Here is a 144179-nt window from a genome sequence, read left to right as displayed (position 1 = left end):
TCCAGACCTTCCGCACAGCCCTCAAGATCTGGATATCCCGTCAGGCCTGGGGATAAGACCTTAACCTCGCCCCACCCGAATGCTGAATGAATGTTGTGTTTTACTGGTTTATTTTTTTTATTCACATTTTCCTTTTCTTTCTTGTGTTCTGTCTTGCACTCTCTCCCTATTAATTGTAAGCCACCCTGAGTCCCCTCAGGGAAAAGGGCGGCCTATAAATGTCAAATAAATGACTAAAAAAAAAATATGACTAAATCATATCTCCATTTTCATTTGACTATAATTGTTTAAGCAGCCTTCATCATAAAATATACCAAAGTTTAATACATAACCACGTACTGGCCTTTCAATTACTATTTCTAAGATCCTCCACTAACGCTAAATCCTTATGTCCTATTCTAGTTAAACATCCATAATATTTAATAACAAAGTTTTCTAATTCTCCTTTCCAAATCACTGTTTAAAATTTACATCCAGTTTCTATATTATACCCATTTCTATATATATGTTGTTATTCTTATCCCTCCTTTATATGGCTATATCCTGTATCATAACATTTTCCTCCTAATAATCAGAACTTTAGCTGTATCTAAATTGGTTCCCTTTTTTTATTAACCTTTATGTATAATCCAAAGGGATTTCTAATCTTCCTTACATGTGTACCATTCCATATTCATATCCAATTATACTCATCATAACACTACACATTGTATACATAAGTAACATTATCAATTATTTATTTAAACTATATCTATTGTCAATAAATTTCACTAAATTTAACTAGTTTTAAATTATATTCTGTCATCTATCAACCTGTATCTTTCCAATAGCAAAACAGTCTCATATCTTCTGCCATTTGTGGTGCCAGTCCGAGGTGGCACAGTGGTTAAATGCAGCACTGCAGGCTACTTCAGCTGACTGCAGTTCTGCAGTTCAGCTGTTCAAATCTCACCTGCTCAGCGTTGACTCAGCCTTCCATCCTTCCGAGGTGGGTAAAATGAGAACCCGGATTGTTGTTGGGGGCAATATGCTGAGGGTAGAGCTGAGGACTATGCTCAATTCTTGGCGGACAAAGTAGCTCGGTTTCGATCGGACTTGGACTCCACCGCAGTAGATCCAGCCGAGACACAGGAGGACCACTTGCCACACCATCTCTGGGTTGAGTTCCAGGATGTTGCCTCTGGGGATGTGGACAAGGCCATTCGAGCTGTAAGTGCCTCCACCTGTATTCTGGACCCGTGTCCCTCCTGGCTGGTTGCCAACAGCAGGGAGGTGACACATGGCTGGATCCAGGCGGTTGTGACCGCCTCCCTTCGGGAGGGGCACTTCCCCGCCGTACTTAAAACGGCGGTGGTGAGACCCCTCCTGAAGAAACCATCTTTAGATCCAGCCATTCTAAACAACTTTCGTCCTGTCTCCAACCTCCCCTTTATCGGGAAGGTTGTTGAGAAGGTGGTGGCCTTCCAGCTTCAACGGGCCTTGGAGGAAGCTAGTTATCTTGACCCCTTCCAGTCCGGCTTCAGACCTGGTTACAGCACAGAAACCGCTTTGGTCGCATTGACTGATGATCTCTGGAGGGCCAGAGATGGAGGCTATGCGTCCATCCTGGTTCTCCTTGACCTCTCAGCGGCTTTCGATACCATCGACCATGGTATCCTTCTGCGACGTCTGCGGGAGGTGGGAGTGGGAGGCACTGTTTTACGGTGGTTCTCCTCCTACCTCTCGGACAGGTCGCAGTCGGTGTTGGTCGGGGGGCAGAGATCGTTCCTGAGGCCCCTAACATGTGGGGTGCCGCAGGGTTCGGTCTTATCCCCCCTACTATTTAACATATACATGAAACCGCTGGGCGAGATCATTCGGAGGCACGGGATAAAATACCACCAATATGCGGACGATACGCAACTGTATCTGTCCGCCCCGTGCCAACTCAATGAAGCGGTGGACGTGATGAACCAGGGTCTGGAGGCCGTTAGGAACTGGATGAGTGCTAACAAACTGGTACTCAACCCGGACAAGACCGAGTGGCTGTTGTGCTTCCCTCCCAATAATTTGGCTAATACACCAACGCTTAGGCTGGGGGGTCAAATTTTATACCCCTCAGATAGGGTCCGCAACTTAGGAGTCCTCCTGGACCCACAGCTGACTTTTGACCACCAGCTGTCAGCTGTGACCAGGGGGGCATTTGCCCAGGTTCGCCTGGTCCGCCAGTTGCGGCCCTACCTAGACCGGGAGGCTCTCACAACAGTCACTCGAGCCCTTGTGATCTCTAGGCTGGAATACTGCAATGGGCTCTACATGGGGTTGCCCTTGAAGTGCATCCGGCGGCTACAGCTAGTCCAGAATGCAGCCGCGCGAGTGATAGTGGGCGCACCGCGGTTCGCCCACGTTACACCCGTCCTCCGCGAGCTGCACTGGCTACCTGTTGGTCTCCGGGTGCGCTTCAGGGTACTGATGACCATCTTTAAAGCACTCCATGGTAGTGGATCTGGGTACTTGAGAGACCGCCTTCTGCCGATTACCTCCCTAAATCGACCAATTAGATCGCACAGACTGGGCCTCCTCCGTATTCCATCTGCCAGTCAATGCCGACTGGCAACCACACGGAGGAGAGCCTTTTCTGTTGCAGCTCCGACCCTGTGGAACGACCTCCCCGTTGAGATCCGTACCCTCACCACTATCCAGACCTTCCGCGCAGCCCTCAAGATCTGGCTCTCCCAGCAGGCCTGGGGATAGGTTCCCAATTTACCCGCCCGAGTGTTTGATTGCTGAATGAAAGTTGTGTTTTTTACTATTTTTTCTTTGTTCACATACTGTTCTGTTTTTGACACTGCACCCCCCTCCCTTGTGGTTGTAAGCCGCCCTGAGTCCCCTCAGGGAAAAGGGCGGCATATAAATCCCAATAAAACTCAAAACTCAAACTCAAACTCTGTAAACCGCTTAGAGAGGGCTGAAAGCCCTATGAAGCGGTATATAAGTCTAACTGCTATTGCTATTGCTATTAATCATTTCCTTGATCAACTTTGTATGGACTCCTCTTAGCAACTCCTTGCTTATATGATCTCCAGAGACTGACTTTGGCCTTTGGGCTTCTTTTGAGGCCATTTTTCGCCCTCCAGAGGCTTCCTTCCCTCGCCCTCCAGAGGCTTTGAAAGAAACTGGAAGTTCAGGAACGTACTTCTAGTTTGCTTGTAGGGTCGGTTTTAGCCCTCCAGAGTGTTCAGGAGCCTTCAGGAGAAGCCTTCTGAAGGCTCTGGAAGGCTAAAACTGGCCCTACAAGCAAACCAGAAGTCCGTTCCTAAACTTCTCATTTGCCCCTAGGGCCAGTTTTTCGTACTCTGGAGGCTTTGGGAAAGCTCAGAACGTTCCAGAGGGCCTCCAGGGGGAATGGGGAGGCTGTTTTCACCCTCCCCAGGGTCCTATAAAGCCTCTGGAGCCTGGGTAGGGTGAAAAAAGCACACTAAAAACAGGGGGGGAGTGCTGGTCATCCGTGCATTCACACTGGTGTCTTGCATATATCATTAGGGGTGTGGATGCCCACGTACGACCCGCCTGCGCTTCCCCCGCTTTTAGCACATGAGCCAAAAAAGGTTCACCATCACTGGTATATATTTCCATATGTATATGTGTATAGTTAGAGGTATAGGTATACACGCACACACTCATACACACAGAGTGGCGTAGTGGCACAGTGGCTAAGATGCTGAACTTGTTGATCAAAAAGGTTGGCAGTTCGGCGCTTCAAATCCCTAGTGCAGCGTAACAGAGTGAGCTCCCGTTACTTGTTCCAGCTTCTGCCAACCTAGCAGTTTGAAAGAATATAAAAGTGCAAGTAGAAAAACTAGGAACCACCTCTGGTGGGAAAGTAACAGCATTTCGTGTGCCTTTAACATTTAGTCATGCCAGCCACATGACCACAGAGATGTCTTTGGACAGTGCTGGCTCTTTGGCTTTGAAATAGAGATGAGCACTGCCCCCTAGAGTTGGGAATAACTAGCACATATGTGAGAGAGAAACATACATACATGTATGTATATATATGTGTGTGTGTGTATGTATGTATGTATGTATGTATGTATGTGTATGTATATATGCCCTTGTTCCATTTTTATGCTTTATATCAAAAGACACAGCAGCTATACTCTTCTCCCTGAAGGTTTTGAGGAAAATAAACTGTTACTATCCCAATGTTGATCATCAACACACACGCATACACACAGAGAGAAGGAGAGAAAGATTGTATATGGGTGTGTAAAAGAGAGACTGAGATTGTGAGAACTGGAAAAATGGAAACCTTTTTCTAACAATGTTTTCCTATCACCAATGATTTGGTGGGATATGGAAGAAACATTTATCTACATTATTTGTTTAATATGTAAGTATGAAGTTATAAGAAAATGCAGCGCTAGATACACTAAATTGTACGAAGTCCCTTCCTTGAAAATAAAATTTAGATAAAACTAATATGTTTCAAAAAGATACTAGTAAGTCAGGAAATAATATGTTTTCTGTCAGGTTCTCAAGATATTCAAGGTTCAAAAGAGTAAACAAGAATAATAAGATTTTTTCAACTGCTAAACTCACAAGGCCAAATGCATCATCTGGAAGCAATTGAAATCAATACAAGAAATATGGAGTTTCTCTAAGAATAGTTCCTATTGAAAATAATTTTATTTATAGTGTTTCTGTTTGACTACTCTGTGACATAAAATCCCCCCACATAAAACATCTTGGAAAAACCAATTATTTGCACTTTGGAATTCTTTGCTAGTAGAATGTCTAGGACATTTGACCTACAGGATAAATATCTAGGTTATAGATATGCAGCAATCTGGATTAATGAAACTGCAACTATTCCTGGTCTAGCATTGCTGCCACCTTCCTTTGCTTTAAGGAAGAATCAACAGATGAAATGAGCTAGCCCATATTTCCTTGGAATTACCTTTTTCATACAATCTTAGACTGCTCAACAATCTGATGTTTTATGACAACTGGTTGAAATTCTGGGTGGATGGATGAAACTAATCAAACATAGATCCAACCTAGAATTTAGGAGAAAATTCCTGACAGTGAAAACAACCACTGGAACAGTTTTCCTTTTGAAGTTCTAGGTGCTCCATCACTGGAAAAATTTAAGAAGAGAGTGGACAGCCAGCTGAAATGGTATAGGGTCTCCTGCTTGAGCAGGGAGTTGGACGAAGACCTCCACGGTCCCTTCCAACTCTGATAGTCTATGTTCTATGTTCTAAGGATGGATGCAGAAATTTATTTTAGTTGTAGCCTTATGGTTTGTTTTATTTACAGATGATGAATTAGTTTGTTTCTGATCAGACTCACCCATTTGCTTGTTATTACATTATTTCTATTTCCGATTTCTACATTAGTCTCTGTTTTTAAAAAAAACAATGAATTCAAATTTAAATACCTAAATATATACATTAATATATTTTAGATGACATGATGCTTTAAATCTCAATCTCTATTCCCTCCCACTCCTCTCTCTTTCTAACTATTTCAAAATATGGTAACCTCATCAGAACAGTATAAACTGTTACTTCTGGGGAAAATGTCCATTCATACAATAGTCAAACATTAAAAGGAACAAGGACTTATCATATAGGTTGGTGTTCCTGCATGTGTCCCTGTAGTGGGAAGAAAATTATTGGCTTCGTAAAGAATGAGTCAAGAAGTGGAGCTATCATATTTCAAAAACCAATTTAATCATCTACTTAATCACAATCACACCTACTGGTAGCTGCCAGTAGCTCATGATATTAATAATTGAACCCCCCCCCTCCACATGTAGCTGTTTTGAAGATAACATCAGAAAAAAGTAATAGCAATATACGTATGACATACCTTCCCTGTGTATCTCATTTTCATCAGCGACATAGAACACTAAGTCATGGATGAGAATGATCACTATCTGGGTCAGTAATGAATTGGGAGACTAATATATCGAAGCTTAATACAGACAAGAAGAAAATGCAATTTGTAAGTCCTTTGAATCCTCAAGGTGATGGTACTCAGTATCTTTTTAATAAAGCTATACCACTCCATATATATGGACTGTCAGGCACAAAGAATCAGGTTGTTGTTCAGTCACTAAGTTGACTCTTGTGTGTCTGACTCTTTGCAGTCCCCTTGACCACACCACACCAGCCCTCTCCCCTGCTGTCCTCCAGTGACTCCTGGAGTTTGCCCAAACTCATGCCTAATGCACTAGACACTATCTAACCATCTCATCGTCTGCTGTCCCTTTCTCCTTTTGCCTTCAATCTTTCCCAACATCAGGCTCTTTTCCAATGAGTCCTCTCTTCTCATTTGTTGGCCAAGGCATTTGAGCTTTAAAGAATCAGGGTCAGGGGTGGGTTTCAACCGGTTCGCGGCGGTCCCCGCGAACCAGTTGGTTGACGAACCCGGAAGTAAGTAACTTCCAGGAACGGCGAAGAGCCCACCCGCCCGCCCGCGCTCCTTACCCAGTTTTGACGAGTTCTGCACTTCCACGCATGCGCAGGACGCATACAGAGCCTGCGCGATCCTCTGGAAGCAGCTGGAGCGTCACACAGATGCTAGTACGCATGCGTGCACTGCGCACATGCATGAGGATGCCGCCGGCCCCGTTCCAACGGAATCGGTTGGAACGGGGCGAGAAACCCACCCCTGATCAGGGTCATATATTAAATTAATATCAAAGAAGATTTATTCAAGCCTATACACAAGAGACTATTCAACTAACGGTCAGCCCTAAATTAGTGTTGCATAATGGTCAAAGGAATTCAAGGAGGACTGGATTTGGGTCATTTGTGACAATGTAAGGGCTCTAAGCTGATGACACATTTAACTCCACCCCTCCAGTTCTACCTGTTTTTCTACATGACCCTAATTATATTTGCTATAAAAAGATGGTCACAAAAACAGAAGCTAGACAGAGATTGTGTCATGCCAAGAATAACACATGGCAATTCTTTCAGGCTGAGTTCTTTATTATTTCACACCTATTTTCTCAGGTTGAAAACTCTAATATCAGCATCTACTCTGTTAATTATTAGGGAGGGGCTGTCTTCACTCTACTTCTCTCACACATGATTTCTGGGCTGAATTGCCTGCTACTCCTCTGGAATGCAGCCCCCCTCTGCTGGGGATCCACCTCCTCTCTACATTCCAGCACAGATAGCTCGATCATTTGCTATCCATGCCCTCCATCCAGCATCTCAGACAGTTGCAACACAGTGTGAACTGAAACTAGTTGATGAACATGTTTCTTCTCCCCTGTCCTTTGGAAAGGTGTAGTGACTGTTACCTGACTTCAAAAAGCCTTATCTTAAATGCTTTGGTTTCTCCATATTTAGAAATGCAATTTGGTTACCCAATTTTTGACCAGTTCTGAATACTGCTTGCACAACTTATGATTTTTGAATTCCAATATTTCTGTTTGATGTTTAGTGAATGAGGTAGCACTTAATTTTCTCCACAGGAATTATGTTACTTCAGGGAAAATGTGCTATTTTCTGTACCAGCATAGAAATGAAGTGGATAATTGCTTGCCTAAGGCATTTTTAATCCTGCTATGCATCAATGTTAGTAATCAATATTTTAAAAAATAGTCTCAGACATTAACACTCCAATATATTATTGGGGGGGGGGATCTGTAACCTAAGCTAGTCTCCCTTTCTTTCTTTTTTTGCTTCATATCATTGTATTAATTTATAGTAATTTATAGTAAACCAACATTTGCATAACGAAGAAATTCAGATCAACTTCTTCTTCATCTGAAATCAACCGATATCTATCAGTACAGCTACATTACATTACACTTTCCTTAAAAGGGGAAGATAGAAACTAATGTAAAATTGTGTGAAACATTGGATCAGATAACAGGACACACACTGTCTCTTTTTCAAAGAAGAAAACTTCTCTTCATCTAAACAAGTTGGCCTCTGATTGAGAAACTTGAATCAAACACAAGGAATAGAGCTGCAAAATGTAGATTTGACACTCAGAGAGACCTATTTGCTTTCTTAGGAGTCGCAAAGCAAAAATGATCCCAACCAATCTCTTAGGACAAAGTCCCAACTACCTCCACCATAATTCACTGGCTGGAATCTAACAAAGCTTGCATCTGGGTAATTTTATCTTGTCAAGTGCCCTGAGAATTCTTTTCAGTCACTTTTCAACTATTTTTAGATTCTTCATTCTGAAAAGAGAACATATCACCTTAAAAATGGCCTCTGGATAACACTTGTGATGGCACAGTAGTTAGAATGCAGTATTATAGGCTAATTCTGCTGACTAGCAGCAGTTCAATTCCTACTGGCTCAAACTGACTCAGCCTTCCATCCTTTTGAGGTCGGTAAAATGAGGACCCAGATTGTTGAGAACAACGTGCTAACTCTGTAAACTGCTATGAAGTGGTACGTAAGTGTAAGCGCCATTGCTATTCACCAGATGCAATAAGGACAGCAAACTGCATCCTTTTTTGCCACCTGTATCACCATTATCTAGGCTGCAAGATGAGCTTTTTCAAGTAACATCTTAAAATTGAGATAGGTTTTGTCCTTCAATTTTTGTATAGGCATCACTGCTGGGCTCCCCCCCCCCCAAATTTATGGTTTTTTATTTTCCAGAAGTGATGGGTCAGTATTGGTGATACATAATATTCAGCTCATAACTAGATTTGGGTTTCCTGCATTTCCTTAATTGTATTTGATTGTTGTAAAACTGAAGCCCTTTTTTGTTACTGTAATTTTTAGTATGTGCAAAGCCTTTCAAAGAGATGCTAAGTAGGAAAGGGAAGAGGCTAAGCAGGTACTCTTGAAAATGTTCCCAGATACCATGTTTTACTTGTTGACAATCTCTGGCATAATTTTTTACTACCCCAAAGAGACAGAGATACAGTACACTGTTGATTTGTGGAAGACAAAACATTTATTTAAAATGTTCAGTGATGCATATTGGAAAATAATGATAAAAGTAGCATTTTTAAATCTTTAGTTACCATACAGTATGAAATGATAATATTTGCATGTATTTTTGCAATTATATTTCTTCATAAGATCTCATACCTTGAATAATAATCACATAATATGTAAATTAAATATGACCTAGAAGTAATCCTCAATTTATGACCCTTTTTTAAACAATGGTTTGAAGTTACAGCAGCCTCAGAAAAAGTGATTTACAAGCCATCCACAAAGTTAAGGCCATCACACTATCCCCACAATCATATGATCACAATTCAGGCACTTTGCAACTGGTGTTCATTTATAGTGGTTGCAGGATCTTGCAGTCACATGATTATAATTTTCAATCTTCCCAGACAGCTTCCAACAAGCAAATTACAATACAATACAATAGCAGAGTTGGAAGGGACCTTGGAGGTCTTCTAGTCCTACCCCCTGCCTAGGCAGGAAATCCTATACTGTTCCAGACAAATGGCTATTCAACATCTTCTTAAAGACTTCCAGTGTTGGGACATTCACAACTTCTGGAGGGAAGCTGTTCCACTGATTAATTGTTCTAACTGTCAGGAAATTTCTCCTCAGTTCTAAGTTGCTTCTCTCCTTGATTAGTTTCCACCCATTGTTTCGTGTTCTACCCTCAGGTGCCTTGGAAAATAGTTAGACTCCCTCTTCTTTGTGGCAACCCCTGAGATATTGGAAGACTGCTATCATGTCTCCCCTAGTCCTTCTTTCTATTAAACTAGACATATCCAGTTCCTGCAACTGTTCTTCATATGTTTTAGTCTCCAGTCCCCTAATCATCTTTGTTGCTCTTCTCTGCACTCTTTCTAGAGTCTCCATATCTTTTCTACATCGTGGCGACCAAAACGGAATGCAGTATTCCAAGTGTGGCCTTACCAAGGCATTATAAAGTGGTATTAACACTTCACATGATCTTGATTCTATCCCTCTGTTTATGTAGCCTAGAACTGTGTTGGCTTTTTTGGCAGCTGCTGCACACTGCTGGCTCATATTTAAATGGTTGTCCACTAGGATTCCAAGATCCCTCTCACCGTTACTGCTATTGAGCAAGGTACCACCTATACTGTACCTGTGCATTTTGTTTTTCCTGCCTAAATATAGAACCTTACTCTTTTCACATTTCAAATTAATTGAAGAAGACAGATTTGCTTAATAACTGTAATAAAAATGTTTGTAAAATCTGCTCTGCTCACATAAAGACTCCTTAAAAGATTGTATCAACTTAAAATCCAGTCCTGGTTTTGATTATAAATCAAAGACTACTTGCATTCTGGTCTAATTGATATATTCCTAAAATGTATAATTTAGGAGAACAGAAGGAATTGTTTGGAAATTTTGAACCATATCGATAGACAATGGAATGAAATCAAGGAAGTTGTTAAGGATAAATATGAAAAAGGCTACAAAAACCAAGAAGCAGAATAAAAGAAATTGTTAAGGCAGTGGAAATTGCAAAGAATAATTAAGGAAATGGCATTCAATTTTTGTTTCTCTTAGAATTTTAATTGGAACTGGAATTTTTTACTTTGCATTTTAGATTTGATAATTGTATTTCTGTTAGCAATTACCGGTGAAGGTGAGATACCAGGACATGTAGTGATCGCACAGATCTTTTATTTAATGGATAAATACAACAATCAAGATGCTAATTAACACACAATAGGCATGGGTTTCTTTCTTCTTGTTAGCATTTGCTTCTGAATGATAGTTTAATTCAGGTGCACTTTTCTCCTATTATCATGTCACTCCATCAGGTTATATTCAAAACCGATGAAAATTGAATGCTTGTTTCAACTTTGGCTGCAGCCCAGGGTTACATCAAGATGGCAATGCTTGCTTCGTACCAATGCATACACAATTACAAGCCATTTTTAAAGCTTAAGAAAATAACATTTACCCCAGTGCCTTTACTATAAGCAAATCCCATAACATTTTTTTCTATGGCAGAGATCAATTTTAGCAAGCATGTTTATTACAATGGAATGATAACTATTTCAACAAATGAGACAAATTCCTCAGAACCCAAGGTCACAAAATGTTCTGTGGTCAGAGATGACCATTCATAGTTACTAAAGCAAATATAAAACCTCTGAATTATTTTATGTAGTAAGCTCTTTGCAAACATTCTGATAGCAAGGTGGAATCTCTGCCACCTTGAAGCAGCATTCAGGTATCTTATACAGCATACAAAATGCTTAATCAGTGCAGGATATTTTTACTATGCACAAAATCAGTCCAGTTTGAAAATGTGTGGAATTTCATATTTGACTTACAGATGCATGGATGCAGTGAAAAATATGTTCATGACAATCAGTTTTAATTCCCCCCTCCCATGGAATTATTTTGTTATTTAGAACTGTTGTCAGATAATGAGATATACAGTGACAGTAAGACAATACAGACTTCTTATTTGTTTGTATTTATGGTATGTATGGTTAGTCAGTTCCTTGTACTAAGCACTTTGAAACATATTATTAGTTTATGTTACCCTGAACAGTTTCAGTTTTCTAACAGTCTAATTGGTGTAATATTTGCATTATTTATTAATTTTTTAAAAAATAAGTAAGAGTAAGGACTCTGGAGGGATGTGGTGGCTCAGTGGCTAAGATGCCGAGCTTGTCAATCAAAAAGGTTGGCAGTTTGGTGGTTCAAATCCCTAGTGCTGTGTAATGGAGTGAGGTCCCATTACTTGTCCCAACTTCTGCCAAACTAGCAGTTTGGAAGCATGTAAAGATGCAAGTAGAAAAAATAGGAACCACCTTTGGTGGGAAGCTAACAGCATTCTGTGCACCTTCGGCATTTAGTCATGCCAACTACATGACCACAGAGACGTCTTCTTCGACTTTGAAACAGAGATGAGTACCGCCCCCTAATGTCGGGAACGACTAGCACATATGTACGAGGGAAACTTTTACCTTTAAGGACGGTGGATGATACCAAATTATTTACTCTCATTAATATCATTAGTCCCAAAGACCCACAAGGCAGAGATCTCCACCACCAATCTGGAAAAGGTCCAGAATTCCAGGCAGGGATTTGGCTGAACAAGTTATTGTTGTTCAGTCACTAAGTCATATCCAACTCATTGTGATCCTATCAACCATCGCATACAAGGCCACTTCTGTCCTCCACTGTCTTTCAGAATCTGCCCCAATTCATGCCCACTGCATTGAATATACCATCTAACCATAAGCCATAGTGGTGCAGTGGTTAAAATACAGTACTGCAGGCTACTTCTACTCACTGCTGGCTGTTCAGCAGTTTGATTCTGACCAGCTCAAGATTGACTCAGCTTTCCATCCTTCCGAGGTTGGTAAAATGAGTACCCAGATTTGGGGGGCAATATGCTGTCTTTGTAAACTGCTTAGAGAGGGCTGTAAAGCTCTATGAAGTAGTATATAAGTGTAAGTGTTATTGATATTGCTATCTCATCCTCTGCCATCCCCTTCTCCTTTTTGCAAGCAATAGGTAGACAGTCCCATCAATTGTAATGCTATCTTGATTCTGCACACCAACCTAATTTCCATAGGATAAGTGTCCTACCCAGTGGTGGGTTTCAAAATTTTTACAACCTCTTCTGTAGATGTGGGCAGCTTTGTGGGAGTGGCTTGCCAGCTATGTGACCGGGTGGGAATGGCTTGCCAGCCATGTGACTGAGTGGGCATGACCAACTTGTAAAATGTGGTGAAACTCACTTAACAGCGCTCTTGCTTAGCAACCAAAATGTTGGCTCAGAAACTCTGGCATTTGAAGCACGTAAGTCTTAAAGCTGTCAAGTTACAAGACCCTTGCACCCCTAACCCTTTAGAAAAAAAAACCAGGGATATTCAAACTTGACAGCTTTAAGACTTGTGGAATTCCTCCTCCAGTCATGTTGGCTCAGAAACTCTGGCATTGAAGTGTGCAAGTCTTAAAGCTGTCAAGTTACAAGACCCTTGCTCCCCCTTCCTTTGGAAAAAAAAACCCCAGGGGTGTTCAAACTTGACAACTTTAAGGCTTGTGGACTTCAACTCCCAGAATTCCTCCTCTTGCTCTTCATCTTGATGATGTGCGGACGGGCGGGGGGAGGGAGCTGAAACTGGTTCTAAATGGCACTGTAGATTGTGGAACTTCTTCTGTAGAAGAGGTTAGAACCCACCCTACCAGAAAAGTCCTAGATACCACTAGTTAACTTAGGTTCACAGAAGGAACCTTGAGCCCAACCTGCCAGAATTCTAAAGGCTCCACAGCCTAATTATTCTAATCAACTTTCTTAAATAACTTTCAATGAGTAGTTATGTTAGTATTTTGCAAAAAACAACAACAACTTCACATTAACAAATTCATACATTATGCTCATTGCATATTGCTGGTTGATGACAGTATAAAGAAGAACCTTCTCTGGATATCTTGTGGATTGGGCTAGATTGACAGGCCTGTAGCTTCTTTTAAAATTAATGTATTATTGTTGACTTCCCCCAGCTATCGGGTTTGTTTCATATCTAGTTTTATTGATTTTCTTTTTTATGATGTTATTATTACATATATATCATCTTTGTATTTTGATTTAACTGTATATTTTTACAACCTGTGTAAAGATTTTGAGATAAGAATTTGTATACGAATACATTTAATAATTGCATAAACATAGCTAATTAGCCTGATGTAATATAGGAAACCTTGATTTTTATTGAACCCCTGACAAAATACATTTGATCGTCTAATAAATAAACTGCTCTGTGCTCAAACTTTTTACAATTTCCTTTTCTTAAATACAGGTAGTCCTTGACTTGCAACTATTTGTTTAATGACTGTTTAAGGATACAATGGGTCTGAAAAAATGGATTTAGGACTGTTTCCTCACACTTACAACCATTGCGGCCTCCTCATGGTCACATGATCAAAATTCAGCCCCTTGGCAAGTAAAGTAAAGTCAAGGGAGAAGCCCAGATTCATTTAACAATTATGTTACTACCTTAAGAACCGCAATGATTCACTTAACAACTGTGGCAAGAAAGGTCCCTAAAATGGGACAAAACTCACATAGTAACCATCTTGCTTAGTAACAGAAATGTAGGGCTCAATTGTGGTTGTAAGTTGTAATTGGCCACAAATATTATAGAAATGTGAACCCCACAATTCAGCTTAAACTTAGATGAGTTCTTAGCTATCATTTCTATGCCTGTACAGAAACAGGAGTTAACTAGGTCTTATGTATACCTAGATTTATATCAATATGAATAACAAGCTTAGTCCCTTAGGTTCCAATGATGTGATATGGAATTATCACTAAAATGTTTAGCCTGGATGCTTAATAGAACTGTTTAATTTCATTTAATTTTAGTATTGAGTTTTTAGTCGAGTTTACTAGGAAGTATTCAACAGGGATAGGCTTAATGAGTAATTAGTTCAAGGAATGCAATGCCAAGATAAAATTTTAATTATCAGAAGCCTTCTGAAGCCAGGTAGCCCTTATGGCCTCTCAATTTCTCCTACACTTTTTGGTAAAATTTATCATTAGCTTTATGGCGTCAACAGAGAAACTCTAGAATCTAGATATTTTTTTTTTTTAAAAAAAAGTGCCAAACAAGGTTTGAATGGAGATAATACATTAACTGAATCCAAAACCTTAATGGATTGAATAAAAAATTGGATAGAGTGGCCAACTATAATGATTCCAAGGTTTTTTTTTCTCCATCCTACTAATTAGAGTTTTTTCTTAGTTACCTACTCTTTACTCTTTTGCCCAAGAAACAGCTAAAAATGTCAGACTTCCAAATCTTTCATTGGAAAACAGCTGGAGTCCCAAAGCTGCAAACACAGTATGAAGCTGTTATTCCAGTTTTTCACCCAGCTATTGCTTTTATTCATTTTCACCTCATTAATCCTAGTAATACACTGCTGGATAATTCTTGATCAGCTTTTTTTCCCACCTTCCCACTTAACATTTTTCATGTCCTCTGGATAGTTTTAATTATCTTTCATAATCATTATTAGTCCAAATTATACATATTAAACTCTTTTGATCTCCTGAGATTGTAGACTCTGATTCAGTGTTATAATTTTCTCTTGAAATCTATTTTTAAATGCATATATATAAATGCAAATAATTTAAATATTATGTCACACAGAATTTACAACTATATATGACATGCTAACCAACTTTCATTCGGGAAATGGTTTAATTTTGACATTCACATTATTTTGAATATAAAATTCAGATTAGTGCTACTAAACAAATATGATGGGAAAATAGTAGACACTGGGAATACGTAGAGATCAATATTTTAAAGGAATTTTCCCCCTACAATTTACTCTATGTGCTTGTTTTCAGCTGATAAAACCACTACAGAATCCTTTTATCAATTTCTCTCTTCCTTTATATTTTTCATAATAACAAATCTGTGGAGCAATAACTATTCTAGATGCAATAAATTGTGTAAAAGTGTAGTATTTCTCCAAAAGCACAATTGACATTAAAAGCTCAGAATGAGCAAATTAATTAACTAACTGTGAAATCAAATAAATCTCACAGCAGTGACTCTGGTATAAACTAGATAAAAGAAGACTTTAAGTTCATGTAAATAGTTCTAACTGGAGTAAAACCAGAAGTTAAACCAGAAGCTTTTTAAATTGTATTTCCCAATAAACCATTTAAATGCTACAAAAATAAAATGGGAAGACTGAGAGTTTAGTGTTGTTGATGCTTGCTTTAGCAAAAAAATACAAACTATATCTCATTTGTCTATTGTGTATTCATGCAATTTTTAAATGTATTCTATTTAAATTTAAAACTCTATTAAATTACTTAATTAAATTTTAAGAAACAGACTGTTGAAATGTTTTTCATGTTTTAATACATTTCCCTTTTCTTATAACATAGGATTTTCCAAAATCTCTGTAGCTATCAGAGATTCACAAATGTAACCAGCATGGAGCCCTGTTACTTTCTCCCTGAAGTGGTACCTATTTATCTACTCGCATTTTGAATGCTTCAAACTGCTAGATTAGTGAGTGCTGGGATGGGAGCTCACTCTGTCACGTGATGCTCAGATCTCAAACCTGGGCTGCCAACTTTCTAGCCAACAAGGGCAGCATCTTAACTGCTGAGCCACCATCCCATCCTATACATTGCTATATGCTCTATTTAAATTATAATACTTATTCTTACCTATGTAGCTATCATGTTGTCATGATATGTAAGGACTAAAAGGGACCTTGGAGAACCTTTTTTCCAACATCCTGCCTAGTACAAAAAACTTCTAGTATAGGAAAAGTGGCAGATATCCCTCAAGCCTCTGAATAAGCATCTCCAGCGAAAGAGAGTCCATCAACTGAGAAAGTAGAGTCAACCATTGAAATCAATTATCTTTAGGATACATTTTTGAATGTCCAGCTGAAACTTATTTCCTTGTCATTTAAGCTTGTTCTTGATTGTCCTATTTCCTGCAACAATCTTAGTATGATAGTTCTTTAGCTGTTTGATAGCTTATTTGTTTCTCTTCAGACTTCCAAGCTAAATATATCCATTCCAGATATTTTTTCTTTCTTTCTTTCCAGATCTCTTATTATCTTGGCTAGTCTCCACTGGACATAATCCAGTTTGTCAATTTCTTTCCTAAATCACAGCAACCAAATGTAATGCATTATTCCAAGGACGGATTGATCAATGCAGAACCCAGGAGAATGGAGCAAGGATAACTAATAACATGTCTGTGTAATCCTTTATGTCATACAACATTTACCATTTAAAAAGATAGGGTTGGTCTTTGTTTATGCTCTTAGTCATGCATGCTCTTATGCTCTCTCTTTTTCTCATGCACACACCCCTCGCTAGAGAACAGGGAAGGATAACTACACATCTGTTTCTTGGTGATAGATATAAATTTTGCATACTTACTTGGCCCTCACAGAAAGGATGAGTAACTCCTGCCTCATTCAGAGGTTACAACAGTGAATAGAAGCAGTTTTCTTTTTTTAATTGGCTGAGGTTGTGGGGGGGATGTTTTCTAGGGACAGATGAGCAGGAAATAGCTGTCAGCAAACAAATGTCTTGTTTATTTCTTCTAAGGCAAACTTTCAGTAGCTGGGCCTGAAGAGGGAAATTAGCTTCCCAAATGATTTCCCAGAGTTGTCAAATTTTGTCTGTACCATCTCTCCAAGGTGTGGGATACTGATTTTGTTTTCCAAGAAAGAATCACAAAAAAACAGTGGAGCCATTATTGAGGCAGTGCTTCATCCAATATTTTAAGAATATTATTTTCCTACATATTGACACTCCTTGGTTATTAGTAATTAACCTGATCTTTGGCTTGAGATTCCTTTATTTCAGTACTTGTATGCAATCATATAAGCATGTAAAACAGATGAAGATGAAATAGAGGGATGGATGGATAGATGGATGGATAGATAGATACATAAATAGGTAGATAGATAGGTAGGTAGATAGGTAGATAGATAGATAGGGATGTGTGTGTGTGTGTATTTAGAGTCACAACCCCTTCTTCCCTGGCTTCAGCTGATAAGGAGGAGACCTGTGGCTTAATGGCTAAGACGTTTGCCTAAGATGCAATAAAGCAGAGGTTCGAATCCCAGTAAGGGTATGGCTAGCTGATGAGAGCTAAATAGCTTGAAATAGATCATCTCCCTTTATTTATTTATCAGCACAAATAAATTATATATATATTTAAAGTCACATAAAACAACCCCTGGGAGGAAGATCACTACTTCCGTTCTCTGTCCTTCGGCTCATCACAAGAGACCATCCAGACAGAAACCCAATATTTTTTACTGTTGCCTTTTTGTTACATTTGTTATATTTGTGCTGATAAATAAATAAAGGGAGACTAGTATAGATCTATTTCAAGCTATTTAGCTCTCATCAGCTAGCCATACCCTTACTGGGAATCGAGCCTGTGCTGTATTGCCTCTAAGGCAGATATATATGTATATGTATATGTATATGTATATGTATATGTATATGTATATGTATATGTATATGTATATGTATATGTATATGTATATGTATATGTATATGTATATGTATATGTATATGTATATGTATATGTATATATGTTGTATTTGTGCTGATAAATAAATAAAGAGAGACTAGTAGAGATCTATTTCAAGCTACTTAGCCCTCATCAGCTAGCCATACCCTTACTGGGAATCGAACCTGTGCTGTATTGCATCTTAGGGAGATGTGTTAAACACTAAGCTACAGAGTTCGACTCCTTATCAGCCAAGCCAGGGTGAAAGGTATCTATTTTAGAGTTACAACCCCCGGTATGCCCAAATATGGGAGGAAGATCACTACTTCCATTCTCTGTCCTTCGGCTCGTCACAAGAGACCCTCCAGACAGAAACCCAATATTTTTACTGTTGCCTTTTTCTTACATTACATTGTAATGAGAATGGAAGTAGTGATCTTCCTCCCATATTTGGGCATACCGGGGGTTGTAACTCTACAAAGGTAACAAAAAGACAACAGTAAAAATATTGGGTTTCTGTCTGGATGGTCTCTTGTGATGAGCCGAAGGACAGAGAATGGAAGTAGTGATCTTCCTCCCATATTTGGGCATACCGGGGGTTGTAACTCTAACAAATGTAACAAAAAGGCAACAGTAAAAATATTGGGTTTCTGTCTGGATGGTCTCTTGTGACGAATATATATTGCAATTAGTAATGAATAGAGGCCAACACTATCAAATAATCCTCTTTCCCTTATTTTTTACAGATGAATCTGCCAGTTTAGAAACAAAAATTTGAAATGGGTAGAAATTTCATTCATTTAAAGTATTATTAAGCTCTCTTTCATAAACAAAGCAGAGTAGAACTTTTTTTGTCTACTGTGTCACCTTTCTGGGGAAAAAACTCATTTTCCTGATTTTTTTTCCTGAATGTTATGATTTTTTTTCAGCTACTGTTTTTCTTCAGAATTAGAAGGGGTGTGGGGTTCCGAAGATGTAAAACTAAGGCTTGTCTGGCAGTGTAGCTGTTTTTATTTCCACTTTAGTAGTAGAAGCCTGGGGAGCTGTAGGGCATGACCAGATGGCCAGATAAAGCATTTTGTATGCGATCCATAGCTGGCATAAAAGAATGCCAGCATACTTTGCACTACCTTTATTTCCAGTAATTGCTGCTGTTTCTTCAATTTTAATGCGGGCCAAATTAATAAAGCAGATTTGTGTATACCTTTTTCATCATGGCTTACCTGCCAACAGAAAGAACAAGCATCAGCCATTCTCTTTAACATGTAACAGGCCACAATGGGTGAGTTTAGGCAAGTGTTTAGAACAGCTGGGTAAGTTGCATGCCAATTTAGCCAACAGGTTGTAGGCTTGTAAGTTCTCTGCACCTGGTAACTTTCAGATAGGGGATTTCTGAATTCAAGTTTGGTATGCATCTGAAAACATTAAATCTGTGTCTCAAAGCAGCCCAGAAGACAGGGAGAAAAAGAGCCTGGGCTGAAATGTAATAAAAGGGAGCACTTGATAATTTTATTTATTTTCCTACCTTTATTGTTTTTGTAAACAGCTCAGCAAATATATCTAATGGTCCTTCTTCCTCTTATTTTCTCCACAACCGCAACCCTGTGGTGTAAGTTGGACTGAGAGAAGGTGAGACACCCACACCAGCTTTCATACCTAAGGCAGGAGTAAAATTCATGGTTTCCTGGTTTCTAGTCTGGTGCCTTTTGTATTATAATTTGTACAAGAGACCCTCTGTGAGCTTCTGGAATTTTGCTGAACACAAAAGGATGGCACTGTATACTCCACGAGTCAAAAAGAGGGCTGTGAAAATATCTACAGACCCCTCACATCCTGGACATAAATTGTTTCGACTTCTACCCTGAAAACAAATCTATAGGGTACTGCACACCAGAACAACTAGACACAAGGACAGTTTTTTTCCCAAATGCCATCACTCTGCTAAACAAGTAATTCCCACAACACTGTCAATAATTTACTATTACTATTATTCTTCTCTTCCTTCCTAATATCTATCTCTCCCAATTTATTACTATAACCATGTTGCTTGTATCTGTCAATTTATATTGTTTTTAGCATGATTTGATAGCTTATTAGTAACCTTGACTATCACTAAGGGTTTTAACTTTTTATTCTTGATGAATGTATTTTATTCTCCTTATGTACACTGAGAGCATATACACCAAATTCCTTGTGTGTCCAATCACACTTGGCCAATAAAGAATTCATTCATTTATTCATTTATTCATTCATTCATTCATTCATTCATTCATTCATTCAGTCAGTCAGTCAGTCAGTCAGTCATTCAGTCATTCAGTCATTCATTCATCCTCTGTCTGTCTCTTTCTATCTACCTACCTACCTGTCTACCTGTCTACCTGTCTACCTGTCTACAAGTCTGCCTGTCTGCCTGCCTGCCTGCCTGCCTGCCTGTCTGTCTGTCTGTCTGTCTAGGGTGGGGGGGAGATGCACATAGTCCAGTCTACACTGCTGAGATGCCTGGTTTGTGGTGTCTCTTAAGGAGAAAAATTCTTTCCAATTTTTTTTTCATAACTGATTGCATCAGTCAACACAACTACCCAGTAATTAAATAAAGCAATATCTCTCTTCTATTTGATATAACATAGGAAGCCCTCTTTTCTTATTAATTAAACAATCTACAGCAGTGATGGGTTGCTGCCGGTTTAGCCTGAATTGGGCAAACCAGTAGTAGTGGTGGTGGTGGGAGGCTCGGTCCACTTGCTCAGATTGCACATGCACGAGCGAACCGGAAGGAAAAAATTAGAAACCCATCACTGATCTACAGGTATGAATCAAATTATGAAAATTCCTATAGAAATATAGCAAGGCTTTTGTGTCTCCTAATCTAGGCCAGGAGAAGACAGAGTACCAGTTCTGACTAATAACAATTCACTTATTCCATTGAGAAAGCTTCAACATTAATCAGATGAAGATCAAAGTGCTGTTATCCAGTGCAGAAATCAAAGTTTGCCAGCTTAAAGAAATGAGGATCACATTTCCAAGCCATTTTTCAACAAACTGGAACAGAAGTTCTGTCTGTACAAGAAGTAGAAGGAGGAAAGAGGCAGTCCTAAGTAGCTGCTAGCAAATCATGAGATCATTCCATGGAATTGAAGTAAGGGCCTGCAAAGAAATTATTTCCTATCTATTGTCACCTCTTTTCTCTCCCCTCCTTCTGCCTTTCACAGTGAGAGAGACAGTTGGGGACAATCATTTCTCTCTTCTCCTGCCACCAATGACAACATTTCCAGCCTTAGCTTCTTTGCCAACCTTGTATCGACAGCCACCAGAGTCTCCGAGAAGCATAAACTATAATAATCTGTCATTATTATCCTTAAAATGTGGCTGACTTCGCTGGAACAAATTTGGATGGGTGACTGGGATAGAAATTTAAGCCATGTTTCAGGTTGCTTACTGATAGCTTATTAGTGCAAAGGTAGTCTGCAACAGTGTTTGTTTGTTTGTTTGTTTGTTTGTCAAACATGTACAAGATAGCAGGTATAAGTATGAACATAGACATGAAGGAAGGAAGTGAATACAAATAAATGGGGACAGTAAGTCAGGGACAGTAGGCACACTGGTGATGTACATCCCCTTTATGGACCTCTTAGGAATGGAGTGAGGTCCACAGTAGACAGTTTAAGATTGAAGCTGTGAAGTTGTGTATCATGTCTGTTGATTTGTTTCTGAGTACAGGTTTCCGGAATGCACCAGTAGCAAGAACATTTGAAAATGTTCAATCAGTCTTCTCATCAAACATAGTCCATTTGACTGGTTGCTGGAGCAAGGTGATGCTCTTGTCAATTTCAGCTCGTTCTGAAATATCCCAAATCAATAAGTTTTGCAAGGGAATGCTGATAGCAAACAGCCACTGCACCCGGAGTATTGGATGAAATGTGCAGATAAGTGTCAGTATAGACAAATTAAGACCGATATACTACATTTATGTAGGATATCTTTCTGTCAGGTGGCAAGCAGGCACAAGAAGGTGATGCAACACCTACCACATTGCCATTCAGATGGAATGAAATTCTTAAGCTATTCATCAGAGCCAGTATTACAAAATGTTCGCATTTTCAGTTCTATAAAGAGATCACATGAAGTCTGAGACATGCCTGATGCAGTCAAAGATGTTTGTGGTTGAAAACATTGTACATACGTGCCCTCAATAAATGGTTAGTAGGACATTTTTACACATGGTGTTATGTTGACAGAACTTAAAAGATTGGCAAGTAGGACAATGCAGATGAGCAATTAAACTTAGAGAATTATTGAAAATAAAATTTCCAAATGGAAGAGAAAAGAGAAGTCTTCTATGGTCAAAACTAGAATTTTAGCATAGCTTTAGGCAGTCGCATCATTATTTTTAACTACTGTCTTTCTAATCAGAATTTTTAAGTGTGAAACAATAATTTATTTTTTATTTTATTTTTCATGCTTAACTTTTTGAAAATTATCTGTGCCAAGTGATAGGTACATTGCTATTATGTCCTAACAAGTTAAAGGCATTATGTTTTATATCAGTTCCACAGAATAACCCCAAAATTGTTAGATGCAATTTGCAACCTGACACTGAGGATTGAAAAGGAAAATTGTTGTGGGTGGAAAAAAAAGAGCAATTTTTCTGTTGTGGGTTTTTTTTTTTTTTTTTTTTTTGGTAAGTTTGAGTTCTCTAACTTAACAGAAAGGCAGTTCTGTTTTTTTTTTCCTTAGCTATTCTATTCTTTCCACAAATAGTTTTCCATTATCCTCTACTGAATCTTGAAAAATTGATTGTCAGCCCATAGAGCCTTCCCCGACAAGTGACCTATTTTTCAGCCTTATGATTTCATCCAGCAACTCACCTACCAGCTCCCAATAAGACTTCAGTTTTTTTCTAATGCAGCTGCTGACTGCAACCCTTAGGGGATCCGAAGTGCAGTGCCATCAGTTACAAACTGAGCTGTGGATGCAATGATGCTAAAGCCAAATAGGCTGAAATTGAATTCCCCAATCCCCCCAAACCCCTATGTTTTTATGTAAGTTTCCATGTCCTCAAATCCAAAGGCTGGCTAATTTACTCGTTGTGGACCAATTTGCATTATCTTTACAGGGTTTATACAGTGTGGCTATGGTTACAGAATCATTTTTATTATCCAATTATCCTGTGACTCTTCACTCACTGAAGATCAACATATCCTTGGTGCTACAAGCATCTCTTACCAGCTCCAATAAAATAGCAATGTGTCAGGCCTGAAGTCATATTCCTTTTAGGATCTTTGGCCTGCCACATTCTCTATTATTTTATTACTATGCTGTTTCATTAGTGGGATAATTGGGAGGGGGAATAGTAAGGAGTAGAATGTGTTGTTGTCAAAATAAAACATTCCTTTCTAGAAGCCCAAGGTCATTCTTTGTCTCTGCACCTCTGCACCTGACCGGAAGTGGATAGGTGAGGATGCCAGCATGGCAATGGAAGATTGGATCATGTGATGGACTTGTGGGTGTGTGAGCAAGATCATGAACTTTCAACTGGGTGGAAACCCCAGGAAGTTTTCAGGTTCAGATTTCCACAGATGTGCCAACATGTCTCTCTTAATAAATTGCAATTTAGAGCAATACTTTGTCTTGGACTCTGATTTAATTTTGGATGATATTTGGAACACTGACATTATGTTTCCTAGATAGAGCTAGCCAATTCACAGTAGTTTGCACTTTGATTCAATTGCTCATTTTTCAATTAGTGCAACATTATCTGTGTTGGACTTCCCTGCAGCAGAGCTGGGTTGCTCCCAATTTGGCTCAGATTGTGCGAACTGGTAGTAGCGGTGGTAGGAGGCTCCGCCTACCCACCCAGATGCTTCTGCACATGCACAGAAATGTTGAACATGCGCGCGAGTGCACTTGAACCGGTAGTAAAACAATTGGCAAACCGCCACTGCCCTGCAGGGTGGTTTGGGAACAATAGCTTGTGCTATGGCTAGATTTCTCAGTCATAATTTTTATGACTTTTATGCTTAAGGCTCTTCATTGGCCACCATTCAGCTACCAAGCTGTTCTCAAGGTGTTATTGTTGACCCAAAGGCCTAAAAAACTTTGAGACCCGATTTTTTTGAGCAACTGCTGCGTTCTTTACAGAGCTACCTGATCTTTGGGTTCTTAGTGTTTTCACCAAGTTCAATCCCCCCAAATCATCATTTCAAAATATATTTTTAATTATTGCCAAGAGAGCTTTATTCATAAAATAGAAATATGCCATTCTTCAAATGAGGTTTCTATTTTTTTAATTTTGTAAGGTTAGTTTTAGCTAAGGATGATTGATAGTGGATATGAATTTCTTAACATCATAAACTAAGGCTATTGGCATAGCAGATGGAAAATCCATCGGTATTTAACCATGAATACATTTCTGCAGAAATTCTAGAGTGGCATGTGTTACAACGTCACAACCCTTCATTGAACTCTTTTAATATTTTGACTGAAAAATGATAAACACTGGTGTGATTGATACATTTAGGTTTGGTTCAGAGCAACACCATAAAGCAACAAAAAGTCTTGAAGGCTCCTCTTGTTTTGTCTAATTATATCTCAGGTTTTCTACTCTATAACCTTCAATCCAAAATAACTATTAACATTATACAGTATGGTATATAAATATGTGGCAGTGAATGGGCAGTTTAAAGGATATGAGAGTCAGTTTGGTCTCGTGATTAAGGCACAAGGATAGAAACCAGAGTTAGGGACTGTGAGTTCTAGTCCTACTTTGGCCATGAAAGCCAGGTGGGTGATCTTGGACCAGCCATTCTCTCTCACCTCAACTCATCTCATAAGGTTGTTGTGAAGAAAATAAGAGGAGAAACGTGTCTTGGATATAAGTTATTTGCAAAAATAATAAAGGTGGGATGCAGTAACAGTTTTCTCTTAGCTTCGCTACCGGTTTGCAATCAGGAGCGTGTGCATACGCTTGCTTGCTTCGCTCACGTGTGGCACTTCTGTGCTTGCGCAGAAGTGATGTCTGGGTGGGTGGGTGGGTGGAGCCTCCCACTGCCGCCACTACCGGTTCACCTGAACTGGGGCCAACTGGCAGAATACCACATCTGCTGGGATGTATGTATATATGTGTCTCTGTGTGTGAGAGACATGTTATGTATTCTTCTACACTCTCTTAAATAAACACACAAATACAAATGTCAATAATGATAATAAATATATATTTTAGAGACTTAAAACTTGATCATTTTCATTTCATCACAATTGTTACAAAATGTCCATGGCATGCAGAAGTGATTTTCAATTATCAGTTAAAATTTTGAACTGTGGCAATAGTGCTTATATTCATATAAAATAAAGCTCCTGCTAATTGTGAAGAATGCCAAAGAGTGGATAGCAAAACAATGCCAACAGAATATTAAATTAAATTGCACATGCTTTCAAGGACAGGAACAACATTCCAGTAATAGCGAATATAAAAGTGGCCATAAAGTTGAGGCAGTAATTTAAAACACTTGAATATGATGATTGACTTAATATTAGAAAAAATAAAATCAGAAGAAATACTAACATTGATTGAAGCAGGTGTCTCAGACAAAGCACAGACTAATCTCTAGGGAAATAATATTCAGTATAGCTTTTGTCATGTAGTTTTATATTAAACGAAAAACATTTTTTCAATATGGCAAAAGTCTTGGGGAAAAATGCACACTTTGTATACAGTTCTGCTCTATTATTCTCATACAGCTATGAAGCCATATGAAATTTTTTAAAAACATTGTGGAACCAGCATGGTGGCTTAGCAGAAAAATTCAACCATGCATACACAATGGAGAGTAACTTCAATATCATTGATGACTGAAGACCAGATCACAAATTCATAAGCAGGTCTAGAAAATCTGGAGTAGTTTAGAATGGCATTTGGACTTACCTGAACTGCATGTTTCAACGAGAAATGTGGGAGGAGTAACCATTGGGTATTAACCAAATCTGCTTGCCTATTGGAGATTGAGGAAATCTTTGGAAGCCACACCTCCTGCTGCTCCTGTGGCCACCCAGATTAACCGAAAGGCTGAAACGGCATCTGAAAGGAAGCAAAAAAAGAAACAGCCAACACCAATTCTTCCTAGCCGTTGCTTGAACCTGGACATGCTCAGGCCCTACCTCATGGCGCGGGGCGCCATAATGGGTGGGAAGTGACTCCTCCCACACTTCTCGTCGAAACATGCAGTTCAGGTAAGTCCAACTGCCAGTTTCCGAAGAGAAGGTGTGGGAGGAGTAACCATTGGGACATACCAAAGTTAGTTGTCCTGGGAGGGAATGGACGGGCCTGAGCCCCCCTGCGAGTCCAGGACGCCCTGAAGGACCCTCCTGCCAAAGGCGGCGTCCGCAGAGGCGTAGGTGTCCAATCTGTAATGTTTAATGAAGGGAGACAGGGAGGCCCAGGCGGCCGCTCGACAAATCTCTTCTAGGGGAGCCTGGGAAGACCAGGCGGCTGAGGTGGCAGCACTTCTAGTGGAGTGTGCTGTGATACCCTGTGGGACCTGAAGACCCCGAGCCTGATAGGCCTGCGAGATGGCCGCTCTGATCCATCTGCTGATGGTGGCCGAGGAGACCTTAGCCCCTCGGGTGGAAGGTTGGAAGGACACGAAGAGGGCCTCTGATCGTCGAAAGGGCGCTGTGCGCTTCAGGTAGATGCGCAGGGCTCTTTAACATCTAACTTATGCCAGGATTTCTCCCTCTCCCCGGAGGGATGGGGACAGAAATCCGGAAGGATGATCTCTAACCCTCTGTGGAAGGGGGAGTTGATCTTGGGCATGAAGGAAGGGTTGAGTCTGAGGACGACCCTGTTATCTAGGAAGGTGCAGAGGTCTGCTCTGCTGGAAAGGGCATTGATCTCTGAGACCCTTCTGGCTGAAGTGATGGCTACCAGAAAAATGACCTTAAGGGTCAGTAGCTGGAGGGAAACCTCTTTTAGAAGCTCGAACGGAGCCTCCGTTAGAGCCTGGAGGACCGTGGGGAGATCCCAGGAGGGGAATCGATGGACCGCTGAGGGTTTCAGATTCGCCGCCCCCTTGAGAAATCGCCTAAGAACCGGATGTTGAGATAAGGGAGGAACGTTCACCCCCCCCTAGGACGGTGGAAAGTGCAGAAACCTGACGCCTAAGGGTGCTGGTGGCGAGGCCTTTCTGGTGACCTTCCTGGAGGAAGTCAAGAACCTGAGGAACCGAGGCAGTCGTAGGACAGATACCTTTACCCCGGCACCAGTCTGAGAAAGCCACACAAGAGGCATTGTAGATATGGGTGGTGGAGTGTCTCTGGGATGCCTCTACCACCCTGATAACCTCCTTGGAGAACTGAGCCTGTCTCAGCTGTTCCCGCTCAAGCGCCAGACGGTCAGATGGAGCCACTCCGGATCTGGGTGCTCTAGGGATCCCTGGTGAAGTGCCACCTCCCCTGCTGGTATCCTCCAGGGAAGAGCTGTGGACAGGTCCACAAGATCTGCCAGCCAGGGGCGGCGTGGCCAAAATGGAGCTACCATTATCAGATCTGCCCTCTCCGCTACCACCCTCCTCAGAACCCCGGGGATGAGGGGAAGGGGGGGAAAGGCATAGAGAAGACCTGGAGGCCAGCTGCAGCGTAGGGCGTCCGTGTCCATGGCTCCCGGGGTCGGGAACCTCGAGACGAACTCCGGTAGCTGGGCGTTGTGCGGCGTCGCAAACAGGTCCACCGTTGGATGGCCGAACCTCTCGCAGATCCTGTGGAAGATCGAGGGATGGAGTTGCCACTCTCCGTTGTCGATCGTCTCTCTGCTCAGCCAATCTGCTTGATGGTTCTCTGTTCCGGAGATGTGCTCCGCTTTGATGGACGCCAGGTGTTTCTCCACCCAGTGACCCAGATGCAGCACCTCATCATAGAGAGCCTTGGAGTGGGTGCCTCCTTGTGCCTTGGCTGCTACGTTGTCTGTCAGGACTAGGACGTGTTGACCTCTGACCATGTCCTTGAAGTGTCAGAGGGCCAGGTGGATGGCCCTGAGCTCCAACCAGTTGATGTTGTGCTTTAGATCTGTTGGAGTCCACCGACCTTGAGCGATCTGGTTCTCCAGATGGGCCCCCCAGCCGAAGAGGCTTGCGTCAGTGGTGAGCGTCGTCCTTGGTGGATCTCTGAAGAGGCAGCCTCTGTTCAGAGCTGGAGACAGCCACCAGCGGAAGGATAGCAGCACCTGGGGTGATACTCGGATCTTGAAGGTCGCGTTGCTCGTCCCGGCTTTCTGATGTGGTAGTAGGAGTCACTGGAGCTCCCTGGCGTGCAGTCGGGCTCAAGGGATGATCCCTATGCACGAGATGAACTTCCCCAGGAGCCTGGAAAGAAGAACTACAGGGACAGAGCGTGACTTGCGAACCTCATGAATCATCTTAACGATGCTGTCCTTGTGATCCTGAGAGAGAAAAACCTCCCCCGCTACGGAGTCGATAATGGACCCTAAGTGAAGCAGCCTGGTGGAGGGCACGAGGTGGCTCTTCTCCAGATTAATGGAGAACCCCAGGGATCTGAGAGTGTTGATGGTAGTATTCAGATCCCTTGCAGCCGAGGCAGAGGACCTGGCCAAGGTGAGTATGTCATCTAGGTAGCAAAATAAACGGACATCCTTGCTGAAGCTTTGCTGAAAGGAAAAAAACTCCTGAATTTCGGATAGAAGGGAGAGAGGAAAAAAACACTCAGGCCGAGATTGAGGTTAATCTGGGTGGCCACAGGAGCAGCAGGAGGTGTGGCTTCCAAAGATTTCCTCAATCTCCAATAGGCAAGCAGATTTGGTTAATACCCATGGTTACTCCTCCCACACCTTCTCTTCAGAAACACTTACATTTTATGGAAATGCCATTAACAAAAATAAGGCAGGAAGACAAGTATATCTTTATGCCACTCTGATACCTTAGGAAGGAGCAATAAAGTCACCTATAAACATCATATCCTTATTTTATTTAACTTTATTAATAATAGATTTATTGATATTAAATTATTCTTAAGTTTTGTGAAATGCTTTGCAGTTGTTCCTATATAATATATTTCTGGGTTATTAAGAACCTAGAAGAAACTTGTCTACAATATAATATAGCTGCAACAGGTTAACTGAAGAAACCAAGTACGTATGTAGATTTAAAGAATAGTATTGCAGAAGGACAAATTTTAATTGCTGGTTTCTGCTGAAGGTATGGTTTTGGGTAGTCATTTTTATCTCATTGTTAATTAAAACTTTACAGATACAGTACTAGGAGTCTGTTTTCAATAATAAAATATTACAAACATTTACAAATGGTTTAAAATAAATATTAGTGCCAATCACTATTTCATGTTTTTTAATAAAGGAATTTGCTGTTATTAGCTAGATTTCTTCAAAAGTAATAATTGATTGGACAAATTAAAGCAACTGGGAATTCAGATTGTTTTTCTATTCCCTCAGATAGTTGGCCATTTCTCACAAATACTAAAATACACACAAATGTGTCTTTTTGTGTGTTTTAATAAAAGAATTAACTATCCTATATTCAACTTTCACAAGTCTGAATATATGAATAAGGGATTTTACTGAAAATTTCTGAAAAGTTGTGAAGCCTATACAATGGACAGAGGAAGCCAAAATGAGGTCTAAAACCTTATTCAGGAATTTTGTAAAGAGTCAGGTTTCATATTACCACCTGCTTTCTTTGTATGATCTTGACATAATAATACAATACAATAGCACAGTTGGAAGGGACCTTGGAGGTCTTCTAGTCCTACCCCCTGCCTAGGCAGGAAACCCTATACCGTTCCAGACAAATGGCTATCCAACATCTTCTTTAAAACTTCCAGTGTTGGGGCATTCACAACTTCTGGAGGCAAGCTGTTCCGCTGATTAATTGTTCTAACTGTCAGGAAATTTCTCCTCAGTTCTAAGTTGCTTATCTCCTTAATTAGTTTCAACCCATTGCTTCTTGTTCTGCCCCCAGGTGCTTTGGAGAATAGTTTGACTCCCTCTTCTTTGTGGTAACCCCTGAGATATTGGAACACTGCTATCATGTCTTCCATAGTCTTTCTTTTCATTAAACTAGACATACCCAGTTCCTGCAACTGTTCTTCATATGTTTTAGTCTCCAGTCCCCTAATCATCTTTGTTGCTCTTGTCTGCACTCTTTCTAGAGTCTCCACATCTTTTCTACATCGTGGCGACCAAAACGGAATGCAGTATTCCAAGTGTGGCCTTACCAAGGCATTATAAAGTGGCACTAACACTTCACCTGATCTTGATTCTATCCCTCTGTTTATGCAACCTAGAACTGTGTTAGCTTTTTTGGCAGCTGCTGCACACTGCTGGCTCATATTTAGATGGTTGTCCACTAGGACTCCAAGATGCCTCTCACAGTTACTAAAAAGAAATACGTTGTAAAATGTTGTGTTGCATTAATTATAGAAATAAAGCTCTTATTCTATGCTTTGGAGAACTCTGGTTGCTTAGTTATTAGGAATTAATTCATGAAAATAGCAGTAATCACAGCCAAATCCATCTGAGGCAAAAGGCCAATCTTTCCCCAATTTGCAATGGTTGAAGATTATTGAAGAGCATATTTTCAATTTTTATTCAGCAATAACCACAACATAAGCTTCTAACTCTTGGTACAAAGTGCCCTGTAATATGGTCCCCAAATTCTCCACAATGTTTGGGGAATTCTAACAGATGGCATTTTTCTGAAGCAATACATCAATATGGAATGTGCTGATTTAAGATTAATGTTTGAAAACCACTGTGCTTGAACAGGAAAATCCAGAATATTATTGGCATTGGAAGCAAATTATACTTTCTGAGGTTCACACGCACAGAATCACACATAGTCAAATAGAGCTACATTTATTAGCAGCTTGGTTAATTCTGCTGAACAGGTGAGCAGTTGTGCTATATTTGGTACCTTTGTATTGCAAAGACAGTTGTGACCCACATACTTTAAATTAATCACTATATGACATTTAAAATAGTTATAAAGCAAGACACAAAGGTTTAATTAATCATTGCTGTCAAACCTTACCACATTGTATATTGTCTGTAATTTTCAGCAAACTTCTCTGTTAGAAAGAAGTTAAATATGTCTCATGACGCATAGCTTCTTTTCATTGTGTTCTCATAAACACTTTTTTTAAAAAAAGTAGTAGCAATACTGCTGTGAAAGCAAGGTTTAAAATATATCTACCGAGGAAACTAAATGCAATCAAGCTTTCGCCTCTACGTTCAATAATTCAAGGTACAAAAAAGTGATAAGCAAGTGCATGTAGAAGAAAAAGGCAAAATAACTCCAGGTCCCTTGGGGGAAAAAAAGAAGCCCAATTTATTTTTCAAGGTTCCCAAAAAGTTGGATTTCACATTCTATGATCAGGTTTAACTTGACAACATAAAAGCCAATCACCTTGATTATTTTTAACCATACATGCAAATGCAAAAGCCCTCTACCATTCAAGAAAGCAATTATGAGTTCATTTATTTATATGATTTTTTTCCAAAACAACCACCAGCAAAAGTTATGCTATACCAAAGTATTTTGCAGTTCAAACTTTTCAAAGCAATTTTGCTATTATCTTTTGAAAAGTGCTTAGGATACTTGCTTAATTTTTCAAAGATGCAAATCTTGCAGATTTCTCTCAACACAATTGAAAGCCAGAAATGTATGGTTCCAATTCATTGAAAGCAGATATACTGATACATTTTCTGAAGTCAGTCTCTGACAAAAACCTAAGGAACTGTCAAAAATCTGACTCAAAAGTAAATGATATTCCTGGATTCCCTACTTCCTAAATGTCTATAACCCTTGAAAAATATGTAATTTACAAGAATCCTAAAACTTTTCTCATTGTTACTCTTAATGAGCATATTGGTAATAGGAAGAAGGGTAAAGCCACCACTTTGTACTTTCTTCACACAGCAGTCTTGGTCTGGATTTGCAATCTCTGAACTTCACACATGTCTAATAACAAATGAATGAACGATGAAGGAGAAAGAGAGAGGTGGAATCACAAATGTGCTTTTTTTTCAAGAGGCAACTGGACTTTGTGGTTTTTCTTTGAAGACGTTTTGCTTCTCATCGAAACAAAACATCTTCAAAGAAAAACCAGAAAGTCCAGTTGCCTCTTGAAAAAAAGCACTTTTGGGACAACTATGATTTGGATGACTGAGAATCTCCACAGAGGGAGAAGTGGAATGTGTCAAAAGGAGTGGGGCCATCTCTGGAGATTGGAAAGAGGTGTCTTAAAAGCCAGAATAGTAAATGGACTGTGTGATCTTTAATAACACTAGGCAAAACAAAATACCTTATCACAGAATATAGGTTAAGGTACTCCCTGGACATACTGTATTTTTGCCATATAATTAGACTCTTGAGGGAATCTTAAAAGGTCTACATCTAATGAACAGAATTGGTCAGGATGTACTAACTTTTTGCAGAAAGATTTCTTTGGTATTTTTTTTTTGTTTCACTTCCTGAAATAATCAGACTAATATTCAGTGATCTGCTATTTTGTATCATGCTTTTGTTGAACCAGAACTTAATTTATATTTTAAAGTAGAAATCCCATAACAAGATATACTATTGATTCAAATTCCTGAAATAATTTATTTCAAGCCTGTCCCTGGATTTGCTAGAGTAAGGAAGCTAGCTGCCTGGATGCGTTCAAAATTTATTCCTTTAATTTTGTTTTTAATACTTTTTATTGGGAAACATTGCTAAAGAGATAAAGAAATTTATACTACATTCCTTTACAATGAATCTAGCAGTACCAAAATGGTATAGTTGCAGTGTTGGCAAAATTTTGCTGGCAAGGGAATATTTAAAATGGAACTTCACATGTGGCTAAAACAGCATGGGAGATTTTAATATCATTAAACAATGAATGTTGTAATCTTAGCCAGCAAAACCTGAAAGATCATTTTATATGCTTTTATATTATTATCAATGTGATTTATATTGCTAGCACATTTTTTTAAAAAAAAATAGTGCCCCCCCCCCACCCGATGAATAGTAGGGCCTCTTGATTTATTGAATTAGCAGAATGTTTGCATTTTGAAATTGGAATAATATCTACATTACATTTGAATTTCTTGAATTTGATTTAATATTGCTCAAATTTTGTTTTACTGGATATCATATGGTATTCAGCCAGTTCTCTCCAGTTTGGGCAAATCAGTAGCAATGGCTGCAGGGGGCTCCGCCCCCTCACCCTGATGTAATGTGTGAGCATTGCACATGTACAGAGAGTGGTGCATATGCACAAATGCAGCATGTGCGCAGATGCAGCGCAAGGGCTCACCTTGGTAAGGAAGGTATGTGAATCCTACCACTGATGTACAACTAGCAACAAAATCTTCTTAAAAATGATGTTTATACAAATGGATATCATTCTATTTTACATTCCAATAATCAGGGAATATATGAAAAAAATTAGAGGGAAAGAAAAGGGGGAAAAAAGCTGCTCACAAGTCATGACCAAAATAAAAATGATCTCAGATATTAAAATAAACAAACTAAATGGGAAAAAATAAGCCTTCCTGACAATAACAAAAAAATTCTATCAATGCACAAATAAATGACTTTCTGAAAACATGTTTTGTTAAGTTATATAATAGATAAATTACTAAATTAAAAGATTCAGGAATTACACAAAGTTTGAACATTACTTAAAATGTAATGTATAACTTTCCAGGACTGTTGAACTCACAATATTTAAGACAAATGTCAAAGATTAAAGACAGGTTAATTTGTTTTTATTTGTTAAATTTATGATACAAAATAAACTATGAATTGCTGAGTAATTTAATGTTTGCATTCAGTTTTCTGTTTGGAACTTTTAAGAGGTTGAAACATTCCTAAGGAGATTAAATACTTAAGCATTCCACTGTCCTTTAAATCAAGGAAATTTTATAAACTCAATTACTGAATGACTCTAAATGTCATTATGTGGCATATAGCATGATTAAACATTTTACTACTTCTCTGTAAAGAGTATCATTTCTAGTAGGATTAAATCTATGAAAATTAGTTTTCCTCTCTCCAATAATTATTCAGAAGAACTAGAAATACTTGTCAAATAATGTATTAAGGGGTCATCATTCAGAAACAGAAATACTGATGGAAAAACTGGTTACAATGCTCTTGTGTGGTCACTACTAATTCTACTAAGCAAATGCATCTATAACATTTTAACTTTAATATGATTAAGGCTTAATATACTAGAAAGTAATCTCATGGATATTTTAAATTCACATGTACTGCATGTAGTAAGGTAATGCAGGATGAGAAAGTAACATTGTAGTTTTCAGTGTGCAAACAAATATATTTTTCTACAAATAAAGTTCCCTCCATTTCTTCACAATAAACAATATAAAGGGTTTATTCATAGTGCCCTATGGAAGGAATAAAAATACTTTCAACATTAGGAATTTCTAGTATCACTAACTATGACATTTATAAGATGCATTTTCATCTTACATAAGTAGACATTCTCACACTTTTTCTTTGCACTGTCAACTCAGCACAAATCTTTGTACATTATTTAGGTGTTCTGGGCCGCACAGTATTAGTCCCAACCACCAGTATTTTCCATATAGTAGATCTTTACAACTCCAATTTTTCTTAGTTAGACAGTAAGGATAATGCATGTAACAATAGCAATAGCAATAGCAGTTAGACTTATATACCGCTTCATAGGGCTTTCAGCCCTCTCTAAGAGGTTTACAGAGTCAGCATATTGCCCCCACAGTCTGGGTCCTCATTTCACCCACCTCGGAAGGATGGAAGGCTGAGTCAACCTTGAGCCAGTGAGATTTGAACCGCTGAACTGCAGATAGCAGTCAGCTGAAGTGGCCTGCAGTAGTGCACCTTAACCACTGTGCCACCTCGGGAACAGGGGTAACACTGAGAGGCTAACAAATCAATACAAATACTAGAAACCAGCAATGCAAAGAAGAGGAACTATGAGATACATGCAGTACATCTATTCATCCACAAAAAATAGCCTCCAATAGCAAAGAGAAGTTTGTCAAAGAATAGGAAATAGTAATAGTTATAGCTATTGGGCTACCTCAGTATTGGCCTGCCTTCCTTCCTTCCTTCCTTCCTTCCTTCCTTCCTCTCACTGGGAAAAAATAGTGACTTGCATTTAGCCATAGCTCTGTTTTCATTTAATGCAATAAACATTATCTTGAATCTTCATCTAGGGCAGGGGTGTCAAACTCGATTTCATTTAGGATGGCATTGTGTTTGGGCTGTGTTTGACCTCGGGGGCCAGGGTGGGTGTGGGCAGGGTGAACACAGCCAGTTCAACATCACTCATGTCATTTTTGCTGGCAAAGACACCACGGGCTGGTCCTTTGCCTGTGGTGGTCTGAGCCCTCTGCCAGCAAAATCAGGCTCCTAGGCTCTGGTTTGGCTGCAACAGCCTCCTGCAACCCTCTGCCAATGAAAATGGAGCTTGGGAGGGTTGCCTGCTGCCCTCCTAAGCTCCATTTTTGCTGGCAAAGACACCACGGGTGGTCCTTTGCTGTTTCCAGGGTGGCCCCACAGGCCAGGTCTAAGCACCCGTGCACCAGATCTGCTCCCCAGGCTTTGAGTTTGACACCCTTGATCTAGAGCCAATGGTTAACTTTAGAATACTTCTCTATCATGATTTTGTGCTGGCTCAGATCATCTTTGTATCTCTGTAATCCCACAATATTGATAGCATTCAGGCGCTGAATTTACTCATTCTCATCTTAGTGGTGAACCATTTGAACCTGTAATAAAATAGCATTTTCTTTGAAATGCTGCAACTTTCTAGAACTTTTGAGCAAATTGTTTCCTTGTATGGGAGAACTCTTCACTCTCACTTCTGATTCCAGTCCTGCTAGGGTAAGAGATCTTTCAATGAGAAAAGTCCTACTCAAAACTTATTTATTTATTTTTCATACAGCTGGACAAGATTAAGAACACCAGTGGTGTTGCTGCAATCAATTCATTTTATTTTCCTGTTCTCTGTACTTAATCCTCACACAGTTAGTGAAAATCCAGATGAATGCTAGCTTGACTATTGTATAAACAAACAACAGATGCTAACAATTCAGTCTAGCTCTCAAAATGGAACAAATTCTCTGTAGGAATAGATTTGTCCAGAATGGGTGGCAATAAAAAAATAAATATAAAAAGGTTAATAATTGCCATTATAAAAAGGCTATAGTTGGTGAAAATCTTTTTGTACTAGCTTTCAAAGTTCTTCAATAAGTAGTATTTATTTCCAGTTCTTTAATTTACTTGTGAGGTTATTTCTAGTCCATCCTCCAACAGGGAGAGTGAAGGATTTTTTTGTTTCTCTGGGATCACTTGCAACATAAGGCAGGCCAGTAATTTTTTTGTTCCTTCTCCTCAGCAGTAAAAGGACAATGAAAGTACATAGTATTCATTTATATTATCTGAAAACTGGGTTTCATGTCCTCATCTGTCAAGCAGATGTTACAATTTGTTTCATGTGGGGCTTCTCTTGAAATAGTTGCAGCTAGAGGAAGAAAAATCTAGGAGGAGGTTAAAATTCAGAGGTATTCATAAAGAACCATGGTCTCACAGTGGTTATAATGAAGTGATGTAGGCTAACTCACTGCTTATTCTAGAAGTTCAATTCTCAACAGGTCAAGATTTTCTCAGCTTTCTATCTTTCTGAGATTGGTAAAATGAGGACCCAGATTGTTGGGGGCAATATGCTGACTCTGTAAACTGCTTAGAGAGGCCTGTAAAGCACTGCGAAACGGGTATGTAAGTCTCAGTGCTATTGCAATTGCTATTCTGAGCACTAACCCTCTCACTTTGGAATAGCATCCTACTGAATACTATTGAAGTACAAGAGAGGTTCCTATTTTTAACCTTTCCTAAGTTGGTTCAAGGCATTAAATAAGGGAGGTTTTTGCAGGAGGCAGCAACGTGCATGCCTGTCTGCTTTAATACAACCCTGATTTTATTGAGATTTCAGTTCATGCTCAGTGTAAGCTGCTGTCAGTCAGTCCAGTAGATGACATACAAGTTGTAGTAAAATAAATAAGTAAGCAAGCTACTTTCAAGATTCACAGAGTAGGTTGAAATGTTGACCATGCACAACTATCCTAGTTAACTTGATTTTACATTGAAAATCTCCTTTGAAAAATGATTATTAGTCAGCCTGAGGTCTACAATCAAAATACCTTTTTTCAAACATCTACTTTGTTTTCTTTCATTTTTTAAAAAAAGAACTTTGATTATTATTCTGACATCATTCTTGAATTCGAATCAGTAACTTTACCAAACCTTTTAATGGAGGGCATTGTGGAAATTGTAGCTGACAGAAATCTATCCTGCCATTTCTTTTTTGGAAGTTGTTATTCTGTTGGCTCACTTCATACAGTTCAAATGTTCCATTCTTGAATTTCAAACAGTCTTGGCATAGGTCTTACTTAATGTAGAGAAAGCCTTTCTATATTCCTGTTGAAAATTATTTCTGTGAGAAATGAAAACATGGAGATGGAACAATGGCAAAAGAGCTGCTGTGTTCATTCCCGCATCTTGAGACACTCTAAGGCACTTTTTCCACTTTGCACTGTGAATTTCAAATCTCTTCCCAAGTTATTTCTCCTAATTACGTTGTTCATAGAAGGTGTGTGTGTGTGTGTGTGTGTGTTGCATTTGTGCTGATAAATAAATAAAGGGAGACTAATATAGATCTATTTCAAGCTATTTAGCTCTCATCAGCTAGCCATACCTTTACTGGGAATCGAACCTGGGCTGTATTACATATCAGGCAATTGGGTTAGCCACTAAGCCACAGGCTCTCCTCCTTTATCAGCTAAGCCAGGGAAATAGGTGTGTATTGTGTCACAACCCCTGGTATGCTCAAATATGGGAGGGAGCATACTGCTTCCCTTTTTCTGTCTTTTGGGTCACCCTAGGAGCCATCCAGGCAGAAAGCCATTTTTTATGTTGCTTTTGTTACATTTGTGTTGCATTTGTGCTGATAAATAAATAAATAAAGGGAGACTAGTATAGATCTATTTCAAGCTATTTAGCTCTCATCAGCTAGCCATATCCTTACTGGGAATCGAACCTGGGCTGTATTACATATCAGGCAGTTGTGTTAGCCACTAAGCCACAGGCTCTCCTCCTTTATCAGCTAAGCCAGGGAAATAGGTATGTATTGTGTCACAACCCCTGGTATGCCCAAATATGAGAGGCATGGCTATATATATATATATGTGTGTGTGTGTGTGTGTGTGTGTGTGTTTGTGTGTGTGTGTGTGTATTCGTAGATTTTCACGAGTGTAGGTATGCTGGTCTTGTTCTATTTGGGTCTTTTCCCATGTAAGATTGAGATTGTCTTGGCAACGTTTCAGTGAGTTCTCACTAGCCATGATCAGGCTGGTGTTTTTGGCTTAAAGTGTGATCAGAGATGCCATCTTTCTATAAATTTTGGTGGTGGGGGGTGGAGTGCTGGTGTTGTTTCAGTAAGTAGATTGATTGGCTGTGTGGCTGTATCATGATTGGTACATTGGTACTGATTGGTGCTGGCTGTGTGTCCATTGTTGTTTTGTGTTGTAACGGCCTGGGTGGTGGATGGGGCTCGTTGTTTACCAGAGCTGGTTTCCAGATGTCTGGCAAGCGGGAGGCATTGTCAGACTTATTCATGTTGTGGGGGTGTTTCTCTATTTCAATAGCTTCCATAATTATTCTCTTGTTGAAGTGTTCAGTTTTGGAGATTAATTTGGTTCCTTCAAAATTAATTTCATGTCCTGTAGCTTTAAGGTGCTAGAAAAGAGAGGAAGTTTTTTCTTTTTTTCTTTCTGCGTTCTTGTGTTCTGCCATGCATACATTTATTCTCCTGTTCGTTTCTCCTATGTATGTTGCAGAGCAGATTTTGCATGGTATTTTGTAGACTCCTTGGTTTTCTAGCTGGATCTTGTCTTTGGGGTTTCTTAAGATGTTGGCTATTTTTTGGTCAGTTGAAGGCTGTCTTGATATTGTGTTTGAGGAGAACAAGCCCCACCCACCACCCAGGCTGTTACAACACAAAAAAACAATGGGCACACAGCCAGCACCAATCAGCACCAATCTACCAATCATGATACAGCCACACAGCCAATTAATTCAGCACTCCACCCCCCCCCCCCAAGATTTATAGAAAGACAGCATCTCCGACGACCCCTTTAAGCCAAAAACACGAGCCTGAGGATGGCAAGTGATACCTCGCCGAAACATTGCCACGACAATCTCAATCTTACATGGGAAAAGACCCGAATACAACAAGAACAGCATACCTACACCCGTGAAAATCTACAAATACACACACACACACACACACACACACACACACACACAAACAAACACACTAATAATTGATCCATCAAAATATAAATTCTTATTTTCTCCAATTTAAATAAATATAAGTAAGGAGGAATTAAATACATGAAGTATCTGAATACAGAATCGTCTTCAGTTCATATTTTAATTTAAAATTACATTGTACTCCTTCCTGTTTAGAGATGTTCTTTTTCCATCCAATTCATTCTAATATGAAAATAAGAGGTAAATAAAAACAACTTGGTAAGGTTATTCAAATAATCTAGTGTAAAGTGTAAATGTAACATTTTTCTTCTTGCAATTCTATTTTCCTCTACAGGAAATACGGATTTTTTTTAAAAAAAATGCTTGTGGATACAATTTCTTACATATGGTAAATATACAATTATCTTTTTAGTAATAAACAGAGGACACAACCCCATTTCATTTTGGTGCTCAGAAATAGCTCAGTAATTTGCACAGTATCTCTCCAGATTATGAATCACTTGTTTAAGTATGAGGCAATCCATATGGTCCAGTTCTATTTTTAGAAGTATTTATCTGTATGATAACAGAGGTTTTGGAAAAACGATTAGCATCACGGTAATCCAGCTGAGAAGAGAAGAAAACAGAGACCACTGATTTGTATTAAAGTGTGCTTTGTCTATAAAGAAAACAAATTGATGTGAATATAGTGAGATTTTTCAAACTCTGTGAAAGCTAAGTTTTAATTTGGCAAAGGGATCCTTTGGAATGTAGCAGCTGTTGAGTTAGCAACACTATCCTTCTTGCTTTCTTGACAATTTTACTTTTCACCTGCCAAATTACCCATTTATAATCTGAAATCCCACTGAAATAGAAATTCTAGGGTGATAAATGAAAGCTACATGTGATGTATGAGTGAATATTTTAAAGTATTAATATGTGGATATACACACCCACATACACAACTTTTTATGTAAGTGGAACATTTTTATGACAAGAGCCAGTTTGCTTTAGCATTTAAGGTATCAGGCTAGAAACCAGGAGCCAAGGACTTCAAGACCTGCTTTAGGCACAAATCCTGCTTAGTGACTTTGGGCCAACCATTTTCTCTCCAACCTAAGAAGAATTCATGTCAAACTACCCTATAACCATGCCAAGAAGCTTGGAGGGACTTGTCAAATTAGCCTTCAGGAATCAATGCTGATGCCAAAGCATTTTTATTATTATATATTATTTTATTATCAAATATCAGCAAGATATTTAGACTGAAATTGGCCTTTTTTATCCACATATCAAGTCTTTTTCAATGACTTGGGTGTTGTGACAAGCTGTTCCAAATAAATCTGCCTTTTGCAATTGACTAGTGATGATTTTGTTGTGTTCCAGATATTTTAGGATTGCTATTACTGGTTGCGCATTCAACCAGTTTTTTAGGCTCAATTTGTCATTTTTATCCACCTATTGAGTCCTCCCAAGGACCTGGGATAGGAGAATATTATTGTTTAAAGACATTGTTGCAAGATGTGCAATGATGATGAAATAATATGAGATGAGATGGGACAAGATAAAATAACATTTATTGTTTTTTTTTTTTACTGTGAGCATACTGGCCCACATTAAAAATGAAATTCTATTGATTGCACTCAAAAGAATGTTGATGTAATAATGTTGATGCAATGTTGATGTAATAATGTTGATGTTTAATGATAGCTATTATTTTTAAGACCTAGTTTGGTATAGTGTTTAAGACCTCACACTAGAAAATGGGAGACCAGGATTTCTAATTCCAACCATAACCATGAAGCCAGTTGCTTGACCTTGGACAGTCCCTCTGCCTCTGCCCTAGGAAAGAAGCAAGGGCAACCAACTTTTGAAAGCACTGGGAAGAAAATTGCAAGCAATTGTCCAGGCAGTCACCAGGAGTCAACACTGACTTGAAGGGCACACACACACACACACACACACAGACACACACACACAGACACACACACACAGACACACACACAGAGACACACACACACACACACACACACTGAGTTTTATTAAAGATATTGCTTTATGTGATTCATTATGCCACAGCAAGTGTCAGAAAATCAATTGCAAATAATAGCTTAATTCTTGGATGTACATAAAGGATTCTTTCTTTTGGCATTTTCTTTCTTTAAACAACTAGCCAGATGGAATTATCAGTCCTCCAGCAGGAAACACCTGTCAACAGTGGAGTTATATATCACCAGTAAACCATGGAAAGCAAATCCCAATAATCATTTATATAAACGTCCTTTTGTTGATTTGCTCTCATCCTTGCAGAAAGAGCTTTTTGCACAATTCCCTAACAGAAAACCGATGGGAGATTATCAAGTAAATTAAGCTGAAAGTATTCTTCCCAATGTAGCAAAAAAAAAATAAAGACTTTAAAACTTTTATAGGTTGGGGGAAAAAATGCTATTGGTCTTTTTTAGAAACTTCTCATTAAGTAATTCATAGGATTTTAATATTTGTTTTACTTCAGAATTGCATTTCTTGGAATATCACTGATGGTTGTAGAAGGAAATATTTTCTCTGTTCTTCCTATGTTTATAATTAGTTCAATAACTTTGTTTTATTACTAGCTCATTTTTAACATAAAAATAATTTCCTTATTTTAGTATTTATATTTGAAAATTTAGTAGCAAAGTTCAGCAACGAACATTACGTCAAAGATTTAGTAGCAGGTTGCTGCTTATCAAAGTAATACCAAAACAACACTGATTCATTGTTTGATTATGTGCCATCAAGCAAATATCAACCTTTAATGACCACATAAATTGGCTTTCCCCAGGTCTTCCAATGGTGCGCCCATCATCCCTGTACTTGAGTCTATCTATCATGCTTCTGGTTCTCTTCTTTTTTTCTTCTATAGCAATAGCAATAGCAGTAGACTTATATACCACTTCATAGGCCTTTCAGGCCTCTCTAAGCGGTTTACAGAGAGTCAGCATATTGCCCCCAACAATCTGGGTCCTCATTTTACCCACCTCGGAAGGATGGAAGGCTGAGTCAACCCTGAGCCGGTGAGATTTGAACCGCTGACCTGCTGATCTAGCAGTAGCCTGCAGTGCTGCATTTAACCACTGCGCCACCTTGGCTCTTCCACTTTGCAAGAATTATAGACTTTTCCAGAAATGCAGAAGCATAAAGTGGCTGATGTAGGGTAGTTTGAGACTGAGCACATGTGCCTGGAGAGAGTACTTTGAATTTATTTATTCAATGATCTATTCTGTTTGTTGTTTGTTTTTTGGCTGTACATAGTATTTTCAGTTTTCTCCAACACCAATGTTCAAAAGGATCAATATTATTTCTGCCGTGCTTCTTCAAAGCCCATGTTTCAATTCCAAATTATCAAAGGGAAAACTTTTTGCACTGGAGTATCTTTTTCAAGGCTTTCATGTCTGCCCTACAAAGTGCTAGTTGGTGAGTGTTTTCTTGACTTTATCTACAAGTGGCACAAGAATGATTAGGGGATTGGAGGCTAACACATATGAAGAACAGTATGGATTGGGATTGGAATTGAACATGTCTATTCTAATGAAAAGAAGGACTGGAGTGACATAATAGCAGTGTTTCAATGATTAAGGGGCTGCCACAAAGATGAGGGAGTCAAACTATTTTCCAAAGCATCAAAAGGCAAGACAAGAAACAATGAATGGAGACAAACCAAGGACAGAAACAACCTAGAACTAAGGAGAAATTTCTTAATGGAAACAGCAATCAACCAATGGAGTAGCTTGCCTTCAGAAGTTGTGGGTGCTCCATCACTGGGGGCTTGCAGAAAGAAGCTAGACAAACATTTGTATGAAATGGTATAGTTTCCCTGCTCAAGCAGGGGTTAGACAAGAAGATCTCCCAAATTCCTTCCAACTCTATTATTCTATTTCTATCTTGCATGTTCTGCCAATTTCTGATTCAGCTTGATTATAAAACTCATCAACCTCCTCTTCATTTGTATATGCTTCAAATTATATGAAAACAATGCTATTTTTTCTCTCCTTTTCATATTAAGAAGAGTAAAAAGTATGATCATCTGGCTAAAAGTGTTCAGTTCCAGTTTATCTCAGTTTGCTGATATCTGAGATACCTAAATGAGTCTACTGTTAGTTAATTAATTTCATCTTCACTATTGAGCTTTCCATGTTCCTGATTCTTACATTCCATGTTCCCGCTGTAATTGTGTCTTTCCACCATTATTCCCACAAGGCATCATCTGCAACTAGATGTCCCAAACGCCATATAAAAAAAGAACATAGGTTTTCCTCAGCTATTCCTGAATAGAATGTTGAATGTCATCTGGCCTCAGGGGACAATAATCTGGTTAATGTATTATCAATCATTGTATATTTTCTATCCATGTTTGTTTTGGGAAAAATACAGAAGTGGTTTGCTTGTTTGTTTAGTTATTTATTTAAAGTGAATATAGCTGACCATCATTTATTGAATTCCTAGTAGCTCCCAACTTCATTATTTATCATTACCTTCCCCTTCTCTGTATGAATTGATGCCTTTGTTATTATCACTAAAGTGATCATTTGTCTTCACCATTATCCTATATTGCTACTACCCAAAATATTGTTGTCTGCTTGCTTTAAGTGGGCAGCTGAGATGACCATCATAACTTGAGTGGCCCTGGTAAGAATGGATATACTTTGCAGGCAATTCTTTATTCATCCATCCCAGGAACCCAGGAACATAGACACCACCAACACCATTAACACAATGAGGCAGCACAGCAGAAATTTTTGGGGAAGAAATTTTACTGTGTTCTTTGAAAAACATATTTCTGTTTTGGTTGGAAATAAACATGGGATTCAAATGATACAATATTTACTCTTTCATTTAAGACTCAGGGACACATATATTCCAGAGTATTTAATTCATCAGTCTTCTTCAATCTAATGTCTCCATGTCTATAATTGGTCGTAGAATATGATATTACTGGTGGGTATGCTGAAAATTAAAATTTACCAATATATTATATCATCATTCCTGAAGATACAACTGAGAATGTCAATATGCCAACGCATCCCCAAAATTCATAATCTTTGACTTAAATTGGCTATAAGTGATGTCATAACCCTCAAAGATTAATTTAGCTGGGATTTAGATATTCTAGAGACATAATGTAAATATGAAGTTCTATTAAGCAATTAATACCTAGGTGTATTAGGGAATAACATCTCCAGGATTGGTTTCAGATGGAATTGTCTACTAAAGTTATCAAGAGAAAAAAACTGGACATGGCATATGATTTTTGTTTGTGTTACATTCAGGTTTCCAGTATAGTTTCCATAAGATGGGTAAAATATCTTAAATTGAGGATTGTCTTATGTTAGTGTGAATGTTCAAAAAATTATTTTACTCAGGCCTTTGTAATTCAAAAATAAACCAAGTGGTATTGCCTTTATATTCTCCAGCAAGCTGCCATGTCATCGAATCTACTATGTAGTTATCAGCACAATAACATGCAGTATTTTGAGAAGGTGCAGCATATATCTTTTGTCACTGCTCTATGTTCATTTCGCACAAAATATAACCCTATTAAAATTACAATGCATTTATCATCCAGCTCTGGTTAAGAACTCACAAGCTGAAAAGAATTTAATTAAAATATGATGATTTAATGGCAAGCTCCATCTATTGTTAACTTTGGAGGTTGAGATTCTGTTTGAAATTGGATCCCAAATTTAATTTAGGCTTCTGCCAAACTTATTATACTTCTAAGGTTGCTTTAGGTAGGAGCCACGTGGTTAACACATCCTTGTTAGTCTTTTTTCTATAATGTCTTTCAAGAATAGTTCAGAAAGTTTAATAAAATAATTTTTAAATCTGCTTGCACTACAGCCCTTTGTCCTGACACATTGCTTTGTTTTCAGATGCAATGTTTGTCAGCATTGATTGTTATTTAGAAGGGTAGTTGAACTTTTTCCAATGTAATAATTCAGTTATGAGCTGGTAATACTCATTTCGTAGGAGATAGCTGCCCTTAGTCAACCTTGATTTTTCTTGAAAACATAAGGAGACTCAGATTTGCTAAGTACAAGAATCAAATCAAATGCCTTTTGGAATTCCCAAAATCATAGAACGAACTGGAAAGTAAAAAAAAAAAATATCCCAGAAGTCACTGGCATATTATTCCAAAAACAATTTATCCAGAAAACCTTGTCGTCAGCAAGATTGACTTCAAATGGATGTTGTCTATATATCCTTTTCATCTTGGCTTTATGAGAATATTGAGTAGTCCTAATATTCTTGAAAGTGGTCTTGGTAGAAAAAGTCCACTCACTTTGGTGAAGGGAATTTAATTCCAATCCACAAGAATGTAAGGGGTGCATGTGTGGGTGTGGGTGCATGCGTAGGGGTGCACACATTTCATTATGGGTACCAGCAGATGGGAACGCTGTCATGCATGCATGTGCGCACTTTTGGCATACAGCAACAAAACGGTTAGCCATCACTGCTATAGAGGCTCAGAGGAACAGCTATTTCCCAAGAAATAAGTTTCTCAAAAGTGATCTTTATAATTTGCTATGGAAGAGAAAAGAAAGATGTGTCTTTAAAAAAATTATTGACCCGAATTGCATTTAATACTGTACATACTATCTATCTAACCCAACAATACTATTTCTGTATCATTACCAAGAAAATTGTACAGGCATGTCTGTAATATTTAGATACATTTGAGTTTCAAAAGGTAAGAACTTGAGGTTGAAATAATATGGAAGAGATTGGGCCTCTTTACTATATGTTATAATGTTTAGGGAATAAATTCATAAAGAACAGCAATGATACTCAAAAAGGCAAGTACTATGAATCTGCTTGGCTATAATTCAATAAGTGAAAGAATGAAATATATTAAAAATACACTATATCCAATAAACCTTAGCATTCCACAACTGTATACTTATACTAAAGATACAAAAGAGGAAGATATTGAAGAATTATATAGCAAACTGCAAAGGATGTTAGAAGGAGGACTTTGCACTTAATGGAAAATTGAAATGGAAATACTGGAGAAATAGAAAAACATGAAATTACAATAGTGAAGGAGATATGTTAATAAAGTTTTATGAGCAAGATTATGATGAAACTTTTACCAAGGAATTATAGAATGACAAATATTTGAAGGGAGATAATATATACAGGAAATCACTACTGAATGAGTATGGTATAAAATAGAACAGATCCCCAAATAGGAAAACATTACCTGTGCATAAAACATTACATGTTGAATGGTTTACCATTGCTGGAGAAAAGTTAATTAAAATTCTGGATCATCAAATATGGAATAGATCCCTATGACCTAGAGATCAGAAACTCTCAGGGTATACATAGGTTTTTGAGCTGCAGTGACACAGTAGTTAGAGTGCAAAACTTGCAAGCTACTTCTGCTGACTGCCGGCAGCCTGAAGTTCGGCAATTCAATGCTCACTGGTTCAAGGTTGACTCAGCCTTCCATCCTTCCAAGGTGGGTAAAATGAGGACCCAGATTGTTGGGGGCAATATGCTGACTCTGTAAACCGCTTAGAGAGGGTTGTAAAAGCACTGTAAAGCAGTATATAAGTAAGTGTTATTGCTATTATAAAAGAAAGGAAACACAATCATTGCATTCATTTATCACACTGGCATATTAGTTTGGCTTAAAATCTTATAAAGAAAAGTAGACCTATACATAGAAAGAGAAATATTTAATGAACATGTTTCAGAAAAGGCAGAAAGATTCAAGATCAGATAGCTAAACGAAAATGAATAAAAGGAAGGAGCAAAAAAGAAGTTTACCTTTGCTTTATTGATCATAGCTAGGCATTTGGCTATGTAAACCATTCCTGAATGTGGAAATTATTAAGGCTAATGATGTGTCAGGTGCCTAATCAATCTTTTGAGGAATCTTTGCTATGAATAAGAAGTTATTGTAAAAACTTAATTAGGAGAAGCAGAGGAGTGAGTTATCCCCATAATCTGTTTAATTCATTGAAATTAATGAAATAAAATATATTATTTTTAAAAAAATCATAGCAGGATTGAAAGAGATGACAGCTGGAATCACAATCAGAAGCTGATATATTAACAGCTTAGTTTTGCATGCAGACAACACTATTTTGTTATCTGAAAGTAAAGAAGATTTAAATGAGTTCACTATAAAAAATGGAAAGTGAAAAATCTGGATTAATGTTAAATGTTAAGAAGCATTCTTATTGAATTTACAGTTGGCAGTGAAGAAATGAAGGTGTCAGTTTAGGAATAAGTAAATAGGGACTGTGTTCTAGAGAATTAAAGAGGATATTAATCCTAGAAGGCAATGACAAAGTTAGATAAGTTCATGAATAGATAAAGGGCACTTCAGTAATAACATAGAAAAATCAAAGAATGTTTTTTTCTAGTGGGTAATGTACGGATGTAAAAGCTGGAAAATGAAAAGGAAGGGAATACATGTCTTAGAACTATCATTTTCAATGATTTTACTATGTATATTGGGGATCAGTAAAATGAGTCCTGTGCCAAATAAAAGCCGACTGAGAGAAAACTTTAAAATGAATTCCATTAAAACAATGTTTCTTTCCCTGGCAACTTTAAGATGGGTGGATTTCAGCTCCCAGAATGCTGATTGGTTTGGGCCTTTCAGTTACATCAGCCTGAAACTGGTTTGCCTAATTGTCCACTCCATGTTTTCAGTTTGGGTAAGGACCATTCAGGGGGGGGGAAAAAATCTCGCATTAAAGGTCCAATTAAACTATCCATACATCTTAAAGTTGCCAAGATTAAGAAACACTGCATTAAAATAATGATCAGTAAGCAGAAGCTTACTGTGTTAGAAAAGAATTGTTTTACTTGGCAAGATTTGGGGCTATAAAAAAGGAAAATAACAGTTTAATGGAATTAGGATTATTAAAAATAGGTCAAGGTAGCAAGCATTTGCCCAGACGGTCACCATATAGTCAACCAATCTTAATGATAATTAATTCAATAATTTTCATTTTAAAGTTTTCTCTCAATCCCGTGCTGATAGCTTTTCCTGTTTTGATTATTAATAAATATTCACATTTAAAAATCCCCTTATCATTATTTTATTTTTTTTAAGTTTTTTTAAAAAAAAATCTATGGTGGGGTGCTCATGTTAATTTAATACATTTATTTGTATACTACTTCTGTCCAAAGATACTGGAGAGTTCTTAAACATAAAATGCAATGAAATGCCATAATATCTGTTGTATAGTAAAAGTTAGTCCTCGCTGTTACGAATGACAGCTCGGCAGCAGCCAGGCGCGTCTTAGCCAATCAGACGCGCCTGTCAGTTGCCGGGCGAGTCTGAGGAACTATAAAAGGCAGACTCGTTCAAACTGTCAGTTGTTCAGCACCAGAGCAGACGAACACTCCAGTCCAGCTGGAGCTGCTTCTCTGCCTCTCTCTCTACACAGATCATCCTTCTGTTGCTACATTGTTAAACCAGCACCCTGCCTGGTTGTTACCTGTTACTGTTACAAGTTGTGTTAAAATAAATTGGTTACAGAGTTACCGGACACGAGCCTCTGTCTCATTCCTGAAGATATAATACTGGCGACGAGGACTGGGGACCTGTAACCAGAAGAAAAAGGAACCAACTGCCACTTCTCCAACCAACTGCTATGGCCGGAATGCCAATGTTTGCCCCTTTTGGGGTTGGAGGTGAAACCTGGGAGGCATTTCTTGAACGGTTTGAATGCTTTTTAATCGCTAACAACCGTCAAGGTCAGTCTCAAGCGAGGAAATGTGGGTTCTTCCTTACGGCTTGTGGCCCAGAAATGTTTGCCACCGCAAGGTCCTTTGCCGCCCCTAGAGCGGTGTACGACCTCACCTGGCAAGAACTAACAGACGGATTGCAGGCATACTATGCACCTACTCCATCTCAAATAGCCAGACGCTTCGCTTACCGCAGGCGAGTCCAAAAGCCTGCAGAAACGGTAAATCAATTTTTGCAAGCCTTGAGAGTTGCTGCAGCGCAGTGTGAGTTCCCAGATCTTGAGGCAAATCTCGCAGAGCAATTCGTCTGTGGCCTAAAGGATATTTTTCTCAGGCGTAGACTTTTGGGCAAGCCTAAGGTCACATTAGCTTATGCCATAGACGAGGCTCGCGCTGCGGAGTTGGCAGATTCATCCTCCAACGAAATAGAACGCTACCTCGCGCAGATGACGGTTGCTGGAGGGTTACCTGCCACTCAAGCCTCAACCGTTCCAACTCCTCCTCTGCTCCAGCAGCCAACGTACATTACAAATCTAATTGATGAGCTAGCCCCCCTGCCTGACTATCTACAACAACTTCAGGTAGATAGACTTGGAGCACAACCCCGCCGTCAGCAGCCTCGACAGAGTCAAGCCATCAGCCGTTTCCCTTCAAACTCCTCTGCTTGCATTGGCTGTGGCGGAGCGCACGCCCGGGCTAATTGCCCCTTCAAGGCAGCGGTTTGCCGCCGCTGCGGAAAGAAAGGACATTTAGCCCATGTCTGCAAGGCTTCACTTCCTACTCCTTCTGCAGCAATCGAGCCACCTCCTCCATATGGTCCTCCTCCACCCCCGCCGAAGAGCTCGCAGCAGCGGAAACCTGCTCAGCGTCAAGACGAATGCTTTAACATCAATCAAGCTTCTTCGTCCCTGCATGACACCTCCATCAACTCATCCTCACAGGGTACGGACAAAATCAATATTAAAATACTGATTGAAGGGAAGCCGTGTCAGATGGAAGTGGACTCCGGCTCATCAAAATCCCTTCTTTCTTGGGACACTTTTTCTATGTTGTGCCCCCACGTGAAACGTTGTCACTTGTCACCCCTTAACGCAATTTTAACAGACTATCAAGGCTCCCATATCTCTATCCTAGGTTCATATGCCTTGAGGGTTTCTTATGGCAAGTTTTGCGCTGTTTTACCTGCTTTAATTGTTCAGAAACCTTTACCAGCAATTCTGGGGTTAGAATGGTTTTCTCCCTTGGGTATCTCCCTTCAGGGGATTCATTCTACTGCGGACACGCCCCCAGACATAGCAGCAGTCTTGTCAGACTATGCTGATATCTTTGATGGCCAGCTAGGCCATTACAAAGGTAGCCCCATATCCCTTAGCTTGGACCCCCAGGTTGCACCAATCAGACTGAAGGCCCGCAGGGTGCCCTTTGCATTAAGGCCAAAGGTTGAAGCTGAGCTCGATAAGCTCGTGGCGCAGGGCATACTGGAGCCCGTCGACCACTCACCTTGGGAGACCCCCATTGTGATTGCGGTGAAGGCCGACGGCTCCATTAGGATCTGCGCCGACTATAAGTCGACCATCAACCTTGGCCTTCAGGCAAACCCCTATCCAGTCCCTGTTGTACAGCACCTGCTCCATTCCTTGGGGCAGGGCCGTATTTTCGCTAAACTGGATATGGCGCAGGCCTACCAGCAACTCCCTGTGGATGACGATGCGGCGGCTGCCCAAACCATCGTCACCCACCGGGGGCTTTCCGTTGTCGCCGCCTTCAATTCGGCGTTTCCGTTGCCCTGGGGATTTTCCAGAGCCTCATGGAACGTCTGCTCCATGGGCTCCCTGGAGTGGTACCTTACTTTGATGACGTCCTGATCGCTGCTGACAGCCGCTCAGACCTCATCAAAGTACTGAGGAAAGTCCTCGACCGTTTCAGGGGCGCGGGTCTTAAATTTAAACGCAGCAAATGTTTCTTTGCTGTGCCCCAAGTGGATTTCCTGGGCTTCACAATTGATGCCCAGGGAATTCATCCTACCCCTTCTAAATTGGCAGCTATCAGGAACGCTCCCACTCCTACTACAAAGGCGCAGCTCCAATCGTTCCTGGGGCTTCTAAATTTCTATGCGCCTTTCATCCCTCACAAGGCATCACTAGCCGAGCCGCTACATCGGTTGCTCGACCGATCCGCGCCTTGGCAATGGGGCAGCCGCGAAGCGCATGCATTCGCGGCTGTCAAATCCCTGCTGACGTCAGAGGCAGTCTTAGTGCAATATAGCGACAAGATGCCCCTAACTCTAGCATGTGATGCCTCCCCCGTCGGTTTGGGGGCTGTTCTGAGTCACGTCCTGCCCAACGGCTCAGAAGCCCCCATAGCTTTTTATTCCAGAACACTGTCCTCGGCTGAGAGGAACTACAGCCAGATTGACAAGGAGGCTCTGGCTGCAGTGTCTGGAATCAAAAAGTTTCACGACTACCTATACGGGTGGCACTTCACCCTATTCACAGACCATAAGCCACTCCTTGGGCTACTGGCTGGTGATAGACCGACCCCTCCTATCCTGTCCCCAAGGATGACCCGCTGGATGGAGTTCTTAGCGGCGTATTCTTACGCCCTGTGCTACCGTCCGGGCAAGCAAATAGGGCATTCAGATGCCCTTAGTCGCTGCCCTCTTCCGGACACGGAAGATCAAGCGGTTCCTTGCCGTTCTGTTCTGGCAATTGCTCAGTTAGAATTGCCATTGACTTCTACCGATGTGGCCGCCTACTCTCGGTCTGACCCCACACTGTCACAGCTATTGAACTGGGTCCTGAGAGGCTGGCCTGCGGGTGAGTTACCACCTCAGTTCAAGCACTTCAAGAACAGACAGTGGGAGCTTTCTATACATTCAGGCTGCCTACTGTGGGGCGACCGTGTGGTCATCCCAACGGTCCTCCGACAACAGATTCTGCAACGTCTCCATGAAAGTCACCCCGGAGTAAGCAGAATGAAGGCCCTTGCTCGCAGTTTCGTTTGGTGGCCAGGGTTAGATGCAGAGATCGAAGCCTAGGTCGCCAAATGCGAAACCTGCCAGCAGTCCCGACCATCTCCTCCTTCCTCTCCCTCCCGGGAATGGGAGATGCCTCGGGGTCCCTGGTCTAGAATACATATAGATTTCGCTGGCCCCTTTCACGGCCAGACTTTCCTTATAGTTGTGGACGCGTACTCTCGATGGGTGGAAGTATTGCTCATGCATTCCACCACATCTGACAGTACTGTGCGAGCCTTGCGACGATTGTTCGCAACCCACGGGTTGCCGGACACAGTAGTGTCCGACAACGGCCCGCAATTCACATCTACAACGTTCCAAACATACCTGGCCGAGCAAGGGGTCCGCCACGCGCTGGTTGCCCCTTACCACCCGGCCAGCAATGTCTGAGTGGAAAGGGCGGTTAGATCTGCCAAGGAGGCTTTGGGCCGTCTAAACCGTGGAGACTGGCAGGCAAGGGTGGATGCTTACTTATTGGCACAGCACTCCACACCTTGCCCCCTGACACAGAAAAGCCCCGCGGAGATGTTGATGGGCAGGCGCCTGCGGACCACCCTGGATAGATTGCATCCCGTCTATTCAGGAATTCAGTCTGGCAACCTGGGGCCTCCAACCCCCTCCCGCACTTTTAAGCCTGGGGACCTGGTTTGGGCTAGAAACTATGGAGGAGAGACGAGATGGGTGCCTGCAATTATAACCGAAATAACAGGGCCCGTTTCCTACAGGATTCGAGTTTCAGATGGATCAACCTGGAGAAGACACCTGGATCAATTGAGACAACGACAGTCATCAGAAAATGATTCTCAAGCCGACACGCAAGGTCCTGGCTTAACCGTTTCTCAGCCAGACCTGAACCCGCAACCGCAGTTAAATAACCACAACTCTCCAGCCTTCTCCAATCCAGGCCAGCCTAGCTCAGTATCACAGCCCAGCAGTGCTTCTCAATCCGGAGTTGAAAACCCCAACCCATTACGTTTAGGCCAACATAGACCTAGCCTTCCCCTTCCAGAGGCTGCCTACCGGCCTAGTCATAAGCTGTCAACATCCTCGGCCGCGCCCCCTTCGCCCAGCTTACCATTCAGTGGGAGTCATCCATTCAGGGTTCCTCTGCCATCAGACGTCACCTGGAGCTTCACTCCCCAAGGGGAGGAGCTCAGACAGGGACATCAATGCGATGATCCGCCTGCAATGCAATTGCGGCGTTCGGGGCGTGTCCGCCGTTCTCCTGTATACTTACAAGACTACGCGTGCGCAAACATCACGCATGCGCACAGCTGGGGGGGAAGAAGTGTTGTATAGTAAAAGTTAGTCCTCGCTGTTACGAATGACAGCTCGGCAGCAGCCAGGTGCGTCTTAGCCAATCAGACGCGCCTGTCAGTTGCCGGGCGAGTCTGAGGAACTATAAAAGGCAGACTCGTTCAAACTGTCAGTTGTTCAGCACCAGAGCAGACGAATACTCCAGTCCAGCTGGAGCTGCTTCTCTGCCTCTCTCTCTACACAGATCATCCTTCTGTTGCTACATTGTTAAACCAGCACCCTGCCTGGTTGTTACCTGTTACTGTTACAAGTTGTGTTAAAATAAATTGGTTACAGAGTTACCAGACACGAGCCTCTGTCTCATTCCTGAAGATATAATAATATCTGTAAAATTTATTTTATTTTATTTAGAAAATGTATATTGCTACTTATTCTCACATAGTGACTCAAGGTGGCTTACAAGGACAAAAAAAACATATAAAAGAAATTAAAATTAAAATAATAAAATTATAATCTTCAACCCCCATCTCAGTAACAACACAGATTCATACTAGCCGCTTAATGGGCTCCATCCTGCTCTTGGTTCCCCAGGCCCACTGGCACTTCAGGCCCTTCCAAATGGGTGTTAAAGTGGGGGACAGTCTAATCAAAAAATAAGCCTCTCCAAAACTTCTAACCTATCAATAACATCCTAACCCAACATTCCCCTTAAAATTCAACTCTTTTCCTCCTCCCACTCAAAAAATCATTTTCAGTGCCCTGCAGAAAACCAGTTGTGAGGGAACCATGCCAAGGTATTCCATCTATAAGAGCTATAAGAAAGCAATTTTGTTTTGGGGCCACATCTGCAACAGTATGTGGGAATGATCTTGGGAGACAAGGGAGGAGCTGTTTCCTAGGGAATGAAAAGGAGAAGGGAAGCCATAGCTGCATAACAGTCAGAAAAAGGAACTCAGAAAGTATCCTCCCTAACTGCCCTGTTTACATTATATACATACATACATACATATACATATACATATACATATACATATACATATACATATACATATACATATACATATACATATACATATACATATACATATCTATAGATATAGATATAGATATAGACATAGACATAGACATAGACATAGACATAGACATAGACATAGACATACATACATACATACATACATACATACATATATATATATATATATATATATATATATATATTCAAATCACAAATTTCTGCATTTTTGTTCTTCCCCACTCGTGCGTGCATGCACACACACACACACACACACACACACACACACAAACACAAGGTTTTTCTTCAAAATCACCCAATAATTTCAATAGTAACCAAATGATGAGCAAATCTATTTCCCAAATGTAGCCTGAGAGGAGCTCTTGACAAGACTCAGTCCAAGAAACACAAACCTGCTCCAAAGTCCAGTCCATAGTCCAAACATGGGGTCAAAGGTCAAGATGCAAGAAACAAGAACATGATGCAAGAAACTGGACATGTTGTTCCAGCAATGCCCATTACTTTGGGTGGGATTAAATAGGCAACACTGGTATGGCCCCTCACAATGGGCGAAGCTGCCTCCTCACAAGTTGGGGACCACTGGCTTAAAGTGTACACCAAGCTCTCTGCCTGCTCATCTAATATGAAGATGGAAGCAACCAAGCTCAGATAGCATCAAGGATTCCTCAGTTCAACCTTGAGCTCCATATATTCTCTTCTATTATCTATATTTGTTTTAGGAATAAATTTGGTTCTAAACTTGGTGACACAAGTTTGACAAGTTGCATCATTATTATTTGCATCTAACAAAGAAAATTCTCCTTTATTTTATAGCCTCTCTCATCATGAATTCACATCTTTTTGAAGAGTCTCTTGAAAAGTGTCGGTAGGGTCTTTTAACATCAATTCTTTGTAGCATGCCTTCTCTTCTACCATCATAATTATAAATTTAGCTCACCTGAATATTAGAATTAAATTCAACACTGTCATTTCAGATTATTCACACCACATTTGGCAGGTAAGAAAAATAGATCTTTCAAAACACCCTTGTTAAAATGGACCATCCTACAGGGGACTGTCCCCTATAGTATTTTCTATCTAAAACACTGAGTAAAAACCATATTTCAGTGCTTGTGCAAGTTATTTTTTTGGATAGAGCAGATCTTAGATTCATTTCCTGATAGTTTGTCTTGAAATAACCACCAAATTGTTTGCTAGGATGTGAAAATAGATATACAATGTGAAATAAATCTACTATAAGATAGCTACGTCTGTGCAAATTAGGCATACCGCCTATATGAAAACCCTACTTTTGAAGTAATTCAGATGTGTGCCTTTTTGTTAATTGTAGTAATTTCCATCTACAATTAACTTGCAAGGTACAATGGTCAAAAAGTCTGAAGATTCTATTCTATTCTAAAAGATTCTTTCCTTGGTTCTTAAACATCAAAGTTACGAAGTGAATGGAAAAAGTTCTTCCCTAGCAACTTCAAAGATAAATGGGGTCCTAAAGGTGAAAGTATTTAGTTGTTGAGATTTATGTAACATCATGTCACCTTTTCCCTTTCAATAAAATAGCTTAAAGAATCCTCTGTGACATTCTTACTGTTGATGTGTAATCGGCTGTCAGACATTTGACACAAAGCTTCAGATGTGCCTATGAACCTACATAGTGCCACCTCTAAAGCATGAGGTACATGAACAGAAAATATTCCCCCATGACCTCCAAAAAGTTAGAAATTGCACGTGAATGATAATAAAGAAATCAATTGATTTAAAATAGAGGAAAAATCAAAAGCACACATTCCCCCCCCCCATGTTCTCTTTTTAACTATTTGCTAAATCATTCATGGCATGGGAGATATAAATATTTTGTCATTGTTATTGTATGTTCAGAAAGAGATGTTTTTTTTTCCTCCAAAATGAAAACACAAACAGTTAAAGGAATATGTAAAGTTAGACCAGAAGTGGTATTCAGCCAGTTCTGACCAGTTCTGGCAAACTGGTAGCGGAAATTTGAGTAGTTCGGAAAACTGGCAAATACCACCTCTGGCTGGCTCCACCGCCATCTATTTGCTGCCTCCCGAGTCCCAGCTAATTGGCTGGGTCTTCTTCTGTTCCCCTTCACAGGAAAGCAGGTTAGTGGAATGCGGAGGGAATGGGGATTTTACAGTATCCTTTCCCTGGAGTGGGATGAAATTGGAGATTTTACATACAGTATCCTTGCCCTGGAGTAGGGTGGAAATGGAGATTTTACAGTATCCTTCCCCTGCCATGCCCATGAAGCCACACCACACCCACAGAACCAGTAGTAAAAAAAATTGAATCCTACCAGTGAGTTAGATTGTGGGTTCCAGTCCTGCTTTAGGCACAAAGCCAGCTGAGTGACCTTGAGCTACTGACTTTCTCTCCACCCTGGGAAGGAGGCAACAGCAAAGCACTTCTGAAAAACCTTGGAAAGGAAATAACAAGGTCTTCTTCCATGTCTATATCAAACATTAAACTGCTAGAATGAACCACCTTCTAGGCTTTGTCATTGGCCAAAAATAAGTCATTATCAGTACATGTTTCTGATAGTAGCCAATGTAGCTGCAGATGGGCCTGGTTCTGTGTCTCTCCACATTCATACAGCATATTGCTATCTACTAAGAACCTTCACTTGAGCATATTGGTTTTACATTTAGGCACTCCAACTCTCAACCTATTCCTCCAGTGATATAAGGGAGTTCAGATCCTTCAGCCATATCCTCCTTTAATGTTCATTCCTTGCTCAATGGTCTCCTTCCTCCATCTTTTAATTCGATTTTGATCTTGTGTACCCAGGGGGCTTGACCAGGCAGTCTCTAATAAAGGAGATTATTTGTGCCTCGGGGCTATAATAAGGGTACTTGGTGCTCTTTGAGCTTGGTGTTTTTTGGGACACATTACCCAACTATGTAACATCAAGGAGTGAGGTTTGCTTTCAATTTATATTCAGAAACATGCAGTTTCTGAAAATTGGACATGATTGAACAGAAGGAAAAACAAAGTTCTGTGTAAATCATAAAATGATATTGAGCTGCTTCTTTAGAGAATTTAGACAAAAATCTGTTACAAATGTTCTAGACAGCAAAAAGTATATGAATTTGCATATAAGCCTGAGAAACAATATATTAACAGCTACCACAAGTCAGACTTAAATACACAGACTCGGGTGAAGGATAAAATCCTAATGCAGATGTCTAGCTAAATTTGTTTACCTGTTCTTTAGAGATAAATGGATTTCATGGTGCCTCATTACTTCCCCAGATTCTGTGTAAATTTTATTCAGAGTCTCAGGGAATAGATTTAAGCTATTTCTCCTCCCCAAGAATCCACATTCTGCTTCAGTTTTTTTATATATATATATATATATATATATATATATATATATATATATATATATATATATATATATATATATATATATATATATATATATATATATATATATATATATATATCTTTCTCTCCCTCCCTCCCTCCTTGTTTCCTTGTCTCAGAATGATTTTGCTTTAAACAGAGAGGATGTTCATTCTATTTCTGGGTAATAAATGTCTGTGATTATCAGATGAAATTACAACAATTCCAAACAGATAAAGCATGACATCAATCAAATGAAAACACTAAGCAGGGAGAAGCTTAGAGGAGGGTAGAGTTTTGTGATAATTTCCTTAGTATGGTTGAAGTAAATCCCTGAATGCTCCTGTCCCCAAAGTTTCAAGAAAAAAGTAAAGTACAGTAAAAGTTTTTATTTAACAAACTTTTCAGAGGTTGGGTGCTCATTTAACCTGAAAGTTCATTAACCAATATTTACATCAAGTGCATCAATTTATACCAATATATTTCAATGATTTCAATTACATGATGGATGTAGATTTTGCATTTTCCAGCTCCCATATTCAAATAAACGATGAATCACTTGTTCCAGGAATGCTAAGAATGTGATAAGTATCTCTAGCAGTATTGTGAGAAATTATGGGAAGTGGAAGATGAGACTGTGAACTGACTCTAATAATCCTCAAAATACTGTATTTACTCCAGACTAGCATTAAAGATGTTTTCTGAAATCCATGGGCTTCCTGCTAACTTCATCTTCTCAACTGCATGAGATTTCATGAATAGGGAAGGAATTTGGGAATGATTGCACTTGGTAATATGATGCTGAAATAGTAGAGTACAGTAGTCCTTGAATTATGATCACAAGTGAACTCAGGATTAATGTTTCTAAGAGAGAATGTGTTAAGTGTGTTTTGTCCCATTTTACGACTTTTCTTGCCACATTTGTTAAGTGAATCACTGCAGTTGTTAAATTAGTAACACAGTTATTAAGTGAATCTGGCTTCCCCAATTGATTTTAGTTGTCAGAAGATTGCAAACGATGGTCACCTGACACTGGGACAAGCAACAATCATAAATATGAGCCAGTTGCCAGGTATCTGTACTTTGATCACATGAACATAGGGATGCTGCAATGGTCATGCGAAAAAAAGGTCATAAATCACTTTTTTCAGTCACTAAACGAATGGTTGAAAGTCAAGGACTACATGTAATGCTTACTATGACCAAAATTTTGATAATCCAGTATAATCAATAGCCAACCTCATGGAAAGTTCAAAATCCTAAGATATGTCTACTGTTGTTCCATGGCACTGCTTCTGAAATAATTACCAAATTTCAGCAATATACAGAAGATCTCCAAGGAAGAACACTAAGGGGTTCTAGAGGCTGCTTACCACTAGCATAGCATTCACATCAAGAACAAAATTAATCCTTCTATCCAAAGACTGTTACCTTTGCCCAAAGCTTGTATAAACTATTTAATTTGAGGGGAAACAGCTAATATTAAACCTAGGAAGCAGAATACTTGTATTCTTTTGGTCTTACCACTGTGCCACAGTATATGAGTGACAATATATAATATGCAAGGTCCTTAGTGCTCTCTGAGCCTGATTGTTTTCTTCTAGACATTTCATTACCCAAATAGGTAACATCATCAATGCGAGTAACGAGGGGGTTTGCTCTTAGTCTATATTCTACAATATAAACTGGAGCAAACCCCATTCTTTACTGGACAATGTTACCTAGTTTGAGTAATGAATGTTGTGCAAGAAAACAACCAAGCTCAGAGATTGGCAGCAACTCTGAACTACATTCTCTTTTATTATACTACATACTACAAACCCAAAGGATTAAACGTGTATTTAGGAGGAAAGAATCAGGAAAAAACAGGAGCAGGAAAGAATCAGATGTGGAGTTTATCACCTTCCATAGAAATACTGAATGGGACCCGCCCCGTTTTTTTTCCTGTACAATGGTGTGTTTCTGCCATGAAAAATCCCTGTCTCATGCAGGTTTACCCTGCAAACCCCACAAATTATTTATGCAGACATGATATAGTGCCTTATTGACTACTGTATTGTAAAGTGCCCTACCCGTGCTTTAAACATTTTATGTAATTTTAATGCTAGTAAATTATTTAGGAAACATTAAGATTGTTTCTGTTTTTGACTAATGAGCAAGGAAAGTGATGCCTGCATGTCCTTTATTGGCTGTTTACATCTTCCTGTGGAAATTGGGAATTTGTTATTTCAGGCTCAATTAAGTATGTGGATGATTCCTGATGGAGATATTGTCTGTTTTTCTCTCCTTGATCTTGTCACTAAAGTACGTTTGTGAATTATTGTTACTGAACAGCAAAGAAAAAAAACACTTTCATTTTGGGAAGCACTATTAAACTGAGAATGGAATAGTCAATGATTATTTTGAAATATTTAGTGTCCTCTGTAAATTTAAAGCTGGCATGTATTATTTTAAACAATATAACTAGATAAATATAAATAGATTAAAGATGATATTACAGTCATGTAGAAATTTTCACTGTTTTACCAAAATCGGGAGATATTTACTTCTGTGTGGAGAATTCAAACTACTATGTTGTGGAATGAGATTAATCATGTTATGATTAATTCAATAGGACTTACTTTGAGGACCAACATTTATGGTGAGCTGTCTTCTGCTAGACATGTTAAGGGCCACAACAGTCACTCCCTCTTAGATAAATTTATGGCTACAGCTGCTGTACTTAAAGCTAGAGTATTTATTTGCTTATTTAAAGATTTCACATTCCCTATTGGGTTGCTTTGTCATAACAAGACATCTTTCAGGACTACAAAATATAAAGTATACAATTGCAACAGATGAAGCCAATTTATTTTAAGCAAAAGAAGTGGGGCTGAATAACACATTAAGAGGCTTTTTTAGGCAATCACATATTGTTTACACTTTAGCAGGCAGGCACTCCCATTGAGAAAGCTTTGTGTCTTGTCCTAACCATCTTAAAGGCTTTGTGGTGGGCCTGAAACTACAGCTCCAGACTGTGGAGGAAGGTTGGGCTCATCACACAGAATAAGCAGGCATTTTTCATTTCTTCTAGAAACCCAGAGCTTTGGTCCTGCCTGGTGGGTTGAAACAGACCAATCCTCCTCTTAATTGGGAAGTGTGTCCTTGTATGGACATGGCAAAAAAAAGGAATTTAGCTAGGGAGATGGTAGAGGATCAGAAAAAGTCACCTGTTCCAAGGTGAGCAACTCAGCTACAGACCCAGGATGAATGGCAAGCCTTAGGAGCTGCAAGACTCTCTGAGAGACAGAATAGAAAGATAAAGAGATAGAGCTTGAATGGCATCTGCCAAAGAAGCAACCCACTCAAACTTCATGAGCTCAGCAGCCTAAGTGCAAAAATTTCCAAAAGCAGCTCAAGGAACAGTGTTGAGGAAGAGAAAAGTCCCATGTACAAGTCCACAGAGAAGGAATAAAAAAGGGGTTCAGATAGAAGTGACCTGAATTTGGCAATTAGAGCCGAAATCTTGGGGAGCTAGGAAATTGTCAAGATAGAAAAACATAAGAGTACAAATACAGAAGCAAAAAAAAATTACAAATGAAATAAGGTGGAAGCAATTGTAAACTTATACTGATAGGATGGCTCTAGATTAAGCTAGGTGGTATTGAAAATAAATAGAGACGAGATAAAGCATAAAGGTAGCATTTAAGTTTAGAAATAAGAAATAGGACTTTAATTTTGTACAACCCAGGTGCTGCAAAAGAAAAAAAACAAACTGAGCCTTTGTTCTCTGTGGTCCTTAGCAAATTAAGAAAAACCCTAACACTGTGATATTAACACTACTGGACAAGTTCAAACAACAATAATGTGGTCCCAAGCCATCATAACAGAAGGAATGGATTTTTTTTTTCAAAGCAGAAGGCAATTATCCTGTACAAATAGGCAAAGAGTTTAGCAATGTCAACTGGAGGCGGGGAAGAAGCACTGTTGTGACCTACCTGCTGGTCTCAGTTCTCACCAGCAAATATTGATTGTAATTTTTTACAGGGCTTCATTATGATCATTCCAACATACAAAGGGCCTGAATCTAACGGAAACCTATATGGTCTGCCTGCATCCAGCAGTCATGGTATAAAAATGCATAGAGAAAAAAGCCAACAGATAAATCAACAATATCCCAAACCCTTCCATGCCTTCTAAAGGTTTCCTAATTCATGAATCCCATAATTAGCAATAATCAATCATTAGGCCGTCTTATGCTTCATTCCAGACTTCTCTAATACTGACTCCACTTGGCTAGGCAGGCAATAAGCGCATGCATTTTGGACTCTGGTGCTATGCATTCACCCCCTGCATACAACAGGAATAAGGTGCTCCGGGCTGTTGAAATATAGAGAACTGAAATGCATCAGCTCTGCTGGCTGTGACTGCTGGGAGCGGTAGTGCATCAAGATCTGACCTACCATATATTTCCAATTCCTGACATGCAACTAAATCTAACTGAAGAGAAGAAATTAAATTGAAGGCAATCCTGTCCATCATTCCGGACTACTTCGCCTCGCCCCCACCCACTTTTGCCAACTTATTCTTTCTTACTCACAATCAATAAATAGGTGTAAATTTTCAAAGGGCCAGGATCCAAGCTAACAAATAAAGCTTATGCCCCAATCAATATATCTTCACTTCCAATGTTCTTGCTTAGATTCAGAAGAGAGTTCTCAGGAAAAGAGCTGTAGGAAACCTAGCATCATGGGTTAAAGCAGTCAGAGAACAATTTATTACTGCTGCTTGCTTAACATTCTGCTTGTTGAGCTGAAACTTAACCCTGTTGCCCTTCTGCTTGTTTTTAATTAGTAGTAGAAGATGACAATGAATGATCTGCGTGGAACCACAGGATTTTTTTTAATTAAAAAAAAGCTGCTTTACCTTTTCTTTTTTTTTCTTTGACAACAGTACCTTTTCTCTTCTTTTTTTCTTAGAGATATTTTATGTAAAGAAGTAATTAAAATCTTATGAATGCTTTCATTGTATTTTTAATATGCTTCTTTGGACAGTCTGCTCTTGAATATAGGCTTGGGAGATTCTACTTGAAGAATGGGATGCAAAAAACCTATCTAGAGAATGAAAGAAAAATAGGATTCCATTCCTGAGCAGGAAAAAATAAATAAAATTTGCCAAGAAAATGTTGATAATACTGTGGAACCTCTCATCTTATTCTCATACGATAATACATTTTCAATATATAATAAATGGATCATAATGAGAAACACGGATTAAATAGATTTCATTGTATGTGTGTATGTATGTATGTATATATGTATGTATGTACATATATATGTATACACACACAAACACACACACACACCATTATCAAATTCATTCATATATATATATGAGAATTTGATGATAGTACTAATAATTGTACTGCCATAAAGTGTAGTTGACAACATAAATATTGCAATATGGTTAACAATATAAATAAAACATTTAACACCGTAAATATATACACATTTTTCAAACTAAAATTATCAACCATGCAATGGTTAGAATGGCGCAATGGTTAGAATGCAGTATTGCAGTCTAATTCAGCTCACTGTCAGGAGTGCAGTTCTGACCAACTCAAGGTTGACTCAGCCTTCCATCCGAGGTTGATAAAATGAGGACCCGAATTGTTGGGGCCAACATGTTGTAAACTGCTTAAAGAGGCCTGTAAAGCACTATGAAGTGATATATAAGTCTAAGTGCTAGTACTAAAACATTTCACATGACAAATATGCACACATTTCTAAACCAAAACATTTAACACCATAAATGCATACAGATTTTCAAAATTATGCAGCAGAACTAGGCATGATGCAGCAATCATCTGCAATAAAAGTTGTTTAGCCCAATAAGTCATACTAAATCAAAATATTTTCAGTAAATAATAAGGTCCAAAGTAACATCTTCAACCTTTTTCCAAGGAATTAGATTTCCATTCAGAATCTAAAGAAGAACCTCTTCTGTAGTTTTCAAGGAATGGGGAAATTCTTTTCTCTGCTGTTTTGTTTCCAAACCTTAGGAATTTAAACAAATAACATATAAAACATTACAAATAAGTAAATCAAATCAAGTAATTTTATTCTGGTCTTTGACCAGCTTTTACATTTAAAAGGAGAGAAATGTTTTAATACAATTTCTTATTAAGAAAAAAACAACCATTAGGAAAATTAAACAGTGTATTTAATTAAAAGTTGAGCAGAATTGCTTGAGTTGGTGAAGATATTTGAGTGTGGGGTTAGGATGCCTTAATATGCAATACATACAGAATTTATCATTGTGAGCTTCAAATTTGGACATGATTGGGTAGATCCAAGCATATCTTGGAACATGTGTAAAAAGGTCACTCCATGAGGACATGACGGTTTCTATCTCCCTGTATCCACAAGGGCAAAGTCTCTGTAAATAAAATGAATCTCATATCCCATTTAATAGAAGTTAAAACGGATAGGAAGGCAATGTAGAATGGTGAACTAAAAAGGCTAAACATGAATGCCGATACAGAAGGCTGTATAACTATCTTATATGGTTATGTTAGTCTTGTTTTTTTTCTTTTTTTTCTTTGTTTGTTGCATCTCTTTTTTTGTTTTTAAAGGTAAAAGATATACTAGAAGAGAGTTTTACCCATCCAGTGAAACTAAATCCTTATAACTTTCTATTATCTTTTACTCTTTTTTTTGCAACTTCATTATTATTAGTGCCTTATCTTTATTACAATGCCTTTTCCATAATTACACGTAAAATATTTTTTTTCAACTTGTGTACTTGTATATGGAGGATACAATAACAAACAGTTTAAACAGGTTGATAGTGACCCCAATAAAGTGTGCGAAAGATCTTCTATTCTGATCTATTGAAATGAGTCAACACAAAAGAACAAAATCTCTGTTTACAAAATCCTTCATCTGCTTATCATGAGATAGGTATCCTGAAAAAGAGTGCTTTTATGGTCTTTGGAAATACTTCACAATCCTGAAAGTGGACTAGACTTAAATGGTATGAAGCTGAGGATATCTATGCTCCACTATCTCAAATCTGACTCATTTGCTAGGTGAAAACAGCCCACCAAATCATTGGATTTTTCTATTTTAATTAAGTCTTAGGCTTTGGACAAAGGGACTAATAAGAACTGAAGGTATTCAACACCTGTTCTAAAGCTTACTTTGCAGATCATAATCTGAACTCACTGGCTGAGATTTGAAATGAAGTTATTTGTTATTTTCTCATACCAGTAAGAAAATCACAATAAGATTAAAAGAATGATCTCATTCAGACATTTAAATAATGAATTATGCAAGCATTTTATCTTCCAGTAGAGAGAAACTTAAGAAAATATTGTTTCCATTTAAGTAACGGACTTGACCCTGGTCATTCTAACTGCAACTTTATACACACAAATAAAGATTTTGCTAATGCTTTTATATGTACTCTGTTTGAGTGCCGGACACAATGAAATACAATTAAATGTTTTAAAAGAAGGATTATTAAAAAGATGGGCAGGTGAAAAATAGCTAAGACAATTGCTATGCATAGTTGTCAAATGTCACTCAGATTGATATTGGAAGTAGAAGGCTCATGGACAGAAATTCAAGGAACAATTTTTTTCTAAGACAGTTTGGTTTCAGATATGTAATTAGTACAAAGAAAACTGCCACCTAGAAATGGTAAAATTCAAATCATATATACCTCTACCTCTTGATGGCGAACCTATGGCACGGCTGCTGGAAGTGGCACGCAGAGCCATCTCTCCCGGCATGCCATCTGTCACCCATTGCTGTTCTGGGTTCCGGTGCAAACATGTGTGGTGGCCAGATGGTCTTCATGCACATGGGAGCACCAGAAACTGTAAGAATAGCTCCCTGGTGTGCATGCGCGCACTGGGAAGCTGAGCTTCCAGTTTCTGGCATGCCAACTGGTCTTGCAAAGTTGCATGCCAGAAACCAAAAGACCAGATGACCAGTGCGCATGTGCGTGCCAGGGAGCTGCTCTTCTGGTTTCTGGTGCTCCCCTGCATGCATGTGCTCCCATTTTGGCACACGGTGCCAAAACGTTTAGCCAATATTGGTCTATGCTATCTATCTATCTATCTATCTATCTATCTATCTATCTATCTATCTATCTATCTATCTATCTATCTATCAGTGGTGGGTTGCCAATTTTTTTCAGGCGTGGAAGCCTCTCGCCACTACTGCCGGTTCACCCAATCGGGGTCAAACTGGCAGCAACTCACCTCTAATCTGTATCTATATCTATGTGGCTTGGTCTTACTATTCAGCCAGCCCATTGTGATGCATAAAGAGAAGAACAGGATCTCAGATTGAAACCTTGAATGTGATAGACAGTTAGACAGAGAGAAATGAGGTGAGATTCAGAGTTTTCTGAGATCCTTTTCTTCTATGAATGCATCATAATAGGCTGAGAAACCTGTGTTTTTCCAGCAGAAGCAGCAGTTGACATTTCTCTACTATTATTGTAATGGACAAGTCTGGTCTATGGCCCTTGGCTTTTAATATGCCCTGTCTAACCCACCCCCACCACAATAACCTAAAGATAGCTAGCATTTCCCCCCCACTCACAGCTAGGCTGTCAGTTTTCAGGGTAAGGTTTTGACCTATAATTGTAAAACCCTTTTCTTGAACTATTTTGGCAGGAAGGTCTATTCCTGTCCTGAAATGAAATGGTCTTTTTTCTCAGAATGTGAAAGGAACTTACTTCTGCTGTCTGAACCACACAAATGCAATCTCCTAAAGATGACACTGAAAGCAGAGCAATAACTCAGCATCTTCATGATGTGCTATGCTTTCCTCAACACAACAGCCTGGTTGTGGTTAATATAAATTTGATTAGAAGAAGAATCTCAGAAGGACTTTTTCTGAGCTTTGGAATAAAATCCAGGACTCCAGCACTGAAATAACCTACTCTATTGTTCGGAAATTGGCCTAAAGGACCTCAAATCAAGAATCACATTCAATTGTGGTAAACTACGAATTCCATATGGGTACATGGATTGGATACAAATGCCTGCTTGCAGAATATCTTATGATTCATCCCATAAACACACATCTTGGTGACTATTAGCCTCCCAGAGTATCAGTGAGATGGAAGGCATTAAAAATTAATAAACAATAAAATTAATTTCAAACCATTTTCATGGGAATATTGCATTACATATGAGCCGTTGTGGCACAGTGGTTGTTAGAATGGAATATTGCAGGCTAACTCACTGATCACTGCCAGGAGTTCAATTCTGACCAGTTCAAAGTTCACTCAGCCATCCATCCTTCCGAGGTCCGTAAAATGAGGACTCAGATTGTTGAGGCCAATATGCTGACTCTGTAAACCACTTAGAAAGGGCTATAAAGCACTATGGTGTAATCAGTGACATGTGGTGAGGTTTACAGTTGGTGAGGCAAGAGCGTGGCAGCGGCGAGAAGCAGATTCCCCGCTGCTGTCCCTGACAGAGGGATCTCGTGTTTATATCCGCCATAGACGTGAGATGCCCCTGTCAGACACAGCAGCTGGGACGGAGGAGGAGGCGGAGCACGGCGGCAGAGCGCGGCGGCAGCAAGAAGCAGAGTCCCCGCTGCTGTCCCTGACTGAGGCGTCTCGTGTTTATGTCCGCCATAGATGCGAGACGCCTCTGTCGGACACAGTGGTGGGGGTGGAGGAGGCGGGGGGTGAGGCAGAAGCCGGCAAAGAAAGGGGAGAGGAGGAGGAGGAAAGGGAGAGAGGAGCAAGACGGGGCTCCCGGTGGGGGCGAGAAGAGAAAGGGAAGGAGGGCACAGCAGGCAAAAGAAAGAAAGTGCCAGCCCGCCAGCAGAGGCTGGTAAAAGACCTGCCTCTGCTGGCGGGCTGCCCCTCTCTTCTCAAACAAGCTGCCCTCCCTGCCTCTTCCCCTTCCCTCTCTTCTCAAACAAACTCTCTCTCAAATTGAAAGAGAGTTTGTTTGAGTGAAGTGAAGAAACAAACACACGTGTGCGCGCGCACGCACACACACACACACACAAATTACTCACAATAAAAAATTACTTACAAATTACAATAATTTTGAATTCCTCCCCCCTCCCTCCGACCCAGGACCCACATATCTTTTCCAGCTGTGTGACAGACGATTTCAACTCTCCTCTTGTCTGCCATGATGAAAATGTAAAAGGAAAAGGCAAAAGCTGCTGCTACCAGAGCAGGAGGAGGCAAGAGAACCAAGTGCCTCCTTTGCATAAGGAATTTTTCGCCTTTTAACCCTTGCTTAACTCTGTTCAAGTGATCATAAAGATAGAGTAAAGGAGGCACGTGGTTCTCTCGCCTCCTCCTGCAGTTAAGCACTAAGCAGAGTCATCCACTGTGACTCTGGCAGCAACTACCTCAGACTTTTTCCTTTTACATTTGTTTTTCTTTTTCATGATGACAGTGGTGAGGCCCTGCCTCCCCTGCCTCCCCTGACTGCACGTCCCTGGGTGTAATATATAAGGCTAAGTGCTATTGCTATTGAACCAGTAGCACTGGATGGGGGTTAATTCCAGTTTTCAATGTTTTGTAGAACATGTGTTTCACATTTGGATTATTTTCTCAGTTTGTTCTATAGATTGTAGAAAACCAGTTTGGAAATGTGTGAATCTGATTTCCTGTTTCAGTTCACAAAACAGTTTTCTTCATTGCTTGAAAAGACTCCATGATCATTCATCAATTGCCTTTGTAAATTTTGACACATACTCACGGTTTTGAGAGTATCTATAACTATACAAGTTGATTTATTTTATAAATGCAGTGGTTCAGAATATTTTTAAAAATAATTCACTACCAGTTAAACATGCATGCCTACCAAACTCAAAGATGCCTGCAGCAAACTTGTACTGTGAGAGTGTGGAAATGTCGTGTGTGTGTGTGTGCCCTGAGATGTAGGCACCTCCTACCCTGATGACATTCCAGAAAACTTTAAAGCCTTGTGGTATGTTGGATTACATTCCAGTGTTTGTGATATGTTATGCTTGCTTTGTTGTTGGATTGCCACCTTGTGATTATTTCGTAGTTATTTTCCTATTCCTCTGCATATTTATTTGGTCAATTTTTTATTCAGCTGTTTTTGTGTAATGTATTGTTGTGAGCTGCCCAGAGTCAGTTGGAGTCAGTTGGCATCCATTTTGAATGAATGAGTGAGTGAATAAATGTGGCATCATTAGCTTCTTCTGGTTCCAAGAAAGGCAGGAGTTCTGGCAAAGTTCACAACACTCAGCTGTTTGTTCAATATGGCTATTTATTACCAGCCAATGCTCTGGCATGGTGTTGTATCTTTGTATCACTTGATACGGCTGAAGCCTTTGGACACCCACCACCAAAATTGATAGAGCAAGCCACTTCATATAAATAGGCAGCAAACCCCACACTCACTTGTACTAATGATGTTACCTACCTGGGCAATGAAGCATCTCTAAGCAAAATCAAATTCAGGGAGCATCAGAGAATCTAAAGTCTTTGCCCCTCGAGCAATGATGTTTCTCTAATCAACCAAAATAACTTTTTTTCAAAACTAAAGTCATTATTTCAGAATTTGGTAACCGAGGGCTTAATGGCTACTATCTTTTTCAGCCATTCTTAGAGTTGTAGTTGCCTCTCAAGAGTCTGTAAAGAGTGTGCCCTGGTTTAGACTTTCCTCACTGAGGTTTTTACCTATTATCCTGGACAATTCAAGGCAGGTCTTGTTAAGGTACCTGCTAAGAACCTGCTTTCCCCCAAAATAAGTTGTTCAGGAATGTGTATTTGTGTTTGTGAGTGTGTGTGTTTTCTTCACTGCATTTTCAGAAATCGTCTCTCACGTTCTTTCTGAAGACTGGCTGAGAGAGAGTCACTCAGCGGGTTTTGTGCCTGAGGCCCAAAGTCCCTCAGTTTCCAGTCCAGCATCTTTAATGACTACAGCAAACTCATAGGTTACCTTATGGCCATACTTTTATAATTGAAGTAGTTTATTTATAGCTGTGCATGAGTCTAGCAAATGGAGCAACTGAGTATGTCATCAAGCAGTTTTGCAGTCTGATTGAGCTTCAGTTTTGGCATCAAATATTTATTGGTGAAATTTGGTGATAATAAAAGCCTATTGGCTACAATTCTTTGTCTATCAATACATATAGTCTTTGAGGGAGATGGGAGGTTTAGAAATATGGAATATAAATTAGTAAATAAATAATTTCAGCAAGAGACAATGAACAAAAATGAACACAGCTTATGAGGGGTTTTTTTGTTTTGTCTTCTTTTCTGAAGCAGGTACACTCCTAAACTACCTCTATCTATAACTTCCAGTTGTTCTTTGGAATCAAAGAATTACAGTACTGGACCAATGGTGATAACTCTTTTTAGCATCTTTAATCTTTGATGATATTCTGGGGGCCCAATCCTTTTTAACTTCTTTGTTTCTTAAGTAATTTTCTTAAAGATGTTGTAATCGCAGATCTTCTAGGAGTGTATTGTCCTAGATTGTGCAGTTCATCATCTCAGGTAAATGCTGTAATGCCTTTTTGCAAATAATGCAAATAAACAGAGTGCAAACCCCACTCCCTTTTATCAGTTTAACAACTGATGATGTTACCTAGTTGGGTAATGAAATGTCTGTAAGAAAATAACCAAGCTGAGACAGCACCAAGGACTCCATTGAAAACCAGTCCTCTATTTTTTTTTAAAAAAGGCTATATTTCCTAGAAAAATAGAAGAAAGGAGAAAGAGGAACATGGAAATGAAAAATGTATGTCTATCTCCATCAAAGCAGCTTAGCAAGTGGCCAGAAAGAAGAGGCACAAAATTCTACTACAGCTGAAATAGTTAAGATGTGTGGATTGGAGGTTCATAAAGGAATTAATAAACTAAGCAGAATTCTCTATTTTTGTTCTTAATTAGTGAACAGTAATCAGGAAACCTTTTGTCTGCTTTCCTTATATACCTCAAACAGCAAAAGAAGGAGATTTAGAGGAAGAACAAATACCAGGTCTGACTCAGAAGAATTAATATTCCATTTTCCTCATAAAATATATTTCACTAATGGTTTAGAATTTTCAGGAAGTAAATGGTCAGAATTGTTAGTGAGTTGTGACGCTTCAGATGTAGATCTGTTCTATCCTATCTATTCCATCCCACAAACACAAAATTTTGCATATCCCTGTTCTATTCCTTAAATATACTTAATTAGTTATTTACGTGCTGAAACTTTCATGTTACTTAAACCTCTTATTTTTTCATACACACCAGGCACAAGGCTTTCCTTTGAAATCCCTTTGAAAGTCTTTTGAAATTCTGGACCTGTGCAATCATCTTTATGGCAAAGCTTAGTATTTTTATCAAATGGGGGGTAGATAAGAATTCAGTTTTTGTAGTAGATATTCCTTCCTACTGGCATTATATATCTAATGTGACACTAATATGATTGGGGGCTTAACATCTCTAAGTCTTTGAAATGGATTTTAAGTTGCTACATTGTTGAAGTCCATCCTTTGAGATTAAGCTTTTCTTCTTTTTCTTCTTTATTTCTCTCCTAGTCTACTTAGTATTCATTCAAAATTTCAGGAAGTTCTAATAATCCTCCAACAACAAAGTACAGCAGGTGAGTAAACCATTAGGGACCAAGACAAAGGTTTGAGTGAGAGAAGAAGAAAAATATTTTTAAAAAGTGGAGTTTAGCACTGGCAATATTAAAAACCACTAAAATCCTTGGGACCTTAGAAAAAGTGAAAGGTTAAAGCAAAGCAGCATATCCAAAATTGCTATGAAGAACTTGTTTGGGGAATAACATTTCATCTGGTAATACCATGTATTGCATAAAAAGTATTTTAACTATTTGCAGTAGAAAGATAAGTATAAGAAAAATGATGTTGCATTGAAAATTACAATTGAGGAGAAATTCTTGGAAGGCTTTATGCATAGTTGAAGCTGGTAAAACACAGATTGGAGCTTTGCAAAAATTGCTCCTCAATTGTAATTTTCATTATGAGATGTAGAACATGACGGGGCTTCCCTTTGGCTCTCTATGGAAGCAAAAATTGAATTCCGAAGAAACAGCATAGAAAAAGGGTTGGTACTTTTGAACTTAGGTGTGGAAGAAAATTCCTGAGTATGCAAGAGTGGGCTGCTACAGGTTTTGGTTGGTTGGTTTTGGTTTGGTTTAATTTATTTGTATGCCGCCCTTTTCCCTGAAGGGACTCAGGGCGGCTCACAACTCAAAAAGGGAGGGGAAATACAAACAAAGTTACAAAAACATAGAAACCATACATAGTTAAAAAGCACAACAATCATACCATTTGAAGTGGGGCAGCGAGTCTTTAGCCCCAGGCCTGTCGGAACAGCCAGGTTTTAAGGGCTATGCGGAAGGCCTGGAGGGTGGTGAGGGTACGAATCTCCACGGGGAGTTTGTTCCAGAGGGTCGGAGCAGCCACAGAGAAGGCTCTCCTCCGGGTAGTCACCAGTCGACACTGGCCGGCTGATGGAATTCGGAGGAGGCCTAATCTGTGGGATCTAATTGGTCTAGTGGAGGTAATTGGCAGTAGGCGGTCTCTCAAGTACCCAGGTCCAATACCATGAAGGGCTTTGTAGGTAACAACTAGCACCTTGAAGCGTACCCGGAGATCAACAGGCAGCCAGTGCAGCTCGCGGAGGATAGGTGTTACATGAGTGAACCGATGCGGAAGTGAGCCTGTTGCTGCAATTTTTGAAGCCCACCCCTGTGAATATGCCCTGAAATCCCTCAGAAAACGAAGAAAACCAACCAATGGATCATCAATAAATCAGCCCAGAGCCCTTATTTGAGGCACAAATGATCAGGTACAAATTATTCTATTTAGAGCACATTATGAGAAGACCTAACTCTTTTGAAAAGTTTCTGGTGCTGCAAAAGGAGAAGAAAAGAAAAGAAGAAAACAACCAGCAGCAACATGGATTACAAGGGTGGTGAGTGCACTGTTGGAAAACCTGAAATATATCAGGTTAGGGATAGATCATCATGGAGAAAATCTATTTATGTAGTTACTAATAGATGACTGGATGGCACATAATCAATCACAAGAGAAGTAATGAACTATATGGGAAAATGACTTACCTCAGTGTGCTTCATTCATTAATAAAAATGTTTAAAACTGCAGCTGTTATTACATCAAGTTTAGTAAAATCACAGGATACTGTTTTGTTGGGTGAAAAGAGATTTCAGTTGCAAGACTGAAAGTGAAGACCAAAGGACTACTTTGGACTACATTAATTCTTGACTAGCAAAAAGGAAGAAAATCTTGGTTATAGTTGAGCTTTGGTTATTAATCAGATTAAGAGAAAAATGAAATCCATAAGGAATTTTCTCTCCCTAAGCACTTTGAAAGCCTTTATATATGTAGACCTCCTGTATCTTTCTTATCCTCTATAAGAAACTTTTGTATGTACAAAAGTTGAAGATTCAACCCTTTGTCTTGGTCTCATGTACTGAAAGGGTCACAACACGTTAACTATGAAGGAAATCAAGAATTCCAGTTGCATTTCTGTAATTCCTTGTGCAAATGGATCTGTAGTTTTATTCAATAAGTGCTTTACTCTTCTTATATATCAATACTAAACAGACCTTTGCTAGGTCTTTGCTATCTGGAGAAAGAAAAGAACAGCAATGTAAGCTTTGCTTGTTCTTGACAAGTAAGGAGGGACATTGCTTCTTGAAGCCATTTGGAACTTTAAGGAATGGTTTACTTGTCAAAACAATGTACTTTGAACCTCCCAAAGCAATTTAATGTACTGAAATACCCATGAATAGCTAATCTTTCTGTATAAAGGTGAGATACAGGAGAAGTAGATTCTTCAATGCTTCAATTATTTTTTCCATATCAAATTTTTCCATTTCTTTTTTCTCAATCTGGAACTAAGTTAGGTGGCACATTTCAATAAATAAATACATTTCTGAATATCTCAGTCAATAAGACAGACTGTCATTGCCCATGAAATACTTAGTGTAAAAAGAAAACAACTTGGAAGGTTTGCCTATGCAGAAAAAATAATAAAACTATCCAATTCATTAAAGATTTGACAAAAATATGACAATAGCAACAGCTTTTAGACTTATATACTGCTCCATAGTGCTTTATAGTCCTGTCTAAGCAATTTACAGAGTCAGCATATTGCCCCAACCATCTAACCTTGGAAAAATGGAAGATTGAGTAAACCCTGAGCTGGTCAGAATTAATTTCTATACAACAAAAATGTAACAAAAAGGCAACAGTAAAAATATTGGGTTTCTGCCTGGATGGTCTCTTGTGACGAGCCGAAGGACAGAGAATGGAAGTGGTGATCTTCCTCCCATATTTGGGCATACCGGGGGTTGTAATTATCTAATAGATACCTTTCACCCTGGTTTCGCTGATAACGGATAAGAGCCTGTGGACTAATGGCTAAGATGTTTGCCTAGTATGTAATATAGCCCAGGTTCGATTCCCAGTAAGGGTATGGCTAGCTGATGAGAGCTAAATAGCTTGAAATAGATCTATACTAGTCTCCCTTTATTTATTTATCAGCACAAATACAACAAAAATGTAACAAAAAGGCAACAGTAAAAATATTGGGTTTCTGCCTGGATGGTCTCTTGTGACGAGCTGAAGGACAGAGAATGGAAGCAGTAAGCTTCCTCCCACATTTGGGCATACCAGGGGTTGTAACACTAAATACATATATATACCCCACCCAGCTCCACCCACAACTCCACCCAGATGATACCACCCACCTTCACCAATCACCATGACCCACACTCTCAGCCACACTCAGTGTCATCATAGCCTCTTTCCTGGTTAGCCGCATCCGAGCAAAAGAGTTACATCAGAGTAGGCAGTGGCACCCAAGTAGAAGAGTTACATCAGAGTAGGCAGTTACACCCGAGTAGAAGAGTTACATCAGAGTAGGCAGTTGCACCCAAGTAGAAGAGTTACATCAGAGTAGGCAGTTGCACCTGAGAAGAGCCGAGGTGGCGCAGTGGTTAAATGCAGCACTGCAGGCTACTGCTAGATCAGCAGTTCAGCGGTTCAAATCTCACCGGCTCAGGGTTGACTCAGCCTTCCATCCTTCCGAGGTGGGTAAAATGAGGACCCAGATTGTTGGGGGCAATATGCTGACTCTCTGTAAACCGCTTAGAGAGGGCTGAAAGCCCTATGAAGCAGTATATAAGTCTACTGCTATTGCTGAGTAGAAGAGTTACTTCAGAGTAGGCAGTTACACCCGAGTAGAAGAGCCACATGCAGCTATAGGCTCAATCGACATCAGAGAGGCAACATCAACTTCGCAGCATTAGTGGTGTGTAAGCATGGCCGAGTGGGCATGGAGATGGACAGGGTCCCCCTGGATGGTAGCCTGAGGGCTGACAGTAGGATATCCCAAATATCCTAAACAAATATTTAAAAGTTTCAAGATCTTTTGTTGTTGCTGCTGTTGTTTCATTTCTCATACAAGTACTACTTTAATGGAAATTATTTTGGAATAATGGGTTTAAAAAGTTTCATAATTGGATGGATGGATGGATGGATGGATGGATGGATGGATGGATGGATGATAAATATGTATGAAAGCTCAATGATTTGGGAACAGAATAGAAACTGGAAAGGAAATGTCATTTTAAACTAAGCAAATAAATAGTGAAGACTAAAATATATTTGTTTGGTTGATGTTATTCTATATTGTTTTCACTGATCCATTACTTACAATTCCTGAAGAGGGACTCATGCATTTGGAATATAGAGCTTCAGCTTTTCATCCTTTCAAAAATTATGACCATGAACACTGAAGAACTTCAAGCCTGTATATTCCTTTCATAAACATTCCTCTTCAAATTTCAGTCTCACTTATAATTGCATTTCTCTCTTATTTGATAGGAAGGAGAACAACAATAATCATTGTGGATGTTTTAGGCAATGTCAACAACTAAAATAAGTCCCCTAATTGAATTATAACATTCTCAAGGTAACTCACCGCAGAAATATATTGAACAATTGAGTAATTTTATTAAAGCTCCTTATATTTCCCAGTTTCACTCCGGTGCTTGCTTTTTTAAATGGATGCTGCCCTCTTTTTAATATGTTTAAAGAAATTGTATCATGTCAGCCTTGCTGAAAACATTCTCGTATTTGGCACAAGATTTACTGAAGAAAAAAGGGAGGGACAACTGGAAGGGGGTGCATAAATTTAATTTCTACTGCCTAAAAAAGTGAAGACCCTTCAAGAATTAAAATAAAGGGAGAAGCACCTGGAGTGGAATGACCAAAATCTTACCCTGGAGAAGAATGGGTACATGTAAGCAAGCTGTAGAGATTAAGGAAATAAACTTTGAAATCAAAGAAAGACTGGAGTACAGCAGTCAGAGATGAGAAAATTAACTGTATTGCACCACATCATGTTTGATCCAGCAATTTAATAGTCAACAAAAGGACAGCTGAGATGACCTATCAGAAAAAAATACAAAGGATGGCTGAACAGGTATCTGATTGAAAGACCGCAATTTGTGCATGCATCTATAGAGCAAATTTGTCTTCCTCTTAAGGGTGCACCATTTGACCAGAGTGCAGCTCTACAAGGGGGAATGAATGTGTGTGCGTTTGCAATTCAATTAGACTTTGCTTAATATGCACTTATTGAGTGACCATTCAAAATTATTATAGTACCGAATAAGGAGTACTTACAATGAGTCTTTATGATTGTGGCTGTTGCAGCAACCCCATGGCCACATGATTTGCCATTGGTGACCTTCACTGCTGATTTCTGACAGACAAAGTCAATGGAAAACTGGCAGGAAAGTCACAAGTGGAGATCATATGAACGTAGGATACGGCAACGATCCAACCATAAGGGATTCATCTAACATCAACTCGAACTGGCAGAATTGCTGCAATAAATCAGGTAGTAGCACAGTCACATGGCATCACACCTTACAAGTTCCCACTCTCAGTAAGTGTCAGTAAATGAGGACTACCTTTATCTAAGCAATTGTAGTTAATAAAGCTTTTGTACATTAACAGAGCATTGCTGAGAGCAGCTTGCTCTCTTGGGTTTCAAATCTATAATAGGGATTACTATGATTCATTTCTTAATGTTTGTAAGCAATTCTCATATTAATTTAAAATGGCTATATGGATTTAAAATGGCTATATGAACTCAACCAGAGGGGGTTCCTACCGATTCAAACTGGCTCAGCTGAACAGGCAGTGGTTTGGTGGCCTGGGTCGCTGGAACTGGCAATGACCCAGGCCTGCCATGCCTCTGAACCGGTTCCCTAGTCACCGCGGCATGTTTTTTTATAAAAAAAAATTTCTGTGCATGGACAACTGTGCATGCACACAGAGTGCGTATCTGGCACGCATACAAGTGAAGCGAGTGTGCACGCGCAAAATTGTGCATGCACCGAGCCGGCAGTAATGCCAGCAGCAACCCACCCCTGAACTCAACCTCATATAAAGTCATAATTTTAAATATTCCCCTGGCCATTTCAGACTTAAACTTGTAAAGCTAGCTAGCTACTTCTCAAATAATATCATTCCAAAGAGTGGATGTTATCACCAAATCTTAAAACAGGGAAATGCAACTGAAACTCCAAGCCCATTTCAAAAGGCATTCAAATGTGAATTTGAAAGAAAGACATGCCTGGCTGAAGGAAATAAGTTGAGTATGGGCCAAGGTCATGGACTCAGCACAAGAGCCTGAGCACATAAACAGAAAAGGGCAAAGTAGTAGAGCGTGGCACGTATATGTCCTGGATATAGATTGTAAAAAGAGCAGGCCAAAATGTGAGTAGATGCTATTTCAGATGCTGAAGAATACGCTGCTGGAGAGGACATTACCTGGTTAATGTGAAGTGATGCTTGCTAGGTTTAGAAGATCCAGCCATGAGATGAAGAAGACTGGCAGCAAATTCCTGAAGTGATTTGTGAACATGTGGAAAGATCAAGAGGACAGACATCATTGTGTAAAGAGATTCAGTTCCTGGACCATGGAACTTTATGAATTAAAGTCTTTGTGTGGCAGCAAAACCACTCAGCAAAAACTCAGATATTCCAGAATCGGCAACTGAGATAAGGGGATGGGAAAGCCATAATCAAATAAACAGAGACCAAGAACTGAAGTAATAATATTTAGTGAGTTATTTCTTATATTATAGGTCCATATATACTATACAAACTGGATTTGTAAATCATATTGTATACAATATTAACTCACAATATTTTATTAGCTCAGTGTTCAAAATCAAAGCCACTTCCATTTTAAAAAAATACTGTCTCTGTTTGCCTATCTTCCTGCCTTCTGCTTGTTGTCTTGGTGTGTGTTTATCAGCTCCTATTCTGATTCACCCTGAAAATTCTTTCCAGGACTTTTCACAATTTGTTACTGGACTGTATTTTATAATGTGAGAAAATATAGAAATTGCTTAAAGGAAATGGGGACTAATCATTTATCTGCTTAATGGATGTCTTTAATGGAATTCAAGGCCTCTGTTAAGTTAAAGTGATGTTACATTTTGCCTCATCTACTTCTTTGGCTACTTCTTTGTGCCAGTCCATCTAGTTTTAATGAGATGTTTTTGCTGTGACGTTTCTAAGAGCTGACCTAATTAATTTACGAGCCTCTAAACAAAGTTCAAAGAAAACCCATTCATTTATTAGGACTACCATCTTGGCACGGACTTCTGTGAGCCGAAACTAAATCCCATGTAATGGCATCTGAACTTTATCCCTGTGTCCCCTCCCCTCTGCTTGAAGTCATCAATCACATTCTCCAATTTTATAGCAGGGTTCTGGACATGCGCGTTCACATCCCAGTTACAGAAATATGAGACTTTTTACTCTGGCCAAAAGTATGCATAGCATTTCCCCCCTTCTCAAGTTGATAGTAGTCACGGAAATGCTTTAAATGTTGACATCTGCTATGTCTTTTCAAAACCCAGTGCAGACCTTATCCTTAAAAAAAGTTTTACACCCTTCCTAAACAGTGTTTAATAGAACTGACTTAGAACATAATCAACGTCTTTGGAGAAATGAAGCAGAAATGTAAGCTTATCACCCACATTACAAAAGCTTGATCACCAAAAGATCGACTTGTCACAGTAACTAGAACATTCTAAAATGAAGGACATGGCTATCTGGAAAACCAATGAAGCAATTACATTGGTTGAGCCCTAGTAATGTGTTCATGTAGATAAGGAGATAATTAGTTCTTTAGTATTTGTTTTCAGTTTCATTGTTCATCCATTCAGTGGTTCAGCATAATCTGTCCCTTAGTGGAACTGATACGCAGGGAAACAGATTTGTAAAGATCCAGAATTCAAACACTGTATGCATGCTGATTCTATTTGTTGAAATTATTGATTTCTATACTTATTTGGTATAATGAAGTCTTTATTATGTCAATTACACACACATACATACATACATACATACATACATACATACATACATACATACATATATATATATATATATATATATATATTCTTGATATTTGCATAAATAAGGTGCAGATTACTATAATTATTTTGTATAGGAATTTTCTTTTATTGCTGAAGATGTCAACCATATTTAGGAAGAATGAGGCTTTGCTACATCAAGTTAGCAATAATTTAGACCACTTTGTATCAGTGTTATGATTTTTTTTTTACTTTGAATGACTACGTTTGTAGTGACTGAAAAATTCAATATATAAAACTCTTTTGTTGTTATTAACTTTTAATAAGCACTAACCCTTCCTGCGATTGGCATCTTCATGTTTAAACTGTCCCAGATTTGCAAAGAGCTGATTTATAGATACTAAATTGAATAATAATTTTTCTGTAATCATACTGTGACTTGCTCCTATCCTGATTATCTGATCAATTTGGTAGCACAATTGGAGGTATATTATTTTTCATCTGTTTTTTAAAAACCAGATATCATTCCATCTTATTAGCTCCAACAGCACTTATTAAGAGTGACTACATGAAAGAAGGACACCACCTAATGTTGTAAGTATGGCTTGATATATTATGAGATGAAAAGAAAATATGAATCACCACAAAACATTTTATTGGCTATTTCCTATGTATCAAAGGGCCTGGATATCTCCCAAAGGATAGAAACAGTTATAAAAAATAATTGCAGCCTTTGTGGATTTCAAATCAGCTTTTGATCTGATTCCACAGGAGAGACTATGGGAAAAACTTGAGAGATCCTCAATGTCCCTTGGTATCAAGACTAACATCTAACATCTCATTAAAAGTCACCTGCTTCCCATGGGGGCCTCTGTCTAGATCTGTTTCCAGAAAAAAAAAGGGGGTAGGCAAGGGCGCATTCTAACCACATTATGTTTCAAACTGTACATTAACTTAATAAGTCAGTCTCTCCCTTTTAATCATAATTCTCCGATATTAGATCCCGCAATTCCCTCCTTGCTATATGCAAATAATGTCGTAATTTCATGCACCTCTCAAGTGGAATGAGAAGGGCATTGAGGGCATTGGCTTCCTGTTGCCTAAAAGAACAATTTGTAATAAAATATTTTAAAAACCCTAACAACTAAAGTCCCACTCTTCGCGTGACCCGACAGTGAATGCATAAATCACAAAATGAATAGTATGCCAATAGAGCAGGTATAAATATTACGATGGTTGACGATTTCTGGGAATTGAAGACCACAAGTCTTAAAGCTGCCAGGTTTGGAGAGCCCTGCTCTACAGCTATCTTAAGATTTTTAAATTCAAAGAGGACATATTTTGTTCCTGCAGCTTGCAAGGTTTTCTTTGCTACAATTGTTTCCCAGCCTCTTGATTGGTGTTCAGATTTGTGTCTTTACAAAGATTAATATCCTGGAAGCTATCCATCCCAAAATTATAAGAGCTACACTTATTATTATAAGATGATCAGCAAGGCTGCTAGTGGTTAAACCTATGCTTGATTTTTAAGGGTGTCACAGCTTCCTTCTATCACTTTAATTTCAAGCTAAAAAAATATTTCCCCCTGTGGGTCTTGCTCTACTGGCTCTCAGAAACTGTTTTAAATCAACCTGACTAATAAAGCTCATACCAAATTCCAGTCATTAAGACTTCCTTTGGAGACCCTCTGCATGTTAAGGATTTAGAAATCTTTAAATATCATGTTAAGCAGTATAACTGGGACATTGATTCCCAAACCAGTTTAAGCATAGTATCCAGGGGTGGAATTCAGCCAGTCTGACAGGTTCTGGAGAAACGGTAGTGGAAATTTTGATTAGTTCAGAGATCCGTCAAATAGACTGACACCGCTCCTGCTCCCTCCAGCCTCGCTGCTGTTCTTCTTTTGTTGCCGTGATCAGGAGAACGGAGCTGATTAGTGGGGTGGGGAGGGAGTGGGGATTTTGCAGTAATGTTCCCCTGCCACACTCACAAAACCACGCCCATAAAGGTCACTCACAAAGTCACACCCAAAGAACTGGTAGTAAAAAAGTTTGAATCCCACCACTGCTAGTATCTAACTCCCTGGTTCATGGATTCCCTCCCCCCCCACACACAAATGTGCATGTGCTACTGTCTACTCCCGCTTCAATTCTAATTTTAAAATTTCATTGAGCCTTCACCTTGGCTGGGTTAGGTTAGCTGCATTCCCTCTGCAGTCCTGTGCAGGTGGTATAAAAACATTCCTATTCATCAAGCCCATGTACAGATGGTGCCATGCAAACCGTAAGTCTGCTGCTCCTTTCTTGCTCTTTTTTTAAAAAAATCTCCATCCCATTTTAAAGAGCTCTAGAGAGCAAAAGACTTATCTCTCACTTCTTCTAGCCAACTATTATTCTGATGTATCTTTCCAGGTTTCCTGGTTTTATGCCATTCGCGCTGCCTATGATTGAAAAGTGGTGCAATTTTTGGAGGCTGGCATTGCTATTTGTTACTTTTTCCATTCTGTGTAATTTTGTTATACTTTGTTTACATTTTAATTATATTAATTATAGATTGATGTATTTTTACTGTAGTGCTTTCTGACCTAAAGGCTGTAATAAAGGTGTTGATTTAATTTGAAAAAATAGGGAGATTCTTAGGCATACTATTATATGATTGCAGAGCATACCAACATTCTGAATAAAATTGTATATAAATTTGCAACTTGATTAACTTAAAGATACAATTTTAATAACAACAACAACAACTCTATTGTATTTTCACAGGAAATATGATAGTGTTAATGTACACACTAAAGATACTTTCATTTAAAAAATCTGCCTAAGAAAATTCTGCATAAAATGCTATATGAAAATATGTTAAAAATCCATAAAATACCTGATAATATACTGATATATTGAAATAATACAAGAGTACATATTTCATTGATACAGGCTAAATTTCTGCTAATCCAAACATGTTTATTTTCAAACATGAATTTGAGTCAATTTTCTCTAACTATAAGCAAATAAGCTAAATAACGAAACCAACATTATATGTGTAACCACATTTTTTAAAAAATTAAGAAGCTTCAATTCATGCAGGTGTGTAGACTTAAATTTCCACAAATAGCAAGGCCAAGGATTGGAACAGAAATCTAAAGTGAGCAATAACCAGAGTCAAAATTCTAGGGTTTCTATCCTTATAACTGAAGAATCACTTAGGTTACAAAATTATATATATTAATTTGCCAGCTGCTATTAATAGGCTATTTTGGCCAGCAGCAAAAAAATATTGTCCATTAAAATCATTCATGTCAATTACCTTGTCAGTTACGCAGTAAGAACTCATTAGATTATTTTAAATGGATCCATTTTAATTGACATTAATGAGAATGAAGTTATTTTGGAGGCTTTTATATACCATGCAGCTATTAGGATTACAGATTTGCGTTGCTCTTTATCCTTTCTTATTTTTCCAGCAGTGAAAAGGGTAAGTAAATCAGGCATAAATGAGACACACTTTATATATGTAAATAATAGAAAATTCCTAGGACCTTAATGCTGTTTCTTCACTGAAGAAGAGCAAACTGTATATGTAGCCATATATCCAGAATAGATCATTAGTCTTCAGCTTCTATTTTGTGACTTCTTTCCCATGACAGAGAACCACAAATTAAGATCCCATTGGTCCTTAATGTTTGAAGGAGGAGGAGGAGGAGGAGGAGGAGGAGGAGGAGGATATCCAAGGGGTTTTGTCCAATTCTATGGCCAGATCTCTCCATATCCAAAGAGCCGAGGTGGCGCAGTGGTTAAATGCAGCACTGCAGGCTACTGCTAGATCAGCAGTTCAGCGGTTCAAATCTCACCGGCTCAGGGTTGACTCAGCCTTCCATCCTTCCGAGGTGGGTAAAATGAGGACCCAGATTGTTGGGGGCAATATGCTGACTCTCTGTAAACCGCTTAGAGAGGGCTGAAAGCCCTATGAAGCGGTATATAAGTCTACTGCTATTGCTATTGCTATATCTTCTGTCTACTTGGTGGGATGAAATCCACAAATGGAACATGCAGCTAAAAGGACTTAAATTATTTTTTTAAAAATAGACCAAATAAAAGAGGAGATGGAGCTGCACTATATATAAGAAATAACTACATCTCTACAGAAATAGAGCACAACAATGATGAGAACTATCTTGAATGCATTGGGGTCAATATTAAAGGTTTTTTGGGGGGAGGGAAACAACGTTGCCATAGGTTTATACTACAGGCCACCCAACCAAGCAGAGGAATTAGATGAACTTTTTGCTAGTCAGCTAACTAAGGTAAGTAGGATGCACACCACAATAGTAATGGGGGATTTTAACTACCCTGACATCAATTGGGAAACAAACTCTGCACCAAGTGAAAGATTCAACAGGTTCCTAATGAACCTAGCAGACAACTTTGTTTCCCAAAAAGTAGAGAAGGGAACAAGGGGATCGGCCCTATTAGACTCAATTCTCACTAACAGAGAGGAAATGATAGAAGGCGTTGAAGCGATAGGAACCCTGGGGGCAAGTGACCATGCAATATTGGAATTCAACATTATGCAAACACAAGTAGTAGGTAAAAAGTCAAACTAGAGTCTTGGATTTTAAGAGAGCTAATTTCAATAAACTTAGAGAAAGCTTGGGAAGAATTCCATGGATGAGAATCCTCAAGGGGAAAACAACTCAAGAAGCTTGGGAAATTTTGAAAAATGAGATTAAAAAGTTCAGTCTAGCACAATACCAATGAAGAAGAAAAATAACATCTCTCAAAAGAAACCAGCATGGCTGCATAAAGAACTCTCTGACAAATTGAAAGACAAAAAAGTTAAGTATAAAAAATGGAAAGAGGGGGACATAACTAAGACAGAATATCAGCAAACGGCCCGAACCTGTAAAGATGAAGTAAGGAAAGCTAAGGCTCACAGTGAAGAAAGGCTTGCCACAAAAGTAAAAAATAACAAAAAAGGTTCTTCCGACATGTTAAAAACAAGAAAAAAGTTAAGGAAACAATTGATCCATTGCTGGGAGAAAGTGACAAGAAGGTTTGATTTGATTTGATTTATTGCATTTCTATGCTGCCCTATTCCCAGAAGGACTCAGGGCAGCTCACAAACCAAAGTAAGGGGGGGATACAAACAGGAGGAAAACAACGGACAAACAACTACAACAATTTAAAAACAATCAACAACCATACAATTCGAGCGGGGATGAGAACTCGTCAGCCCCAGGCCTGTCGGAACAGCCAGGTTTTAAGGGCTTTGCAGAAAGCCTAAGGGTGGTGAGTGTCCGAATCTCCATGGGGAGCTCGTTCCAGAGGGCCGGAGCAGCCACAGAGAAGGCCCTCCTCCGGGTGGTAGCCAATCAGTATTGGCCGGTAGATGGAATTCGGAGGAGGCCTAGTCTGTGGGATCTAATAGGTCTGTTGGAGGTAATTGGCAGCAGGCAGTCTCTCAAGTACCCAGGTCCAATACCATGAAGGGCTTTATAAGTGATGACTAGCACCTTGAAGCGTATCCGAAGACCAATAGGCAGCCAGAGAAGATCAAAAACAGATCATGCCAGAGAAGACAAAAAGAACAAAAAACAAGGCAGGGGGAAAAAAAGGAAAAACAAAAGAAGAAAAAAGAGAAAAAAAGAGGAAAAAAACACAGGTATATATTATAAAAAAGTATATCAGCTGGTTACAACATGTTTTCTTTTCCCACTGGTGTGGGCATGTGTTGTTTAAGTAACAAAATAAAAAAACATTTTTTTTCCTTAATAAAAAGTAGAATGATATGATTCAGTAAAAAGAGAGATGGTTTACAGGGTAAAAATATGTTTTAATTAGAATGTGTGGAAATTATATTAAGAACCTTAAAGCTGATAAATAATTATGCTATGTTGATTATATAAAACTTGAAATTTGAAACTTGAAGATTCATATTTTTAATGGAAAATAGATGGAAAAGAAATGATGAATTGTTTATTTTAAAGAGAAAGAAAAATCATATTGTCTGTACATGTTAAAAACTAGAAATTGGAAAATAGGAGAAGAAAAGTAATATGGCTAAAATTGGAAATAATGGAAATATAATGTAAAATGAATGATGTCTTTTGGAGGGAATATTAAAGGAGGACTTTGGACAATGCTCTGTTCACAAAAGACTTTTTATTATGTAACAAAAATAAAATAAAAACATTAATTAAAAAAAACAGATCATGCCAGAATAATTTTATTGCATTCTTTGACAAAGTGACAGAATTAGTGAACCAGAGGAATGCCGTCGATATAGTTTACTTGGACTTCAGTAAGGCTTTTGATAAGGTAGACCATAACCTACTACTAGATAAAGTAGAAGAATGTGGGTTGGACAGCATCACCACCAGATGGATACGTAACTGGCTGACCAACTGCATTCAACATGTAGTCCTCAATGGAACTCCATCTACATGGAGGAAAGTATGCAGGGGAGTACCCCAAAGCTCTGTTTTAGTACTCTTCAACATCTTCATCAATGATTTGGATGAGGGAATAAATGGAGAACTCATCAAATTTGCAGAAGACACCAAGCTGGCAGGAATAGCCAACACTCCAGAAGATAAGTTTAAGATACAGAAGGATCTTGACAAACTTGAACACTGGGCACTATCTAATAAAATGAAATTCAATGGTGAAAAGAGTAAGGTTCTACAAGAAAAACAAAATGCACAGGTACAGTATAGGTGGTACCTTGCTCAATAGTAGTAACTGTAAGAGGGATTTTGGAGTCCTAGTGGACAACCATTTAAATATGCAGTGTGCAGCAGCTGCCAAAAAGCCAACACAGTCCTAGGCTACATAAAGAGAAGGATAGAATCAAGATCACGTGAAGTGTTAATACCACTTTATAATGCCTTGGTAAGGCCACACTTGGAATACTGCATTCAGTTTTGGTTGCTACGATGTAGAAAAGATGTGGAGACTCTGGAAAGAGTGCAGAGAAGAGCAACAAAGATGATTAGGGGACTGGAGACTAAAACATATCAAGAACAGTTGCAGGTACTGGGTATGTCTAGTTTAATAGAAAGAAGGACCAGGGGAGACATGATAGGAGTGTTCCAATATCTCAGGGATTGCCACAAAGAAGAGGGAGTCAAACTATTCTCCAAGGCACCTGAGGGTAAAACAAGAAGCAATGGGTGGAAACTAATCAAGGAGAGAACCAACTTAGAACTGAGGAGAAATTTCCTGACAGAACAATTAATCAATGGAAAAACTTGCCTCCAGAAGTTGTGAATGCCTCAAGACTGGAAGTCTTTAAGAAGATGTTGGATAGCCATTTGTCTGGAATGGTATAGGGTTTCCTGCTGAGGCAGGGGGTTGGACTAGAAGACTTCCAAGATCCCTTCCAACTCTGCTATTGTATTGTATATTCTGATCTTGCACTATTCTTTGAATTTTTCTGTGCTCTGGCTGGTATCAGATTTGATGGCATCCAGCCATCATATTCTCTGATAGCCTCTTAACTCTTCTAAACATAATTGCTTTCTCCAGTGAATTCCCCCTCATAACATGGCCTGGAGTCCAATAAGAGGAATCAGACAAACCTGGTTAAACATTCAATGAAACAATATTACATTCCACTGCTGTTCACAATAAGAGAAGAGGGAGAACTTCTGATGAAGACAATGGTGAAATAAGGCATCTTCAAGGAAATGGAGACAATGTTGTTGTAGAGACCAACATATAGGTGACCAGCCTGGTCCAAGGAAACCTCTCTGGAGAAGGAGAGACCAAGAGTTTACCCTCTTGTGTTCCTAATAGCTGCTCCTCTCATGGAGACCATAGGATTGCATCAATTCACACATAAAAGTGCTATGAGTCATGGAAAAACATCAAGTTCATAGCTGGAGTGGATCCTTTAAGGACACTGGGATTACTAAAATCTCATTTTCTTAAGCATATGTTAATTAAAATACTTCAAAACTAAAATATTTTGTATTAGCTTTTATTACTGTAAAAAAATTCAATCACAATAGGAGAAGAGCGTGATCTCTTGAATATTTTGAAGCAAAATCCCAGCAGCAGAGCTTGTGGGCTATTAGAGAGAAAGTGAGAATTCATGAAAGTCATATTATAAATTTCAAGCATGTTTAATGGATTTCTTTAGATTTTGCAACATTTTCTTAATATTTATTATTTATTGCTTTAGATTCTGATGTATAGATACCTCGATTGAAACTGCTTTAAAAATGCAGCTTTTCTTAGCTTAATAATAGAAATCACAAACATTATGAGAAAACATGTCTTTATTTCAGTTGATAGACAGTTTCAATTTTGACTGTATAGCTTAACTAATGCACTGAAAAATTACAACATGGGAGTCAATTATATTCATTCATCTGCTTTTAAAGGAAAAGGAGTTCAAATTATAGGCAAACCAACTGACGGTGTATTGTGGTTCTCTTTGTGACAGTCTTATCAAAATACTTGGTTTTTAGTACGGGTATTTCTATAAGCCTATACATTTGGCTGACTTGTGATGCCTTGTTATTTTAAAAAAATAAAGTGGCTTCATCTGCCTTGACAAATAACAATGGAGGAGATAACAAAATGAATGTACACAAGTTGAAATATATGTAGATTCAACAACATATTCATAGTTCAAGAAGGGATAGAAGTCACAGACTTTAGGCTAACTATTTATTTCAACCTAAAGTTCTTTCAGGCTTCTTAATCCTTTTATTCCTAGCTGTTATCACTTTAAAGAGCTTTGTTGAACCTTTGTAACTTCCCCTTTCCCGCACTTTTTAAATCTCTGGAAAATTATAATGGTGAGCGGTAAACATGGAGTATGTGGGGGGAAAACATCCAACATACTTTAGAAGATGCTATCTCTTTTCAAGGACCTTTAGTTTGAGAAGATGAACTTAGATCAGCCATTATCAAGTAAGAAGGCTACAGGGGTTGATGGAATAGCCACAGAAATATGGCAAGCACAGAAGAATCAGTCAAGCTATGCCAAGAAATCTGGAGGATACTGTGGCTGACAGATTGGAAGAGGTCAATCTACATTCCAATACCAAAAAAGGATAACAAATATCATTTCCTTAATTTCACATGCCAAAAAAATAATGCTTAGGATCATCACATACAGATTAAAGCTCTACAAGGAGAGGGAGATGCCAGATGTTCAAACTGACTTTACAAAATGCCAAGGAACACAAAACCTTATTGCTGATGCATGTTGGATAATTGATAAAGCCAAAGATTTCCAAAACAGGCATCATTATGCGCTTCATTGATTACAGAATCACCTTTTATTGTGTAAATTATGCAAAGCTGTGTAGAATATGCTCAGAAAAATGGGAATCCCCAAAATATGTTTATGTGTAACAAATCTAAGAATGTTTTTGGATAATTTTAAGTTGGAACGTTGTACATTGAATGTTCAAAGGATGATTGACTCTTCCAATAAATCTTGATAAAGACATGAGACAGCTGAACAATACAATCAGCCAATTCCTCTTAAGCATGTGTGCTTGCCTAATAGAATGGTTTAGGAAACTGCTATCATTTTACTTTTGTACAGAAAAAGCTAATGTTTCACAGCATGAGACAATAAATTCAGGGGTAATGAGAATAGGATTAAATCTCTTCAGTCACAAAGCAGCTGTTTTAACCAACACAACAGACTTATCTCTCCAAACAATATTTTAGGATTTGAAACAAAAACAAAAATGGTTCCAAGTGATTAACAGAAAAATAAAAAATAAAAAACAGATGAGAATGATTTGCAGGAAACCTCTGAGGAAAGAATACAGAGCTTAAGAAAACTAATAAGCATAACCAAATACATACAAGAAGAGGGAGTCAAGCTATTCTCCAAAGCAACTGAAGGCAGGAGGAGAAACAATGGATGGAAATTAATTAAGGAGTGAAGCAAACTAGAACTAAGGAGAAATTTCCTGGCAGTTAGAACAATTAATCAAACTTGCCTCCAGAAGTTGTAAATGTTCCAACCCTGGAAGTTTTAAAGAAGAGATTGGACAACCACTTGTCTGAAATGGTATGGGGTTTCCTCCCTGAGCAGGGGGTTGGAGTAGAAGACCTCCAAGGTCCCTTCCAACTCTGCTATTCTGTTATTCTGTTATCTCTCTCTGTGTGTATAAGGTTTAGTATGTTTGCATGCTTGGGTGTGCATGTACTTTTTTCTCTGTGTCTTTGTCCATATGTTTAAATAAACAAATTTCTGAAATTATGCTCTTTTCTCTTAGACACTTCTGGAGAGTGTCTAAGTTCATAATAAATGTAATATGGATACCCATTTCAGTCCAAAACAAAAATCAACTGTTCATATCTTTAAATTTCCATAGACTACATGAAGGAACATTTTATCATGCTTGGTGGACATGTAAAAAAGTTAAGAAAAAGTGGGATTCAAATACTGCATATAGTTGGATACAGGGGATTTTAAAGATCCATATAGAAATGAAGCCAGAACTTTTTCTTTTAGAATGTATGGATAAAACAGAAAAAGTTCATGGTAGAGTATTTTAATATACTGCATAACGACAGCAGTGAGATTATTATATGCACAAAGATGTAAAAAATGAATATTATCCAGGATGAAAGAATGGTTGGTGAAGTTGAATGATTTTGTTCAAATGGATAAACTTTTATTTTACTAAAGAAAAGACATTATCTGCATTTATTGGGTACAAGAAGCCTTATTTGGATTTTTTGCATAAAAATGGAAAAATATGAACTTGGGATTTAAATGATATTGATGGTTAGACAGGATAGATTATAGAAAGAAGAGTAATGTGATGTAATTGTATTTGTATTTGTAATTGCCATGTAGAATATTGGAAGCCACTTCTTTATATCATTTTTTCTCATCTACTCTTCTCATCTACTTTTCTATTTTTTCTTCCCTTTTTTATTTCTATTTTTTCTCCTTTGTATTACTTTGTTACTTTGTTTTAATTTTCTTATTTAAATATTTTAATAAAATTATATTGAAAACTATTTGCATAAACTCAATATATCTAGCGGCAAAGATATGTGCACTAAATTCCTATTTAATTAATTAAACATTTATTTATGTGACCTTAAACATCATTAGAGGACAGACTTTTGGTCTAAGCCCCAAGATTAGATACTCCTCTGCATAGCTTGATTAGTGTATCCACTTAATCCAACATGAGGATTGATTTACTGTTTTTTCAAGATTGACAACACTTTCAACTTCACTATCTCACTGAATGAAACTCATTGACTTAAAGACATACTTTCCTCATCCACACTGAGAAGTTACTGTAATAAATCAATATTTATAATTTGCAATGTTAAAACAATGGGCAATATCCAGAAAACGTTGCTCAACTAAACAGAAGGTATATGTTCGTAAGAGTCTTGCTGGTCCACTGGTTAGAATGCAGTATTGCAGACTAACTCTACCCACAACCAAGAGTTTGATCCCAATGGGCTCAAGGTTGACTCAACCTTTCAGCCTTCTGAGGTTGCTAAAATAAGGACCCAGATTGTTGGAGGCAATATGCTGATGTTGTAAACTGCCCAGAGAGTGCTGTAAAGCACTAAGGGGTGGTATATATGTCTAAGTGTTATTGCTATTTCTATCTATTACAAAAAGAGGAAGGGATGTTTAAATCATCATCATCATCATCATCATCTGGGCTACCACTTGGACATCATCAGCATTGACAAATTCACTATCAGTCAGTTGTAAAAGTCAGTTTCCTCAGAACACCCTACATCTGTGATGGTGAACCTATGGCACAGGTTCCAGAGGTGGCATACAGAGCCCTCTCTGTGGGCATGCGTGCCATTGCCATCTGCTCTTCTGGTTTCCAGCATGCACATGCATGCTGGCCATCTGGTCTTTGCAGGCGCCAGAAAATGGCCTGAAAATGCCCCCCAAACCTGCCAAAAAGTATGCTGTTTTGGGGGCGATTTTCCATTTTTCTGGGCCATTTTTCGGGCTGTTCTTGGCCCTGAAAATGGCCTGAAAACAGCCCAAGAACAACCAAAAATGCTCAAAAAATAGGCACGCACACCAGCTGTTCTTTGGGACTCTCAGACCCACATGCATGCACATGGCGGTTTGGGCACTTGGTGCCGAAAAGGTTCGACATCACGTCACTGTCTTACATCCTGCAATGATAGATAGACAAAAATGCCAAATCCAGCCTGAACATCTGTCTGACTGTGAATTAGTATTATTAGTATTATTAGTATTATTAGCATTATTAGCATTATTAGCATTATTAGTATTATTAGTATTATTAGTATTATTAGTATTATTAGTATTATTAGTATTATTAGTATTATTAGTATTATTAGTATTATTAGTATTATTAGTATTATTAGTATTATTAGTATTATTATTAGTTTCTTTTATTCATTAAACTTAAAAGTCCACTGAACATTTAAAAATGCATCACAAATATTCACTGGCACTGATGGTTGATATGTGTTGCTGCCAGCATCCTAGGTATCCTAGGAAGAGCCGAGGTGGCGCAGTGGTTAGGGTGCAGTACTGCAGCCACTTCAGCTGACTGCTAGTTCTGCAGCTCGGCGGTTCAAATCTCACCAGCTCAGGGTTGACCCAGCCTTCCATCTTTCCGAGGTGGGTAAAATGAGGACCCAGATTGTGGGGGCAATATGCCGACTCTGTAAACCGCTTAGAGAGGGCTGAAAGCCCTAGGAAGCGGTATATAAGTCTAACTGCTATTGCTATCAACCAAGTATCTTTTTAAAATGTATGAAGGTTTTTTTTGCAATTCCACTGATGTTATTGCAGGAAGTTGCAGTATTAGTATTATCCTTCCTTTGGTACATTATGTCATTTTCTATCCATTAAAAAAACTGATTTAAAGAGTTTTTAGGCAGTACAGGAGGGCTACGGAGAATTTTTGGAAAATTATTATTCTACTTCATTTTGGGGATCTTGACAATGTTAACCAAGCTCTGACCTTGTTAATATACTTGGATGGGAGTCCATTAGGAAAACCTGGGTTTGCAGGCTAAAAAGGTAATTGAAAAAATTCCCAGAAGGCAGTGGCAAACCTCTGTTATAGAAAGTTCCATGGGCATCTCGCTGAGATCACCAAGATTTGAATTGAACTCAGAAGGAACTCATTTCTTATTATCTTACTGCAACAATCTGCTGGTGGAAATCTTCCAACAGCTGTCAAGAAAAGATACTAATTGGAGGCTTTTTAATATTAATATCCTTTAGTGAGTCATGTTGCATAATAGCTGCCTTAAAAAGAAACAAATATACATAGTAGCAACTAGCGCATCATTTTTTAACATAGAACAAGTAGAGCAGTCACATGCTATAAACACTCTTTTAATTCAAAATTCCAAATCAGTCAAGAATACAATACTGTATTTTAAATGATTAAAATGGTAAATCACCTTATCAAAGTTCACCATGTTACAAAAGTGGGTAGAAGAAGTAGAAGTGCAAAATGCACATATGCAGAATAAAAGACATGCAGTAAATGTAAAAGTATCTAAAGATTTTTGAAAAGAGTCATCAAGTTAGTTTGAAAGTTATCAGCCAATAAAATTTCTGTAGAAGGGTAATGATGGTATTATGTCTGTGTCCTTCATTCTGCACACACTGTAGCCATCACTGACTTAAAAAATTACTGATGTTAGCAGTACTTTCAACTGAAATGCATAGGAAGCAGTTTCTTGGAAATGAATTATGATGTATTTGTCCATGACCAAGATATTAAACTGTGCGTATGAAACAAGGAAAAGGCACATACTTTTAATAGGATTTTGCCTTTAAGCTTCATTCAGAGATATCCTAGCAGACAAAAAAAAGTAACTCAATAAATTCATCTCAGTCTGATTTCTGATAGCTAACCACAGTCATTAAGGACATCCCGGATAAATAAAATAGTGCAGTTTATCTGTCTAAGCCAGTGATGGTGAACCTTTCAGCACCGATTGCCCAAACTGAAACAGCTGGTCTTCGTGTTTCTGGCACTCTGGTGTGTGTGTGCCCGGTTTGGGCACTTGATGCCAAAAATGTTCACCATCACTGCCAGACAAATGATTGCTCAATCTCTTATTGTGCATGCGTACCGGCCAGCTGGTCTTTGGGTTTCTGGCACTCTGGCATGTGCAAAGATCAGCTGGCTGGCACGCATGTGCATGCTGGAAACCAAAAGAGCAGCTGGCAATGGTGTTCATGCCCACAGAGAGGGCTCTGTGTGCCACCTCTGGCATGCATGCCATAGGTTCATCATCAGAAAAGACAGTGAATAGACTCAGAGTACAAGTCCAATGGCTTTGTATATGTTATTCTTCCAATCAATAGGTCTTTAACAGTCACTAGATCACAACTTGATAATTTTCCATAATGATATTAATCATTGCTTAAATAATTGTTCATATACGCATTATAATATACCATATATGCATAACATACATATAATAGCAATAGCACTTGGACTTATATACAGCTTCATAGTGTTTTTACAGCCCTCTCTAAATGACTTACAGAGTCAGCATATTGCCCCCAGCAATCATTTTACCGACCTCAGAAGTATAGACGTCTGATTAAACCTGGAGCTGGTCAGAATCAAAATCGTGGCAGTAAGCAGTGAATTAGCCTACAATACTGCATTCTAACCACTGTGCCACTGTGGCTCTTATATAAAATACCTTTATATGTATATCATAATATAGTCTGCAGCTATCTCTAAAAAGCCCTGTTATGCTGTGTCATCATGCTGGGGAAATGTTCATGGGGCAAATGAATAAGACTTAAGGATATGTTTGCCCAGACTATATATATTCCCAGCAATGATGCCCAAAGTATGACAGACATCCCAGCTCCCCAACTAAAGCAAGCACAAACTTATATTGGGCAGCAGCAATAGTGGAAGATGTCAGATGATCAATTTAGTGATAAAAACAAAGACAATATTTCATACTGAGCAGCAGAAGATAGCTCATCCTTGTATTTCATCAAGAAAGCTGTATGAATATACAGTGTAAAATGTTTAATGATATAGTGTTGGGTGATGAGCCCTACATTGGAATTCAACAAGCAAATGAGGAAGAGGCAAGAATCTTTCAGATTACTAATGGTGAATATGGCCTGGATCGATTAAAAACTTGAGGACATCTAGTTGCTGATGCTACAGTGCAAAAAAGTAAATCTGAAACTGCAAAGTCAGGAATGCAGTGGGAATATGGAATGTAAGAAGCCTGAACACAGGAAAGCTCAACACAATGAAAGGTGAAATGAAATTGATACATATGGATAGTATCAGCAACTTGGGAAGGACTTGGATTGCATACTTTCAGTCAGACTAACACACAGTTTACCAGTCTGGACATGAAAGGCAAAGAACAAACAGTGTTACTTTCATAGGTAGAAAGGATGTAACAAGGACCATACCTAGGTTCAATTCAGTGACCAAATAATATCAACAGACTTTGTGGATATCATGTTAATATGATGACCGTCCAATTTTGTGCTCCAACCACTAATTCAGAAAAATAGGATAGCGGTATAATGAAATTTGGAATATAGCAACAAATGATAAATTAACAACAGAAATTAAATTTTAAAAAGGGATGAGTAAATAATTATAATGAAATATGGGAGGGGGGATTTTATAAAATCAGTGTTGGTGGAGGGCAAAGGGAATAAACCTTAAGAATGTATGTTGTTTTGAAGGTTGTAAGGGCACAATTGGAATATATTGTATATCTTTTAGTTGTTATAGATGAAGAAATATAAGAGGGTGAAGGTTTCCAGGGAGTGGGAGGTGCACTGTAATATGTGTATTTTTTTCCTTTTTCTTTTTTTATTTCTTTTTTTTTTTGTATTCATATTTATATGTACTATTTGTATTATTTGTTTTTAAAAAAACAGGATAGCGATTAACGTTATGGTTAGGTTCAACTGAAATCAACAGAACATGAAAGCAAGATGCGCTGTTTGTGGTTGGTGGCTAGAATACCCAAATCAGATGGATTAAGGAAGAAAATTAACTTGGATTGTATGCCTAGAATATAGAAATGAACCAGGAGATACAATTATCAATTTCTGCCAATAAATGATTGAACAGTTATTTCTGGTTCTGCGGTACTACTGTAAGTAGTATAAAGATAGTCCTTAGAATGATCCTTAGAATGATCTACCCGCAGAGATCCCGATCCTTCCCACTCTCTCGGCCTTTTGGAAAGCCATTAAAACCTGGCTGTTCCGGCAGGCCTGGGGCTGTTGAGCCCAAAATACGGTCCAGCCCCATTTAGAATGGAGTGCATGGTGTGCTGTTTTTAAATCTATCTTTTCTTTCCCTGTAATGCTTCCCAAAGAGCTGGGATGGAAATAGAGAAGGCTCAATCCCAAATCACTATCAGATTATCTCAACATGTGCGGAGGTTCATATAGAAAGAGAATTTTCTCAAATAGCTTGGATCTTAATTATATAGCCTTTAAAAAACAGTCTATGGAGATTTTTAGTCATCCAGGTCATGGTTGTACCAAAGGTGCTTTTTCAAAAGACAACAGCATTTTTTTTTGTTTTTTCCTTGAAAACATTTTGTTTCTCATTCAAGAAGCTTCTTCAGTTCTGACTGAATGTTGGAGCTGGGAGGAATGGAAGGATTTATATTTCTTGCAGTCATCTGGTTGGTGACTGTGGGGGCACAGATAAACCCCCAAGTGGCCTCAACGACGCCCAGAATGGGTGCTAAAGACCAGATGACTGCAAGAAATATAAATCCTTCCATTCCACCGCCTACCATTCAGTCAGAACTGAAGAAGCTTCTTGGATAAGAAGTGAAACATCTTCAAGGAAAGACAAAGTAAGTCCAGTTGCCTTTGGGACAACCATGACCTGGATGGCTAAAATTTTCCTTAGACTTTAATTTTAGGCTATATAGTTAAGGTCCAAGCTACTTGAGAAAATTTTCTTGCCAAAAAAAAAAAAAAAGCATTTCATATTTTGTGTGGAAATGAATTAGAAACCAGTACTTGGAGCACAGATGTAATATGGTCTTCTGGTTTTCTTGCCAAGTCCCCACTGGCTGCCAATTTATACACCAAAGACAAATTCCTTGTGTGTCCAATCACACGGCCAATAAAGAATTCTATTCTATTCTACAAATTGAAGTTTCCAAACTATGGAGTTCCATATCATATTCAATCCTGGGTGTTACATTCACATGTACTGCAGTTCGATGGTAATTTTCTTCTGCAAGGGAACAAAACTGTCATACCAAAGAAAGCTGGTAAGAGGTTTTCCTGGCTCTTGCCAGGGAAAGTGGAGAGAGATTTGGTTCAGAATTATCTCCAAACTGCATGTCCTTTCCTACTGGAGAATACAGTCCCATGCCGAATAGAGGATTATAGTCTACCACCATTCTGGAGTTATAGCCCATATAAAAATCAGAGGTTTGAATGTCTTCAAAGAAAAAAACAAGAAATCCAGTTGCCTCCTGAAAAAGCACCTTTGGGACAACCATGACCTGGATGGCTGAGAATCTCTACAGACTTTTAGCTATACAGTTTGGGATGAATGGTGCGAGAGTATGAATGGATTTCCAGAGAGAAAAAAATTGCAGACTACAGGAACCAGGAGCAGTACTCAGGTGACCCTGAGAACACAGATAAACCTCCAAGTGCTTCAACAACCCTCAAAAAAGGATGCAAATGATCATCTGTCCACAAGGAATATAAATCCTTCCATTCCTCACTATCCTGAAGAAACTCTTTGGAGAAGAAGCAAAATATCTTCAAAGGAAAAAACAAGAAAGTCGAGTTGCCTCCTGAAAAAGCACTTTTGGGACAACCATGCTTAGATGGCTGAGAATCTCTACAGACTTTTAGCCCATAATAAAGAACACTTCTGCCTTGCCTAGATTAAATTTCAATTTGTTTTATCTCATCCAGTCTGTTACTGACCTCAAGCAGGCGTTCAAGGAAATCACTCCATTTCCTGAAGATATCTCAAATCTGGGTTCATCAGCCAGTTTCAGCTCTTCTGACAATATCCCCAACAGTTTATGTGGAGACTGAAAAGCACTGGAGACATAATAGAATCCCGAGAGACATCAAATAATAGCTCCCATTGTACAAAGTGACTGTTTCCAAGTGTCTCCCTTTGAAATCTGTCTGAGAGATAGGAATGAAGCTACTGCAAAGGCAAGCCCGCTATTCCCAAATTTCTTAAGCAATCCAGAAGGGCACCATGCTCAATCATATTGAAAGCCATTGAGAGATTAAGAAGTAATAGAGTCATACTCCTTTTGTCAATTCACACACAAAGCTCATCCATCAGGGTGGCCAAGATAGTCTCAGTCTTGTAGTCCACCCTGAAGCCAGTTTGAAATGGGTTGAGATAAGCAGTTTTCTCCACTTGAAAAGGTACCACTCTCTTATCATGCAAAGTTAGAGACTCATATATAATTGCTCATTTCTGCAGAAACCATGGCAGATTTTATGAAAAGAGGTTTAATAATTGTGTCCTTTATATAAGGGGGCATCCTGCCCTCCTTCAGGGAGATATTTATGATATTCACTACTGTAAGACATATTTAATAACCCTAAGTTACAAACCAATTTGTTCAAATGACTAAAGAAAAAAGTCACTTCACTCCAAGCAGACTAACCACCTTCTCAAGAATCAATACAAATAAACCATGAATCTGTTTTCTCTTTAAAATAACAAAATGACTTTTTAAAAAAATTCCATGTCATATTGCAAATCGCTTGGATATTGTTTTTTTTAAATGAAAGCAGTACAAAATGATTATTAAATAAAATTCAAATAAAACCCTTTTTGAATGGCAATGCTTTGATCCTGCAGATGTTTATTCATGCCTTTAGAAACGTATATCCAAGGCCTCTGTAAAGTTTCAAAAAGATACATCACAGTTTAATTTCAGAAATTGCGCTAAAGATTGAATCCCAGTTTTGAAATCACAATCCATTTTATTCTTCCAGCCTTCTCTAACTACGTGGTCTCCAGTCCAGATGTCAGAATACCACTTTCAACATGTCAGCTGCCTGGTTTGGCTTGAAGAAACTGTAGTTTCAGCGCATAGGATGGCAATGAGAGGAGAGAAAAATTTCATCTGTCAAAGCTGCTGCTACCACTTCAGTGTTGTTTGTGTTCTGGATATGCAAACATCTCTGAACAATACATGGAAAGAAGAATCTTGAAACTAGATCCTTTGCTCACAAAGAGTTGTGCTATATCACATAAACATTTCATTGTCATCTCAAAAATAAAAACCACTGATAGCCACTCTGTCTGTTGGCTGACATGGACTCTGTAACCCTAAGGATGGATCTCCCCTCACCCATGGCTGGCATAGAGATGCATAAGTAATACAATGTTTGTCAATCTTTGCAACTTTAAGATGTATGAACCTCAACTCCCAGAATTCCACAGCCAGCATGCTGGGGAGCTAATAGTTGAGATAGATAGACTTGTCTGCCCCAAAACTCTATCAGCTACCACAAATCAAGAGGTTGTGTAAACGTGTAGCTGAATCTGCCCACCTAAATTTATTATCCCATGGGAATGTGAGATGCTCTTTTAGATGGAATGACAGAGACAAGTAACCTCATCACTTTTACACCCCTCAGAGCACTTGCTTACCTTATAACTTAGAATGTTCTGCTTATAAAAGACCCACATTTGGGAATCCAATACAATGACATGTGCACCAACTGCCTTAAATTGACTAAATTAAATATTCAATGCCATTCAAGTCATTCATTTAAATTAGAGATGCCATTTCCAGGGGTATTTATCCTGGCCAAAGCAGCTAAAGAAAATACTGATGATACCATTTCTAGATCATAAAATTTATTTAGCTAGTATATAAAATGAGTCTATAACCCCAGAATTCAGTGTTATACACAAGGGGCCACCAGAGATTAGGAACGTAGGTAGCCTGAAAAATTCAATATTAGCATGTTTCTGTACAAATTGAAGATGGGAATGTATTTATCCACTGACATTTATAAGTTTTTGAATGTTGTATTATCATATTAAGCTTTTAAAAATGTAAGATGTGTGGTTTGAAAGGAAATTAACTCTATCTGGAGACAAAATGTTTAAAAGTACAGAAATGGTACAGAAAGAAACATGTCAAAATAAATGTGTGTAAGAATTATAGAATTATATAGATCAGAAATAAATGTCAATTGTCTATTGGTAAATTGGGTCAAGATAGTAGAAACAACTGCATTATTAGTTTTATATTCTGAGTCAGAAAAATATCCAAACTATTCAGCAGAAAATAACCCAAATAGATTATCATGGCTCTATTTACTCAATGGAGCAAAAATTAGTTAAATAAATAATAATAAACTAAAAGACAGAAGTCTACAATTAATCATAGAAAAAAGAAGTGAATTGAAGTATAGTCATTGCTGGACAATCAGTCCTGTTTTCAGGATAAGTATGAAATTTTAAATCACAAATTTCTGCATTTGTTTTTTATTTGTGTGGGATAGATAGATAGATAGATAGATAGATAGATAGATAGATAGATAGATAGATAGATAGATAGATAGATAGATTCTCCTTAACCTTCATAGATTCAAATAAACCATTTTTACAAAAGAGACAATAAAAGGCTAAGGGGGAAAAAAAGACCATAACATTTTCTTTCCAGCAGCCAATACTTGGATAAGCAGGGATTAACACCAGGCAAACAATCAAATAGAAAACAATACCCTAATCAAGAAATTAACAAGGGAAATATCTTGACCGCACCACTCCCAATACTGGTAGTCAATCTATTGAATAAAAATAGGAAGCAAACCCCACACTCATTAGCATTGATGATGTTACCTAGTCAGGCAACTAAGTTCAGAGAGCACCAACAATTTTACATTCAACCCTGAGCTATATATATTGTTCAATAAGTATCATGTTCAATAAGTATTCTGGAGACAGATATTTGTGTAAAACAGTAATGTGTATATGGTAAATATTTTGATTAATTATAAACTTCCTGCTATTGACTTCATTCTGATTTTGTGCAACAGAATTCTAAGATCAATCCTCTTTGTATTTTCATCCCATGAAAGCTATAAACCATGCCAAGAAAATAATATTTCTGCAGTGATATTATAGAAAGAAGAAGTTGAAGTATTTTGCATGGGACAGGAACCACCATCATATATATTACTTATGTCTACTCAGACCTGAATAGAAATGCATGCAGACCATGTTAAACCATGTAAAATTAAACGAACTGTGAATGATGCTGATAAAAATATTAGGTAATTTTCCTCCCACAGATTCATCAGTATCCTAATGGAAACAGAATCTGGTTATTTTTGACATGTGTTAATGGTGCTTGTCACATTCCCTTTTTTCTGCTGTGATATGCATAATTTTTATGACATGCATCACATTGTGTATATATTTTGTGAGCATGGATCATGTGTTAAAAACACACAAGATGCACATGGAATATACAATGCTGAGTACATAAATCATTCTTTGGAAAACCTCAGCAAGATTTTATTAATAAAAAAGTGGATTCTTATCTTCATTGTTGATTGATTATTTGCCATCAACTCACTGTGGAGTCATTGCAACCACATACCATAGATATATGGTTCTCTAGGACTCTCTGTTTCCAAAATGGGGCTTCAAATCTTTGAACAATGTACCCATTGTCATTGTAATTGAGCTCATTCAAGTTGCCGCTGGTCATTCTAGTCTTTTTCTTTGCACTTTTCCCAGAATTATAGACTTCTCTAGAAATGCTTATTTTTGCAAAAAGTGACCAAAAGATTATGATAGTTTGGTAAATTGTACCTCAAGACAGAAAGCTTAAAAATGAAAGGGACAGGACATGGGGAGAGGGGAGGAAGACTACAGAATCATACTAAGTGGAAGGAATGTAGCACTATAAATAAAGTAAAACAGAATTGGATAGTGAGTAGAAGATAACAACCTAACATTACTGTATGAATAGTTCTTGGAGATAAGAAAAGCAGAATAATTTAGAGAAATATTTCGTTTGAAGCCCATTATTCTGCCATGTTTCCCGAAAATAAGACAGGGTCTTATTTTCTTTTGACCACTTGGCCTTATTTTGGGGGAGGTCTTATTATTTTTGAGGTGCAGGAGGTGGTGAGTGTGGTCACCTCAGGGCTGCTGCTGCGTTGCAATATTTTTGGGAGGGCTTATTTTTTATTTCTGTAAGCCACCCGGAGTCCTCCGGGATTGGGCGGCCTATAAATGCAATAAATAGAAATAGAAATATTTTCAGCGGAGGGCTTATTTTAATGCATGCTCTCAACAGCCCAATTGGACTTATTATCCAGGGAGGTCTTTTTTTGTGGGAAACAGGGTATTAAGATCTTTTTGAGTAGAATTGTTTAGCCTCTTGCCTGGTTCTGACATTATCTTCTCCCCAAAATCCTGAAACCAACTGCTGTCAGGATATACAGACAATTTTAGATTCCACTTGCAGATACTCCTAGCATTTCTAGAATTCCAAATAGTGTGACAACTATATGCAAACAATAGACCTCTCAGCAAAAAAATAAAATATGTCTTTCATGGCTCTTAAAAGGTCATCCAACAGATCCTGAGAACTCTAGCACAATTGAAGAGAGATTCAGATTCTGGACCTTTATTTCATTTTACTTATCATTCATATTTAGAACTTCCCATAACTAGAGCACTTAAACAACCTGAACACTAGATAAATAGACTTTGAATTAACCTATTCCCAGGCCTTTATTTTGCCTATGTTTGCTACTACCATCCCACCAATCTTCCTGCATAACATGTGGGAGAGTGACACTTAATAATTAAGAAATGATTTTCAGTTCCATACTGGGGAAAAAAAAGATAGCTCAAAAAGATCTGATGTGTCAGTATTATGACAACATAATTATCTAGTCAATGATAACTTACCAAAGTGAAATCTTAGTGCAACCTTCTTTTACCCAATATCCTTCAGACATACTGAGATCAGGTGTCAGCATTCCCTGACTGTGGGCTTCCAGCAGATTTCAAGGTATCATTACCTTGGCCCTATTCTCTTTAATGACTTAGAGACAATAAAGAGGATTTGTACTAAGGAGGAAATGGAGACAACCGCACAGAAAGTAAGCACTAAAAATAAGAGATAGATGTTAAAAAAATCTGGAAATTTATTGGAAACTGGTAATAATAGTATGAGAGTCAACGCAACAAAACATCAAGCATTTTGTAAGGTCCGACACTAGACTCATTTTGTCTGGTCAAAATTGAACAGAATGAGATACGATGCTGGAAGAAGTGTCTCTGTCGTGTATCAGTTGAGATGGAAAGATTCCACTTGTTGTGATTGAGATGCTAATAAGCAAACTATTACATTACATTTTGTGCAGGATTGCCATAACATGTATTCTCTGGAACCCTAGAACAAGAGTCCTCAACCTGTGGACCATGGCCCACTACATGGCCTATTGGCCACTGGGCCATGTAAGTGGGTGGCCAGTGCACATCCTCCTTTCAATCAGGAGCAAATTTCAGCACTGCAATGTGCACAGATGAATAATAACTGCTTACCCCAGTTGAATCTCTTGACCCATCTTTTTCCAAGGTCCAGCAAAATGCAACTGGCTGGTGTTCCACAGCTACAATAAGAGCAGAGAACTGATAATAAATATTTATTTAACTCTAATAAATTTATTTAACTCTTCTTTGCTTTTCTTCTTTCACAGATCAAAATATTCAAGAGTGGCTTTAGAAATATTTTTTACTACCACAGCACAGAGTTATTGTAGGTTTTATCACTGGGCTGATAATACTCAGAAACAAAACAGAAGCTATGCCTTTGGATGTTGGTTGCAAATGGAGTAGAAAATTTGGTGTAACAATTGAGAAGGTTTTCATTATCAGCAGGGAAAGCAGCTTGATTATTTAATAGAGTTATTAGCTGTAATAGTGGCAAAGGCTATAAAATTTCCCCAGGTGAAAGATGGAAAATATACAACAAGAAAAGCACTTCGGTTATTTAAATAATCCTTTTATTGTGGCATTAGATGTGAACATAGTTTAAAAACCCACTTACTTCTGTCATCAGTGCTGCTGTATCCAAATGAACAAAGCTTGCCTCTTATCAGCACCTTCCGGCTGGACTTCTTAATGCATTTGATTCCAGCTATTAACCCAAGAGACCTGTGTTGACAATCACTTTGCAGTTTCTAAGGTCCTCAAGTCTATACTGCTGTCGAGACTTTCGTATAAAGATTATTACTTTATTTTACACTGAATGGGGTTTTCTAATATAAACTTGGTTTGTGGCTAAAAATGATTAGAAGATCAGTCTGATAAGCTCCATGAGAGGTCAAGTTTTTTCTTCCTGCCATGTTACCGGGGGGGGGGGGGGGATAGGAAATGTGAACTTTTAAACAAAATTGCATGCTACATTAACAGAAAGAATTATGATAGTGTTATCTGTTCCTTTTTTTAAAAAAAGCAACAAGTTTCCTTATCTAGGTCTTTGCCAACTTCTCAAATGCAACACCAATGTTGTGACATGCCAAATAACAAACAAAGCTATCCTAATCATTGTTTATGTTATGCTTTATATGGTCTGGGTTTTCCATCATATAGTGATTGAGTTAGTGTTTCATTTTAATGGCCCAACTATATTAGATATGTGAATACTATCAATGGTATCAATAGAAACCATAAAACCTGAGCAGCATCAGCAATTGGGCAAAGAAGAATCATTATAATTCCTTCCCTTTGACAAGTCTGATAAATTCTGTCATAAATCCACTTAATTCTATTTTTCACATTTAAATGACATAATATGCATTCTATATACATTTATCCTATATAATACTTATTGTGTCCTTTAATGCATTTTCTAAGCTGAAAGATATATGGCAAAATTTATAGATAAGAATAATATTAAGCAAAACTTGACATTCCGATACACATCTTAGTCTGAGAAGTGCAAATCAAGTGGATTCAATTAAATATTCCCATTAAGTCTAATATTTGTTGCTTCGGGTTCCATGTTCATTGAAGTCTGATGCTTCAGAAATATATTTGGTGTACGTTTAATACAGAAGAGTGATAGTTATAAACTGAATTCACAATGTATAGTGGCATGCAAATAATATAACTCCAAATAATTCCATGTTTATTGGTGGCCCCATACATCTCTGAAAATGATCGTGTAACAATTAACACATAAATGTGATTTGGGATGGGGGAAAAACATTCTAAAACTTTGAAGTTACTGCTGAAGTTGTCATGATTTAATCTTCTGGAAGTAAAGAAGATTTAATTCCAGAAGATAAATCTTTAAAAAAATCTAAATTTTATAAATCTAAATTTTCACAGTATCTGTTCTCAGTTCTATAGCAATTGGGAATATATTCAATGGTATTTAATAGTTACATAAAATATAAAATGCTTACTGACAGCACTGGACCATGAAACATTTGATAGTAAGACAGCAAGACAAAGAACAGAAACTTTCCAATACTCTCTTTTTGTTTTGAGGTTCTCTGATCAGACAAAAATAAAAGTAGTGTTATACAAACTTCCAAATTTCCAGGTTTTGCAGATGGATTTATCATTCAGCAGCATCAAACTGCCAATAGTTGAAGGGGTCAATTCTCTTCTAATTATGCTGTTCCCCAGCTCTTCTGGGAAATTCTAACAAGAAATACCCCAACATTATTTTAACCGTTTGCAGATCTGATATCTGCAACCATTCTACTCAGTGCAATAATACAAACAATATTAAAAGGGATGCAATTATAGAGCGTAGGTGAACATTTTTTGTTTGCAGGAGTGTGTGTGTGTGTGTGTGTGTGTGTGTGTAGCTTATCTTTTGATTTTCTCACTATGGCTCCCATCTTCATGACCCACTAACCAGTGGTGCAATTCAAAAATATTTACTACTGGTTCTGTGGACATGGCTTGCTGGGCATGGCTTGGTAGGCATGGCAGGGGAAGGATACTGCAAAATCCCCATTCCCTCCCAATCAGCTGGGACTTGGTAGGCAGAGAATAGATGGGGTGGGGCCAGTCAGAGGTGGTATTTGCCAGTTCTCCGAACTACTCAGAATTTCTGCTACTGGTTCTCTAGAGGTGGTTCTCTATTCTGCTGAATACCACATCTGATTTGTACCATATCACTGAAGTGAAATTATACTCATTCATCATGCCATATGCATACAAAATGACAAAAATCACTTTTTGTGTATATAGATATGTTTTCTTTGAATGGAAAGGTGGTGGTTTTTCTCCTCTGCCTTGATATTGATACTACCTCTGCCCAGTATGATGCTCCGAAGGGCCCAGGGCCCACCCACCCACCCTCGTTCCTTACCTGTATTTGAAGGAAATGGGCCATTTGTGCACACATATGCAACATATGGTGCCTGTGCAACTATCCACCGAGCAGCTGGAGCGTCGCAGGAGGTAAGGACACATGTGCGCGCTGTGTGTATGGGGGTGCACACTGCGCACATTCATGTGGTGGCTGCTGAGCCCCATTCCACTGCACCGGTTGCAACGGGATCCAGAACCCATCGCTGCCTCTGCCACTAACTGACATGAAGATAGCCATTCTGGCAATTCTGACTGTACCACTGTCCCTGTCACGATGTTTTTTGGGGGGGCGGGGGGGTGCGAGTTGTGCTTATATTCTAAGACATACAGTAGGCTGACTCTTCTCTGTAAGCCTACTGAGAATGTCCGTTCATTCTTCTTTCTGTTTCTGTTTGCCTGCCACGAGGAGGTAGGCTAGGAACTTTACCAGAATGTAGTTATTAGCCACTAGGTTTGTTATTTGTTTTACAATAAAAATATGTTTCTTAGAATATACCTCGGGTTTATTTTACTTAATCACAGAGTATACTCCAAGGAAAAACCACGATTCACCCCTCATCACACACAGGGCTCAATTTACAACCCTCACAGTCCCTTCGTGGATAATGATTCCCATTTTATTTTGCAAAATGCTAGATTGCTGAATTAGTTTTATCACTAGCCCATTGTTCCTGGTTTTCAGCTGAAAGTTGTCTTCCTATAACTTAAGTCTATTATTCCTGATTTAGGGGAACAAATGACGAAACCTGTAGTATGGTGTCACATCACAAATGCCATCTTTATTTACTTGCATGGAACACTGTGATACAAACAGAAAAGGCCGTGATGCCATGATGCCACAATGCACATTTGTCAATTGGACATCATGGTGATGAGATGAGGTCCTCTCTGAGTCAATTCTGTCAGTGCAGACCTTTTTTTAATTATTATTTTGGGGGCAGCTGCAGGACAATGCACAATTGATTTGTATCTGTCTCACTTGCTTTCTGCTAGGGCCAAACTAGCAAATGTAGACTGTTCTTTCTTAGGTCTCAGGTGTTGTGCGGCCCAGGAAAGAAGATAGCTAGATTGTTCCTTTTGTTTATTCATTTAAGTCACAGAGAAACTTGGTTTGTCATTTTCCTGTTCAGAACTATTTTTAGAAGAACACTGAGCTCATCTTTCAGATCCCAGTACGTTACAACTTAACAATTGTGTGGAGAAAATCCTGTTAGTTCTTCATCATTATAAGCGCATTGGCAGTAATATCACAAGCTGCTCCCAATTTCCTTCACTGTAATTAAAATATCCCATTATGATCAGTGTCTTGTTGCTTGTTCTGTTTCCTCATTCGGTGTTCTTTGGCCATGTTCATTCCACCCCAGAGGTCTTTAGCAGATCCCTATAATTACTTCTCTGCATTTATTACTCATTCATTGCAGCTGAAAAAATTATCTTGTGAACATCCCTTCCATTTGCAAAATCTTTCCTACTTTATTAATTTTAATTAAACTATTGTACATGGTCTAAATGAAACGAAGGCTAGGATTTCCACACATGGCCTACTCATTTTCCCTTCCAAGGATACATACCACATGTAAAATACAGATACTGAATAATTTCATCCTATAACACTGTAATTAGTTTGTGCTAATAAGCATTCTTAAATGATTCACATTAATTATATTTCAGTGCCTTGTTGCTGCTCTGGAATAGATCTAACTAAAAGGCAAAAGTAGGAGTATTTGTTCACAGTTAATAAGGAAAATAATCTGAGACCCAAAGCTAAATATTTGTAAAGTGTCACAATCCTAAATGGCTATGCTGTACAAATTTATCACCTTGACATTTTCCATACTAAGTGCTTTCTGTCAGGCCCAAAGCATAATATGTGGTGATTCTTCCAAACTGAATTCTCTATTGTTTCACACCTATAGACAAAATCTTGCTAGACTGGAGACTCTACTATCTTTATCTACACTACACTCTACACACATAGAGACCACTATACCAGATTGTTGGGGGCATGACTCTGTAAAACCACTTAGAGAGGGTATATAAGTCTAAGTGATATTGCTATTCTGTGAACTATTAGAAAGGGCCTAATTTCACCCTCTTTTTCTCACACATAATATCTGGCCTGGGTTGCCTCTTACTCCTTTGAAATGCACCTCCTCCCTCTTGGGGATCCACCTCCATATTAGATTCCATCACATTTCTGACACATTGTCTTGAATCCCTGTGATTCTTGAGAGAGAAAAAATAGTTTTCCCATATCTGTTTCACAGGCTAAACCATTGGCTGAACCAAGTTGACAAAGAGTAGAAGAAAGGCAGGTGAATGTATTGTGGTATAGTGAGATCTGCATCTTGGAACTTAGTCTAGCCTCAGGATGGCGAACCTATGGCATGCGTGCCACATGTGGCATGCAGAGCCATTTGTCAGGGCACGCAAAGTGTTGCCCTGTCAGCTGGTCAGCTAACTTTAGCATTTTTGAGGCCAGCCTCCCCCACCGGAGGCCCTGAAGGCTCCTGAAAGCTCCGGAGGGCTAAAACCAGCCCTATGAGCAAAGTCCATTCCTGAACTTCCGGTTTGCCCATAAGGGTGATGTTTTGTGCTCCGGAGGCTTCAGGGAAGCTCCTGAAGCCTCCGGAGGGCCTCCGGGGGGCAAGGGAGGCTGTTTTCACCTTCCCCAGGCACCTATAAAGCCTCTGGAGCCTGGGGAGGATGAAAAAAGCATGCATAAATTAGGGGGTTGTGCCTGTCATGCATGCATGCGCACTGGAGGTCGCATATTGCATTATGGGTGTGGCACACCCACGCACGACCACCCCTACGCTCCCCCCGTTTTTGGCACGCGAGTCAAAAAAGGTTCACCATTGCTGGTCTAGACTGTTGTGAGAAATCATATGTTACCTCATTTCTGCAGAAAACAAGTTGAAGCCATTTTGTTAAGAGCAACTAACTGAAGACATAAATAGGATCTTCAACAGTTTTTATAGGAGTTTTGTCATAGACACATTCTAAAACATCATGGTTATTATTAGGCACAGTAAATGGAACTCATTATTCCTTTCTTTCTCTTTTTTCTTCTGCAGAAGGACTGTCTTTTATCTAATATTATTATCCAATAATAAATATGGAAAGAATTTAAACTAAAATTAAAAAACATTTATTAAAAAAAAAATATGGAAAGAAAATAATGCCTAGATAATTGGGGACAATGTAAATTTTCACATGCCCCCCTTCCATATTTTAATAGATTTTTCTACATATATTTTGTTCCTCTTCTTTTTCTTTTACAAAGTAGTGTGTTGGCTATTAGTGCAGTAAGAAAAATGCCTTTCCAAAAGAAATTATGTCTTCCCATCTGAAACATTTAGACATTCTTTCCCAGTCTTTGCGAGAACTAAAGCTTGCAGATTTGAAAGTTAATAGCAATAGCTGAGGATAATGATGGCCTACTTTCAGGGGCGGGATTCAGCTGATTTAAGTTTGTGAGCTGTTTTCAAATGCACTGTGCATGTGCAAAGTGCACGAAAAGCGAACCAGTTGTTACACCAGTTGAATCCCACCACTGCTTACATTTATTTAATACAACTCAAGGTGTATTAAATTATGGGCAGATGGGCAGCATATAAAATTTAATAAATAAGTAAATAATGTTCCTATCTTTTATTTTGTACACAAAAATAACATTGTAAAATGGATTGGGCTGAGAGAGGGTTAAGTGGCTGTATCTGTAAAATAGAGAGAATGAGAGAGAGAGGGAGGGAGGAGCAGGAGGAACAGGAGGAAGGTATAATGTGCAAGTTAAGAAAAAACTGATAAAAGTTTATTATAACTAGAAGAACATTTTTTTAAAAAAATGAAAATTTAAAATTTATTGTAAGGTTCCCAAAAAATGTTCCTCTATATTGTGATGCTTAAAGAGAAACTAAACTTCAGAAAGTTGGGAGGGGAAGCAACCAGAAAAAGGAGAGATGGAGTTGTGTTTATATTCCCACTTATTTCACCTCCTTTCGCACATGCACAGCTTGAATGCCAGAATAAAACTATTAAAAAAAGTACTGTAATGTATTTTCCTGTCCCCTTAGAAAAGGAAAATTCAGATTTGCTCCACGATCGCCACCCTAAGAAAAATCACACCAATTTGCCCTTGCTGTTTTCAGCTTAAAAATCAATCACAGAGTCCTGAGTGATGGGCTTAACGTCACATATAGTTTTCCCTTTTGTGTAACCTATCCAAAATTGTGGCTGATTCGTGGCTAGGGTAATGATTTTTTCCAAACTCTTATGACAAGCACAGAAAATCAATTTATTTAAAAACTAACTCCTATCAAAGGACATCAGCAGACCAATACAGCTAATTTAACCAGCAATCTACCAGACATAGAAATGACTAGCCGATAAATATAGCCCTATTGGCTTAAAGGTAAAGGTTCTCCTCGCCCATATGTGCTAGTCGTTCCCAACTCTAGGAGACAGTGCTCATCTCTGTTAGAAAGCCAAAGAGCTGGTGCTGTCCGAAGACATCTCTGTGGTCATGTGGCCAGCATGATTAAATGCCAAAGGCACACAGAACACTGTTATCTTCCCAATAAAGGTGTTTTCTAATTTTTCTACTTGCATTTTTACATGCTTTCAAATTGCTAGGTTAGCAGAAGCTGGGACAATTAACGGAAGTTCACCCTGTTACACAGCGCTTGGGATTCAAACCACTGAACTGCCAACCTTTCTTATCTACAAGTTCAGCATCTTAGCCACTGAGCCACCACATCCCTATTGGTTTAGCAAAGTTAAATACTTGATATAAGCAATGTGGTTCATATTTTGGGTTTATTCATATGCAAAAGTTGAACAGTACAAGAATATTTTTAAGTTATTTAATTATATGTTTGAATTACTTCCATTTTAGAAACTCAGTTCCCTGTCCGTGAAAAACTTTTGTTAAAGTACCATATGTACAATTCATGAGCTTGAAGTAGGCTCGCTGCTGATGTGTGTGAAAAAAAATAATTACAGTTTTAAAAAAAGAACACTATAATTATAGGCTACCTACAGTATTATTATAGACAAGACAATATATATATTTTGAAGTTGATCAAATTTCATAATTACACACTTTTATAATTCTCACTCAAGAAAATCCTTCCCATTGCTCCAAAAATAACAGGATCTTCATGTATTGTGAAAGCTCACAGATGTTTTCCAAATTATTCAGCATCTGAATCTTCACAGGCCTGTATGTAGAAAATAAAAGAAAGAGGGGGGGGGGCGTAGAATGTATAAGAGGCATGTATGAATCAGCTACCCAGGGAGCCAGGTCTGGTAATGAGAAATATAACACTATCAATCTGTCTTGAAAAGTTAAGTGGCAATTTGATTGATGGTATCTGCTGAGCTGGGTCATTAGCTTTTTAAGATGATTGCTATGATTTTAGGGAGCAATTCAGAGAACCACATTTAATAATTAATCATAATCTCAGAGGAGGGGCATTCAGTTTGACATGCACTTATTTAGCACAATGCTCCCCAAAATTTGTGCATGATCACCACAGCATTTAAATCAATGTAATCAGTAAGTGGTGTGGAAACCCACTGCTTATAACTACTACAGATGTTGCTCTGGTAGGAAATGAAAGAAAAGTATTTCAGTGCATCTTAAAATAGGAATGGAGCAGTTAATGTACACAATTGTTTTTTAAGTGAACAATTTGAATTAGGTGCTGTCAGACATAACCCCTGGTGACTGCATGAGCAAGTACTTCCCTTCTCCAGGTTTCTGTAGTAATACCTTTTAGCTATTCCAGACATTCCATAACATCTTTGATCCAATCAATTCATTTTCATTTCTTCTATTTCCCTCAACCTTGCAAAGCTTGGCTGTTTTTTCTATCCAACTACTGTTCACATGACACACTTAAAAAATATAAATATTTGTTTACTGATTATAACTTTGAGAAGTCACTCATTCTTTGGTCTACTGTTAATTAACTAGTTGTTGCAATCCATGGCACTGTCTTCAAATCCATAATTCATGATTTCAAAGGTATCTGATCACCTTTCTCTCACATTTGTTGCCCAATTTTTATACTCATATGTTACAATTAGAAAGGGACACCTTAACTATAATGATATTTCTTCTCATTGAAATGCCCTTACATGATGTCATTTTTTTTATTGTATACTTATCTACTTTTAATTTCCTCTTCACTTCCAAAGTGGCTTTTGATGATGTCCATAATCACATATTCCTGAGCCAATCAAGCTACCCATCTCCCTCACTTATTTGTCATCAGTTGTGATTAACTTAAGCATATATGTCTATGGAGATAGATTCTCAGTCATCCGGGTCATGGTTGTCCCAAAGGTGCTTTTTCAAAAGGCAAGTAAACTTTGTGTTGTTGTTTTTTAACAAAGTCCAGTTGCCTTTTGAAAAAGCACCATTGGGTAAACATAATTGAGAAAGAAGGCATGACTGAAAGAGATCATGATGAAGGCCCCAAATGTATCAGAAATTCCTTCCCTTCCCTTTATCTTGAAGGGCTCCCACTCCCCAAATCCCATTGCTAGTAAAATTCCATTTTAAAATTAAGCAAGAACACACACACAAAAACTTGACAACATAGCAAGTATTGGAGGAGACACAGGGTTGCTAGGGACTTCTGAGATATCCTCCTTCCCTTATTGTCCTATTTCCTTGCTGATGTGATCTTTAGTTCATTTTAATGCCAAGGATGCTCAAGAGAATAAAATTTCCATTGTGAGGAAATGGAATGCATATGCAGGCTTCCTGTTGAGATTACAAATCTCATAAGTGATTATCACCTTGAATGCAAGATCAAAGGGAGAGTAAATTTTTAAGACTACAGCTGAAAAGCCTTTTGTAAATTTGACCCTGACAAGGAGATGATTCAGCAACCCTATCCCTCTCCCTTAATAAGGCGCATTGAGCTAACTGACTATAAAACAATCTTTTATCAGAAACAGAGAAAATATTTACTTCATTTATTTATTTGTATTTATTTAGCAGAATGGTGTGGTGGCCTAGAGGAGGAGCTCTCACCTCAAAATCAGGAGACTGTGAGTTTGATCCTAGGTAGAGGCAGATACACTATTTCTCTCTCAGGCACACTGAGAATATATCTGCTGAACCAAACTCTGTATTTGTGACAGGAAGGGCATCTGGCTGTTCAAATACTCTACTAGCTCCATTCAGTTGCCCAGACTCCACCTCGGAAGGGATTATGGGGTTTCTAAAAGAAAATGATGGTTTATTTGTATTTATTTGTAATTCATATTTCTAAACTGCCCAACTCTCTCAGAGCTTACATTGTCTTTTTATTTCTAGGTGAAGTTGCTCAAAGAGAAATGGCTGCAATTGGAATCTATTGGAAGATTCCCTCTTTCCTTGCAAGTTTTTGGTTATTCTGGAAAGTTCCTTAAGCCATTTGAAGCCAGGTTTGCTTAAGATCAACTAGCCTAAGCAAAGCACAGTCTTCCTGGTTTCCATGGGTAACCCATGCTGAGGTAGTTTCCACAGCTAGAAGATCCAGCTGCCCATATTCAGTGGATCAGGCCTAAATAGGAAAAACACAGGAGCAGACGGAGTTGACGCTGTCAAAGAACACTACTGGACAACTATTGAAGGAAACTGTCAAGTAGGCCTCCTTCAGCAACCAAGAAAGAAACCACTTAACTCCATTTTGCAGAATTAAGAATTCTTTTATTGGTTATGAAAAGATAGCACCTAAGTAAAGCAAGGTCTGAGGCAAAAGCGCACAAAATCATACATATCAATATTTGTCCAACCCCCTTCCCCCGGTAACCCCCATCCCGTTGTCCAATCTGCAAGTCCCCCAGGTGTCATGTGGTTTGCATCTCCAAGAAGCATCATCAGGTTGGTATGCAGGACAGTTGGTCTTGACCAACTCTAAACACCAGTCATCAGCATGTGCAGTAGATGGTGAGAACAAAACTCCCTCTTAATAATCTCTCCTGTACCAAACATACCCTTCCCAAATACCATGCCTCCCTTCCAGTTTCAATCGCAGCCGAAAATGAATAGCGAAACAGAGGCTGACAGAAACTATATATTTGACTTACCCTCTTTCCATGAACTTCTGCAGGCCCTATCTGCCACCAATTCTCAAGAATCAGGATTGTAATACAGAAAGATTTACCTTACCCCTCTTTTTTTCTGGTCAATTCATTTTCTATCCATATATACAGGCTAGCTTTTCATTTTGTTTTCTCTTTGTCTTTTCTCTCCTACTCCCAAACTACAAGCTGATCTTTTAATCCTCCTTTGTCCTTTTCTTCTTCTATTGACCTTCTTATTATTGAAGCTATGCGTTGGTTAACTCCCTACCAATACTCATCCAAATGTCACTTTATATATTTATACTTTATTTACGGTCACAGACCAAAACCCCAGTACTACAAAAGAGACATAAGCGAATTGATCATAGCATCATAGCAATCAGTCACCAAAAGCTTAACTAAGGAAAGTTACAGTGTTCTCCTCTAATGGTTATAGCTCTTAAGAAAAATTTGGAAACCTGAGAGGTGATGTATGAGGAGCCATCTCCAAGGCAATATACAAACAAATTACAGCCATTAGGTCTAGAAGGAGCGATTTCAAGAAGAGACAGTAACTTAGATCTGTCTGTGTTATACATGGGGCAAAACAGAAGGACGTGCTCCACACTTTCAACCTCGGCTCTGTCACAAGGGCATAGCCACTCGTTAATCGGGAGCCTTTTAAAATGACCATCCAAAAGTGCTGAGGGCAAGACATTAAAGCGAGCTAGGGGAAAAGCTCTTCTATTCTTGGGAATGGTTAAAGTATAACAATAGGAAGCCATCCTCAATCCATAATTATTAAGTTGGTTGAGAGTCAGGGGGGGAGCAAATTTTGTTGGCTCTGGCTCGTAGATATTGTAAATCAATGTCCACAAGCCGTTGGACTACCCTAAATTGGGCATCTTTAAGGCCATAGTTTCCCAAGGCATCCTCCGTAAAACCTAGCAGATGTAGTTTCTTCAGCAGCTCTTTCTCCCAGCGAGAAATATGGGAGTCCGCAAATACCAGGGAGAGGTAGCTACCAGGAACTGCCAGAAAAAGCACCTGAAACCAACATTGTTAATCCAGGCCACACATTCCACCGATCGAATGCCCAGTTCCAGGTACATTGGGGCAAAACCAACACAAGGGGGAAGACCCAGACGTTTTCTAAGAAAAACAGTCTGGGTTCTTTCAATGCAATCCTTGAAGCCCCATATCCATATGGGAATACTGTGAAGGGTTTGGTCCAACGTTTTGGCTTTGTAAATACATAGGGCAGAAGGAATGAACTGGCCACCCTGGGTGTAAAAGAATCTTAAAATCTGCTGGTGACTACAGGAGGCAGAGTTCAGCACCTGGGTACGGTGTCTAGTCCAGGCACTGGTGTTCTGAAATTGAATACCTAAATACTTAAAATGGAAAACCTGCTTAACAGCATTGCCACTGATATCCCAGTTATACAATTTCTGGGCTCTCAAAAACACTAATACTTTCAATTTATCATAATTAATAGCCAAATGGTTTTCAACACAGTAAGACCCAAATGCAGAAAGTAATCTTTTCAGTCCTGGCCTTGACAATGAAAGGAGAACTGCAGCATAAAGAAGCAGGATCTTTGTAGTTGTCAGCTTCGGGGCGTGGGACTCAATATGTCCAATGTAACCGGTCAGGTCAGATAAAAATATATTAAACAGAAGAGGAGCCAGAACACATCCCTGCCTTACTCCATTCTTAATCGGGATAGGATTAGAGAGTTCTCCCTGCAGACCACACCTGACCTGGCTGAAGGTCTTAGTGTACAAGGACCTAATTAAGAACAACAAACGTCTGTCGATAGAACTTTTAAGCAGTTTTGTCCACAACAGACCCCTAGGGACTGAGTCAAACACTGACTTTAGGTTGATGAAAGCAGTGAAGAGTTTGCCACCTGGTATAGTAGTATATTTGTCAGCCAGGTGCACTAGGACAAAGCAGTGATCCAATGTGGCACAACCCGCTTTAAACCCAATGTTCAGTACCAATAATATTGGATTCCTCAACCCAAGTGAGGAGTCTGCGATGGAGATATTTAGCATACAATTTCCCAATAATGGAGAGCAGGTTTATGGGATGATAGTCAGCTGGGTTGTTTCTATTTCCTTGTTTAAAAACTGGCACAATAATTGCTAAGCTCCAGGAGGTAGGTAGGGGAATTAGCCAGGGGAATTAGTATACATAAAGAGTCTTGCCAAAAGAGGAATTCACCATTCAGGACTGGATTTTAGCAGATCAGGGGGAATAGCATCAGGCCCAGGAGCTTTGCCTGCCTTGAGTTCGGAGATAATCTCGGTGATCATGGGTCACAGGTTGCCTGTGAGGGGCTACAGGAGACAGCTGTGGGTCAGGCATGGTCAAACTTGCTGACACCTGGTAAATTGCCAAGAAATGGTTTTCCCAGTCTCTATTAGAGATACAGCAGAGAGGGAGTTCCTGATGGCCCAGTAAAGAGCTGGCAGCAATTTGCCAAAATAACCGGGTGTCCTTCTGCTGGATGGAGAGGAGAAGTAGATCCCACTTCTCTCGCTCTTTAGCTTTCTTTTTCTTAGCAATTAATCCTTTGTACTCCCGCTTCAGGCGGTAGTAGTCCTCTGGTGGGTGTTTGTCCGCTCAGTTGCGGTAGAGCAGGTAAACCCATTTAATCTGGTTCCTAAGCATCAGGCAATCTTTGTCAAACCAAAAATTATTTCGTGATTGATATAACCCCTCAATCCACAGTCAGCTCCAATCTCCCTTTGGACACTGTTAATTAGTGATTCAAAGGCCAAGACTATCTCCGAGCCACTACTTGCTAGAACCTGATTATACAAGTTGAGACACTCTGGAGATGATAAAAAGGAGTGAAACTTTCTTTCAGCATTGGGAGACCATTTGATCCTCCTTGTATACGAGGCCACATAGGGATCTAATATCTGAGGGCCCCTAGGGAGATGTATATTTGAAAATAGCTCAATAATTGTAACCAGGGGGTAGTGGTCGCTTTCCGTAAGGCAGTCCACATAAAAAGCACAGACTGCCTCTCTTAAAGGTTGAGATAGCAGCACAAAATCAATAGCACTACTCCCATGTAAGGAACTAAAAGTAAATTCACCAGCCAGATCACCTAGGGTACTCCCATTAAGAATTATCTTGTTGTGTTGGGCTGCTAGAAGGGCTAACTGAGTGCCAGCAAAATTTGTTAATTCGTCCTTAGAATGCCTGGCTGAAGTCAGATGACCTATGGCCTGGAGGGTTTCTTGGGGGTAGAGTGCCTCTATCGCTGGAGGGACTTGAGCTTCCAGACGGGCGTTAATGTCACCACTTATAAGGATGTACAATGCTGGGAAATTAGTTTCCATACAAGTAATATAGTTCTCCAGGATGCCTCATTGAGCCTTGATATCGGCTTGCCTCCTCGTCGGGGGGAAAATGTCACTTTAAGAAAAAGGAAAGAATCTCTACACAGCATATATGAGATGAACCCTTCTCTCAAATGCTTGCAGTGTACTGTGCTGTCCCAGGGATTATTTGCTGTTCCCTAAAAACTGCTTACATAAACTGGTTCCCCCAAAATCACTACCTTCTCTCATATTACCATTCCCTACTGATTATTAGAATAGTTTCATTGCTATTCCCTTAATACTGTTTACCACTTACTCTTTTAAAGGCTATTTCCCCACAGAACACTATTCCACGATATTCACAGTTTTCCTTTCCTTAGCCATTTCCCATTGGTATGTTTTCATTGTACTATCCCTGATTAACATCCAACCCCTTTCTATAAAATCTGTATGGTCACCAATTTTGCAGTGCATATTCACTCTAGGATGCATAGTTTTAAAATATTCTTCAATTAAAATATTACACTCGCATAGCAGGCTCTCCAAAAAAGAAGAGAGATCCTGTGTAACAAAATGAAAATAAATAAATCACTTAAAGAATGCAGGATTTCCTCCCTATATTGGGTGGGAATGGCTTGGGATGAGAATGCAAAGAAAATTAGACACCATGACTGAAAACACTTGTATTCTTACTGTCTATTATATATTCTATTAACGAAGTTGGCTTTTAAGCAATTAATTGTTCTCCACCGGGACCTACTAAAGCTGGGCCTCTTTGATAATGTTTAGTTTTAGTTCCCAGTGTCTTGTATAAGGATACTGGACACAATGGTGGTGGCATTAGTGCCACAAAATTATTCATGCTTGTAAATACTGTATGCTAGAGTGCATGTAGATGCACAAATGGGCCTGTATTGTATTGTGCTTTGTTTCCATGCTTTCAAATGATATGACACAATTGCCACATAAGAAGTAATCCTATGTTCCACCTTTTTTTCTAAGAAATTGAAAGGACAAAATATAGTAAATCTCTATACTCACCACCATTTTTACATATAACTACGGAGACCAGAAGTGCCTTCCAAATAGCAGAGACCAGAAATAACTTGCTAAGTCTCTTTAGCAATGTTTATGTTTATTGCTCTTATCATTTCTTCAGCCTTAGTTCTTTTGGGGCAGTGAAAAAAAATCTCAAGTTTACGAAAACACTACCCAATTTAAACATGATATGCAACAATTTTATTTTATTTTCTCGCCTATTCCAATATCATGGCTGTGCAAAGTAGTGTAAAGATGACTCTGGGCTAGAAGAATCATTAAGGGGGAAGGAACAGTAACACAGTACTGGAAAAGTGGAAAATTTGAAATAGAAACTTTATTAGCCCAACTTGATCCTGTTTGATATAAGATGAGGCCGAGAAACTCTTGTATGCTTTCAAGAACAATAAATTAGTGGGTTTTTTTAATCCACAAACATGTTTTCTTATATAGTGTCCCCTAATGGTCTGAGAGGATGTGAGGCAAATTTGTATGCCAATCTACATACAGTATTTGTATGTATTCATGCTTTCAGTAATATGATTAGTGATAGTCTTATTGTTGAGCAATTCAATAACTATATACCAATGTGTCAGTCCTGGAAGCCATCTTGGGCATTGGATCTTCAACCCTGTCACATTTAGTGCTGTGGGAAACTGGGAGGGGGCATTGTATGAAGCGGGGGAGATATATAGTCATAATAACATTCCTTTCTCCAAGAGTCAAGGCCACCTATAGGGGTGTGACTGGGAAACATCTCCAGTTGGGACGGTGGATTGATTGGACATGTGACAGACATGTGGGTGCTGAGGCAGGGACTTGGACTTTCGTTTGGGTTGGGAACACCTGGAAGCTTTCAGATTTGGGTTTCCCCAGATGTGCCAATATGGCATCTTTAATAAAATGGAACATAGAAGGATTGCCTAGCCTCGGAGTCTTCTTTTGTTGTGGGTGTTACTTGGAATCCTAACACAATGTTTAAGAGCAAATCATTTTCGAGTCATTTGACTATGGAGAGAAAAATATGCTTATTCCTCTAAAAGGCAATCAGTTTTTGCTGAAGAACTGTAAGTGGAATTACTCATTTAATTGGGATATATTTCAAATCCTGAAGTATAATGTAGCAATACAAATAAATAAAGTAACAGTTGAGGATTAAACAAAGGGGAATGCAAACAAGAGTCAATATTATTCCTCTTCTAATAACAATGTGGTCATACTCAAATAAGAAATGTGATATATATTTTTACTACAGAGTCATTACCTGTTGCCTTTGCTTCAACTTGAGCTAACATTCAGTCTTTTCTCTCAACCCTCTGTGTTTTTTTCAGGTGTGATCATTCAATTAAAATAATAGTGCAGGAGATATTTAAAATGTATTTGTCAAATTTCCATGATAACAACTGTAATGAAGGCAAGATATTATAACGAGGAAACTTTTGTATAAATTAAATCCTGCAGCAAAGGAAATGGGTCAATGTGTTTTTTTCCTTTTTTCCCCAAGGGAAAGAATTACCATATAGCAAATACCACAAGTCAAATTTTGGTTTCCTTGACATTAAGGAACAGCAGGTGGGTGACAGAGGTTCATACAGCATCAGAAAAGGAAGAAAAGTAATGATTTATTCAATTGCACAGAATTACTAACAATCCATATAATACATTGAAATACATGGTTCATCTTCTCACTGAGGCAAGTTTCTATAATCCCAGGCAAGGGGGTAAAAAAATATCCTTAACTTATTTTAGCAATGTTACCAAAACTTGTGTTCTGTCTATATAATCCTCTCAAATAAAGGAAGGTTTTTATCTTTGAATTAAGATAAGATTGTGCTGAATATGATTAGGCTTTATATAGTGTTTGACTTCTACTGGTTGACTTAAACAAGTAATTTATATAAGCGCAATACTATTTGTAATCTGGAAAAATTTTTTTTTTCAAAATCATATGTCTGTGTCCATTAAAGTTCTGAAGAACAGAATCATAAAATATAAGACCATCTAACTCATCTTATGCCCATTATAACAACATGCCTGAGAGAGTACGGCTAGTCCAGTGGTGGGTTCCGGGTCCCGTTCCAACTGGTACGGTTGGAACGGGCCAGGCATTACCCACATGGACATGCGCAGCACACGCACACATGCGCAGCATGTACATGCATCGTACCTGCCAGCGACGCTTCTGCAAGCCTCCACGATGCTCCAGCTGCTCGGCAGAGTGTCGTACAGGTGTTGAACATGCCATGTGCATGCATGGAAGTGCCAAAGTCTTTAAAGGACAGATAAGGAGCTTGGGTGGGCAGGCAGGCCCTCCGGAGCACCATACTGGAATGGTACCCGGTGCTCCGGGCAGACTCCAGTACGCTCATACTGGGGGATATGGCCTGAAACTCACCACTGAGCTAGTCCCTGTTTAAATACTTTCTCTAATAAAATACTCTAGTATCACGTTAACCATTTTTACCATTAGGAAATTTGAAGGTTAATAAATGAAACTCTTTCTATGTCTCCTAGAACAATTTGAGCAGTCTCCACAGCTACTTAGTCTTGTCAGGATTAACCCTGGAACTGTTCCTCCCCATCCAAGTCTGAACCCTACAAGGTTTAGGCACTCAACTGGGTTTACCCAATAAGAATCCAACTTTAAGTTGATCCAACTGACTTTATTCATCAAGAAGGATAAAAATACTTTAGTGGGAGATATTCCTGACTTTTGTTTCTACTACTCAGACAAATTCAGATCATCATAAACAAAGCTGTTCATGAGTTCAATAAGGGCACAGAAATAATGAAATTTTCCTGTCCTTATTGTCACACTGTAGCAAATATTCACATTTTCCCATGTTCAACCCAAGACCTCTAACATTCATTTATACCAAATTTCAATCAAGGCCTCAGCCAAACTATCTATCAAAGCCTCGTGAAAAAAAATTCCAACCTCATTCTGGAATCTCATAAAGTCCATAAGTCATCTGAGTTTTTCTTCCTTTTTATTCATATTGCAAAAAAAAATCTTTTATTACTTCCCTTGTGAAGAAAAGTACAAATCCATTCGCATTTTAGCCTTTCTCCTTTCTTTTTGTAGATATTTGTCACTTGCTGATATGATTTCTTGGTGATTGCTCCCAACTTTTATTTCCCAGGAAATATCTTTTTTATTTATTAGGTAGATTAAAAGCAAAGCCCCTAGGTCCCCATAATGTCCCCCATTTTTATTGGAATAATGCATAATTACATGTATATTAGTTTATTATTTTAGAAGTACCCAGTCCTTCTGCTTTCCTTTTGTCTTGAGAATTTCTGTCCATTGGATCCCATTTAAGTTGAAATGGATTTACCTGAAATTTAATGTTTCATGTTACATTTCACTTTCTTTTTTGTAGTATTTTGAAATTCAAGATCACATGATCATTTCCTCCCAGGATTTCCATCATTTTAGCTTTTTAATGAGCTGTTTCTTATTGGTTTAGAGCAAGTCTAGGAGAACTGATCTTCATGTACTGTACTTATGGGTCATGGTGGTGGAGTGGTTACAGTGCACTACTGCAGGCTACTTCTGCTGACTGCCGGCTGCCTGCAATTTGGCAGTTCAAATCTCACCAGGCTCAAGGTTAAGTCAGCCTTCAATCCTCCTGATGTGAGTAAAATGAGGACCCAAAATTGTTGGCAATATGCTGACTCTTTAAACTGCTTAGAGAGGGCTGTAAAGCTCTGTAAAGTGGTATATAAGTCTAAGTGCTAAGTTGCTGAGTACTGTTGCTACTTCACCAATTCAAAAATAAAGCAGTCATCAAGACCACTGGATCCTTGGAATCTTGGATGAGTTCATTTTCCAATAGCTATCCTATTGATTATGTTAGTTCTGGTGTTATATAGATCTTCTGCTAGCTTGAAACACCACCACCACCACCCCACACACACAGACACATACAAAATAATGTGTTTTGTTTCTCCTTTCTTGTATTCTTACCCAAATCTCTCATCTGGCCTCTTGTGTTTGTTTTCATGAATCTTAATATACATATACATTACTTTCAGATATGTTCCAGTCCACTGGTGGAATATGTATGTATGTATGTATGTATGTATGTATGTATGTATGTATATGTAGGTCTCTAGTTAGTCGGGTTTTCTCCCACGTAAAATTGGAGATGTCTTGGCGACGTTTCAACGAAGTCTCATTCGTCATCTTCAGGCTACTTCAGGCTTGGTGCTTCCAGGAGCAATGTGAGATCTCGGCTGTTTCTTCCTTTTAACTGCCAGTGGGGGTTTGAACTGATTGGGTAGGAGCTTGGCTGTGTCCTGATTGGGTGGAGGTGTGTCCTGATTGGGTGGAGGTGTGTTCTGATTATTTGGGGGTTTGTGTTTCATGTAAGGATAGGAGGGGTTTAAAGAGGCTAGTTGTGCATTTACAGTCTGGCTTCTGGTCCTCGGTCATGCCTCCTCATCAATTTGTGTTTTTGTCTGTTTTCTTTGTGGATGTTTGGTGGTGATATTCTGTGTGGCTCTTGTGAGTGTGGGCCTGGTGTCTGGAGTCCATTTAAGCTCACGCCTACTGATTCAGTGACTCCATCCAGCCACCTCATTCTCTGTCATCCCCTTCTTTTGCCCTCAATCTTTCCCAGCATGCTCTTCTCCAGTGAGTCCTTCCTTCTCACTAGGTAGCCAAAGTATTCAAGTTTCATCTTCAGGATCTGGCCTTCTAAAGAGCAGTCAGGGTTGATCTCTAGGACTGACCAGTTTGATCACCTTGCAGTCAAGGAACTCACAAGAGTCTTCTCCAGCACTATAGTTCAAAGGCCTCAATTCTTTGTCACTCAGCCTTTCTTACAATCCAACTTTCAACTTGGTTGTTTTAAGTGAGGCTAAATTGTAGGAAATTGAGCTTAAAATGTAGATAAGCAATGATTCCTGGAATTGCTAAGTAGTGTTAAAGGGGTAAGTTCAAGAGCAGGATCCAACTTTAGATGCAATAATGAGTCACAAAACATAATGATTTTTTTTATCACAATAGAAATCACAATGATCAAAGCAATATTTTCTACACTAATATACACTTTTGACAGCAAGACATTAAGAAAGTATGGAAGAACAAAGACAGGTTCTTTAGAATTATAGCTAAGACATTGCAAGAAGAACCAATACATCAATTCTGGACCAAATAAAGACAAACAGGCCCCTTGAGGTGAGGATCAACAAGCAAAAACTCACATACTTTAGACATATGGTGCAAATAGATGATAGTTCTAAAAATGGTTAGTACATTTCAAGGGAGTCAGAGAAGAGAAAATGAACACATGAGATAAAAAATTATAGGACTGTCCTTGAAGAAGCTACAAGCTATGCTGTAACTAGTGATAAAGTAAGATTATAAGAATTTGTCCATGACATCTCAGAAATGAACCCAAAACCATGGTACCCAGCTAATCCAAACAATTAATAGTTCAGTAAAAGTTTTTACTGAAACACATAGAGAGCACAGAAAATTAACGTATTCTGTGGAACGAAGAAAATAACATTTAAAAATATATTTTAGCTAAACAAAATTAATTAAAAATAACAATAACAATACAGCAAGAAATAAACACACATTTAGGTCAAAGGCATTTGAGACAAAGGGTGAGGCTTTGTACTGGAAATAGAAATCTAAAGGATAGCAGGTGACTTTATACAACAGAATGAAAAGGGGAAAAGAAACACTCAAAGCAGGAATGTAATTTTTAAGAGAGTATTCTTGAGGCTAGTGCTTACATAAAAAAAATAGAAATAGGTTTTTTTAAATAATAATAATAATAATAATAATAATAATATCCAATATAAACAAAATCAGCAATTTCTATCAGACCAACAGCTTTTTTTATCAAAGTCTTAATGTGAATGGTGACACCAAAAGTGAAAAACCAGAAAAGCAGGCCACAGTTGAATTCTGGAAAGAATTGTGGGAAAATGCAAAGGACTACAACAAGGAAGCAAAGTGGATACATGACTTTGAGAAAAGCATTGGCAACAAACAAATGCAAGTATTAGAAATAACAACTGAGATGGTCAAAAATCAAGTTAAAAAGGTAAAGAATTGGACATCACCTGGAAAGGACCAATTACATGGTTTATGGCTCAAATATCTGACCAGTTTACATGCAATATTGGCCAGGCAACTGAATGAAATTTTACAAAAGGGCCAAATTGATGAATGGTTGACAACTGGAAAAACATACTTGATTCAGAAAAATGCAACTAAAGGAACAACACCTGAAAACTACAGACCAATAACATGCTTACCAACAACCTTCAAATTACTCACAGGCATTATTGCAGATAACATGATGGATTATTTGGAAACAAACAACATCTTGCCAGTAGAGCAAAAAGGCAACAAAAGAAGGAGCAGGGGCACAAAAGATCAGCTTCTAATTGATAAAATGATATTAGAAAATTGTAAGAACAGAAAAACGAACGTGAATATGGTATGGATTGATTACAAAAAGGCATTTGACTCACTGCCACATAGTTGGATCATAAAATGCTTAGAAACAACTGGCATTAGCAAAAATATTACATCCTTTACTGAAAAGGCGATGAAACAATGGAGAACTGAGTTGGCGGTAGGGAATGAGATCTACGGAATGGTTAATATCAAGCGAGGAATTTTCCAGGGTGATTCACTTTCACCTCTTCTCTTCATCATCGCAATGATCCCACTATCAGTAATCTTTAAAAAAATGAAATTAGGCTACCAAACAGCCAAAGAAGCTGAAAAAATTTCGCATTTACTATATATGGATGATTTGGAACTCTATGGAAAGTCAGAAATAGAAATCCAATCATTGACAAACACAGTCCGAGTATTCAGCACCGATATTTCAATGCAGTTTGGCATGGAAAAATGCGCCACTGTATCCATAAAAAGGGGCAAAATCACTGCATGTGAGGGAATTGAAATGCCCAATGGCCAATTAATTAAATGCAAAGAAAATGAAGCCTACAAATACTTAGGCATTCTGCAGTTGGATAACATCTAGCATGGAGAAGTAAAAACTATTGTCAGGCGAGAGTACACCAACAGAGTTAGGAAAATTTTGAAATCTAAATTGAATGGTGGAAATACAATCAAGGCCATAAATACCTGGGCAATACCAGTTATAAGATACACAGCTGGTATAGTTAACTGGACACAAGCTGATTTGGACCTTTTGGACCGAAAAACCAGGAAACTAATGACAATGCACTACAGTTTACATCCACGTGGTGATACTGATAGACTATTCCTGCCCCGAAAATCAGGTGGCAGAGGATTATTACAAGTGAAGCAAACAGTTGAAGAAGAAAAACATGCACTGGCTGATTATTTAAAAGAAAGTCAAGAATATCTATTAATCGAAGTAAAGAACAAAAATCTACTGAAGGCCCAACAGACGAAACAAGAATACAGAAAAGATGTGATAAAATCAAGAATGGAGAGTTGGCAGAACAAAGCACTGCATGGCCAATTTCTGGAAAAAATAAAAGATAAAGTGGACAGTGAACAAACTTGGTTATGGTTAACAACAGGTACATTAAAGAAAGAAACAGAGTCACTAATCCTGGCTGCGCAAGAACAAGCTATCCGCACAAATGCCATTAAGGCCAAAATCGAAAAATCCTCTGATGATGCCAAATGCAGACTTTGCAAAGAAGCTGATGAAACTGTTGATCACATACTGAGCTGCTGTAAAAAAATCCGGCAGACTGATTATAAATTGCGGCACAATTCAGTAGCACAAGTGATCCATTGGAATTTGTGCAAAAATTATAATATTAAAACAGCAACAAACTGGTGGGAACATCAGCCTGAAAAAGTCACCGAAAATCAGATGGTCAAGATCTTGTGGGATTTCCGTATACAAACCGACAAAATACTGGCGCATAATACACCAGACATCACACTGGTTGAGAAAAATAAGGTCACAATCATAGACATCGCAATACCAGGTGATAGCAGGGTCGCCGAGAACGAACATGAAAAAATCGCAAGATACCAGGACTTAAAAATTGAAATTCAACGACTATGGCACAAACCAGCAGTGATAATTCCAGTGGTATTTGGCACACTGGGTGCTATTCCAAAAGCACTGGAATTACATTTAAAACCGTTAAAAATTGACAAAATCACCATCAGTCAAATGCAAAAAGCCGCACTGCTTGGATCTGCACGCATATTACGAAAATACGTTACGACGTCCTAGGCCCCTGGGTGGGGCCGACTAGTAACCAATCCCAAATCCGGCGAAACAACTGGCCGCTGTGATACAATTGTATAATAATAATAATGTGATAAGAATGTCTATATAACATAAATCTCTCTAATATTAAGAGCCTGTGTAGAAAGTCTGGCAAGTCCCTGAACAATATAGGTTAGAGGAAGAGGATTAACCTCAAGAAATAGGAAGTGATAAAGAATATCAACCTAATTAATAGGAGGTCTGTTACTTAGAGACAGGCAAAGTTAGTCTTTTAGATGAGGAAAGGAGATAAAAGTGTGGAGGCATTTTGCAAAGTATCTCTGTATCTATTGGTCTTACAGGTCAATAGATTTAGAGGTATAGAAAATGCAGAAGAGAATATTCAGAAGATTTCCTAAGAGTTCTATTGGAATGATCTAGATAGTATTGTGAACAAGTGGAAACTGACTAGATTTAGGGCACAAAATAATGGAAAAGGAAACAGATACTGCAGCACTTGAGTCTCTCGGGAGTAGGGCGGCATACAAACTCAATAAATACAATACAATACAATACACTGGATAGTAATTGGGATCCATTATCTTGCCTTCCATTTCACGTGCTTCCATTTCAGCCATAGTGAAACTTTCCTTGACTCTGTCCTACAGACCTGTTTACTCTTGTAGGAAAGAGGCAATCTTGGATATACAGGAGAAAATTATTTATGGTTTGTAGGAAACCTATCTTAGTCACGCCACCAAGGCTAAAACAAAAGCAATGATCTTTAGAAAGGTTGGAGAAAGAAAACTTTGAAAATGTATTTTTGTTTGCCAAAGAATGTGGGTGGGTCCAATCAGAGGAAAAAGATAACTGACAATAGATGCTCTTGAGGAATTGAGGCTATAGAAAAAGGACAGAAAAAAGGTTGATCTTGGTTGGTTTTAGCTTCACCAAAAACAAAGAGATTGATTAGATCAGTGTTTTTCAACCATGACAACTTGAAGTCCTGTGGACTTCAACTCCCAGAATCCCCCAGCCAGCTATGCTGGTTGGGGAATTCTGGGAGTTGAAGTCCACAAGACTTCAAGTTGCCAAGGTTGAGAAACATTGGATTAGATGAAAATGGAAAAGAAAGCTTATTGTTTAACCTTAGCTTGGTTGACCCATGACATGAGAATTCCATTTTTAATTGTATTAGCATATAAGCAAGAGTCTTGATTATGATAATCTGACAAAGTTTGTTTAGCCAGATTCCTCCTTAGAGGTATTCTGCTATACATAAGTATTCAGCAACAAACATAGATTTAATTATGATTTGGGTTCATTCTTTCTTTTTTAGCATTATATTCTGACTTTATTCTAGATAGAACCTGTAAGCTGCCTTCTTATATCTTCTCTAAATGGAACTTTTTATGGGGTAGACAGTGATAGTTGAACTTCACGAAAGATGATGGATTTAGACTCTCCAATCCTAATCCACCAGGCTGGGCAATTGTCTGTATATGCTATGAAAATGATTTCAAGAAAATGTACAAGCCAAACACATCTCTTGTTATTTATTAAAGTAGATCAAATACTTTCAGGTTTCGCAAAAGCCTCAATCATGAAATCTTATTGCTTTTATGCAATACTTCCATGGTAGGAAAAAGCAAACAAACAGATTCCTTTAGTAAACAAGAGAGAAGTGCACATGTACAATGTTTGAAGAATTTCTTCCACATTATCTTCAGTGTCAGGCACCAAATACCAGATTCATACTGCTCAATTAAACTGATTTATTGCTAAAAGTCTATGTATAGGAATCTTCTCAATTCATGATTGGCAGCTGCTTAAATAAAGCTCAATGGTGACTTTGTTCTCTTTTTGCTACATAAGAATTCTAGGCTGATTCCCTTTTTCACTCCAGACTTAGATTTAGAACAACTTTATTGTCACTTTGAGTTTACACTAATCAGCATACATTAAAATGCAATTTTGTTACATACAGCTCTCAAAGGGTCACCACATCCAATATACACTACATAAACATGACTAAATAAAGAAATACATACATACCAGAGGTGCATTGCTCCCAGTTCGGCCCAGATTGGGCAAACCGGTAGGAGCAGCAGTGGTAGGCTCTGCGCAGAAGTGGTGAGCGCGCCCGAACTGGTAGTAAAAATATTGGCAACCCACCGCTGATACATACATACATAATTATGCATATACCCACATATATTATATGACACAGAGAATCAGCACAGTCTGGTTTGGATGTATACATGTATGTACATGGCGAGAAAAATGAATCTTGTGAGTTTACCAGACGGAAGGCATCGGGAACAAAGCTGTTATAGGGAACCTGGTAGAAACATCTTTTTGTCTACTTTGTCTGGCATTTGTAGAAGTGGGAAGCATGTTGTCTGCAAACAGCTCACATATGCAGATTTTTTTTTCAGCTACTATATTTATTCAAGTCAGTCAGAATGCTGCAACATATCTCATCAAGGCACAATATATTCATTTTTGCCTCTAGAAAGAGAGTTGCATCACTCAAGGTCTTTGGAACCCTTGGTGATCCCTGAGCTTGGCTGTTCAGACATTTTGTTACCTAACTACCTACCTAACACCATCAATGCAGGTGACTGAAGGGTTTGCTTCCATTTGTACACAGTAGCTTGCTCTGCCAGTGTTGGTGGGGATGTGTTTTTCTCCTTGTTTTCTGCAGGAATGTTTGTTACTGTATATAAACTGTATACTACTGTATAAAACTACTATATATAAACAGGGAGCAAACCCTACACTTATTAGCACTAGCGCTACTCAGGTAATGAAATGTCTGCAAGCAAACAGTCAAGTTCAAAGAGCACAGTTCAGCTTTGAACGAGATATATTATTTTTCTCTTGGAACAAAGTTCTTTGTTGAGGGAAGCTGATTCTATAATCCAATATCTTAAACATTGCAACACACTGACTCTGTTCTGAAAATGCAACACTTTTTTAATCATCAGGAATTGGTTGACTATGTAGGTAAATAATCTCATATGCATGGTAAAAATATTTGTGGTTATTCTTTTAGAATAGAATTGGAAGGTACCTCGGAGGTCTTCTAGTCCAACCCCTTGCTTAGGCAGGAAACTCTAACCACTTCAGACAAATGGTTATCGAGCATCTTCTTAAAAACTTTCAGTGTTGGAGCATTCACAACTTCTGGAGGCAAGTTGATTAATTGTTCTAACTATCAGGAAAGTTCTCCTCAGTTCTAAATTGCTTCTCTCCTTGATTAGTTTCCATCTATTGCTTCTTGTCCTGCCCTCAGGTGCTTTGGAGAATAGTTTGACTCCCTCTTGTTTGTGGCAGCCCCTGAGATATTGGAACACTGCTATCATGTCTCCCCTAGTCCTTCTTTTCATTAAAGTAGACATACCCAGTTCCTGCAACCATTCTTTATATGTTTTAGCCTCCAGTCCCCTTTGATTTTGTTAATTTCCTAGACTTTCCTTCTATGAAATTAGAAGGAAAGGGTTGTGGGCCCCTGTGCTTGGCCCCAAACTCATATTTGTGTGATTCTGCCAAACCTTTTGCATACTTAGGCTTCAACTTCTCAATAACAGAGTTGTCTGTATTTGTGAAGGGTTATCTCTGTATTTATTTCTTCTTTTCTTATTTTACCACATTTCTGTATCAATGTATGCCCATGCTATTAGAAGTTCCCAAAATAAAATCGTTGGTCTCAAAAACCGTGTTTAAAATCTATGCCTTACAGAATGTCAGAAATGACAAGTATACCTTATTCCATAAAGTATTTCTTCTTTAGATTGGTATTGAAGAGTCACATATAAAGGATTTTAATCCTTTGTCTTTTTAATCCTTTCTTATCTATCAAAATAAGTTTTCATTGTATATCATGGACATACATTCCATGTTCATTATGAGACTCTAGAAAGAGTGCAGAGAAGAGTAATAAAGATGATTAGGGGATTGGAGGCTAAAACATATGAAGAATGGTTGCAGGAATTGTGTATGTCTAGTTTAATTAAAAGAAGGACTAGGAGTGATATAATGTACCAATAGATAAAGGTAAAGGTTCCCCTCGCACATATGTGCTAGTCGTTCCTAACTCAGGGGGAGGTTCTCATCTCCATTTCAAAGCTGAATAGCCAGCATTGTCCGAAGAGATCTCCGTGGTCATGTGGCCGGCATGACTAAATGCTGAAAGTGCATGGAATGCTGCTACCTTACCACCAAAGGTGGTTCCTATTTTTCTACTTGCATTTTTACATGCTTTCAAACTGCTAGGTTGGCAGAAGCTGGGACAAGTAGTGGGAGCTCACTCCATTACACCTTGCTAGGGATTCGACCAACCATTCTGATCGACAAGCTCAGCGTCCTAGCCACTGAGTCACTGCGTCACTCTAATGTATCAATAAGAAGGACCAGGGATGATAGTGTTCCAATATTTGAGGGACTGCAATAAAGAAGAAGTGCTCAACCTATTCTCTAAAGCACCCAAAGGCAGGAAGAAAGTTGCCTTCAGAAGTTGTGGGTACTCCAACATTGGAGGTTTTTAAAAAGAGATTGGACAACCATTTGTGTGAAATGGAATGGGGTTTTCTCCTTGCTTGAGCAAGGAGTTGGCCTAGAACACTTCCAAGGTCCTTTCCAACTCTGTTAAATGGTGCACAAATATATTGACCTTTTTCATCATATCTATATATCTGTTTTTAAAAGAAATGCATTATAATTCAAAACAATGTATGAGACTTTCATTACAATCAATGAGCATTTCACCAAAGGTAAAGCATTCATAATAAGCAAGTTCCTCACCTAAACCCACAAACATGCTATCTTTGGGTATCTAACCTTTAAATACAGACCACATTTAGAATTCCTGATTTATTTTGTGAACATGGAAAATAATTCAGCTGATGAGAAAAAACAGGTATGGCATGACAAAATGGCTGAACTCTGATTATAAATGACACAATTATAGACACCAGCATCTTCCCTAGAAGGCATTGTCTTTGCTACAGAATTGAGATCAATGCCTGTTTCAGATATAGCTGATCATTCATCAGCTCAGGATGTTGCCAGCCAGCATGTGCTCAAAGAGAGCTTAGAGCATTGCATTTCTTGTAATTTCTCAATATCTCAATTGCCATGACACCGTTTTAACCATTTCTTTCTGGGAGGGTGAAAACTACCCCACAAAGCTCTAGTAAGTCAGAATACTACTAAATTTAAGATAGGTGATCTATTTTTAGTAGTGTCAAATATTTATATTATAATATGTGAAATCCCTTCATCTGGGATACTTATTAAATCTACTTGAAACTTCAGTTTGCCCAGAAATAAACTAAAACAAATAAATCTATTTGCATGATTATTACACACTACAGAGAGTGGCACAGTGGCTCAGTGGTTAAGGTGGTGGGCTTCTCGACTTTGTGCTTGTGGTGGAAAAAAATGAAACTTTGTTTTTGGATTTTACTGATTAGATAGATTTGTTGTTATAGAAATGGCTAGTTTCTACTATTATGTAAAAGTAAAAAGTTGAAGTTTGATGTTACTATCTTATTCTACTGTACCTTTTCTCTTATTTTCTACAATTTTCCCTTCCCTTCTCCCCCTTATTTTTCTTATTATTTGCTTTTGTATTTTATTTTATAAACTAATAAAAAGGACGAAGGAGAACGAGAAGGAGGAGGGGGGAGGAGGAGAAGAAGAAGAGAAGAAGAGGAGGAGGAGGAAGAGGAAGAGGGGAAGAGGAGGAAGAGGAAGAAGAAGAAGAAACAACTTTTCAGGCACTGAACCAGTAGTAATGCCGGTAGGAACCCACCCCTAACATGGACGCTGAATGGCCACTCCCTGGCTGGGGAATAAATAGAAACAAAAGGAGAGTGGTGGTTGCAAGAGACAACAGTTTGTATTTCTTTGCTTATTGTGGTTCTTGCCTCAGAGACTTCTTGCCAGGAATTAATTTAGAGCTTTGCGACTGGAAGCTCTTGGGCTGGCAATTGTCCAAGGACTGATAAGGTCTGTTATTGCAATTAACCCTTGGAAGGATTATTGCCTGGACTTTTCTGTCTGTGAATGCCATGAATTCACAGTAGGTAAATAAAGAGGGTTTTTTGGGGGGACAAGGAGTCTGTTTCTTGGTTCTGCTAAAGCTGGGTCATAACAAAGAGATATAATATGAAACCAGCAAGGGAAAAAAGATATTCTGTATATTCCCAAAAAATAAGCATTAACTTCCATTTCAAGGGAATTTATAGGAAATTCAAAGCAATTAATAAATTGTATTGCACTAATATACCATTCAAAGTGCTGCAGAGATATTAAGTCTCACATTGCTATCAGACATACAGCATCATTTCTACAATTACAAAACATGATTATGAAGCACACATATACCAGTGCATATACCTAACTTTTATTATGAGCAAATAATGCCTTCTGAATTCTTTGTCTATAGAGTCTAATTCTTCATGCAATAAATAAAAATATGTTAGTTGGGAGATTTTTTTATAAGAATTTCAATCCCACTCAATCCATTAAAAATATAGTATGTTTATTCAGATTTTTTTTTAAATCATTCATAACCCTGAAGTGAACTGAAGTGTTAATGAATTATTTCTGGAACCAACCTTTATAAAACCTTCAACAATCATAAAATACACTTAAAGCCATCTTCTGGTACCCTTTTAAATCATTGTTTCTGTATGTTTGCAAAATAACTAGCATGCTGTTGTTGTTGTTTTTATTTTCGAACAGAAAATGTTCCTCTATATACCAGGTAATCCTTGCAACCATTTATTCAGCAACAGTTTAAAGTTACAATGGCACTGAACGGGGGATTACACCTGTTATTTTAAATTCCCTTTCCAATTGAAGTTTCTTGTATACCATCCCTTGTGACTTACCTTACTTAGCAATGGTCTAAGTCTCATTGTCCTGATAAGGTGAAGACTTTTAATCTGCAACTTCCAAGTTAAACAAATAGGAAGCCATCCAAAATATTGGTACTGTTGCTTAAACTTAAAAAAAAAAAACTAGAGAAGATAGATAGTCATTTGATCACATGCCTATTAGTGTAAGTATAGTTGTTTCTGCGGAGCACTGTGTGGTACACTTGTGCCACTAAATTGTGTCTTACATACAAATAGTGCCATTTAGCATTATTACCATGGTGCTCCTCCACTAATATGCTTCAACAGGATTCTTATAGGCATGGATGATATGAGGATATCAGTACACTGATGGCAGGTCTTTGTATCATAATTCATGCGTGTAATGCAGGGGTGGTATTCAGCTGGATCTCTCCGGTTTGGGTGAACCGGTTGTGGTGGCTGTGGGAGACTCCGCCCGCCTGTCCCAATGTAATGCGTGACACTGCGCATGCGCAGAAGGTAGTGCACATGTGAGAGAAGCAAGTGCATGCATGCTCACATTTGCGAACCGGTAGGGAAGGTAAGTGAATCCTACCGCTGATGTAATGAGAAAGAAGAAAAGAGAAAGAAATATTTTCTTCCTGTGTGCATGTTTCCAACAGGTAACAAGAAGATCGTTTTAACATCAACTTTTTTCTTGGCTATACTGTACGAAGTTTACAAATAAATCAGTAGATCACTGCAGCAGTGGGACCATTGGATCAATCTGTGTTTCTATCAATAAGAACTGAAGAAGTGCTGCAATGATTAAAAGTAATTAGATAACATTTTATGTCTATTAACATCAAAACATTTTCTCCAGGACTCTTGCCTTATAAAGGCCTTACAGGGGGAACCAGTTAGCATTATAAAGATCTCTAATAATCACCACATTCAAACACTGAGCTTTGTAATAATCGAGCGTTTGTGGGAAATAACAAATGAATGAGTCAAACTCTTTCCTTGTACAGGAGGCTCTTTTTTCTTTTCAGCAAAGAATTCAAGTTCTGCTGGCAAGTGAAGAAGGAAGCCCTTGTAAGAAAAATTTGATTTGTATTAAGAAAAATACAATGTTTTCTCTCCTTAGCAGTCAATACAGTGATTAGAAGACATGTAAGTAGAAATGCATAAGGCTTGAAAAACTCATAATCAAACCAAACACTTCATTTAAAGGTAAAGGTTCCCGGCAGTGCTCATCTCTGTTTCTAAGCCAAAGAGCCAGCACTGTCTGAAGATGTCTCTGTAGTCATGTGGCCAGCATGACTAAACGGTGAAGGGTCATAGAGGCCTGTTATCTTCCCACCAAAGTGGTTTCTATTTTTCTACTTCCATTTTTTATGTGCTTTCGAACTGCTAGGTTAGCAGAAGCTGGGACAAATAACAGGAACCTACTCCGTTACACGATACTAGGGATTCGAACCGCTGAACTGACAATCTTCTGATCAACAAGTTAAGCATCTTAGCCACTGAGCCACCCTTTTAAGCATTTCATTTAACTGCTTCCATTTCAATGGAATGTTGGATTATGCCAAAGTCTCTGAAAGCTAAATATTCCTGCAAGACCAGGAAGGTAAATTTGGATTAGAAAGTGTAGACTATAGCAAGGCTACATATACATATATACATATATACATATATACATATATACATATATACATATATACATATACATATACACATACACATACACATACACATACACATATACATATACATATACATATACATATACATATACATATACATCTCTCTCTCTCTCTCTCTCTCTCACACACACACATACACATATTCTGAAAAATCCAGCAATATATCTCTGCAGAAGCAGCAGCTTGACAATAACTTGGACCATCAATCCAAGACCCTTGCCTGTTTCCCTTTCAGTCAAATAACCCATTACAAATTGTATGAAATTCATCACATGCTTCCCCTTCCATACCTGTGCATAAATATGCAATACATGGGGAGAGTAGAAATCCAAACATGGAGAAAAAGTAATACTGTGTGACACAGAAGAAAATACAAGCTACTCCTGTGCATTGATGGCCACGTTATTTGGTAAATGGGCACCCTTGGAAGAATACTGAAACAATAAAGGGATTAGGGAGAGGGGGCGTAAATCCTACTTTGTTTAGGAGTACCATCTGTGATGATGAATAGCTTGTCACTTTTTAAAGTTTCAAGAATTGAAATGTTTTTTTCTGAAATCTAAATTAATAAAAAGAGATGACTGTGGACTGAGCATGCTGAATGGCCTTCAGGTGATACTGGAAAGCAGTACGTCAGTTGTAAAAAGAAAAACAAAAAATTGGGAGAATGATAAATTGGCCTGCAGTTTCTTGCTGATCACTTTGTGTCATAGAAGGGCATGGCTGACCGGATGGCATCCTGAATAAAATGTCTTCCCTGCTTGCATCATTTATTTTCCAGTCCCTTTGGTGTGGCAATATTTCACTCATTTATTTACTTCATTCATTCATTTGAGTGAAAGATCGTTTTCCATTTCCACACCGGGACATCAGTTCAACTCTTCTTATGTCCTTCTTCTCAGATTAACAGAAGCAGACCAGACAATTTGATCACGATCCTGTCAATCACTGTGTATTGAACCAGTGATGAACTTTGTACATTTTGCCTTAAATATATCAACCATAATTTGATATAGAGCACAAGAAGTCGGTGTTGGTGGGGGGGCAGAGATCGTCCCTGAGGCCCCTAACTTATGGGGTGCCGCAGGGGTCGGTCTTATCCCCCCTACTATTTAACATTTACATGAAACCGCTGGGCGAGATCATCCGAAGGCACGGGATAAAATACCACCAATATGCGGACGATACACAGTTGTATCTGTCCGCCCCGTGCCAACTCAATGAAGCGGTGGACGTGATGAACCGGGGTCTGGAAGCCGTTAAAGACTGGATGAGAGCAAACAAGCTGATACTCAACCCAGACAAGACCGAGTGGCTGTTGTGTTTCCCTCCCAAAAATTTGACCAACATACCATCACTCAGGCTGGGGGGACAAAATTTACACCCCTCAGAAAGGGCCCGCAACTTGGGAGTCCTCCTGGATTCACAGCTAACTTTTGACCACCATCTCTCAGCTGTGACCAGGGGGGCATTTGCCCAGGCTCGCCTGGTGCGCCAGTTGCGGCCCTACCTGAATCGGGAGGCCCTCACAACAGTCACTCGAGCCCTTGTGATCTCTAGGCTGGAATACTGTAATGTGCTCTACATGGGGCTGCCCTTGAAGAGCATCCGAAGACTTCAGCTAGTCCAGAATGCGGCCGCGCGAGTGATCGTGGGCGCACCACGGTTCGCCCACATAACACCGATCCTCCGTGAGCTGCACTGGCTACCTGTTGATCTCCGGGTGCACTTCAAGGTCCTACTCACCACCTATAAAGCGCTCCATGGTAGTGGATCTGGCTATTTGAGAGACCGCCTTCTGCCAATCACCTCCCTGCGTCCCATCAGATCGCATAGAGTTGGCCTCCTCCGTATTCCATCCGCCAGTCAGTGCCGACTGGCGACTACTCGGAGGAGAGCCTTCTCTGTTGCGGCTCCGACACTATGGAACAATCTCCCCGTGGAGATTCGTACCCTCACCACCGTCCAGGCCTTCCGCACAGCCCTCAAGAACTGGCTAGCCCATCAGGCCTGGGGATAATCTTATTTTTGCCCCTCCCGAATGTTGAGTGAATGTTGAGTTTTACTGTCGAATTTACTTTGTGCACATTTCTTTTTGGTATTGTCCTACACCCCCCTTCCTTTTTTGATTGTAAGCCGCCCTGAGTCCCCTCAGGGAAAAGGGCGGCCTATAAATAAATAAATCTACAAATCTATCTACAAGTTCATGGTGCTTTTGCAATCTTGGCCAATGTTAAGACTCTTCCTTTACAGCTGAAAAAAGTAATATGTATGCAGGTGAGTAAAGTTACTGAGAGACACTTGATCGACTGGACATTTCATAGGTTTTAGTTAACCATTCTTGCTGTGAATCAGAAGTAGGGGAGAGTTAAAATCCAAAAAATAACTTTTAATAGTTATCTTTTAACTTTTAATAGGGAACATGTCATCTTCTTGCCAATGTTATCACAGTTTGTCTTTAACCACCTCTTAAAATTACAGCCAGATGTCAGTTTTTACTGTTGGATTTTCTGCCGCAATTAAAAGTACAAAGTAAATTAAAACATGAGAAATATTTTATTTATATAGGAACATATATAGCTGTGAGTTTTTCTTTTTAAATTGTTAACAGGAAACTTTAAATCTTCTAGGGCAATATTCTGTGACAGAGGGATTTTTAATATCATTAGATATTAAATTTGTCTAATTATATTAAAACTGTTGCTTTAATATCATTAGATATAGCTGTACATTGTGAGTGGTATCAATATTTAATGACTTGGGAGGAGAAAGCTGTCTGAATTCTAATACTTAACATCCATTCTCAATAGCCTTAGAAAAATGTTGCAATATCTAAAAGTAATTTCTAAAGGTAAATTTTAAGTGAGTATATTTATTTCCTGCTACATCTACATTAATGGCTAAAACAACTTCATTTGTGTTTATGGAAAGTTATCCTGGAAATATTGTTACTCTATTAACAATGAAGCTATTATTATTCTTTTTTTTAAAACAATAGATGTGTGTATGTTTGAATTTAAATAGTAAGATAACTATGTTGTGCCATGGAATGCTTTATACATTAAGGGACAGGTTTCCATTAAGCATTGATAAAAGAGCCAATCTTCTCCTGATTTTGCTAGCCATTATTGCAAAAGAGCTTGGCCATTGGAAAACATAAATTGGCCTGTTGTAGATGTGAGAAACCTGTGTGAAAATATTCTTCTAAATGTAAAACCATTCTGTATAAAATGATTGATTTGTGTAAGAAATCATTAACAGGCTACAGATCATATACTTCCATTATATGGTCATAGAAGGTTGATCACAGATCCATTTATTTTAGTGGAGAGTGACAATTATTTGGGAATGTAGAGTATGTGAAATGCATAGATTAAAAAACCAGCCATGGAAAGACATATCAAGGCTGTACAAAGACACTTGCTATGATTTGTGTCAAAGTAATGAGCATTCCAGCAGGAATATAAAGAGAACAGAGTCCCTTTTAAAATTTATGGGAGATCTTTATCAAACACTTACAGAAATGAACTCCTTGAAGGTTATAATAGTTACACTATAACTAAGCACATGATGGTGTCAGAAAAAGCACTCCTCATCTTCCAAACTGTTTTTTTAAATCTAACATCCATGATCCAAATCGAAATTAACCCTTTCAAAATTGCTTTGTAAATCAACAAAGTCCTTTTAGACCAAGGATGTAACAACAATATTTTTAGACTAATGGCTCCAGTTAGGTTTTATGTATCATGTTGGAAGGTAAATTCCAAAAAATAAGTTGAATAGGTTGAATAAATGCATGGAGCAAGGACAAAAAGAGATTTGGTTTTAATTGGTTAATCGATTTTTCAAAAAAAATATTTTATTGCTTAGATATATTACATTTATTTCATTAAATCAAGATCTGCCTTCTCTCATTCTAATTCAGGACATTATAGGAAGGCAAATTCCAACTGACTATTAGATCTTATTTAAGTTTTATTAGATGAGGAGGTATAAGAGCAGATTAAGAGTAGAATCTATTATTCAGGGTGATAATGGACTTCATTTCATTATAGACTGTATGTTGAAATGTATGTTCAGCAGATTTCTCCCTAGATTGTTTTAATTTGGATTTTTGCATTGTATAAATGTTTGGATCCGGTGGCCTAAATGATTACCTTCGACTCTATAGGTATTCAGATGCATATTATAGGATTTTAATAGTTAAACTAAAAACACAATGTATTGTAATGTATATAAAGCAATTATACAAAAGTATATACTGTAGCACTATAAAATTCAATACCAGATGCCCTCTCTTCCACTCCCTCATCCCTATAGGCAATAGTTGAATAACAAAAAAAACCTAAGTGATGGTATTAGTAAGTAAATATTTTGGCACATAAGGAAGATAAAAACTACTATATTTGTCTCCAGGTCAAAATATTTTTAGCATAGCACAATAGCAGGTTCATTGCTCTCTTTTGAGGCTTCCTCAGTTCTGTAGCTTTCTGCAGTTAATCAGTGTGAATGTTTATGTCCTCTACTCACTGTGGCTGACAAAGAAATTAATATCACACTTATTTATATTTCAGAGAAGCTATGAGGCAAAGGAGAGAAACTGACAATTGCAAATAACTAGATTTTTGTCTTTGAGAATCTGTTGCCCATATAAAAACAGTTTGTTTTGACGTGTGGGTTGTTTATTATTATTTTGATATAAGTGTGCTTAATATTACAGTCCAGAATAGTACATACTTGGCTTATTCTGCTCTTTCCATTGATACACCAACATTTGCATGCTAAATGTTTAATTAATTAATTTAATTAATTAAAGTTTATTAATTAATTAATGCAAAATTGCATTAGCTGTTATACAAATCAGGCTCTTAAATTCACTGAGATTTCAGATGGATGGATGGATGGATGGATGGATGGATGGATGGATGGATGGATGGACGGACGGACGGACGGACGGACAGACAGACAGACAGACAGACAGACAGACAATCTACAGTATATACTACTAAAACTCTTGTTTCTATAACTTTTAAGTGGGTGCAACAGTGCATCATAGCCAATAATTTTTTAACTAAGGCACCTAAATGGGATAATTTATGGAATGAATCCAAAATCCAAAGTCTATGTCTCTAGAGGGAATGAAATTTGGACAAATTGAACCTGCTTCAGCTGCTGGGTGTCATGGCCAGCTTAGACTCTGAAAATGAAGATAAGTTACAAGTGGGTCATCAGCCTTAGGAGATTCAGTTGAAAGAATCATCGGCAGGGAAAGCAGTATATCTGGCAACCAGGAGATGCAGCTAATGCTGGCCTCAGAAGTTGAAGAGGTGGAGCAAACAACTCCCTCCAATGAAAAGGCCAACCAGGAAGAGAAGAGGGCAGAACAATGGCATTCAGCAAGATTATTGGTCAGATAGAACCCTACTTCACCAAAGGAACGAATCAGAGTCATGTTGCCTCTATATAAGGTAGTTGTACACCTGACATATCTATTGCTGATAACTCTCAAGTATCTTACCATTGTGTTCCTCAGCTCTTTAGGTAATGATCCTGGACCCTTATGCCACATTTGTTTGTCTGGGCATTTTGGGCATGAAGGACTGTGATGGTTTGTTCTTTTGCCATTAGAGTTCTGTTTAAAACATTTTTTTGGTAAAGATATGGGACCTATTTCTATTTATTTGTTTGTTTGTTTGTTTGTTTGTTTGTTTATTTATTTATTTGACTTGTATACCGCTTCATAGAGCTATCAGACCTCTCTAAGCGGTTTACAGATTTTTAGCAAATTGAGTCCCCACAGTCTGGGTCCTCATTTCACCCACCTCGGAAGGATGGAAGGCTGAGTCAATCTTGAGCCAGTGAGATTTGAACCGCTGAACTGCAGATAACAGTCAGCTGAAGTGGCCTGCAGTACTGCACCCTAACCACTGTGCCACCTCGGCTCCTTTTACATTTTTTATGTAATTTCTGTGAGCAGGGTTGCTGATATGGTTATTCACAATGTTCTGTGACATTTTCCCAGTCACTCTTGCAGTCCCTGATTCACCCACCCACCCACCCCAGTATCAGACATTTAACTACCTGCAGAAAGGGAAAAAGTAAGGAGGTTTTTGATGATCCCTGCCAGCTTTCCACAATGAAACTAAATGGGGAAGCTAGCAAGATGTTGGAAATCACTCCCACTCCTAATGCTTTATACCCACCTGTGGTCATTCTGTTTCTTCTTTTAGGTAAATAAATATCTCTGAAATGATGACAGAGCGGGGCATTAGTTATCTAGTAAATTTAATTCATGAGAATTATGAATCACCTCAGGAACACTGATATACACATACAGTGCAACATTACAATGAAACCCTTAATTCTAGCATCTGAATAATTATAATAGCCACAACAATCACACCAGGCGCCGAAACTTGAATAGCCATCAAATCCAAAGATCTTCAAGGTGCTAGTTGGTTTTAGCAATAGCACTTAGACTTATATACCGCTTCACAGTGCTTTTACAGCCCTCTCTAAGCAATTTTAAAAAGTCAGCATATAGTCCCCAACAATCTGGGTCCTCATTTTACCGACTTCGGAAGGATGGAAGGCTGACTCAACCTTAAGCCAGTGGGATTTGAACTGCCAAACTGCTGGCAATCAACAGTCAGCAAAAATAACCTGCAGTATAGCACTCTAACCACTGCACCACCACAGCTCTATAGGATTTAAAATGATATGAGAGGGAAATCTTTTGTTATTTCAGGAGGCAAACTATTTGGAAAGAAAGGAATGTTTACCAAGAATATCTGGCTCCCTGCCCCATCCAGTTATACATCTTTGGAAGAATTCATAAATTTCAAAAGAAATTCTCTATTCCCTTAGATTAGTCAGGCAAATCATATCTGGGGTAGATGATCAAGATTCCAAGCTTTGTATATTACAGTGCTCACTGTGTTAATAAGATATGCTATCTAAGACTATAACTGGAGGACAAAGTGCTTAAAACAATAGCACAAATCAGGCTCCCTTGCCAAGTTATCTTCCAGGTCATATTGGCAGTGAATCTGAAACCTTGCAATTCATGACTGGCCTGGAATTTTGCCACTTGGTGAGGAGGACTGCCCAGAGAATGAGAAATAGCATTACCTAACAAATGAAAAATAGGGAGAGAAAAATTGGACCAGTTTTTTTTCCCCATCTAAAAATGAAGGCTATGCTTACTGTCTGTGCAGCACAGCTGGCTTACTTTTCTTTTTTAAAAAAGCTTTGAACATGAACATCACAATTCATGAGCAATTCTAATTTTCCTATGCATTTTCACAATTTTAATAGAAGAGGGGGGGGTTCTCTCTCTCTGCCTCATTCTCCCTCACAGTGGAACATGCACTCATTTCAATTACTGCACTATTAACCTTGTAACAAAACAATTCTCTCAGTATCTCTCTGAGAATTATAAATCACTCAGGTGGAGAGCAGACTGACACAGTTTCTTATGGCGGAGCATAATGCCATTTTAAACCTGTTTTATTAACCTGTGCAGAGCTGTTCTTGGAGCCTGATCGGTGCAAAATTCCATTATTATGTCCCCAGTTCTTCTGCTCTGCAAATTATTTTTACATGTGTCCCAGCTGTGCACAATCATTTATGACCTCCCTTTACATTTGGATCCTTATTAGAAAAGTCATACATTCTTTATGTTTCAGGGAAAGCCATAAAAACTGCATTTTTTTCTTTGGATGACTCGTTAGCATAAATTACCAAGACACTAGATTGGCAATTTAAGCTATCACTTGCTTCTACTCAATGACAAGTGTGTTAATTGTCATCAAATTACTATTCCAATTATGTGGTCATATTCCTATCTCTAAATGTGCACTTCTCAGATTGACAGAGGATGAAAGTTCTATAACAGACTTCCCCATCATGGCAGCCCTAAATGTATCAAAGTATCAATCAATCAAGCTGGAAGAGACCTTGAATATCTTCTAATCCAGGGGTGGTAATCTGATGGCTTGTTGGCCAGATGTGTCATATTCATGCCATACCCACCCCAGTCCATGAAGGGAAAAAGCATTGTGATGCATCATATGATGGCAATGTTACACTGCAAGTTTGAATATCCATGTACTAGCCCAAACCACTGCTCAAGCAGGAGACATTATACCATTTCAAACAGGTGGTTGCCCAGTCTTTTCTTAAATACCTCCAGTGATGAAGCACCTACAACCTCTGAAGGCAAGCTGTTCCACCGATTAATTGTTCTCAATGTTAGGAAGTTTCTCCTTGATTCCAGGTTGCTTCTCTCCTTGATTACTTTCCATCCATTGTTTCTTGCCTTATCTTCTCGTGCTTTGGAAAATAAGTTCACCCTCATATGTTTGCAAATGTGTTGCTTGCAAACTTTGGAAACTGCAGTCACAGCTGGGTAATGGATAATCAAAGGCCAGCTACTGAAGCCTGCATTGCTGCATGCTATACCACTTAAAATTTCCAGGTAAACTTTGAGAAAGATCATCACATAGGACAATTGCAGTAGTCAAGCTGAGAGATGGCTATAGGGTGGGTGATTATGGGAAGGATCACCTAAGAAAGGGTGCAACTTGTGCACCAGATGATGAAGCAAGAATTGTGACTCCAGAAAGATGCATAGATTTTATTCCACTCTTGAAGAGGGAAAGGATGAAATACCCATCAATCTATATGACCTATTAAACATGTAGTAGGACTGAGCCAGACATGATTCTTTCCCATCCAAATGTACACAGTCTCTAAGCAGTGGGATGGAATCCTGAGAGCTGCATTTGGCTGGCCTCAGGTTAAAAAAATATATAATTGAGTATCATCAGCATAATGATGACATTGAACCACAAATTGGTGGATGATCTCACCCAGAGGTTTCAGGATCTTGCCTAAAAGAAATGTCGAACTGTCTGGTCTGTAACTGTCTGGTCCTTCTTCTTCTCTTCTCTTTTTACATGATAGGAATAACATTTATTGTCTTCAGATCACCTGGGATCTCATTAGTTCTCTGGGAGTTCTCAAAGATTATAGTTGGTGATTTTATGATCACATTTATTAGCTCCTTGAGTACCCTAGTGTATAATCCATCTGGCCCTGGAGACTTTAGTTAACTTCTATCCCTTTTTTGTCTATCCTGAGCTCTGTGTAAATAGTGGCACATCAATGACCCATTAGGGCTTTGTTTCATTTCTAAGAGAAGACATACATAAATTATGAGTTAAGACATCCTGACTTATCTTCATCAACCATTACCAGCTTATCTCTTTGTCCTTGCAGTGCACTTTTTGCCTTTCTTTTCACTTTTGAAAAAGCCATTTTAGTTTTTCTGGGCATTTTTTTCAATGTTTATCTCAACAAGTTAGCTTTTCTGAAACAATCCCTACTGTTTCTGGCAATTGCCTATATACCATTTTTTAAATTTTTCTGTACATACATGTATATGTCCCCTAGCATTTTAGAAAGGTTTGTGTATGTTCACACTGGTCTTTAGATGTCTTTCTGTTTTTCCTTCAACTAAGAATTGTTTGTAATTGTCT

This window comes from Thamnophis elegans, chromosome 2 (genome assembly GCF_009769535.1).
Source record: "Thamnophis elegans isolate rThaEle1 chromosome 2, rThaEle1.pri, whole genome shotgun sequence".
NCBI lineage: Eukaryota > Metazoa > Chordata > Lepidosauria > Squamata > Colubridae > Thamnophis > Thamnophis elegans.
Note: the sequence above shows the minus strand (reverse complement) of the source record.